Source organism: Strix aluco, chromosome 4, assembly GCF_031877795.1.
Source record: "Strix aluco isolate bStrAlu1 chromosome 4, bStrAlu1.hap1, whole genome shotgun sequence".
NCBI lineage: Eukaryota > Metazoa > Chordata > Aves > Strigiformes > Strigidae > Strix > Strix aluco.
Genome location: NC_133934.1, coordinates 101256460 through 101378355, shown reverse-complemented (window position 1 = coordinate 101378355; position 121896 = coordinate 101256460). Strand labels below are relative to the sequence as shown.

The following is a 121896-nucleotide window of genomic DNA, read 5'->3' as shown; positions in this document are numbered from 1 at the left end:
GCTCTCTGAGCTAGGAAACTACTTCTTTATTCATAAAGTGCCTCATAGCAGCTAGTTTCCAGAAGCCTGGAGAAGAGAGCTGCTTCTGACAAGGATAGGACTCATCTATCAACAAACAAAGGAGAGAGCTTCTTAGGAAAAAGTCTATTATCTTTATCTTTTTCTTTATTATCTTTATTTGTCTTCCTTCTTCCAGTGTTTATTCAGTGTTTATTGTGCAAGCACATAGACATCTCTTTGGTCTCTGTGGATGGGAACGCCTTTGCAAATCTCAAGCATGGCTCTACTCTGCCATTTTTCAGACTGGTGTCCCTCTTAATTCCTGATGGAAAGTGGTTTCTCTTTTTGGTGTGCCCATTTTTTCGCTCTTATCTGAAAGGTACTACCATTTCGTCTCTGTGACGCCATCATTAGAAGAGTGGTCTAGAAGGTGCTGTGTTACTACTGCTAGAAGTTTTTCTGCTGTGGATATCTGCCATGCAGTTTATTAGCAGAGATTTCTCTTGTGAACATCTCTGATACTCCGTGACTTGGCTTTGATGGGGTCTTTTAGAAGAGGCACTGAATTACACTGAGAGAATAAAGAAAGTTAGGAAAATATTTAATATTGCAAGAGATCTTCTCCATGGGTATATTTAGGTACAGGGACACAAAAAGAAAGGAAAAGTATTTTAAAGATTTTTAAGCATTTTGGAACTTCATTGTTCTCTCATGGGTATGACAGAAAGACCTGTATTCTCTCTGCTGTGTATATCGTACACGCAATTGTTAAACACGGATGTAGTTTCACAATACTCTGCCTTCAGGGGCAAACCCAGATTAAAGGGTCCTCTGTCCTCCCCCCCTCCTCTGTTGGCAACTCGTTATCCTGCACTGCTACGCAACCCCACGTGAACTTGTGAGGTCACCCTGACATGATCTGAAGGGATCCAGGTTAAAAATAACTCTCCGAAAGGGTTATTTTCAGCAGTCTGGTTTGCCCTGTGCTCCCACAAGCAGTTGTTGTGGCATAGCTGGCGGGGGAAGCTGCAGCGGAAGAGCAGAACCCCACAGCCGGAGGTGGGAAGGAGCAGCTGCTGACATCGTCCCAAGTGCAGGAGGGACTCTGCTGCCATTAACGCCTTTGGAGCTACGGGCTTGATCCTGTTCTGCTGATAACAGTAGGCTTCTTTCCACAGGTGCTAACCAAGGGCACAAAGGAGGTGGTCTTCTCCTCACCTCCACTCACTAAAACCGCAAAGGTCGTTTGTTGTCAGATTTTTTTCTCTGAGACTGCTGTATGTCTCCTAATTAATAATTCTACAACTATGATACATGAACCACTCTTTTCCATATTTGCATATTGGATTGTTTGTGCTGATTGCGTATTCAGATGTAAAATTAGAAATTTGCAGTCAAAAATTAACGATTGCCATACACCAAACCAAAATTCACTTCTGATCTGAGTGCACAACTAAAGCAGATGTCTTTAAAAATTAATGGTAGTTTTTGGATGTGTTTAAGATAGTTGAAATCTCAGCTGAGTGAGTTTTCTATGTCAATATTTTTTTTTCTGTTTCTGAATCATAAAATTGACTAGATAAAAACAATGTATAAATTTTTAAAAATAGTTTTAAATTTACAGTTTTTAAATCTTAAATTTTAAAAATAGAGCTTTGGGGCATATTCACTGTCACTTTTAAATTAACTGAATCTATTTTTTGAAATGTTTATTCTCTTGAGCTGGGATTTTGTGTCTTCTGTGTCACTTAAGTGTCACATGACAGAGTATTTTTATAATATTAAAATTGGAAATATTTATGTGTAATCCACTTGGCTGAGAATAGAAAGCTTGTGAAGGTGTGTGAGAACAGGAAACATGAATTCACCCAGTTTGAGTGGGCCCTTAGTAAGCAATACCTGCCCTCCAACCTGACCAGCTGGACAGATTTAGAAACTACTGTACAAATCAAAAGATTTGGGCCCAATGACAAAGAAGCAGAGGGAAATGTATCTCATTTCATGATGAGTATTAAAAAATATGTAGTCTTTCAAATTTTTACCTGCTCAGTTATTTAGTATTGAAAAGACTGTTTGTATTAATCTTGCTATAAATTAAGAACTGCCATAACTTCCAACTCTTCACTGTCTCATAGTCGTGGTTACAAGGTCTGGTTACGCCTTCTTTTCTGGACCTCAACTGTATTCATTCTTGAGCTTCAATTCATAAAACTCTCCTGAATGATTTTTATATCATCAAACCCCTTCATCTACTCTCTGCCCTGTATCTGCTGTTGTGGAGGGGTGTGGTCATTCACAGGCACATCCAGCACTTGGATCCAAGGAGGTGAAATCTCCTCCTCGTGGTTGCATCAGCTGTCTCCTCCATGTTGACCTGTTTCACGTTTTCTGCACAGCAGCCTCTTCTTCATGGAGAGACAAATTCCCTTGTCTCCCCATATTGGCATCAGGTTGCTCATGCCTGCTCTGTCAGATCTGCAACAGCTGTATCCTCCTGGTGATATGTATAGAGCAGTCAGAAACTGATCCTGAGGATTAAAAAACAGTAGGTCTTGTCTTTAATAGATGCCAACCTACACAGGAATTTCCAACCCTCTGACCACCTGTCACTCTCATCAAGTGCCATGGGAGTTAACAAACCTTACAGGATTTGGCCCAGGAACAATGGGAGCAATTTGTAAAATGAATTGTCAGATGTGAAGTTCCCCATGCAAACTGTTACCAGTCTGCAAAGTTGTGTGCAGAAAAGCTGAGACGCTGATAGAAAACTTGATCCTTATGCTGCAAAACTGACTGGGTATCCATGTGGGTAACAAAAAGTGCTTCCGTTGCATTTCAGCAATGTTTAATTTGAAAATTATTTTAAAGCTATACTAAAAGTAAATTCAAACAAAAAAATACTGGTAAAATTATTTATGTTGCAGTTGATGTGTTTTGTTATATTTGGAAAAATATTAACTAACATTCCAGTAAAAATGGAGTTCATCTTACTGTCTTGTCATTATTGATACTAGAATACATATAGCTTCAGTGGTCAGAGAGTTTGCTACTTTTCTTAGTGCAGATGCTATTTCATGAGATATAGGAAGTTATATTTCCATAGACATTTAAGTATATATCAATTAAATATATATCATTTAAGTATATATCAATGGAAGGATTCTGGGTTTTTTTAAAAGGAGGGTAATTGACCACAAATGAAAAGTTAAGTGTCCTACAAGTATTGACAAAGAAAGATGTCTAGGATGTTACCATTTTGATGAGGCCGTCACAGTGCCAGTAATCTCTGCAAAAATAATCTGTTGTCAGGCACTCACAAAAATGAATAGAAAGAAGCCAACAATAAGTTATAAAGTACTGCTTCTAAAAAACCATTTCTAACACTGATCTGTTCATTCAAAACAGCAGCGGAGGCTAAGCTCATCTGAGATCCATTCTGATATTGAGAATTATTTGGAAGAAACATTGAATTTATCTTTTAAAATTAAGAAAAAAAAACTTCACAAAAGGAGTGCTAGTGATCAGGAATGGCTTTTGAGTTCTGAGCTGATTTACTGCAATGGTAGGAGATGATACTGAATATCAGTTTAAAATATTTTGTTGTTTTTTAATAACAAAGGACATTGCTGATTCCTTAGAGCATCTCATAAGGAAGCTCTGCAGTAATGTAGCGGTGATTCAGCAGAGGTGAGGGGTTTCTGGTCACATGAGGCAAACTGACTTTAATGATACTCTGAATTTCAACATCACATTTATCTTACTTTGCTAAAACCCATTTGCCCGTCTTCCTTAGTTGCATGCACCTCTCTTGCCCCAGTTTCCTTCCTGGAAAGAGGTGACTAAGTGTAAAAATAGGTGACTATAAATGTATCTAGATCCTTGCAGTCAAATCCAAACTACCCACTACATGCAAGCTGACTTGCAGCCTGAAGCGAGCCAGCTGGATCAGTAAGCAGTGAAAATCCTTCCAGGGAAAATGGAGAAGGGGAACAGAATGGGTCTAGTTCAAATGCAAACTTCACAGAGTACACAGACATGGCTGTGTTCCTGTCCATAGAAACAATAGGAACACCTATGCAAACATAGGTTTCTAGACATATAGATTATATCCATATTTTTGATGACCCAACTCAAACCTATCAGAGACTTTTAACTTAAGAGAAAAAGCTTTAACTTTCTCAGCTTATATGAAGATTTTCATGCTTTGTTCTCAAAAGTAAAATCCAGTAACACTAACACTTCTCTTCTTAGGCTTCATAAATTGAGACAGATTTATATGCAAATGTCCTCTTGTAACTAATCCTAGAGCCCTGTGTCTGCCAAACTGCCAGAACTTCGCCCAACAGCTACAAGGCTTGGCAGAGCGAGACATACATGCACACACACATTATATATATAGTTTTGCAGAACATTTTGCCATGTGTTACTCTGTGGTCTGGAAAAAAGTGGTGTTTGAAAGTTTATGAAAGGTTACTAGGAAACTCTTGAATTATAATGTAGATATATTCTACCACAGAAATTAGAAATAATTCACAAAATATTAGAGCATGATAGGTCAACGGTTACATTTCTCATGCATTGGTAAGAGGTACAAAGTAAGAGATGAAACAATTTATTTGTGAGAATACTGAAAACTGCTTAGTTTCTGTGGTTTTCTGATCATCAGGACAAACTATGATTTCTGACAGGGCCAGATGGAGCTGTGGTCTGGGCTGGCAGCACAGATCCTTGTCAGCAGCACAGAGGCCTCTAGTCTTACTGGCCTTGGTCTCTTGCAAAGCTTGCATTAGTCCTCTCTGCTGAACCATGCAGCCTGCCCTTGGGAGATAAGGGCTGTGTTACTAGCTTTGCTAGTTTTGGAAAAAAGTCAGCTAACCTCTCCATACCTCAGTTTCCTCATATCTAAAATAGGGATAATAATTCTCTGTTTGGTGAGGTTGCTGTAAGACATCAGTGCTTGCACACATTGCTGCTGTTATTTGTGAGTCTGGGACCAGCATGATGGGAGTACTCTGAGACTTAGAGACCAGGTAAAATCTCAAACTTCAAACATTTATTTATGCCTAGATAATAGGTAATTTTTCTGTTAACTTCTAAAACCCAGACATTAATCAATTTATTAGTCAGTCCTTATGTATATGATGATGCAAGTCTGATATCACATCGCTGGCTCTGAGGGCTTTTGTGATTCTTCCCTCCGAGACTGAGATGACAAGGCTCAAAGCTGTTCCCTGTGGGAAGCTTTAAGCTTTCCAGAGCTCCACAGTGTACCACTGCTGTTTATATACACTTTTCTGCGGATCAAGATCTGTCTGGTCCGAAGGATTGTTTTCTCCTTTCATGGATCAGCCTCTGTTCGGGCTTGTTGAGGGCTGTGTTACCAGCGGGGTGCCAGTCTATTCCAGCTTGTTCAGAGCCATGCTACCTGCTGGCAGATTGTGTGCCTGTTCTCCCATTCCTTCTAATAGTTGTGGACTGAGTAGTGTTAACCTTGTTTTAACAATTTTTATACACCTATGCCAAAAAAACAGTTATTACAAGATATACTTTTCTTCCTACTCTAAATCAGTCTTGTAGTAAGTCTGGGTACAAGATAAACAGAAATAAAGCACAAACGGACCTTCACACCACATTGATATCATTTGGTCAAAACATTATAGAAATGTAAAGTGTTAGTGTGGTAACATAAGAATATGACATTAAGAATAGGGATACAGAAAACTTAGTTTAAAAATACATTAGAAAATGAAACGTCACCACTGCTTGAAATGGGATGGCACACAGAGTGATGACACTTCACTACCTTTTTGAGTACCAACATAAATACTTCCTACTTTGTGGGGGGAAAGATGGCTACATCTGTACTGTAGAGGAGTTAATCTCTGCAGGTTTGATCTCCAATGTGTCCCCATGTCTCAGGCAAACTGCAAGTGTGTGCACTATCCAATCACACATTCTGTTTTCCTGCAGAAGGAACTGGAAGTGTGTCACCATGGAGCAAGGTAAAATCCTCCCTAATTGATTCCCATGTATAGTCAGTGAACCAGGACTGTGGAAACCCACTTGCCCTAATGCTGGGCTGTGCCCCCTACCCTGTACACCTAAGACCAGGACTAAGAAGTGCACTGTAAAGCACAACTACCTTAACTTACAGGTACAGCCAGCAAGAGCTGTACCATGGTGGTGACTTATTTCACCTCTTTGCTTCTACTGAACTTGAATTCATCCCCCCTTTTCTTTTTTTAATTCAGTTCAAGCAGCCCTGTGTGCAGACATGGTAGCTGACCCTTGCCCAGCAGAAGGGTCTGCAGTCTGCCTGATCTCAGGGCACACAGCCTCAGCTGGTATAGATCAACATAAATGAAGTTCTACTAATTAACTTTAGCTGAGGACCCCAGTTGTCTGCTAGTTTGTTCCATAACCCTTTCTGTAGTTTGGCTAATTAGTTTCTTTTTATTTTCAGCTAAGTGAAAATCTCTGGGCTCAAATGACTTTTTTCTGCTAGATCTCTGTTGAAATAATTGCTGTATCCAAGAACATTCTGAAGATTTGGATGTAAACACCTCACAGTAAGTCAATGTTTTACTTCTTTTATATCATATTGTACTAAATCTGTTGACATTTAGTCATTCCAAATACACTTTTTATGCAAGCAGAAGGTGTAAAACGTGTAGTCAAGTGTGAGAATTTCTTATGTACTTGGGTATATTTCAGTAGAATAGTATACCTAGAATAAATAAATATAAGTGATGCTTGGGTTTGTTTTTTTTTCCCTGTTGGGCCATGCAGTGAAAAGCTGTAGTATTTCTTTATGCTATTTCTGTTTTAATGATGTAACATTTTTAGAATAATTGGAAGCTAATTTTGGTAGATATCATGGAAAAAAATGTTTTTTTTTTCAAATGGTAATTTTGCAACATCTATAAGCTTGGGTAAAAAAAAAGAATTCCAACTTGGAAAACTGACATTTATGACTGTGGTAGATCCATTTATCTGAGTTTTCAGGTCCTCTGCTGTTTACAGGTTTGCATAGCTAATCTGATTTTCCCCAAAATGCTTCAGTCCATGGAGGCTAGAAATCATATGCTTAGAAAAAGCACATTTAAGTATTTTAGAAAAAGGGTTGAGGAGGAGTAACATGGCAGGAGGCATGATAATAAGGACTGGAAGGAAAAAAACAGTGGGAAAAGTTATGAGACCAAAGCTTAGCACTGTTTCAGTCACTTGTTTTGCTGATTTCAGTTATCAAAGTGCTAATGTAGTTTTCTGTGAAATACTCCCTTACATAAAGCTTTGTTTCTAGTGATGATTTAGAACTTCAGCTAAGTAGTAGCTAGAATTATAGTCTTCTGTGTGAGGAAGAAGTCTTGGGCTGTGGTACCTGGGAAGACAGGAATAAATAACACTGTGGAGAAATGGGTGCTTGTAAATAAGGAGATGGTGTAAATGGAGCTGTTTAATTTTTTGTAGAGAAGCTGGGGATGGATCCAAGAAACATTCTTGTGTTATTTTGAAGATTAAAGGATTAAAAGGATTCTATTTGAACTGTACCAATTTTGGAAAATTTACCTAGCACACAATCTTCAACTCTTTTTATTATATTTCCCAGGCTGGTAAAATAAATGCAGAATTTCAACAGCATGTTTCAAGTGTGAGGAAGGTGCTAGTGAAAAATAAACAGTAGTAAGTGTATTGGAGGGGTGTGTCTGTTAATCTGTTTTATACTGTGGAAAGGAGTGAGCCTTTGTAAAGTAAAGGGAATTTACTGTAATGTAAAGGCATTTTCTGTGTGGTCTAGGTGTATCAAGATGAATGAGGCAAGACAGTACAATGCTGTACCTTCTACTGTTAGAACAGATCTATCACTTTTCAGATCCTTGTAAAAGTCTTGCTATAAACCCATGAAAACTACACCTCTGACTTCTCTGGTGATGATTGCTCCACCAACTGTGCTATACCCTGATGTACCTCTGGTTATATCTACCTGAATGAGAGCTCAGCTGGGAACTAGCCAGGTATTAGCAGAGCTGGCATACCAGAGTTTGCTTAGATGGACTGGAGGTAAAGAGGAGGGGGAGAGGCATGCAGGTGTAAGTCTTCACTGATTAGAAAGATGAGATCTGCATCATGTGGCAAATACCTGGTCCAGCTGTAACAAATCAGCTTTACCTGACTGATTAGAAAGATGAGATCTGCATCATGTGGCAAATACGTGGTCCAGCTGTAACAAATCAGCTTTACCTGTTATCTGCCAGCTGCTTTTCAATTAGTATCATCTTCAACTTTGTTACCAGATTTCATGCTGTCAGTCAAAATGCTATTGAGCCACAAACATCTAAAGGGCTTCCTATTTGAACGTGATTATGTTGAAATAAAAATAAAACCATTACAAAACCATATTTTAATGGGATTCATTTTTTGTGCAATTCAGCCAAAGGCATGTTTGTTTGACTTTTCACAAGACTGGTCTGGATTATGCTATGACATTGTTAGTTATACATTACACTTTACTGCAATTACGTCCTTCAGTCAAACTATTTACTTAACATATTTAATAGAAGTAATTTTACTCTTTGAGTAAAATAGATAAGAACATAATATAAATCTAAGACCAGTGGGACTGAGGGAGAGGAAAAAATGTTTTCAGAGTTCCAGGAGCTAAATCCAAGCCAAAGTCCTTTCAGGTCTCTGGCTCTGAGAGTTGTCCTCTGGGAGGGATCCCTGGAGTACTGTGTCACCAGTTCTACTCTAGTTAATGTAGAGGTAGCCCCAAAGTCTGTTGGGTTTTGGTACATGCTCTGAAGAATGCTCCAGTTTCTGAGGTAAGTGCTTTGGATTAGTTTATACCCTTCTTGGAAAGTCTTTTAGTGCTGATGGAAGCACTCCACAGTGCACAAGCAGTCCCACAGCTCCTCATCTTAACAATAAAGCCTTGTTTAGCATTCACTTTCCTACCTCTTTTGTGCCCTGTGACCACAGCAGTGTGGCATAGGGGATTAAGCCTCACAGTTTTCCAGATTCTTCTTTGCATTTGCTGCATGCTGCTGTTGTTGCAGCTGGTTACTACAGTGCAATTGCATGGTGGAGCATCCCTCAGAGCTGCTGACACCCTGTAGAGCAAAGGGTTCCGAGTGATTGATGGCCTGGAGTGCAGGATCAGTGGTCTCTCCTTAACCCTAGACACTGAATGCAGATGTCCTTGTCCTGCATAAATCGGCTCAGCTCTGTCTTTTTTTCCAGAAAACTTTCTTTGCAGGGTCTAAGTCCTGGTTGACAGCAGCCATCTTCTGAGTAGCTGTCAGCTATAGCAGTGAATCGGTGTAGAATGTGACAAGGGGCAAATCCTTTTCTATGTCTGGAAATACACATGCTTTTAGTGGTTTTGATGTTAAACCGGACAGGAGAAAAATGACAATCAGAGGAAAAAATGACAGCACCTTGTGTGTTGAAGAACAACAGCAACAGGTTTTATCTGGAAGCAGAGTGAAAACATTACATTTTACCCTGTACTAATACCAATATTGCCCTACGACAACAGTGGAATTGTTGTAATGTAAATCCCCTTTTCTTCTCATATCTCTCCCAATATGTTCATCAACCTCATACCTAGCTCATGAAAAGAATTTAGGTGGGATTGTAGAAAATCAGTTTGTACAAATTAAGCTATTTTTTATATTCTGCTTTTAATATCTCTCATAATGGCAAGTAACTTCACTGACTGGTTGTGACTGCAATGTTCAGTGTGCATGTTGTTAAAAACTTACTGTTATGCTTACTAAGCTTTAATAGAAAATAGTGCTTTTTTAGGATATGGTTAATTCCAAATTCATGACCAGCCAGAAAAAAATTGGACATTGAAAAAATGTAATGTTTCAGGAAGAATGTAGGTGGCCCTCATCCTTATTTCATTGCACTGTTTGTTTATTTGATCTTTGTCTCATTTCTCAGTGACAGTTTGTTTGAATTTTTAATTTACATTGGTCCGAGATTATTATTGTTATTAAATTACTGACAAACTCTATCCTATTCAAACAAGTTGTGAAGAATACTTCTCACCTGACAGTCTCAATAATAACTGGTTCTCCAGCAAGAGCTGAGCAGAACTACTTCCATTATTGTGGTAAATATCTACTTGGTATTTTCAAATGAAATTTAAGAATGTTATTTAGTTTGCAAAACACCTAGTAATTTTTTTTTTCCCCAGTCTTAGTCCCCAAGCCACTTTTGCTTTAATTTAAGTGTGATTCAAGTTTAACACCTCTTTGTCAGATGTTATGGAGGGGATCTTTTCTGATGCTTATTAACTAAACAATTAAATTTCTCCTTAGTGCCCAGATCTGTCCACTTTGTTCTCCATATGATTTTTTTCTCAGATTTGTTCTGCCCACTGAATTTTACCTTCCCTTCTTTGTCATGTTTGGAATTATTTGTTCTATACTTACTCTGGGATTAATCTTCCTTGCCACAGGGCCGACCAAAAAACCCAGAGTCTATATGCCTCTAGAAGAGGAAGAGATGCATTTCCTCCCTCTGAAAACTGAAGTCCTTGCATTTCTCCTCTTTCCCCAGCCTGAATTTCCTGTAAGCTCAAGTTCTTTGCAGACTAGATGGAGAGAGTACCTGATTCTTGTAATATTTCTACTTGCTTACCTGCTAGGAAATTAATCTTCTTTTCTCTCTCCTGTAGTTTGGGGTAGTAGGTATGGAAAACTTCTGTACAAAAGTGTTTTAGGCTTCTAAATACATTTGCTTTTGTTTTTCTTCCACATTCACTTTGCAGAGACTGACCTTACCTCCACGTTTAAAATTGGCTTTTCATATTCACTGACCTCACCATGACCAAAATAATTAATCTGGTACATCTGTAATCTTTCACTAGGGTTCCTTTTTATTTTATTTTAGGAAAATTGAGACAAATTAGAAAAGGCATTTGGGAAATTTTCCTGCTTCAGAAAAATAAGATTAACTCACCGCTTGAACACTTTCCGAACTCTCTTGGCTCATCGTATCTGCAAAATAGCTCGATATAGAACTTCCAGATGAGTACATGGACTTAATCTGTTAGTTTTGGCAACTATTAGTAGTGTTGAGTAGACTTTCTTCTCACTGATAATGGTTAAGCAGTTGTGGTTGAAATTACTTTGTTGTTAGAACAATTTCCACATACATAAAAGGCTCTGAAAGGCTCATAAACAAAGCCATGGGTACTAACAGTAACCTGACTCTCAGTTTTGTGGCACTATGTAGAAATTCTGAAAGTTCTGCAGAATTGTCAAATAATTTTGTTTCAGTGTTTTTTTAATTATAAGTTTTCAATCTAGACTGTGAACCTTTTATCTTCCAATTTTGAATTTGTGAATATTAGCCTTACTTTAAATTTTTCCGATGTGCCATAAGCTTTCGCACGCAAAGCAAACAAACATGAAGGGCAATTGACATCTTGGATAAAGATGAATTTTGTTGCAACATCACAGTTGTGGAGTTCCAGGGATGCAGCTTGTAAAGCCCAGAGGACATTATTGACCCAGTGTAAGGAGTAGAATTATGTGAGGGTCAGCAAGAAACGAAACAGTTTTTACCACTAGAATTTTACTTTTGCCTGCTTGCTTTTGTTTAAGGTTTTAAAGTGCAACTTCAAAGTTAATCACTTGGCCTTTTCAATGTGAGGACAATGCAGGAAAATCCAGTTACCTCTGCTTGCTTGAGAGATGTATTTGAAGGTAGAGGGTGTATTTTAGATTGTCATATCTAATGGTTCCTATATCATGTGACTGAATTGTTTAAGATACTAGTAGAGATTTAAATAAAAATGGAGGCTGATTTTGGAGGGTGGGGGGAGGATTTTCTACCTGAAATCTGTAGGACTTCTCAGGGGGAGACACTTGCTATCAGGTCTGTTGAGAACGGTTCGGTGTCTTCCCCCAGCCCTCCAGATTCTTGCTTTTCTATCAGTTGGTTTAAATGGATTTTAATCCTCTGACTTTTAACTATGTCCTGTAGTATTTTAGTGAATGCCAAGTGGAGATTTGTAAGTGAGAAAGAAAATCTGTGTGTGAAAAATGTCCAGGGAGTGGTCAGAGAAAAGAAATTAGAGCAGAAAAGAGAACTTGTTAGAGTCATTTGTCTGGAGAAAATTAGCAAGTCAGCAATAGGCAATACCATTAGTATTAATAGTCAAATAATTTTAGTATGTCTCCTTAGCTTCCTAGAAGTAGCGTAACAAATGCTCAAATGATAAAAGCCACAGTTAGGTTTAACGAGCATATGCAGTTTTCACTTTCAAGAAAATAAAAAGGCACTAAATATTTACTTGCATTTATATTGCATCTCTTTCCTGTCTGTCATGGTGGTGAACAATACCTCAAGGACCCATTAGCACTGGCAGCCATCCTTTTAAATTTTGGGTTGGTTTCCCACAGCTGTTGAAATGTTTGGTTTTTAGAAGACTCATATTATTTCTGCTCTTTTATTCCACCGTGAGGAAGTAAGAGAGGTGACTGGGATTTTGTTGTGTTGATCTCCCACTACCTTGTCTCACAGAGAGAGATATATATTGTACTGTTCTTGGTGTTTCTGAACTCACAGCTGGCATTGTGGTTTTGCTTGGAGAAAATGGTTGTGTTTTATGCATGCATATTAGGAATTTTCAAGAAGGGCTCAAGTTGGGCTGTTACCATTAAACCTGTGATTTAAAAAAAAAAAATCAAGTAAGCTAGGGCACAGATGTCATATCTGCAAAGTGTCAATGAGATCAAATGCTCAAATACAGTAATTGTAATGACAAAGTTTTAGATTATGTCATGAAATACTGATAGCTTGGACTACTTTGTTGCCACCAGTTGACTGTGAATGGAAATCTGCATTAGAATCAGGTTCTGGGCTTTAGAGAAGTTTTGTCTCTGAAGCTGCTGAAGGTGCCAGGCTGGATGGGTTGCCTGGTCTTGCTACTGTGACTGTTTCTGTTTCCTACATTCTGCTGACTTCAGTTGCAGCAGAATTAAGATGATAATGAGCATTTTTGAAAAATCTATCTGTCTTTATATAAAGCATGTGCATGTTTTAGTAAAATCAAAGTAGTTTGCAAATGCCTAACTTTGACCTCAACTTACAAGCCTTTAGAGCACATGATATACCTGGTGACAATGAATACAAACATGCAATAGATCTGGTTGAAAACAGTTTTAAGTAGTCTATGTTATTGTTAAACATTTAAGGTTGTTAAAATGTTCTTAGTGAACTATTTATAAAGATACCAATAATTCGTGTTTTTTTTTTTTTTATTTTGGCAAGGCTGGTATCTGTGATTTCTTCATTATTGATGGAAATAATTAAACTGACCATCAAAGGTTTTAATAGCTGCAGCAATTTATGCACTTGTGTAGTTTCTGGCCAACTAAATGGCAGAACATGGTGGCTTCCTGCATGTCAGCTTGTTACAGTGCGTGCATGGGCGCTTCCCAAAGAGTTTGATGGAAGTGGAATCTCCTCAGGAGCGTGGGCAGTCCAAGGGGATACACAGCTGGGCAAATCCTGTTTGTGACAGGACTGCTTCCCCCTCCAGACAGGAAATATAGAAAACTATCTTTCTCCTATGACTTGTGTTGTGGTTGTAATTTGTGGGATTTTACATAGATGTAGCTCAGCTGAATATTCTCAAATGTTTGGAATATTCACTAGAAGCCCAGTGTGTTCTGGAAACTCGTGGTATTAATTCAGGATTTCAGATAAATGAAGCATCTTCAGAGGCAGCTCTACAACTTCTGGATGGGCCTCTTTTGGCAAGAGCACTGCTTGAACATGACACAGCTTTGTGTGTTCAACCTCAAAATGAAAGTGCTCTTTTCCAAGCATTTACTGTGGGCAGAAATAATCATACGACAGCAAATATTGCTGGCCACAAGCAATTTTCTTCATAAACACGTATCTGCATTTTAAATTTTAGTGTATGTATTTGAATATTCCACTGCTGCTGGTGCTGAAGAGAGACTTGAAATTATGTTACTTTAACTGCATCCTGTAAAAGCATTGATGGTGGAGCAGCATTAGTACAAGTGTTTTTTTGGGCAAGGGTTTTCCAGGAAGTGATGGGCAAGACAAGCACTGGAAATACTTCAGTTGTATTTATGTGAAAGGTGATGGTCACATATAGAGGCTTGGCAGCAATACATTTACAGTGGGGTATGAGTAAAATAATGTGTTTTGCTGCCCACAGAGCTGCATAGGCCGTGGGTACCAGGAGGACAGTGACCACCTATAGCCTGAGTGCTGCCGAGGTACCTGCAGACAGGCCACGCAGCTGCTACCAGGCCTTCTGCCAGATAGGAAGAATTAATGAGACTGGGGAAATTCTTGAGTTTCTTTCTACTTAAATAGTCGTTCATTTATTAAAACTTCTGGAAACTTAAGTTCATGTTGAACAACTTTGTTTAATTTTTCATTATGGATAGTGTCATTGCTTCAGCAAAAGCCTGTTTCAAAATGAAAACTGTTTAAAGGTCAAACATAGTTTATAGCATCATTATTCACCTCATGTGCTGGTTCTTTGGGAAGCACATTCGGACACCTGATTGTTGCAAAAATATTTTTGCAAAGCAAAAGCTCTTTTTCTACGTGCTAGAAATGTTAGTTTTGAATTCAAGTGAAATACGTTATTTTACTAAGGCTGCAGAGCGATGTATGAAAAACAGATAAGACTAGTACTGTTTGTGCACTTTGATTTAATAAAGCCCATTTTCCTTTTGGAGGTACCTTCCTTGGCCTCCTGCCCTTCTTCCTCAAACAAAAGTCTTTAGCTACACATAGTTTACCAGCTTAAGTATACTTTAAAAATGGTAATTTAAAAGCCCTGTATAGCCAAAATAGCTCTGTTCCGGAACGACTCACAGCATGGTCTTTAAAACAGAACACCCAGCTACTAAGCTGTTCTGTGTCACCTCAAAACATCTGCTGGAAAACAAGGCTATAATAGATACATTGTTCTCAGATGCTCTTTTTTCTTTTTTGTTAAGTCTTGTTAAATAGCCTGTATTTCATTTCAGTAGAATAGGGCCCTTTTCTCTTGCAGTAGGAAAAGCTTTCCTCCAACAAGGATATTTCTGTATGCATGCGTGCCTGTACTTTCTTTTACTTTTCTTTTAAGAGACTCCAATTAAGAGCTAATCTAACTCAAATGGTGGCTGTTTATCCCTCTTAGCCATTTCTTTCCTGCTGTGCATATGGCTTCCTTCTTACTTCCCATTTCTTCAGTTGCACTGATGCTCTCTCTTCACTCTCTGAAAAAGGACGGTGCTCATGCATGTGGCTGTGGTGCATTTTCCCTTTCTGCTTTGTACCACCATGCTAAATGTCTGCCACTTCCTAGGTGCTGCTCTTCACCCAGAGCCCTCAAAGCAAGTACCATGTGTTTCTCCTACAAACATACCCACTTCTGTGGTCCATGGAGTGACAACACTGTCCTATGGAGGAGATGACCAGATCAATTGGGTACTTAATTGCTTAATAGGGTAGTTAATTGGGTCTTAATTGCTGCAGCATTGGCTTTCATCCACAGCTCCCCTCTCTCCTTAAAAGTAGTCTGTGAAATAAGATGAAGCATGCTTATCCTACAAGGAAGCTTTGTAGTGGCTTTTAGGTCCACAGGTCTAGAAATTTAGAAGATAAAAATAGAAACTAAAGGTAGCTTTGAGATTCAGAGAGCTCGTAACCTGAGAGGACACTTTGGAGGTAGTCAGCGGAGAAGGAATCTCCTGCAGCCTTTCTTTTTTATTCATCCTTTGATCAAGAGTGTTTGCCTCTGAAATGGCAAAGTTTAAAGACTGTCTACAAAAGCATCTGCTATGAACCAGCCCTTGAGAAATTACTGTATCTGTAGGCAAACTGGAAATAATATTTCCGCTGCCAGATGAACTTTCAGAGAGTTAAATTCTGATCACAGTGGGAAAAGGAAAAGGGAACACCAAGTTATGAAAAACACTTTTATAAAAATAAAAAAAAAAAATCTATTTCAAGTTAATTGCATTCCATTTTAAATATGGCTCATTATATCCAGCTACCAGCCAGATTTAATGTAAAGTGAGGAAAATGACTTGATGTAATTTAATTAGGAATAATTTTAATTCACATCATCATGTCAACTGTTTTCCCATTTCAAAACAGCTGGCCTACTGACTTCTTAAATTTAGACATGTTCTGACCTTTCAAGTATCAAACACTATAAAAGTACTTGCATAGGGAAGGCAATACATTCATCTAATTAATTATAACTGTGTGATATGGAAAATGTTAAGATTCCTAAAACCATCTTTTGTGTTTAATCATGAAAATTGCTTCTGCCCTTATGTGTATGCAAACATATGCTGCATGTCTGCCATTGTCGTACAAAAAGTACTGACATTTCTGATGATTTTTAATGAATTTGGGGATAAACAAAAGAACACACAAGCCAGTAGTAAGATAATGCAGGTAGATATTCCTTGACTGTTGGTCTTTCATTATTTTTCAACAATTTGATGCACACAGAGTTGCACATTCTTGCAGGAACACCAGTCTCTCCAAAAGACTTGGGAACCTGATTGTATGCATTGCAAGGCAGACCGTTGCCATAAACTGTTTTCTTGTGCTTCCTGTCAAAATAGCTGTAGTGGTATAGCAGCAAAAGGTGGTTTTAGTTTATAGCCAACTTTTGTCTGATACCTGGGCCTTGTTAAGATTTTGTTTCTTTTGAATTCAGGCTTTCCAGTAAATAGCAAGAACAGCAAGATCAACCTAATATTTTTAATCTCCACATTTTTTCGGTGATTGCCAAGCCATTAAATCTTTTGTATATCCACAAAGTTTTATACAGTGGAACTGTAGCTGTGCACCAAACAATGTGAAAGATCTCAAAGCAACTTGTAGTCATTTGAACTGTGTTTTCTTTGTGCTTATAGTTTCTGTTGTCAGAAGATCTGCATTTGGGTAGGCAGCATTCGTTTTCCTGGTATGTGCCTAAATACGTGAATTTATTCTCTAGTTCCTTGGTAGATGATTCTTCTAGTGAAGAATGTCAGTGTCTCCCCAGTCTCATCCCTGACTCAGCGGGATGTGATTTTTGGATGCTGGAGACTCCCTCCTGGCTCTTTTTGGTGATGGATGTTACCAACCACACACGGTCACTAGAGGTTCATGGCTCAGTGTCCTGCTCTTCTCCTGGCCGTTGTCCTGTGGAGGGGAGAGGAGGAAGGGAGAGAGATGGACCCTATCCTTGGACCACTCCTGGGATGGAGGCCACTGCTATTGCTGGGTTCCCTACACATGGCTACTGTGGAAAAAGCATGGGAGCCTGAACCCAGTGCCTCCATAGCTTTGCTGACTGATAGCATTACTTTCTGTCCTTGCCTTTTATTTTAGGTGAGAATCTCCCTTTTGTACTTATGCTGGAGTTCTTTTATGATCCCTCCCCCTTCCCACACTGCTGCCTGAGTGATCTCTACACCTTGATGCCTTGGGAAGGACCTGATTCTCCCTTTTTCCTTTTTAAGACAGGCTTTGGTTACCAATCCTTGCCTGTGGTCATGCTGAACAATGAACAGTTTAATATTTGACTGTTCCAGAACTTTCCATAAACCAAGTAAGTTAGCCCCAAGCCCTGCCAGCCCCATGAACCCTTCCTGCTGCTTTGTGTCATCCCAACACCTTCTGATCAGGGCCTTCAGCTGGGAGGAGGGTGGCTCATCCGGACCTGCCTCTTTCATAGTCCCACCTGGCCCTTACTGATAGCAGCCAAGTTCCCCACGCAGGCAGCAACGCTTTGTGTGCTGTCTGGCTTAGGCCACGGGATGAGGCCTTGCTGAACACTGCTCCTCAGGCTTCGGATGCACTGGGGTTCAAGCAGCCATGGAGTCCTTGTCATAGACAGTCTGTGAGCTGCAGAGCTGAGCTCCGGGCTGTGCGGTGCTGAGGCTTGCAGCTCTTGCAGTCGTGAGGTTGCAGATGCAGTCAAAATTGTTCTCCAGTGAGCAAGGGAAACTAAGATGGTAATCGAGATGCATCTGCAAATTGCAATCAGTCCTGTCATCCCTCTCCATTGTGAGGAGGGAAAAAACCAAAACCAACAAACCTGTTTGAGAAGTTGGACTTGGACACAGTGGCTGCTCACTTACAGACTTCTTTAGGACGCAGCTGCAGAAGCGGAAGTCTTCTTGCATTTGGGAGCACTAGGCATGATCAGAAAAACTGGAATACTGTGTATAGTAGGGATAAATTCTAGGGAATCAGTAAAAACACTTGAACAAAATGGAATCCCTTTAATGTAGTAATCTTAAGTAAAAGGAAGGAGGAGACTAGAGTAAGATTGCCTTTCAGTGAATATCCTTTGCAGTCATTTAGCTTTGCTATTGTAATTGTGAAAAAAAAGTTATGTATCTGAACAGCATAAAAATGTGACATATTAATGAAATGATAGAGACATTTGTCCTTGATTTCTTACTGTGAAAATTTCCAAAGAATGCAGTCCAGGTTTCATCCTTTCTGGATCTAAGTCAGCGAGAGTTGCATTTATTTTCTTAGCACTGTTTTCATTCCCAAAATGAGTGTTTATTAGAAATAGGTAACAGAAAGCAAGGTCATCTTGTGCCAAAAGATTCTTCTAACTCTGATGTGTTTTTGCTTCAGAAACTTTAGATGTACAAATATTTCTGTGGGTTTGGGAGGGAGCTAGCTGTTTCCTTTGAGATATCAATACTAGCATTTTGGGGCTAAATCCTTGTCTCTGCTGGGACACTGGAACAGGTTTCTAAAGCCCTTATGTAATTTAGGGTTCACGCCAGTGTTGATGAATGGACTTTAAGAACTGTCAGTCTTTGTAGAAAGCCTGGCTAGGATACTGGTGGGCTTGGCGCTTGAAGCCCAGATCCTGACCAGATAGGGACTGCACATAGGGAGGCCAGGCCAGGAGAACAGCAGAAGAAATTACTAATGACACCTAAAGGAGGAAAAAGAATTTGGAAAACATCACAAATTTGGTGTTCATGGTTTGACTGCCACAATTATAAAACTACATCAGTTTTCATCAGGTTTTCACTGACTGTTTGACTAAGCTGGATCCTATCCTAAAGTATAGGGACTATGCTTTTGATCATTGGTATTGCAGTGAATTGAGAGGGAGATGTAAGGAAAAAAAAGACAGAAACTTAATTCTAACTAATAAGCAAGAGATTTTATGATTAAAAAAAAAAAAAGAACTTGTTCTGGAGAAGGGTGACCTCTTTTGGGTTCACCCATTTTCATGTTGGGCCCTGAGCCTGCAGAAATTCAAGTTTTCCAGGGAGGAGTGAGTGTGACTAAAGACATGAGCACTCACTCTCCTCCCTGAGAGCCCTGAGCTGATAATAACACTGCTTTTTCTTGCCCTATGCAAGACAAGGTTAATGGAACAGACTTCTCCCCTGTGGAGGGACATGGTCTGCAGAACCATTGGAAAGCTGGTGGCGTGGCTAGCAAAGACTTGTGCAATTTCCCAGTAAGAGCTGCAGAACAATCTCGCAGCATATGGTGAGGGTCTACAAAACAAGTGTGTTTGTCGTCTTTGACACTTACTCCTAGAGGATTTCCAGTTGTTTGGTTTTCCTCCCTCTTCTCCTTCAAACTACCACATATCCCTCACATGATAAAGGTGATGGAGATATAAAAACCACAGAAGGTAGATTTATAGTTACCTTCCCTGTGTAGTAGTGCTTATCCTCACATTATTTGCTTTCAAAGAACTCATCAGAGCCTGGTTGCAGTGAGGGAAGGCTGGCTAGCCACAGGTTTTTTCACTGGGAAGAAAAAAATAGCCTCAGTACTGCAGCTTGACAGACTATGATGTTTAGGAGTAGGTATCTTTTCCTGTGAGTTACCAATTCAAACTACATCTGAATGAACAGGGTCCATGGCTGATTAATTACCTATGGGCAATGGATTGATGTTCTAGTTCAAGGGTGAATTCATAACCCAGCTGGAGCTCAGTAGTTTAGCTGTCAACAATCCCAGGAAAATGAAGTAAAAGAGGTCCTCCTAGAGGACTGGAACATATTGGTAACAGAATCTGGAGAAAATATTGCACCAGTGGTGTTTCACTTCATTCACATATAAAAAAGAGAGGGTTTATTTCAGTGCTAGCAAAACTGACAATACAGCATTTAGCTTTGCTAATATACAAGCTCTATGCAAAAAATTATGTGCTTGCCTGTGAAACATTTTGTGTCATAATCCATCATCTTTGGCTCATATCTCTCCCTCGTACGGTTTGGTGACCTGATAACTCTTTGTATATAACAGAAAACACCGACACATAAAAGAACAACAAACCAAGAATGAAGACACCAATCATATGGGATTTATAGATGGAAGAAAATGTTGCCCTCATTCAATCTATTTCATACGGTGCATATTTGTGGTCTAGAAAAAGTGTGTAAACATAGTTCTTTGCATTGGAAACAAAAAACTGTATGTGTTGATTTATGGTTTAAAAAGTCGTTTGAGAGGTATGTATCAGATTGAATGCTTGGACTCTATTTTTAAATCAATTTAATGCTATACCTGCATTGTCATAAACATTTCAGAGAAGAGCTCCTAGTGTCATTCAGGTATAAGGTGTTGCAATTATTCTCCTTGTTAGAGATGCAGTAAGAACCAAGGCAGCTTTGCCATTGTAGCTGAATGTACAAACGGCCCTAGTTCATTTCAGGGAGTAAATTAAACAGCTCAGTTAAGTCCACTACAAAAAAAAGTATTTGAGCTGACCTGTGTAAATTTACTGCCCAAAATGAAGTAGGAGTAATCCCATTATTTGTTAAAACTAAATATTCAGTATAATTTCAAAACCTATGTAGAGGGAAGATATTATAAATTTATTTGGGGGAGGCAGAAAAAGGAGGGGGAATGGTGTCAGCTATAGGAAACACTATGGAGAATCGTATTCATATCAGATTATTTCTATTAATTCTAAAATAAAACCTCCCAGCAAATATGGAATGAATCCACATTGATTTTTGTTAAGAGAAGCTACCCACCTCTCTGGCACTTCATTTTCATGCAGGTTAATTTTTCTCTATTTATTTTCATGAAACATACATAATACAAATAACAGTTTGGAGCAGTAAATAATGGTTATGTTGCATGTCCATTCTGAGGTGCTAAGAAGCAATTTTCTTTAAAAGCATTATGCATATGATCTACCCCTTAGATTGCCAAAACCAGGAATGCACGAGATGGGAAGACTGAAGTAGGATGCGGGACTGAGAGTCCTGAGGCTTTTGGGGATGTGTCTGGTTTCACGGGATAAAGATCACTCCTCCATTGCCAAACCAAGACAGCCACCCTCTGCGATTACGAGAAGGAGCTGGGATAAGTTCAATACAACATTTTTAAAATGCAAAATCTGGTCCTGCTTGGTTTTCAGAAGGGGAAAGACACTGGAAGATAAGGGGAAAGCTACAAAGTTTATCATTAGAATTTCAAATTCTTGTGCAATTGAGCTACCTAAGGGTTTATAATTTTAGAAAAAAAATAGGATACATTGGTAGATTAAATATGCAGATTTTTCAATGGCTTTGAAGGAGGTAATTTGTGTCTCAGTGACATGTGACCACATGAAAAAGCAGAATATATTTGAATGTTGCTGAAAATGACTGTGATTTCTACATGGATAGGGTCACTAAACCATTTCTGAACAAAACAGAAGTGGGTCAAATCATCTGCTGAGTCACTGCAAGAAAATTATTAACATTTTCTCTGATCTCTGAAGTTATGGGGAAACCACTGCCACTGTAGCTAATTTTTCTGTAACACTAGAACATTGACCAAGCTTGATGTTCTGTGAGCCAGAGCCCTCTGTCAGCAATGCGTAAGATCTAACGGATCATCCAACTCAAAGAGACCGAGTAGGTCTCCCCACTGTCAGTAAACAAAGGTAGGAGGTTGTTTTGGCCCAACACCTTTTATTTCAGATCTGAAGAACACAGTTGTGATAATTTTGTAGTTCCTGTGTACCTACTTATAAACCTTTTCCTTTTAGGATTGCTCCAGCCAACACACTGGACTAACCATTAAGTAATTCCATTTTGGACTATATCATTTAAGTGAAAAGGTAAGCGCTGCACTTTTTTCAACTCTAGTCGTGGAGTTTTGTATGTATAGCAGTGTTGGCTCTGTAGCTCTGAATGATAGGAGCATTCCTATTATCTGAAGTCCTGATGTGTTTTGGGAAAAAAATGCTATTTTACATTCCATTCAGATTGGAAACACCATCAATCTTAGCAAAATCTTCTTCTAACATAGGAAAGAAATATTGATTTGTATCAGATAGCGTTATACTAGTAAAGGCATTTAAATCAAGTGGTGGTCTCCAGAGGTTTCTTTTCCTCATTCTGATTGTTTCCTTATTTACTGTTACTTTTTCTTTTTTAAAAGTATCTAATTCTGCAAAACAAAGGCACCACATTCATCATTAATTCACAAAATATTTATTTAAATATTCTAAAACTTTCTAATTAAGAAAGCAAGCAAAGGGTTATAATTTCAAACTGTGAATTAATTCTTAAGTGACAAGTATATGTAACCATTTGGATGATCTGTCTATACATCCTGAAAGACAGATGTGCCAATTTTCCACAGCTGAAGACCAGACTGCTTATTTTCTTCCCGAGAACAAATACAGCACTTGAAACTCAGCCGTGTTGCTTTACTTACCTAAATGGGAAGGTGGATCCCAATGAAGAATGGCCAGACCTCAGACATGGAAGCTGGAGCTGCTGTGCTGGAGCTGGTGCTGCCGTTGGCACTGCCCTGCCAGCCAGCCCGCCCTGTCCGAGGTTAATTAACAAAGAAGAGGCTAGACAAGTTCCAAAACTCCCTGGTCCCCTATGCAGCCACCTAAAATATTTATTAGCAACATGAACGCTGCTGGTACTATTTTACTTAAAAGACTTGCTAAGCCAGGCATAACCTCTCCTTTAAGCATAGACCTTTGAGGATCTGAAGGGCATAGTGACTGGCTATAAACTGAATAAGCTTGCTAAAGAGCCAGCTTACTTTTAACATTGCTTGCTTCTAGATTAACCATGGAGACTTCATGTACAACCTTCTACATTCCTAATTCCCCAAGAGGTATTGAGGGAAAAGGGCCACGTAACAAAAACCAGCACGCTGTAACTTGGGTTGTGTCAGAAGGGAAGAAGCATGAGGAGTGCTGTTACAGAGATAGAGTGGTAAATCTGAGATTTTAATGGTAACAGAGAGCTTTAGGACTACTAATGCAACAAATCCAGAAAACTAGTTTGGAGAGGAAAGAGAAGAATGTTTGACGTACTAAAATTGTACTTATTAATTTTTTAAAAAAACAAATCCCACATTGACCAGTGCATGCTCACACAACAGACCTGAAGATCCAGCTATAAAGCTGGGCACAAATGAAACCTGTCTCCAGGGCCAGCATAAAGACTGCAAACTACGTTTTTGAACACAGCCACCAAAGCAATTTCTGATATCTTCCCATAGTTTACTGAAACAGCAAATTCTGTAAGCTGTGATTTAGGAGTGCTCCTGGTCTAAATGAGCAGGGTCCATCATACCACAGGCTGCCACAAGATCTGGACAAAAAGCAGTCAGCAGATTTTTCAGAAGTCGGTTATCAGTTGCAAGGTTAAAACTCTTTGCACAGGAAGCACAGTTAGCACAGTTTTCTTGGGGATGGATTATTTCAAGCTCCTAGAACAAACTCCCACAGGAAGCAATAAACACCTTAAATGTCATTTTCTTTTCCAAATGCACTTTGACCTTGTTTTTACTAACAAATATAGTATATGTAGGGAATTAGAATAACAAACGCCATTTGACACAATGAGTCCTTGCTGACTGAAGTATGGAAGAGTGCTCACTTACAAAAACTATTAATTAACAGGACAATAAATTTATTTATTGACTTTGCAAAGTTAGAAGTTCATAGTAGTAGTGTGGAGTAGCTTACAACACTCAGCTGAGATAATGAACAGGATTACTTTTTGATATCACAATATAAATATGCATAATCTAGACCGTGTTACTTTTTAAAGAATAGATCAACTGCATTTCTTGTATAGATGTTCTGAAACAAATCTAGCTGGGCAAAAAGTATTGCCTTTAGAGCAAAATTAACATTCAACATTGAAGAATAGTGCAAGAAACTGCTGAAAAATTTACAGTAAGTCAGTAATTCTTACAATCTCACAGTTTGTTAATAAACCCACCAGACGTGTTTATTTCTTACTTTTTGAGTATGTTAGGCTTCCTTTTGAAGACATATTATTGCTTCACCAGTAGCAGTGCTATTTCCAGAGAGGACATTTCTAAAGACATATATCTATAAAGAAATTTTGTTACCTTCTCTCAATTCCCATACACACTCTCCAGAGCTGTCATTACTGGCAAAACTTAATTCTATCATGAGATTCTTTAAACTACTAAACCACCCCTGCCTAATGCAATTGGTAAAAACTGTATTTTACATATGTGCTTATAAAACAGTTAAGAACTGTTCTGTGAGTATGACTTGGCTTTTTCCCAAACATAACAGCAAAAGCAGTTACAATAAAAAGTACAGAAGAAAATTATTAAATGTTTCACCGTTTGAAACTGTGACTGTGTAGGAAAGCAATTTTCTCTTAACCTTAAGAGAAAAGCTAAATTACTGTATCAGAAACTTATACTGAAGGTATCTTCAAGTACATCTTTGGACCATCAAGCAAAGACTGCACAAATTTAAGTACAAGTATAATGATTTTGGTAAAATAAAGGATAAAAGAAAAGGTAAAATAAAAATAAAATTACTACTACTAGAAGTAGTAGTTCTCTTGCACTAAGGCTGTTTGTCTGTGGTCCTAAAAGGCAGTTTTGTCCTTTTCAATTCTGTTAAATAAAGATAATCTGGCTTTCAGGAAGAACACATCTCCTGAAGACAGACTTGACCTTTTCTTCAAGCTACTGCTTTGTTTACTGTAACAGAAACTATATACAAGAACTTGAAAATGCTATGCTTTTCAGCCAGCTCTGTCATATACCATAGCTAATACCGAATTTAGAATGTAATAATGTGAAACTGACCCCCACCAAAAATATAGCAGGTTTTAAGGTTTATTTCTGAAATGTTGATATACACCATAGTAATTACAGGTCTTTTTTTTTTTTTAAAGGTTATTATATTAATGAAATGGGTTTAAATTTTAATATAATGACAAAACTATAGATACAAAGATATCTGAATGTTGTTAACAATTCTCTGTTGTCACATTGCCATCCAGGTAATGGTGTTTCAGTCTTATTTCTGGCCAAGCAGGGAGAGCTAAACATGAAGAGACAGAAAACTATTAGGTTGCTAATATTATTCTTTCAGTCAAACTAATATACAGTTCACACAGTAAATATTTCTGTCTTCCAACCAGAAGTATGCTGGTAATAGAATATTTAATGCATACCCTCACAGGACAGAAGCTGAACTTCAAATCTTAAGATCTGAATAAATCTCAGAGGTAAAGGTGCAGCATACCCAGTCAAGTCAACAAAAAAGTTCAGAAGCTGACTGAAAAGTTATAAGCTGGTAAGTACCATTTGTCTCCTTCAAGTGCAGCAAGAATTAATTTAGTTCTTAAAAATGTAGTTTTGAATAACAGTTTATTGTCATCTTAGTAGAAAGTAAAACCATCGGTGGTGACAGCTACTGAAGGGCTGCTATTTGCTGATCACCGTGAATAATTTTTATTTTGCATCTGTATTGGATTGAGACATAGAGAAGTAGTGGTGATGATGTTTTTAACAGCACTAAAAAACTGATTTTAGTATCAGTATGGACAGCATCAAGCCCCCACGAGGCCAGTATTTATAAATAGCAAAATTTAGGACAAATTTTTAAAGATCACAGTTGAATAGCAGTTTTTAACTTGCAGAAGTTGCTAGAATAGCCTGGGAAGACATGCTATTTGTGAAAGTATCAAGAACTGAGTGATTGTTTTCATCAGGACTTATGTAAAAGCAATTATGAAGAACTTGATTACCTGTGTAATCTGTGAACTGACACCGACCAATACAGGCCTTCAAAAGTTAATTAAAAACAATTACTTCAAACACCCATTTCAATCAAGTGAAAAGAGGTAACAAGAACATGTATTAATCTTTCACAAATTAGTTGATTTTTTGTAAAAATCCATAGAGAGATGTAAGGGCAAATAAGTGAACACACAGTTACAGAAGTAATAAATGTTACAGAGATTATCAAAAGCACCAACCTGTTTTATAAACTGTGTAGCATTAAAAAGTTCACTGCAGCCATACAGGACATGTTTGCCTTGTTTACCCTAAAAAAAGACAAGACAGGAAGAAATCAAGTGTTTAACAGAATAGCAGAAGTGGCTTAATCTAATTGTATACCAAAAAACCAAATCTTGATGATGCTGGAAGTCTTACAGTTTTGGTTGAAAAAGGAATAGTTATTCCACCAGAGGAAAAAAAACCATAACTAAATTGAAGTGAGAGACCAGAGGCAGAAAGAAAGTGGAAAAAATGGGGCATTTTACACATTTAAAGTCACTAGAATGCTAAATTCTCTGATGTATCTATGAATGACTTGCGGAAGCAAACAACCTTACTTGAGCAAATCCTACCCCCTAAAATAACCGGGCACTGTGCTAAGAATAGTAACAATATATTCACTGTTTCTGTTGCATTAGAGCCTGTAAACTTCAATCTGTAATTCATTTCCATATGATGATGATGTTAAAAACAGCATGTTTTTTTGTAAAGGGATTTTGAAACAAAATGTTATGTTGATTTCAATCGGATGCATAACAAACCTAGTTTGCAGTTTAACAGTATTCACTTGAGTAAGGCTACCAAAGTGCTATGTTAGCATTTTGGAAGTGAAAATTATTTTAAGTAACATAGTTTCAGACTGAATTTATTTCCAGTGTTGGGCTAATAATCCCATGGTTCCTCCAAAGGTCAAGCACAGGCTTGAGAAATCTGTTTCACTGTTATTTTGCATTTTCCCATGTTAGGTAAAACTTACTTATTAAAGAGCAAAACAGGAACAAGCCTTGACAAAATGATTTTGTTTCATATATATTAACCATTCTGCTGTTTCAGCAGAAAGTAAGAGAAGCAGATTCAAACAGTCCTTAGCTGGTGGTCACACACTAATTGGGGAAATGGTAATCCTGGTTCAAATCCTCATCTTTATTAATTTTGAGTGGTTTGTGGCAATAAGCTATTCTTGTTGCTGAGCAGCATCTTGAGCTTGCATCTTCCCACGTTTCAGGCCAGTTTTTCTAATCTTGATGCCCAAACAGGCCTGGTTTTGATCTAAACTGGTATTCTGACAGATTCCACTTTCAGCAGTATGACTGAATAGCATTTGTTTCTGCCTGGTACCAAAAAAAATTTTTAAACTATACAGAGAATTGTGAAATGGGACTGTTGCCTTTCAGACAGCTCTAAAATACATTAATGTACACTTCCAGGCTGTCATATATATTCTTCCAGATGCGTAATTTTTGTAAATGTATGCTTTTATTTAAAGTTAATTACTTAGTCCATTCAAACAAAGCGTTGTATCTCCAAATAATTACTGGAGGCAAGTTGAAACTGCTTAACATCTAAAAAACCCCCAAATCTCAGTACTCTTCAAAGCCCAGTATTTTTTAATGACTGAAAAACTATGCTGCATTTAAATTTCTTGTTCTTAAATTTCAGATTATCAAGCAGTACCTTTCTAACCATCTGCAAAAGGAACTGAAAGGACATGCTAAATTATTTTGTAAAAAACAGTATGCTAGTCTCCTCTTGGAGGCTCCCTATGGCTTGCAATTTTAATGACACATTTTCAGCATGTTGAACTGAACTTGGCCAATATATTTATTTTAAGGCACAATCTGCCTTACTGACATTATAAATATTTGCTTTTTGATGATGTGAGATAGTCCATTCTAGCACAGAACTGCAAATAATTGGATTTGAGGGTTCCTCTTCATTCTCCTACAAAAAAACCCCAGAATGTCAAAGCTGAATGAACATTGCTTCCTGTTTTAGAAAGTTTTAAAATACTTTCTCTGTGCTTTCAGAGTCAAACTGGCAAAACAGATAGTGCTTAGAAAAATAAAGCAGTGAATAAAATCTTTGTGGTATCTGCTTGCAAGAACAGAGCTGTTGATTTTTCTCTTTTTATATTTTGGAGGAAGACTGATTGAATATTAGAATAATTAATAAGCTACATCTGTTGAAACAACAGATTCTGGAAGTGTACTGCATGGCAAAGAAAATCTTATTGGATAAGCCAGTAAGAGTCACCTGGGAGAGGCAGACAAGTCTCTGGGGGGGCAGGAGGTGGAATTAAGCCTTTCATTAACCTTTCTTGTTCTTTCAAGAGCAAACAGCTAAGTGGAATAACAGTGAGGGAGCCTTCCCCCTTGGGAGGTCACCTCCTGCTGACCAAGTATGCGGTCTGATTGGAGAAGCATACAGCACTCTTCAGCTGTGACAACTGATGATGAAGAAACCTCTGCCCACAGGTTCCAGAAGAAGAAAAACTACGTCCTAATTCTGACTCTCCACAAGATCTAACATTACCATTCCTGTAGTTTTCAGTTCCTTCTGTCCTCTCCACCTGTTTATCAAATGACCTCCCATTTGCCCTCCTATTCCTCAGAAACTTCAGCTTCCTGCCACCTTGTATGAAGTGCCTAGTGTTTGTCATCATACAAATGCTCTGTGTACACACATATATACGTATACGCATAGAGAGCAAACCTCAGCTCTGACAGCAGGCAGCTACGTATCAGAGAAGTGTATTAGCCTCTAGGGGATTCAGAGTTTTATTTTAGTAGGAAGTAACAAATACACATGTTGCTGGGCATCTTTTGAATTGATATGGCACCTGAAGTGGCTTTGGGTAAACTAAGGAGTAAGCCTAAAGTTTGACAATGCACTCTGCTACAGGCAGATGCCCCACTGAATGCTATAATTAGTTATCAAGAGTGGTAAGTGCTACACTGAGCCCAAATAATTTAAGTTATATTCCTCTTCTTCTCCTTTCCCCTATCCAGACCAGCTCTGTTTCAAAATGACTGCTTGTTAGAGGGGGAAAACAACTCGACATATATGTTCTGACTTTATGTTCTTCAAGATTTAGCTGGAGATAAAACTCTCGTGTACTTGTTTTATGGAAGAAGTGTTTTTCAGTGACTAAGGCTCCATATTTATTCTTTTCTGTGAAAAGCCTCAATCCAGTCCACCACAGGACAGGACGATCGTACCATGAACAAGGTTAAGATGGGGAAGGAAGACTGGTATGTTGCTGCTCTTAAATTCAACTGGTATGCTGCTGCTTCAAAATTTTATCAAGGTTCCTTCTGTACTTTTTTATTCCTGGAAAATGCTTGAATCCCACCCCTGCCCCTCAAGAACTCTCATGATGTTACTTTTCTCTATCCACTGATCTTTCATGTATGTGTGTTCTGCTAGGCTGGCCAGCTGGAACCAGAGAAACTAAATCTGTTACACTAGCATTACATAGTTATTTACATATTTTCTTCTTTGTGCATGTAACACCTCTTATGATTTCTACACAGAATCAAATGATGCAGCACATCAAGAATGAGCTTCCACTACTAACTCATTAGTGAAAACTTCTAAATGTGGGAAAATAATAAATGGTCAGATATTGATGCCAATCTGATCTCTGCTCTGACAGATAGCATAGTATTTGCATTATCCTGGCTTCTGAAACAACAGACAATATGCTCAAGTAAGACTGTTGAAAACTAAGATACTGTTATCTGTAGGCCTTGTTTTGAACTGATTTCATATTGCTAAGTTACATACGAAAAAGTACTTTAGTATCTCTTGCGAGACCTATGAAAACTAGACAATTCTGAGCAGTTCCTCACCTTCAAGGCAATGATATGCTACAGCTACTTTATTTAACAACAGCAAACAAAAACTAGTAACAGAACTCTAAAACAATATGAACACCCGAACTGACAGCATTTGATGTATCAGTACAGAAGACAGGTTAATTCAGTTAACCACATCTGCTGACAGTTTTCAACCACGTTAGTGTGTATGAAGACAAAATAAAGCAGAATGCTGTTTATTTACTCAATTCGAAAGTGCAACACGAGCAAACCCACCAGAAACGGTAACTCTTTGTTGGTCTGAATTAATAATCCACACTTTCTACTGACTTCTTATGTACTTTTTTCCCCTGACTCTGTATATAATAAGGATGGTAAGGCTAATTTCATAGACTTAATCTTCTTAATACTACATGTTACAGAAAACCTGCTAAAACCATTTCTATCAGTAAGTTATAGACTACAACTGACAGAATTGCACATACCTTTATGTAGTCGATAAGATTTTGGTATTCAATATAGTTGCCTCCTCCAACTACAAACACTATTGCCTAAAAGGTAACACACACATAATCAGAAGATGCATTCAAATTCTTAGTATTTCAGTAGTAAAATATATACCAAATCATTAAATCTACAGCAAAAATAATCCTAATCACACTGCAGTCTAATAAGAACTGGACACAGAACCACTAGCTTCCTACCTGAAAGAAGATAATAGGAGAGTTTTAGTAGGATGCAGAATAGCAAGCTGAGAGCTTTTAACATGTCACTATCTTTTACTAAGGCATACTTGAAACGTAAGCAGTTTCAACATGTTACTTTTTTGTGCAGAGATGTCTCCAGTGACCATAGCAACAGTTAAAATATTTCCATGGATGCTTAAGATTTAGTTTGGGACACAAATAAAATACTTCTGTTACAAAGGAATACACTTTTTTATTGGTTTTCACCTCCCACTTACTACTGGTAATAATCTAATATTACGGGTAAAGGCCATCAGTAGTTTTTGGGCTATGTTTAAAAGAGATTAATGAATAGAAGACTTAGGCATTGCATAACTTTTGTTAACATTCACCATCCAAAATTGTTTGACTACGCTATACCAATTTTATACAGACTTTATGTTACTACTGATATTTTTGCTATGACCATCTGCTAGTCATATATATGACATCATATGGTATTTCTTTTGTTCAGGAGGATAATCAGGACATTTCAAAAGAAATCTGAGACATTTGTATATTGCCAAGGCAAAGACTTTGCTTATGAAACTTGGTAGTAAGATCAGAGAAGTAAGACTTTATTATTTGCAAATATTTACATTGAAAAATACTGAAAGTTATTGGCATTTGTATAAAATGACAACATTTTTTGTTTTGCTTTTCTCCTTTAATTGCAGAGACTGTTTAAAATCCTGTCACTTAAATCAGTGGTCAACACTGCTGTTTAAGGCTGAACAAAGGATTAAATCTAGAGAGCACTCTAAAGGTCTGGTATAAAAATAGGGGGTTTAAATTGCTGAGTACCCAATTAGGATATTAATAAATCCCTGTAATTACCTCCAGAAGAATTTTCTAGATTTTTTTCCCCAGTATTAGTTAATGCTTACATAGTCCTTTGAAGATGAAAAGACTTCTTCAACATAACAGCTAATTATAATTAATACTAGATATAATTAGTCTAAGTGGTTTCTGCAAACACGACCTCTTGTTTTCTTAATCATGATCATCAAAAATGACTGGTACTTCAGGATTTATTTTTTTTTTTTTAAACACAAGAACATTGAAAAATAATTTCTATGTGACTTACCTCCTGGAATGGATTTTTGTTTCTTGGAACTGAACTATAAAAAGAAACACAAACAAACTACAACTTAAATTTTATTAGACATTAATATAAATACACAAGGTAAGTATCATGTACACATCATGTTTATGGAATACTATATAATGTTAGACAAAGATATAAAATAGAACAATAATTGCCTTTCTGCATTCATTCTCCAGGTATTTTATTTAAATGATTTGTTATGGAAAATCATCTAGAGGACTCAAAATATGAGTAAATAGGAGTTTAACTTCATCAGTTTTAAGTTTGCTGTTTGAATCATAAGCTTTATGACAACACTTTTAGAGCTTAGAAGTTCTAACTATAGTGCTGCTAGCTAGGAGCAAATACAATGAGTAAAATATTTCATCAGCATTAGCACAGTTCATGACACTGACAAATCCTGCCTACTAGAATCTTAACTAGGTAAGCCCCTTAGTTTGCAGTGCCTGCACACATAGTGATGCTTCGAAATCACAAAAGCTACCATCCATAGGTATGTGTTCTGCTGTCAGGTGTCACAGCAACAACATTAGGATTAAAACGATTTAAGGAGGAAGAGGTTAAGTTACAGTTCGGGTGGTACAAACTCTTCCTCTCCATTTAAAGACACAGTCCTAGCCACAGGGAGGTAGCAGGCAGAGAGGGAGAAACCTCTTTTCCTGCAGCACCTTGCACCTTCAGGAGGAAGGGAAAAAGCAAAGAGAAAGCTCTGAAGGGTCAGTCTGCTCTCTCACCCTTTGCTCACACACTACCACTACCTTCCTGCCTTGTACTGGCCTGCAGTCCTAGGTAGCCAAATAATTCTTATGTTCTAACAGATTAAAAGCATTGCTTCTTTCAAGTTTTCTGAGTGACAAATAACAGTTGACTCAACACAGATTCCAGTGTATCAGAAAAATAGGCTTTAAGAGGGAATGGCTCTCTCTAATATGTTGTTTTATCTGTCATGAATACTACAGACTCCCCATAAGGAGAAAAGTTAGCCCAATTCTCTCGTGATTTGGATATGATATGACAAATCCACATATATTTTGTCATCCTTTCAGAGGGCAAGGCCTGTTTATACTTGACAGGCTTTATACAGAATGTGAAGATACTGTTTTGCTAAGACTGAATTACAGCAATGCAGTTCCTACTCTATTTAAAAAATAAGAGGTATAAATGCCAGTATTTCTTAAAACAGGAGTAGGTTAAAACCAAAATCAGTAATTTTAAAATATCATTCCATTAATTATACTATTTGATATTGTTATTTTAAACTAGTAATATTTTGTCAAACCTATGGTTTTTTATCATCTACATAAATATTTGAAGGGAGAATTAGATAAACCCATATACGGCTATAGTAGTTTTGTTGCCATGCTCAAATATGATTTAAGAGATATAACTTGAGTTTATGTACAAAACCCCAACAAACCCCGAACCAGAAATTAAGTTTTTCCCTATGATGATTATTACAGCTACACAGAATGGCACATTTATGAACTGCTGTAAATGCATATCTTTACATTGTTTAAAGCAACAGAAGAGCTAGATGGAGTGGGTAAAAATGCATGCTTACGTGAAAACCTTTCGGCTTTAATAAAACAAATCTTTGCACTTTTGCACAAAATTGTCCAAAAATGCTATAAAAGCATAACAAAACAATGAAAGTTGTAATTAACAAGAAACATAAAATACTGGCAAATAAGTATCTTCTCCATTTCCAGGATATTATAAGTGAGATAGTCACAGTTATTGGTCAAAGGCAGAAAGCAAGAGATATAAATTTATAAAATGTTAGTGGAATTCCTCTTCTTCTCTTTTACTGGCAAAATAAACTATATCCTCCCTTCATATGCACACGAATATAAAATGTGCACCTGCCTATACAAGAGCAAATGCAGTCAATTTTTAATGATTTTTTTTCAAAGTTGTTAACTTTGTAAAGGGTTGTATTCAAGTTAAAATTTTAACTGTTCAAAAAGTGATAAAGAAATTTTGGTGCACTATGCGATGACTTTTTAATTTGACAGTGAAAAACCACAAAGTTTCAAAGAAACCAAGCAGTACACATATAAAGAATTCTAACATTTATTTTTGCTAAATATTAGCGCACATTCCTCTGACTGAACCAACGTACATGTTAGCAGCATGTTCAGCCAGTAGAACAAAAGATTTTTTTTGTAGTGTTATAAAAATTTATCTGGTTGATCCAAGTTCCTGTTGTGAATTCCTTCAACACCAACTGTCTTGACTTAGAATTAATGATTAAAATTAAGTACTTGTAGTCAGCAAGTAAAATAAAACCAGATTTCTTAAGTTAGCCTTTTCACAGGGTACAAGGAAACAAGCAAAACTCGTAGTAAACTCACCTGTCACTGCCTCGTAGCATCTTGGGATCAAAATACCGGTAGTCATCTGTCTCCTATTAAAAAGTACATTTTTATCTCAAAAGACGTGAATTTTGGCTTATGATTTCTGCTTGTATCACATTAAACACCATTCAAAACAACGTCATTTCTCATTTAGCAGTCACATAATTCAAAATTAATTGTGCTGTCCACTAATATTTATAGTATTTGTACATAACTGAACTGGTACAGAATAAACAACAGTCAGAAAGCTATGAAGGCTGCTATTGAGCTTTTTGTTTCTGGTTCATCTAAAATTGACTGTTACACACTTTCCAAAAAATATGCTGGTTGCATAATAAGTCCCAACAGAAAGGCAGTATGCAGAAAGAAAAATTAAGGTGTCACCAGCTTTAGAGGAACATCACATGGTTGGTTATAAATGATGAAATTTTCCAGGTTACAGAGATCTGCTATTGATTTAATATAAAACAAAGCACTTCTATGGCAATGAATACTAAATACAAGATAGATCAAAATCTGCTACTGTTATGTAACTTGCCCTTTTCGTTTCATGATTTATGACTACTATTAAACCAAAATTAAGCTCTTGAAAAAGAAATGAGTTCCACAAGGATTTGAAAAGTCTGTCTAAACTATAAAAAATTTTTTTTTTCTTCACACAGAACACTGAGGCACTTCCAATATTTTTATTGGCAACAGGCAAGATTTTTGCCAATTATTATGGATGGAAAACAAAACTTCCTAGTAACTCCTTCTGACAACTACTTGGCTTTCTTCTGTTTCTATACTACATTTTCATCCAGGTACTATGAAGTTTAATTTGTGGATAAACTGTGTGCAGGACTACAGTTGATTTCATCTGGGTGCTTACATGCAACATGTCTCTGTGTTTTGATGACTCTGGAGAGCAGAAATAATTCTTGAGTAGTAGACATTATCTGGGGAATTTCTTAGAGCTCACAAAGCATAACTATCTCAAATACTACAAAATATTTAGTATACATGTGGTGGTTACACACACAGAAAATAAATATTTGATAATAAGGACTTTAATGTAATTACAGAAAAATAAGTCTCTTATCCTCAAGTTTGGCTTTTTAAAAAATTTAATTTAGATCTCATTTCACACTGAACCTCTGTAAAATGCTTTTATATGCTCCACCGGGAATTTCAACTGCATTTGTAGAGTCTGCCAGCATTCATGATTTTGGCAGCCTTGTACATAAAGGTGGTATAGCAACTTTGAAGTAATGAGAGAGCTGGGAATGGATAGATATTGCTAGACTAAAACTGAGAGGTATTTGAAAAACCTCTAACTCAGACAAAGAGCTGCAGCTTCCCTGCTTGTTAGAATGAATTACAGATTAATGCCAGAAATAAAATCAGAGTTAAAAAAACAGTATCACAAACATTTCCTCCTGAATGTATTACTGCTGTGTTTTTTCGCTGTGGGCTTGTGTAAGTAGACACACGAAAAGTGGTAAAGTAATAGAAATGTGGTAAGCTAGTTTATTTTTTTTGTTGTTTAAATACGCCATTCCTGCTGAAATCAGTTCTGAGGGTGCAGGGAAAGAAACCCTACTAGATTTTATTTGCTTTAAGAAATAGCTAGTCTGCCAATAAAAACAACTGTATAGCGGTTTCCTTACACACAACTGAATTTGTGACTTCCCTAAGCAATCCAAGAATAAAATTCATACTTTTGAAATTTTAAACCTAATTTTCAAGATTTAAAATTAAAATGGAAAAAGACCCATGAAAATATCCTTGACTTTCAGTCTGTATTTGTTTTTCTGTAGAAGCTAACATGACTAGTATGGATTAAGGAAATCTCCCATTTTTAGAATTTTTAATTGTAATGCATGAAAGGTAATCATACAGTATAGCCTAAACCTGAAAGATACCATATTCACTGAAAGGGATGATATTAACTAAAATACAGTTCCATTCATATGTATTACAAATAAGATTTATCTACCTTTCAGTCAATACAAATGTACATACTGAACTGACACAGGCTAAACCACTTTGGGCTTCTGTCATAAAAATATTAAAGGTTTACCTACCAAAGATTTTACTTACTACTGAATCAAAGCATTTTGTGGAAGATACTTAAAAGAACCTCCACAATTCTATAGCAAGTGGTGGTCAATTTCATGGGTTAAAATTTGCGTATACTTGACAATATGATTTTTTTGTGTTAGAAAGATTTACGGTTTTAATCAATCTCTATTTAACGATACCAAAATAAAGCAACTATGTTCTTAGATTTATGACCAGAACATTCCTTTATGAAAACACAGTCCCAAAAGCAATTGCTTAAAAATCTGCTTCGACCAATAAATGTTACTATTAAAAAAACAAGTAACGGATTACTTTAAGTTCATCAATGAATGTTGCCGAGTAAGTATTTCAAGAAAAAGTGTAACTACAGGTTAAACAGTCTAGACAAATTAAAAAAATTACAGGATGGTATTACTGTCCATAAGAACTGTTCTATCTGTTCCTGCTTCTGAAAAAGTTGGAAAGCACAGGTGTAGACTCATTTGTCCTTCCAAGACAAAAGCAGGAGCAGGGACAAGTAACACACAAAGAGATTTACAGACAACCCTACAGAGTTTTGCACAGCGTATTCATTCTGAATAGGTTTAAAATTTCAACTGACAATAATATTTGTGAATGTTGGTGGTTACAAGTTGTACAGTTCACATACTTATTGTTGCATTTTATATTTAGAAAATAATTTATTTACATTCATTGTAATAACTGACTGCTCAATAATCTGTTGTAATTTTGCATTACAACTTTTATCTGTATGCATATTTCACACAATGATCACTGTGGTCAGTAACATTCAATGAACTTTAAGGAGATCTTTTTTCTGTGTTGTAAAAAAATAAAATTTCAAGCTCTTTTTACGCTCCCTTTGTATTTTGCCTGCAGTGCAATAGTTTCCTATTCTGGGGAATAGAAGAGGATCTCAAACATCAGAAGATAAACACAGGCCACAGTGGTGTATTTTTACACATTGACCTTTTCCAGATACAGTTTCACTTCTGTTGATGGTACAGCAAGTCTAAGCATACTCCACAATGACTCTCTGGCTTGCTTCTGTTAGCTGAAACTTACTCAAAAAGTTGCTGTCAATTCTCCTGCAGGTTAGGAGAATCATTCTTTAGGGCTTGCCTGGTCTCCTATGACTTGAAAAGTAGGACTCCTTGTTTTGGGCCATGAATTCTAGTCCCTGACATGGCAGTGAAACATGAAGCCACTGGCAGACTGGCTCAATCTCTGCTTTTTCAAGTGAGCAGATGAATGTTTTCTCCAAATTATCAAAGTGATCATGGCTGTTTTCTACTAAGTGAAAAGTGACAATATCCAGTCAGCAAAAAAACCCCATATGACTTGTAAACTTTTCTAAATCAATTCCTAAACTGTTAGCTTGAGGAAGCTAGTGCTTATTTTTTAAAAAAATTGTTTCATTTTTCACCTACTTGTAAGTTATCTGTAGTTTTTAATTTCACCTTTCTGTATTAAGTGTTCTGAGTGACCTCTACTGGTTGACTAGATGAAATTAGCCCTGTACATCTTTTCTCTCTTGCAAATAGGGACAACAATCCACTGCCACTGAAAACAGCATAAATTTCTTTGTCTGTTAAAGCACATTTTCTGCTAACAATCATGACGTACAGTATCTATGAAGTACAGTTTAAGAAAAGACAGGATTACTTGCATGTTAATAATTTTTGTATTTTACCATTATTTATCTCTCTTTACATACAGCTAATACTTGAAGGTGAAAGTGGACTAAGAAGAACGTTTTAATTAGTAACCAGTGTGAGATAATACAATTGTATCTCTCTGCCTGACACTGATATCATTAAAAAAGGAAGACTGATACGATGTGGCAAACATATTACAGCTTTCTAAATAACTTTTAACACCTGATTTTTTTTCAAAACAAGTTTGTGCACAGGATGGTCTTATGTAAGAGTTCTGCAGGAAGGAGGTACACAGCAAGAAACAAAGACTACTTTGACTATGCACTATGTATAAAAAGACTTATGGTTATTTTTAGCAGTAAATTCTAGCAAATGTCTTGACTTTCTAGATAACGTTTAAGTGTTTCAAAAGTTTGTGACTTATGTAAGTCTGAGTAAATTTTCACAGAAAGAGAGGACTTTTCTGACACAAAACCGACTCCGCTTGCAAACTGAAAGACTGCATGAGTACTAAAATACCTTCCTCTAAATAGCAAAGCTTTAAAGATGTGGGAAGCAAAATTTTGTTTAACACACCTCTCTGTAACTATTTTACTTCTGAAACTGTGCTCTTAAAAAAAAAAATCACCTCGATGCAAAGAAAATTTCAGCCCACAGTTTAACTTTCAGAAATTTAGGAGCAACAGAAACTCAGTACAGCACAAGAATAACAGAAACTCAGAATAGACAAGACCCTCAAAAACATTAGTTCCAATAATAAATTGTCATTGTTTAGAAACTATTTTTACCCAAAAAATCTTATGAAATAGTTATGAAAATGGTTCTATTCTTGAGAAACAGCATGATTAAACTCCATTACCATGAAGAAAAATATCCATGGCATATTACATATCATGACCTCAATATTTCATTTGTTCCACCTCCTTTCATGTGAAGGCAGTTATACTCACAGGGTTTGACTTCATCTCCATAAGGTTGTCCAATATACGTGTGACTGGTAGATTCTGTAAAACATGTGAAATTAATGGAATGATGAAATGCTTACTAAGAATTATTCACAGGCACACTATTATTTATGGAACAGTTTACAGAGCATTTGAAATACTAGTTTAAACATCTTTCCTCTTATATTTTGTAAAGGCTGAGCATTTTTATCATCACCTAAATTGCTTTTCTGTGAAGAAAATGCAAACACCTGAGGACATCTAGCTAGGGGATGAACAGAGAGTGCAAATAAAAGTGTGAAGATAGGAACAGAGTTGTATTTAGGTATTAACAATATATGCAGACATGTGATGATGTATCACATCTTATTAAAAAAATACTTTGCAGTTTAAGGAAAGAATTTTAAAGCTGAAGATGAGAATTAAGGGTGTGATTCTAAAAAAGAACTAATGTGGTCAAAGAAATGGGTAAAAAAAGCATCCAAACAAATGTTTGGATGAACTGAAAAGGAATGAACTGGGGCGAGATTCAAGATGACTTTTACTTATTTAAGATGAGAAATGTTAGCTTGGACAAAAGATCTGAAGTATTAAACAGTCAAACCACTTTAGTTATAATAAACTAAAGGAGAGTTTACATAGCAATGGAATTGGAAATGTGTCTTGTTGACAGAATATATCAAAAGAGGACATTCCAAAGGATGATCTACATATAACACTGGAAAACACTTAGTAAAAAAACAATGTAAATCCCTGAATGACCGAATGAGAAACAAAAAGTTAACTTTAATAGAAATACCACAGACCTACATCAGGCTTAAAAATATGAGGAAGAACAGGATTTTATTTGGCTACCCCAAAACACCTGGAGGAGGAACTAAAAGCCAGAAAAAAAAATATCCTGAAAACATCGGCATTGTGACTTCTTACTCACTTAGAACCCAAAACAAAGCAAGCCATTCTGTCAAGAATACTACTAAATTTTAAAGCCATTTTAAAAGAAATGACAAAATGTTTAATACAAGAAGAAGAGGAAGTCTCATTTAGACTATAATTATTATCTATTGATACAAGTAACAGTTTATCTGACGATGTCTCTGTAAAATATAACATATAGGCAAGCTGCAAATTTAAGTTTTCTCAAGTATATTTCATGACATACCAGTGATCTGTAACTGTGCAATGCAACTTATCACATTTAGTCACAGTGAAATTCCCACAGAATTAATTTCGTTGGCTACTCTACAGAAGCCACAGACGCAATTTTTAAAAACTTTTATGTGATAGCTGATACTTTTCATGCATAAATTATGTGTATAATAGGATGCCCAAACAAACAACGGCTATCATAACATTAACTTTGTCAAAAAGATGCACATAGCGAGATTTCATTTTATTTAGTCCTGATATGCTGTATTTCTAAATTAAATTTGGATTCTTCCACTAAGAATTATAGTATGATGCATTATCTTTTTCTTAGAAATCTTAATGTCAAAGCATTACAGAATTGAGATTTTTTTAAGTGTATTTATTTATTGCCATCTGATGAAAGTGCATATTGGAGAAAACAATACGTCCTCTACAGGGAAGCTGGTTTCTGGAACTACAATTCAAAATTTCAGCTACAAGTTCTACAACCAGTGGGGTTTTTTTGTTGTTTTCTTTTCTTTTGGGGGTGTACATTGAAATCTGCATGCGCATTATTCTCAGAAATATTTTCTAAAGTTAAGTGAATATTTGAAGGTGGCTATATTGTTATAAACACACTTTGATTTTCAAGTACATTTCAAAATTATCGTTGCTGTACATTACTTACGTGGGAAAACTAGAAATGATTGAATTGTAACTGAACAGAGAATGAACACTTTCAGCCTTTCAATCACTCTGGAATAGATGCATTTAATACATGCTGTTCTAAGTAAAGACACAGAGGGTTTTTTTTGTTTATGAAGGTCTAGACTATTTTGAGTATTTCACAGCTGCTCTTTTTATAATGCTGAAATCAGTCTTAACCACACATACTGGAATCCAATTCCTTACAAATGGAGGTATTCAAAGAAAATTTGAACATTATTCCTTACTTGTCTAAAAACTTGAAGCTACAAAGTGATAGATCTATCCACCAGCAAAGGTTGATGTTTGTTTTTTTACTGTAGAACTGATTTTATTAATATGACAGGGGTACTGAAAGTTATTTTTCTAAATGTTCACAATGCTCATGTGATACTTTTTTTTTAATTGGTTTTTAAACTTACTTGTTGCTTCAGTACCAAGTTCTTCACTCCTTCCATTACAAACTGTGATCCTGTATTCATAACACGTGAAAACAGACTGAAAAACAAAATCAAGATGATGTATAAGACCTTCTTTTTTTAATTGGCATTCTTAAACTTTATGATGACATCCAATTCCCATTAACGTTGACGGGACATGAGTACCAAGTCATTCAATTTGTCATGAAATACATTCTTCAAACCACATGGCAACCAAGTGTATGGGAATACACCTATAATCTAGCAGTCAGATCCTCACCTATCAATAGGAGTCTTGAGTTCTAGTCTTTAATCCATCGAACAGTTTATTTTACAACTTCAGTTATACAAGGATTTGAGTGCTCCTTTCAAGTGGGTGGGTGTCCTAATCACCAGAGTTAACAGAGATGCTCAGTGTCTCCAGCCAACCAACCAGTAATTTTTCCAAGTGAGACAGCACTGGAATTCTCTCTAACCATACATTGCGACAGGTTCCTTATAACAGTGATAGTGCGTTCCTGAAAGTAAAGTTGGTAATGAGGATTCAAATCCTCTCAAGCATGGAAAGACCCAAGTCCCATATCCTGTACGGGATATATGTATTCTTAACACAGTCATATTTTCATGTCTTGAAACAAATGACTACACCTTTCAACAAGTGGGCAGACACCCAGTTCAGGACACCCTAATGAAAAAGCAGCGTGTTCTTGCATCCCTGACAGTCTCCAAGCCCTGGACAGAATCAGTTTTGAATGCACAGGGCTGTTCTTGTCTTTAGCTACTGACTAAATAAGGTTCAAAATGATGGCTGTCATAGATCCATGTCCTGGTGCCGAATTCTACCCCTGTGAGAGTACGTTCAATGTGCAGGTGCAGACATCACTATATTAAGTTACTTTGTGGATTTAGTCACAGATCCTTTTATTTTCCTGTGTGTAAGTCCCATGCATGGTTAAGGGGAGATGAGTGCTTGTAATTGCCTGTAACTTAAAACTTTTTACCAATAGGGAAATGTTTTATTCTGGGCCTTATATAGCACTAATTAATCACATTTTCAGTACTACTAAAATAAGTTAAAAGAACCCAAAGGCTTACAGGAAATTAATCAAGAGCATACCCCAAAGGTTTAGGCGTGGCATTTCCATAGCTGGTTGGAGCTGAAGCCATCTTAGTGAAAGCCCTGTGAAAGCAGGGATAGAAATCAAACGCTTATCTCATGGCACATACTGCTGTAGAATGTTCCACTCAGGTCATCTGAAAGTGAAAAAACTTCTGCTTCTCAAACTCTTGCAGGAAATAACTATTTATTACATGCATCCCTCTTGTCTAGAAATACAGCAGTTAAGGAACTGAAAGGAATTGGATTTTATACTTGAAGAACAAAGACTTAATTCTGATACCATGTAAAACTAGAATAACTGATAGGCAGATAGCCCTTTGGTATGAACAAAAAAACATGGAGTCTGAAATAGCACAACTTTTCATTTAATTCAATTCAGTAAGTTGCTTCTGTCTTGGATCATTAAGTACATTACTATGTGTCATGTTCAGTAGTGTTCTGGCATTACTGGAGTTTAGTTTTAAAATAAGATTTGCACATATTACCATAACGACGACAGCAAAAAACAATGCCAGAACAAATGTTTAAGGATAATTTACGATGTATGAGAAGTAACATATAATTTTTTGATAACAATACTGAGTTCTGTAAAATTAACCAGTTACAGCCTCACACAGGAGAAAAAAGACATTACTTACTTCCATTGTTTTATGTAGCTCAAAGGAGCAAGATTACAACCTGCATCCATCAATGCTTTTTTATACTGCTCCAAATCAATCTGAAATTATGAAGTGGAGAATTGCAAAAGGTTTAAACTACTCCTAACTCTCTTTATGTGGAAAGACAAAATATCATTATCTAAATATTAAATAACCAGTGTAAAGTTATAGCATTAACCAAAGTCAAAAAGCCTTAATGAGTCTTAATCCCATCTCCTACCAAGTATGAAAATGTAACTTAAAATGCATTTGCTATGAGCAGCTCTCATTAAACTTAACAGTATTTGTGGAACTAAACCCTGTGCACTTTCTGGTGTGGGAACAGTCTTTTATATCAGCATCTTTAAAAAACCTGACAGAATCCTGTTTTCTGTAAAATGTCACAACAGCAAATAATAAAAATGAAGAGGAGTTAATATACATATATAAGAATACTTTCTCTTTGCCTAATCTAACTTATTTTTTCTACCTATAGTATTTCTACTGTACAATGAAAATCTTCCTTGAAATTAATAATCATAAATTCAAAATAAATATTAAGAAATTGTTTTCTGAATTATTTAGATACTGTCACAAGAGGCATTTCTCCTTTATTCATCTGCTAGTCAATAGACTCAATTATTCTTGAATATACATGAATAGAGTAAAAACAGTCATATTAACATTTTATCTACTTCTATTGAGCAGTGGAGCACAGTAACAGAAAGCATGCCAAGATGTGTCTTGCAGTTAACTCTGAACTAAATATTTCAAAAGATAATCCTCCTTACTAGTCATTCATATCCTTGAAATGGTGGCTAAAGCTTTGTGAGCAGATTCCCTGATAATACTACAAAATCTATTTAAAGTTTTAATATTTGCTGGGCATTTCGTACTTTGCTTCAAAGAAAAGCAGAAATACCTACTTTGTGCTGAAACAATACAGAAAAATCCTGTGTGGTAGAATTTGGTGTTGGAAGCTGTAAAGAACATACATACCTCTGAAGGTGCCTGAGTTGAGCTTATGTAATAGATAAGAAATAACCGCATTTTGTCTTCTGGAGTGCCTGCTGCAGCGAGAAAAAAAAAAATTAAAAAACTACAATTGTAACTATGCTGTTATGTTACTTGCTCTTCAGTAGTAATACAGATGCATTCAGACCCCTAGTTATGACAATAATTGTTATCTATAACCATGGCCTTGTTCAGTGTACAAAATGGTAGAAAGACATTTAGCAATTTTATTGCAAGTTGGATTAGACTGGCTCAGTGTTTCTCTAAGTTTACTTACGCTTCCCCCTTTTGCCCGTAGCAAATATTATTTTTCAAATAACGTAAATTATTTAAATAGTTTATTTAAATAGTTTTTTAATAAGTTTAAATAAGTTATGTAGTGGCATTATATCTTATTTTATGCAGGGATTGCAAGCATTAGCAGGGATTAAATCCATGAAAGAGAAGACTAAAGAAAAATCATAAAAGTAAAAGCCACAGCACATTATTTTTTAGCTCTACAATTTGTTTACACAGCTCTGCAGTTGACTGTACAGAAACACTTGAGGGCTGCAAAAGCACTTATGTGAACTTCTGGTCAGCAAAAAAATCCTGAACTTCTAAACATGCCTTCAGGAAGGATTTCACTTCCTGAACCATCTTCTGTCACACCACTTGTTGAAGAAAAACACTGTTACAAATTCTCAGAAAGCATTATCAATGGCAATCAAAATTCATCTCTGCCAGATCAAAATGACGGCTATAACCTACTACAGCAGAGTTTGAACACCATCTACTTTTTTCTAGAAGACAATCACTATTAGTAAAGTTCATAGTTTCAAATGAAGATTTCAGAAGTACAACTTCTCAAAACAAACATTTTGAATCTGTAATCCAATACTTCATTGAAAAAGCTTGACACCTTTAGATAACGTACAACATTAGAAAAATGCACTTTCTTGTACTTGTGGGTAAGAAAAAGATTTTTTTTTCTGTTTTGTTTTTTGTTTTGTTTTGTTTTTTTTTTTTGTTCCCCACTATGGAATGTGGATCATGTCAGCAGGGGATCATCTAATCTAATCTGCAACTTTTGTTTATATGTGAGCATATATTTTGTTTGGCAGAAGTTCAGAGTAAGCGCTGTGGTAATGAACATTTATGACTTGGTACAATTTCTTCTGGGAAATAAGTTTTATTAATGTTTAGCAAATACCAGTATGCCAGAAGATCAAGAACTGAAGAAGCTTTGTATTATCTAAACCAAAAGCCAGCTTTCAAGGTAGACATCCACTTCGAGTTCACTTGGGTAAAAAAAGCACCGAAACATTCTAAATATACAGTGTAACTGACTGGTTTCTGTAACTGACTTGGAAAATTGGTTTCCAGTTTGCCAGTTTATAGCTTGTTTCAGTGCTTTGCTGATCACTGAGTTTCTGTTTCAGCTGGAATACACTGGCACTCCACAGCATTTCCCTCACTGGGCCTATTTACCATGTCTACAAAACTAGGTTTGTGCTCACAGGAGTATAAGTGGTCTAATTTACACAAGAGTGTAACTAATATTCTGTCTTACTAAAAGATAACACACTTTAAAAAAAAATCTATTATTGTACTGTGTACACTTTACTAAATGTTAGGAAAACCACTTGTGTTTGCAAAAGTACTTTACTCTTGACATACTACTAATGTAAATCATAGCTGTGATAAACAGCTGTAAGACCTAGGTGAGTTGCCTGTAAAAGGTTCACTATTTTTTTCCAGGCTATAGGGAGGGGGAGTGCCAAATGTTCTGAAGAAAATTCAACTTGGTAAACCTAGAACAGAACAATTTTACTTTCCACTCAAAAACCAGCAGGCAGCCTTTAGGGCTGCTGATTAACTACTAGAGCAAAGCAAAACCACTAACTTCTGTTTTATCACTACTCCAGGATATAATAATACCCACTGAACTGGGAAGTAGCTAATAGCCCCGAGTGGTAGATTAGTACAACACAGTAAGAAATGGGAGCCTGAAGCCTGGAAGTGTTAAGTGGTCAACTCTAAGTGCTTCTGTGAACAGCTCTGCAGATACCATTGTCCACAAAAAAAGTATCCCTACATGCAAACAAGTAGTTCACCACTGAAAGCACTGGAAGATTTGACCCTTTATCTTCAAAATATTTTCTGCTGGTATTTCTCAGTGAATCACACAATAGGAAGCTGGACAGTTCTACAAGATAGCATGGCCAGAAATAATTATCGTGATTTAACCTAAATCCTTTTGTTATATAAACTTATCTTAAACCTTGCCAACACATATGAAATGCTAATATGTTACTGTGAACACCTGAATACTTAGCTGAAGAAAAACTTTAGCTTAGAAATCTAATCTTTCTCTCGTGTAAAATCCAGGAACTTTGGTAATAGGAATGTTGATATGATACATCAGGCCTGCTTTATACTGCAATCTAAAAACACATAGAAAATGTGGATTCAGGTAAAAAGTAATTGATCAGTAGGAAATACTAGCAAGCACGATAATTTCTCTTTTCATATCTAAGTTCATGCAAACATAAAAACTGAAATCAAAATAGTACATGAACAGTTAATTTTGAATATGGAGAAGGACCAGTTTGTACTGATGCTTAATGAAAGTACAGATTATACAATTCTTATTAGCTTCATATTAACTATGAATGTCTGTACTGAATTACAGATTGATGCTTGACATTAGATTTTCTGAAAATCTGTTCATTTCTAGACCTGATCCAAGATGAGATCTGTAAAATTTCAGCTCAGACTTCTACCAGCTGTGTACTATTTTTCTACTGCCTTTTGATTCTATAGGACAGACACTAATAAAAGATTTTTTTTAAAAGTCAGCAGGATTTATATATACTCTTTCTATAAATATGAATCATTATACAAACTCCAAGCAGACACTATGTCCAGTATGTAGCTATAAGACTACACACATAAGCATGCAGTAACAAAACATTTTCTTAAAAGAGCATACTGGGAAAAGAGCAGGAACCCTGGGTCTCTTGCTTGAGGTTTGCCAATATATTTGCCAATCTGCAGACAGGCCAGTGGTCATAACTTAAGCTTTACAACCTTGCTCTGCAGGTTATTTTGTTCCAGCCAACTGGTATCAGATCATATTGAAATACGTCAGAGCATTGCAACATACCTCAGGTTGAGAGGTTGAAACGAGAATTGATGCTATGATACGATGATAGGCTGGGAATCCATTCTGGTTTCAACCTTTTACAGAAGGGAACCCTAGTGATTTCTGCTAATAGAGAATTTGAGTATCAGCCAGTGTGTAAAGCTTTGTTATGTATGAAGCACATATGAAACAGAAGCTGGGATGCATTGCTCTTAGATGATGAAAACAGGCATGCCACAGCTGGGTCAATGCATGCAAAACTTCAGGGGAGTCTCTCTGTGAACTGGCCAGTTTACATCTCATTTCCCTTCTCTCCACCTTCTCCCATCCATCGTTTTCCTTACACTGACAAGAGCTACCTACATTACAATGTCTTGATCTAACCAAACTTTATGTAATGCCCTTTTCTGTTCTGTTTGTGAGGTATGTATGAGTTATAAAACATGCAGTAGGACTGTAAAGAATCAGTATTGTTCAGACCACACAATTCACAGTAATAAATACTGGAGAAGCACAAAAGTTAAAATATTTTGACCTTCAGAAACAAGGAATTAGGAAAGGATTTTAGTGGAGCTGCAAAAATTGCTGGTATTTTGGATACTACTCAACCGAAATACTAAACTGCCCAGACTGCTACTTAAAAATCAATAAAAAGCTGTTTTCTTTACAAGTCTTGCACAGGTTGCACACAAACTCTTTAGCAACCCTGAAGTCCCAGCAGGTAGAGATTTATTGTACATCTTAACAAATTTTATAACAAGTTCAGATTCAAAGTACTCACCATCTGGGTCAGAAATCATGTCCAGAAGAGATTTATCCAGAGTGGATTTGCTCATTATTTTTTCCTCATATTCAAAATACACATCCAGCTTTCGACTCTGTTTAAGAGTAAGTGTTAGGGTTAACATCTTAACACTGTAAAAGGGATATTTATTTCCTCTTTTAAAAGGTATATAGTTTTAGTTATCAAGACTTTTTAAAAAAATACTTTTAAATAAATTATCAGTAAAAATAACTACTGCTCGCATTACAATATGCTTTTTAACTCTCAGAAAATTGATGCTTATGTAATTCTCATATTATAAGTGACTTAATTAATGCAAGTTAAGCAAGGGATGACTGACATGGAAATATTAAACTGGAAGAGGAGCTTTGTTTTCAACTATGGTTTTACCATAGCTGAAAACTACATGCCATCATATGTACTGTTACGCTGTAATAGGAAAAAATAATGGTCAAGTGAATATTATGTCAAATTTATGCTGAACTTCAAGTCTCTCAGTCAACAAGGCAATTACTCAATGTACATAAATGTGAAAAATTCCTAAATACATTAAGGCATCATCCCAGAGAAAAGTTGGCAACTGCCAACTTGGGTTGGTACTAACTACCTCAGACCAAAGGCTTGCAATAATTCATTCACACCAAAGATGGAGGACTTCATAATTAGATTATCTTGCTAACACTGGAAAAAAGTCTCTCATTATGCAATGACACATGTAGATCAAGATGTGAAACCCTTTTTTTAGGGAGGATGACACAGGGACCGCACAAAGTTAATGAGGCAAAAGCTTTATGGAAGACATCACATGGCATGCAACTGATGACAGCATTGCAATACATCTGCACAAACAGCCAAGCTTTGCACTTCTCGACCATCATATCATGAACTCACAATCTAAAGATAGAAAAATGCCTTCCAAAACTTATTTTAAAAACTTCTGTTACATAACAGATCATTATCAGCATTTGAACATTAAAATGTAGCATCACAACAAATGTTACAATTATTCAGCTTACAAAACGTTAATATCCAGTAACTAAAACCTGGTGTTTGGACAAATTCAGGTATTTATTGGTTCAAAGAGAAGACTGGCAGAGAGCATCTCCATCCCGTTGCCTTGGAAGTATTTCAGGGACGTGACCTCATACCCATTGGGAGACTGAAATGATACTGCCAGAGTGAGGCAAGAGTCACTGCGGCTTTTCTTTGGTTAAGAGATTCAGGAAATTTTGCTTGACAATGCCAAGGCATGCAAAACTGCTATGGCACCTTCTAACCCAGTGTAATGGTTGTGGTAACGACAGCAACATAAAAACTTTACAAGTCTGGTTTTCACATGTTTCTGGATTCTACTAAAATTATTCCTGTGATCACAAATAAGGAAATGGAATTTTAAAAAACAGTTATTTCACCACCCTGCAAAAAAAAAAAAAAGGAAAAAAAAAGAAGAAAAAAGATACTTCTCTAGCCTAAGGATATTAGGATATTTCACCTTCTAAGTAAGTTCATCAAAAATGAGTTAAGAGATGAGAACACAAAATAGAAGAAGAGGTAAATCACAAGAGTATTTTAATATTGAAAGCCTTTGGCAACCAGCTTATGATGCATATAGCTATATAACACCTTCTATTTCTCATTCAGCATCTACTGAACTCATTGAGAAGAACAGTTACTCACAGAACAGCAACTTAAATTAAAGCCTTTGTGGAAGCTTGTAATTACAGCCTATAAAGTAAATTACCATCAAGAGTGCTCAAAAATGACCACTTGCTACATTTAGGGGCAGAAGGATGTCTTCTGTTGTTTGTCACAGCGACTATGACTGCATATAAGGTATATAAAGTGACAAAAAAAAAAAAAAAAAGGCTAGAGCTTCTTTCAAGCTATATTTACCTTGAGCTCATGTTAGAAGAGTAGTCACAGACAAATTTAGATAGTTACACTGCTGTAAAACCTTGGATTAATCCTGTATTTAGCCAAAGTTAAAGTGATTATCAGTGGTTGTTACACTAGTTTGAAGTCTGAATAGAACTGAGCTACCAGCCTTTTTCCAAGTCCTTACTTCAGATGCAATTTGGTATCCGGCACATCAGACATGTTCTGTGACTTCAAATCTACAGCATCTTGAAGACTATCTGTGTTACAGTTTCCTTAATTCTCTCTAGAGAGATAAAACTCTATATACAGAGTGTATCATCAGTAAGTTTGCAGATGACACCAAGTTAAGCGGGAGTGTCCATCTGCATGAGGATAGGGATGCTCTACAGAGAGACTTGGATAGATTGGATCAGTAGGCCAACGTCAATGGGATGAGCTTCAACAAGGACAAGTGCCAGGTCCTGCACTTGGGCCACAACAACCCCATGCATCGCTACAGGCCTGGGGAGGTGTGGCTGGAGAGCTGTCTGGAAGAAAAGGCTCTGGGGGTTCTAATTGACAAGCAGCTGAACATGAGCCAGCAGTGTGCCCAGGTGGCCAAGAAAGCCAACGGCATCCTGGCTTGTATTAGAAATAGTGTGAACAGCAGAAGCAGGGAGGTGATAGTCCCCCTGTACTCTGCATTGGTGAGGCCACACCTTGAGTATTGTGTCCAGTTTTGGGCACCTCAATACAAGAGAGATACCGAGGTGCTGGAGCGAGTGCAGAGGAGGGCAACGAAGCTGATGAAGGGCCTGGAGAATAAATCCCATGAGGAGTGATTGAAGGAGCTGGGACTGTTTAGCCTGAGGAAGAGAAGGCTGAGGGGAGACCTCATCACTCTCTACAACTACCTGAAAGGACATTGTAGAGAGGTTGGAGCTGGTCTCTTCTCACAGGTTATTAGTGACAGAACAAGAGGGAATGGCTTTGAACTGCAACAGGGGAAGTTCAGACCGGACATTAGGAAAAAATTTTCACAGAAAGAGTGGTCAGACAGTGGAATAGGCTGCCCAGGGAGGTGGTGGAGTCACCATCCCTGGATGTGTTTAAGGGTCATTTAGATGAGATGTTGGGGGACATGGTGTAGGGGAGAACTTTGTAGAGTAGGGCTGATGGTTGGACTCGATGATCCCAAGGGTCTTTCCAACCTGAATGATTCTGTGATTCTGTAAAACACTTGCAGAGGAACTACTCAATTTTTCTAATCTTTCCATTACATTCACTTACTTTTTTGTTTTAACGACATTTGTATCTCCTTACATGGAGCTAAATTCAATGTTTTTAAAATATTTTTCACAAACAAAAGACATCCAACAAACAAAGGATTGTCTTGAAATGTGAAAAATCAATCTTACTAAGATAAATACATTATTGAATTTGGCAATGCCCGTATTATCATAGCTGATGATTGGTTTAAGACAAATGTATTCAGATGGCATGTAAAAATGTACAACATAAAATAAAGATTCACTAATTCACTATATTTGCATATCAACTTTTAAATAAAATTATGTAATTCAAACATGAGATACTTTCAATTGTTAAGAACAGATTTACAGTTGTTAACTTACTTGGAGCACAAACTAGGTAAAATTCTTCTTAACCATGGGCAACTTTACGACTGACTAAGACTGCCAAACAAAACAGACTAACTGCAGCAAAGAAAACTCACTGGTTGCATATATTTGCTACACTTTTGAGCCCAAACTGAAACATTAATGGTACACGTATACTCGCTCTCTTCAAAAATTTTTGACAATTACTTTTGAAGTGTGAATTTAGCACTCTGGGGGAAAAAAACAAACAAAAAACCTGAAAATCCTAAAACTTCAGGTCCTTTATTTCCAACCACAATAGGGAAATCAGAGGTAAGCAGCAACATAAAATTTCGACTCTGTCTGATGTGACAAAAGCACAAACTAAAGAGATGGATCAATACGGTGAGTCTATTCAGCTGCTTTTTCACTAGATAACTAATGAAGATTACTAGCAAAGATGCTAATTAGGGCAATATTCTTCTTAATACTGGTTCAGTAGGATTTATATGGATGCCTAATCAAATTTTATACAGATTACTGAATAGCCTTAAACACTACTAGTTACCTTTTGACAGATTTCCCAGATATGCCACATCAATGAGACAGTTACTTCCCGAAGAGCCAACTTGTCTAAGAAGTGCTGATAAGAAGCAGATGTCCCATTTAATTTAAGTAAGTGCAATTTTGCTCACTCAATGGCAAACTCACAGACATGCCAAGAGGAAAAGCTGGGGAATAGGAGCTAAAAAAAAGACAGCAAAGAAGAGCTTCTTATGGGTGCCAAACTGGCAAGCAGGTGAAGAAGAATAATAATAAAAAACCAATAATAAAGTCAAGATGCATTTACATTTACAGTTATTCCCTTTCTGCCTCTTGCTCTTGATTTCCTACTATTACACTTTGTTCCACACCAAAGTCATTCAAGAGAGCTTTCTGGTTGACAATTCAGGGACAGGATCTGTATTGCAGTTAAAGTGCTACACTTGAGCTTGTTTTGCCCTTTTTTTTTTTTATGTATTTGTGAAAGCTTTATCTTAGCATCTTTAGAAACAGGCTGTTTGTAAGCCAAGGCTTATTTTAGAGAAAATTACTGAAGCACATGGGAATTTCTACCTGAGCAGCGTACTCCAAAATGAACACAAAATTCCTTCTTTTTTAAGCAGGGAAGTGGAAGCAGGACCCAATGAAACCTCTTAGAGGGTTATGTCCTGGTTTAACCAGGATAGGGTTAAGTTTCCCCAGCAGAGGCGGGGAGCTCTAGCCGGACTATTCAGATACCATGCGGACTCACATCCTGACAGGTCACATTTTTTCCTGGCGCGGGAGCGCACCAGTGCACTCGTGGTTTTGTACATCGTGCTTCAAACTGCTGTATTTGGTAGCTATCTTGCTCTGTTCATTGCTATCACTATTACTGTTATTGCTATTGTTGTGGTTTGTTGTGTTGCTATTGCACTGTTGTATTAAACCTTTCCTTATTTCAGTCTTGGGGCTTTGTATTTCACTCCCTTTGTGGGGGAGGGGCAGCGGCCGCGTGGTCTCAGACCCCGGCAGGGGCTAAACCACCACAGGTAATTTTTGTAAGGACTTGTAGGAGGCTCTCCTACCCTCTTTACATACTAAGGTTCTTCCTTTTAGAGAGAGAGAGAACATGCGGAAGAAGAGAAAATAAATTTTCTAAGAAATTACTGGGAGGAATTTCTCAAAGATACTGACAGAAAACAATGAGAAATAACAGCCCCCAGAATGAGTGAGGTTGGTCAAGTAATTATAGTGTGCTCCTATCGAGAGGAAGAGAAACTCTGGGAGAAGGCTGAAAATGGTAGATACAGCCAGTTACCTTCGACTGAAGTGCACAGAATGATGCCAGAAAGGTCACTGTAAGTGAACTGAGAAAAAAGGTACTCAATTACCGGTTCTGAACTACAGAAGAACAGCCTGGACCACCATAACATATATATTTCACAAACACATACCCTTTCTTTTCACATGGTAAGACAAAAATGTAACATCATTTAAAACAGAATAGTTAAAATAGTGGAATTCCTTTACAAAACTTGAATTTGATAATTTGAAAGGCTATTGGCAATCCCAATAATGGAGTCATTCAAAGTATCAGGCCTTGAGATCAAGCAAAGTCAGAGATACATGATAAGAAAATTATGTAGGAATTAAAAAAACCCCTAAACCAAATGAGCATAAGTAATCTAAACCACATAGTAATTCACATAAAAATATGCCACTTAAATTCACATGTATAGAATTCTGGCAAGATCTTATCTAATCTACCCCTGCTCCGGTTAATCATTTTAGAAAAGTATACGTGTACACCTTTTTATATCCCACGATTTAACATACTCCATTAATCCTAGTATTCATATTAGAATGACATGCAAAGATACTTGAAACTCTAAAGCAGCTAGAAAGATATCCATAACTCTAGTCCTAGATCCGTTATCTGTTGGGTACAGTCCTTCAGTCACCAGTTTCTTCAGAGAAAAAACAATCAATGCAAAACGAGGATGCGTTTGTTCTAAGCACTGACAATAAACACTTGATGGTTCACTTAGGGAAAAAAGTGATGCATTCTTTCCATCATTTCTCTAAACACTTAGATATGCCAGAAAACTGCCAGAATCCCTAAGTATGTGATTAATTTCTGGTTTCCTCTTGCTGTGCCTTAGAAAATGATCCAAGAGAATGTGGAAAGCAGCTGTAAACTGAACACTAAAATAAGACCACGAGAAAAATTAAATTCACTTAGTGTATCTAAAGCAGGTCTCGTAGCATTCTTTGCCCTGGTTCTCATATATGTAGTGAAGAAAAATGCTCAAATACTTAATGTAGTAAAAAACCATAATGGACAATTCAAACAGTCTTTTTTAAAGTATGAATGTGCTTCCAGATTATTTTAAGAGTGAAAATATAGTAACCTGAAGAAGAGCACGGTGCCTCACTAGCTCCTCATGACCTGGGCACTTGCCAAAAAATTTCTCTCTTATCCTAATTTGGTTTAATTATTTAACTGTATATAAAACGTATTAACCACAGCCTCAAGGTGCCATCAGAATTTCTTTAAAAAGTACTGGCTGAGATATTACCCTTTTTGAGAGTATTTTTGAGGAATCCATTAGGTAGCATATCATCCTGCACATAAAATTCCCCAGCTCAAGACAGAAAGATACTTTTTGTAACACTGGAGAATGAAAAGAGGAGAGAAAATGGACAGGACAAAGCAATTGCAAGAAACTTTACATTCATTCAGTGAAAAGGCTTTTCCAACAGAAAAAACATGTGCTTCTGCATTAGTTTGAGTTTAAGGTAGTTTCCTAAATATCCGGAGATGAAGTGATTCTTTTGAAATCAAAAGAAAAGATGATACAGATGCACATATCATCAATATATTGAAGAAACTGCATGCCCATTTGTCTCACAATCTGCTCTGAGAGCTATACAAGAAGAAGGTAAGGAGCCTGAGCACTTTGCAATACCCGAATTAAGAACCATTTATGGAGAAATGGATCACCACTCCCTGGGAACCCTCTAATAGCAGGCTCCCTGTCAGAGGAAAAAGCCTAAGGGCTAGTAGAGTGCTATAGCAGAGGGACCCTAAGGCAATTCCTTCCACCTCCAGATGACAGAAAAGTGTGTCACTATCACCTAATGGAGAACAAACAAGTGCATCTGACTCCAGTCCATTGCCAAGAGGACACTGGCAATCAAAACTGATGTTATTACCATTCCTCATCTTGGTCTGCAACCTGGCTTCCATCCAACAAATAATATATAAAATACTACTAAGGCCTGCCATTACCATCTCAGTATCTTTCTTAGAAAAGTGAATTTACAGACAAGGCATCAAATAAAATATTGACATCGTCAAATTCTATTTTCTTTTCAATGGTATTAATGTACTGCTTTTAAATAGCCATATATAAAAACTGACATGCCTAATACTACAAAAGCACATAAACTAGCCCCTACAGTAATAAGCCAAACATAGAAGCACACTTATACCTCTTCCCCAATTTTATAAATATATAAAATTAATTTATTCATTAAAACTCAGAATGAATCCTTTGTTCTTTTATAGTATTTAGCTTTAAAAAATCAGTAGCTGTAGTAACTGAGGACAGATCTTATGCACTTTCCAAATGTTAAAGTTAGCTTCAAAACTTCCATGAGTTATAAATAGCATGGGGTAAAATTTTCTAACTATTGATTTTCAGTAACACTTGGTGCATGAATCACTTTCAAAACCAGAATTTCAGTGTTTCTGAAAGCCTCATCAACAATTTCTGTTCTCAAACTCTGAAAACAGATGCATCTTCCAAGTCATTCTAGTAGTAACCATGGTCTTGATACTGAAACTGCAAGTTCTTTGATACAAGAGCAGCAGACTTAAACAGAAAAGGGGACAAGCATCCTTCTGAAGTGCTTAAATTATGCACAAGACATCTAACACAGGCCTGCTGGAAAGATCAGTTTAGTAACTTGCATCGCTATTGCCACACCTCTGGGTATCATTTTCGTTGGTGAACAGTAAACAGTACCCTTCTGATAAACACATACCAAACAGAAAATTGCTTAGACTGAAGTCATAACTTGCCATGACACATCTCTAAAGTAAATGGAACACTTCTATTGTAAACAATAAAGGTTGTGGCCATCATAATAAAAGATAAGAGTATACTAGCAAATTCTGATGAGAAAAAAATTGATACGTTTACTTCATTTTCCATGCAGAGGCATTCAAAATTCATTCTCCCTCACCCTTCATCACTAAGTAATGTTATACAGTGATTTCTGTAAAAGGTAGCACAACTGAGAAGGGTCTCTTTCTTATCTTACTTCACCTGCTCAAATACATTTCCCCAGGTAAGGAGCACTACTGATAGATAACTGAAGTTGGAGAGCAATCATACCTTTATATGCTCCAAAACGGCTGTTGCAACATTTGTATGAAGATCAATGAGCCTCTTCTTTTCTAGAAGTTCTGGAAGAGAGCTGAAGAGATTAAATACAAACTAACCTGCTGAGTTGCACAGTTAGTTGAATGATGTATTGTATACAGCCGATACAAAAAAATTTATAGAATTATAGAACAGTCTGGGTTGGAAGGGACCTTTAAAGATTACTGAAATCTAAAATTATAGAATACAGTAGGATTTGAAGTAAAAAATTACAAAGTATAGATGTAATGACTCTCATTAACAGAAGGATGTTATCCACATGTAAAGCAGTAAAACAGGGTTTTACACTGACTAGCAAAAAAATACATATAATGTAGGTAATTTAATATTCCTATTGAAAGCTTGTGATCAAGAACAGATATATGCCCTGCTTACCTAAACAAATAATCTACTAGAATTATGGTTTATATAAATTCTCTATGCAGGATTCATAACTGAAATATTTTCTTTTGTGAAATGGGAAACTGAATGGTTAAGCTTACTTCTTAGAAAATTTATTACTTAAGGTGTTGCGACCTACATGATTTGCACTGCTGGCACTTGGGCATCACATGTATATAAGACTGCTCAGGGTCTGTACACTTTGACATCCAAAAGCACCCCAGTCAGTCAGTGTCTTACTCAGTTTAATAATAAGCGGATGCGAAGGCACTTAATGACTCCCACTGCATGTCCTGAAGAACCATGAAGTTAAGTAACCATACTTTCTTTCCTCCTTTAAGCAATTATAAAATCAATGTTACTTATGATGATCATTAATGACCTTATAGCTGGAAGGAGACTAGTACTGTGTTTGTAAAGGACTACATTTAAAAAAGAGAAAGAAAAAAAAAGACAGGTAATGATCTACGTTAGAACCTCTGGTTTTTAATTACTAATAGATATTTTGAAGTTTTCTAGATATTGTAAAGCCTAAGACTTAAACTAGGCTTTGTGTTTTGTTGTCTACTAGCAGGAAGAAGATACCCTTCACATGATGGACAACGAAACAGCAAAGCCTAGTTTGATTCTTCCAGCAGAAACATGCCTAAATGGAAGATCTTAATGGTATCTGAACTCAGCATAATCCTAGAGTCAAAATATTGCAATAGCAGACTTTACTGTGTTATACACTTTTGTAAAGGGAGACAAGATTTTCCTTTATAATGCCAGATTACAGAAGACAGTCATACAGAGGCTAACTGAACAGTAAAGCTTCCTGATGAAGCTTTAGTCGTATGATTATTCTTTTTTTTTGCTATCAGTTTAAAGCTTTTGATGCTTGTCACTTTCATATCTTGCTGACTTGACCTGAAAACTAGCATCCTGAGAAGTACAAAACTTTAAAACTTTATAGGGGGAGCCTGGAAACATTTGTTCTCTTTTTTGCAACTGTCTGATCCATCACACATCCTTTGTGAAACCAATCAAATTCTAACCAGGACATGGCATACAAAACCACTTATCAGACTCACAAAGAGATGACTAACTAATGCAGACACATGTTGGATTTCACAGCACACTGGGCATATCACCCCATCTATCCTCAGAGTACTTATCATTGCTTCTTCCTTCTGACTGGGGTCTTAGTGAAATGCAGTAAACTAAACATCTCCCTTCTTCAAGGCACCAGTGGATTGAAAAACAGATTTACAATGAGAAACAAGTCTAAATCTCAGACTTTGAGTGTCATCCATGGTAGCTAGGTCTCCAAAAGCAGGAGTAAATTTCCCATGCAGAGTTCTTCATGTCTATAATCTTGTCAACAGATGTTACAGTAACTACATTAATTGAAATGTAATTAATTACACACTGTGCAAAGCAAGCAGATGCTTCAGGCAGTGGATTTCACTAACAATATTTTTAAGAAAGGAATGCAGAGGTAAGTAGTTGTTTTTTTTCTAGTGGAAGGGTGTAAGCAAATCTGTGATGCACTGCAAATCTGTGATGCACTTGGATTATTGAGATTTGCTGAGAAAACACTCCAAAGCCATGTGTAGGGCTCACACACACATGCTGTGGATGTTACACATGTAAGGACTTGATAAGGACACTGCATTAAACTTTATCAGAATTATAAAGCATTTAAACTTTATTACTGAGCTGAACAGTCTACTTTTAAAGCTATTTATTTCAAAGGATATTAAAAGTGAAATTACAGAAAGAATTAGAAATGGTTCCCAATTAATTAAACAATAATGCATTATTGATTACTTACCTGACAGCTGAAGTTAGCTTAGCTGTATTATCAGAAAGCATACTTATTGCTCCTTCATCCTCCCCTTCTATACCCTGGGTTTTGGGGAAGGGTTTGGAAAGAGGAATAAAAGTAGTCATAATAAATACAAAGATCACACATGCAAATACAGTCAGTACATTCAGAACCCATTTTCTCATAATGGTATTAAAATCTGCACTGTGTTTTATAATTATTATGGAAGTTATATAAATGTAATGCCAATAAACGCAAGAGATCGAACCTTCTCATGAAATATGGTACTTCTAGTCCTATTTTTAAGATTGTTTTATGCCTAAAATTCAGCATGTGCTGATAATTTTTGTGTGGGGTGACAAGAGTGGACTAAGCATCTCCTCAAGTCCTATTAGGCTTTACATAAAGCACATATAGGCGATAAAACTTACCATGATACTTTTAAGTCTTTTGACTTCATCTTCTTGGGCTCTGTAGGATTCCAGCTCTTGCTGAACAGACTCAGCTACCTCTGGAAAAGGACTAATGCAAAACTCTGCATTAGGCTCAGTTAAATCAACAAACTGAAACACTAGAACCAGACAGGTTGCACGATCAAGATGATCATGAAAACATTTTCTGAAATATCAATACACAAATCATGCAGCAGTATCAAATCAGTGAAAATAATAACATCTTAGTGTAGGTTTACTTAAACTTTCAAAGATATATTTATTGCTTTCAGTATTTTCATATAATTTTGAGAAGAACAATTTTGTGCTCTGTAACAAAAAGCTAATATACAATTAATGTGGACAATGAATATTGACAATGATCATTCCTTAAAAAAAAAACCTTCAAAAATATTTTCAAAGCAGCTTAAAAATAGAACTACCATAATATGAAGAAGCCTTAGAATTTATATTGACTGAATTAATATAAATTCTGTATCTATACAGCTTACCTGCCCTTATGTTTTTGCCAGAATTTGTCAGATGTAGTTAAATCATAGGACTTCTTATTTTTTTTCTTAGGTCTAGCACCTGCTGGAGAACTTTCCATTCCTGTTGATTCTTCCAAGTTAACTCTATTCAAATGGAAATCCTATAAAAAGAGGAATCTTATGTAAATATTTGACAGCTTTTAATTATTTAATCACTGTTACACTCAACCAATTGTGTTGTAGAATGTTTTCTAAAAAAATATTAACACAGCTATTTATTACCAATTCATAAGAGGGCAGGAAATGGTTTACTAACTAACTAGATAATAACAGCAGCAATGTAACAATTCCAGAATTACTCACACTTATTGAAAAAACACCAAACAAGGCAATAAATGTTAAGCAAAGACATCTGACTGTCTCACATGCAGCCAATCTTCTGACACTGAACTCTGAACACTGTTTTCTGTATAGAAAATAAATTATTTAGCAATAACTGAGCTCTAACAACTGGCCAAAACTAGAAAGTATAAAAGTTTCTGTGTTGCAGACAAAAAAATGTTTCCAAGGCTGAATTTCACTTACACAACTACAGCAAATGTATCAAAGCTGAAAAAAGCTCATGACATCAGCAACAGGAATATCCACCACAAGGGCTACTTAGCTACACCTTCACAGCTTCTTCCCTATTTTTTTGTACGCTAGTGAAATAGTGAGTGCAGGATAAAGCAACAGTTTTCCACAAAGCTGCTATTTCTCCGTATAGCTTTTCTTCTTCCACAGATGCACGAACCTAGAAACTACATCTTTTTGCTAGATTGCACAGTTCTGCTCACATAATACGTCACTACACTGCTCCCTGTATGTCTTCTGCTTCTTTTCCCAATTACTTTTGCCAAGGACAGCTCTTTATTTTCTGCAGCACACATATTCCCTCTGGTTTTCAGCAAAGATTAACAAGTACTCCATTGCTGACTTTATTCTAACCCTTTTCAAGAACATTTAAAATTTCAAAGGTGCTCTTTGCTTGGCAAGTAATGATAGAGTCAAATCTTCAACTATACAGAATCTGCCATTAGAATAGATATTTTTTCCAGAAATAAAACTCCACTTTATTATGTTCGTTACAGTATACAGAACTAGAACACTGTAAGTGAAACTGTCAAATAAAATTTTTAAATGTTTCTAGTTATCCCTTGGCAGAGTTCACCCTTAAAATAAAATACTATAGATGATTCATGCCAGAATAGAAACAAAACCAAGTAGCTACTCAAAGGAAACACACGCAGTCAATGAGCACAAACCTCATCTTACAAGACATGTTTAATGTTTCAGCAAAAAATGAGTATTTTTCAAGTACATATGTTCAATAAAGACTTAAAGAAAAAAAAAAATTGATTGCAAATTCAGCTGTAATTTTTAATGAAGATCTATGTTTTGGCTCAATCTAACTCACCAGTGACCTGAGTTTCCAAGTTAGTTTTGGCATCTACAAGTTGTTTTACCAAAATGATTCTTATTGATTAAGTGTTTCTCCTTTCACCTCCCCATTCTGTCTTGATAAGGCTTTCTATCCATGCCTCCCATTTTTTTGTATCCACTCCTGAAGGGTTTTTTTATTTAGAAATGGGAATCTCTTCATACAAGCCTGTTTATGTGTAGAAACATCACAATTATAATCTAAATGGATGCAGCACACAACTTTGTGGCTGAGTTAACATTTAGTTCAACACCCCACAGAATTCCTGGACTATTGTAACTGAGAGCTTAAATGAAAAACAATTTTATTGAAAGTACAGTTTACATAATCATCACCTTGGTAACACTTTCATGGTTACAATTTATGGCCTTTTAAAAGGCTACTGCGGTTATTTCATGAAATATGATCTGTAAGTGAAGAACCTGGCATGCTTGTCTTTAAGGTGAGTAACTTGACTGGTTTTGAAATTAAAATTTTGCCCTTGACATGGAATCACAGGCCACTTGGTTATAATTTCACTAGACAAATTCAGAATCCTATCGACTCAGTCAAAAATTAGATGCAACATGCAAAATTTAACAAGTTGTTCCAGAGAAACTACTGAAGCCTGATGCAGTACAGATAGTATCCAATGATCCTCAAATCATTCTTCCAGTGTTATTCTAACACCCCTCCATATTTGTAGCACTAGTTGTCCTCAACTTTCACTCCATCTTTAATCCCTCTGCATCTTGATGCACCAAAGTCCTACTCCCACACATGCCTGAGGCCACTTGACACTACCTTCTCTACCTGGCAGCTGTGAGTAGGAGGCAAGTACATGGAGTTTTGCATGGATTTACTATCCAGTAAATGAGCATTTGCTGATTAAGTGGTTGGCAGGTAACAAGGCAAAATAAGTGTAGACCTCATGCAATAGTTTACCCCTGTAAAAATTCAAATCTGGGTTTTCATCCCCTACTCTTTCACTGATTTTCAAAAGAAACCTGTAAAAATTCAGTACTTCTATTTGCAAATCTCTAGCCAGTTCAACAGTTATTGGAGAAAACACAGTGCAAACTGTGTTTTTTTAATGTATGACTTTCCTAAAGAAACCAGGCCAAAAAATGTTTATTTGTAAAAATCATCCTTAAGCTTAAGAGGAAGGGACTTTTCATAAAGAATGATTTACATAAAATAGAAGAGTGTTCTAAAACATCCCATTAGTGCTAAAATATTTTCATCATACCAATGCAAGTTTCTGGATAACACTATATTTATGACTATACAATTCACAACCAACTCTGTATACAAACACATATGTGCATGTGCATATTTTATGTATTCCTCTAACAGTCTCAATAAGAAAACCAAAATATTTCTCAAAGCTAGATATTGAAATGATTGCATAACTAACTCTACAGTATAAAAAAGCATCCAGATAGCAATTATTCTTACTCATATTATCTTTTATTATTTACTTCATAACTATGTATGAAATGCATAAATTATAGGTGAATAGTATTTGCTTTCATTCAAGTACACTTCTACTACTGGTTTTATAAAATAAACTTGAGGAAATAAAAGTGGTTTAAGGCTATCTGGATTTCCAAAAAATTATTAAAAAAGTCTATTTTAGATTCCTCACAGTAAGGCCATATACCACTTGGTATCTCTATACTGAACACCTACACCACCTTGTGGAGAAAACCAGAAACAGGTATTTTAAGAAATTCAAACTAATACTTGAATTGGTTTAAAAACTCATTAAGAGCATTTATTTTTCAAAACCGAAATGCACTTAATGGAGTCCACAGTTTACATAACATAAAAGATCATGAACTACTGATGAAAAAGCTAGGATTGCTGAATTACCTATTTTTTCATAATATCAAGATTTCAACTTTTCAACCATTTTAGAAGTTATTGCTAAATAAACCTTCTCGAGAAAATGTTCCAAGTTGTTTTTTACTAAACAACTTCCGAATAAAACAGACAAAACAGATTTTGGATTAAGAGAGAATTTGGTGTTAAGTTTAGTAACAAACTGAGTGAAAAAATAGTTTTGGTAACAAAATCAGATTTATTCTTACCAGAACATCATGCACTAAAGCTTGGTATGTCCAAGTATGATGTAGAGGAGTTGCTAAATCTATGTTTCTGTCAACAAGGACTAATAGGGGCCTTTGGAAGCTGAAAAGATGACACTGTATTAGTACTTCTTTAAACATGTAACATCCTGAGTGATATCAGCCACCTTTACATCGTATTTCAAGTTAAAAGCCAAACTGACTATGCAGAGTTCCTCCAGCCTTCCCCAAAGCACCTGGAGCTGATCACTGCCAGAAATTCCATGAATCACTGTCTTAGTAATGATAAAAAGATTATTTTATTTTGTACTAAGAGAAATTACCAATGCATAAATATTGAGAAGAAATCAAACCATTAAACAGTAACTAGCCTTTTAGGTATTAATTAATATCTCTGTGTGTGGATACACATTTGAGTTCCAAACAACTGAGTGGGTAATATTTGACCTTAATCCCCATTATAAACCTCAAATATAAAATCTCTCTTTCAAGAGTTTTTAATTTCACTTTTCTCTTTGCTTGTATATGAAGTCTATAAAGAAAAAATCATGAATTTCTGAGATGCACTGTGGCAATTTCATCAGTACTCAATTTTGTGGAAAAAGAATGCAGACATGCCTAAATGTCTTGGGTTATGGCTACATGAAAAATGTATAGTGAAGATAGGAAGGCTGTGAGTTGACAGAACATTATTGCAAGCATTTCCCTTAAGCACATTAACCCTACAGTAAATGCAATGGCTAAATTACAGCATATTTGAACAGAGTAAAAGCATGTTAATTCCATGCTTTGGATTTCCTTGCAGTAAGTATTTTCACATAGATATATAATCTCAATACTCTTAGTCACCTGATTCTGAAAACCAAAGATCTGAAGCCATTTAATTGGTTAAAAGTTCCCATGTTTCCCCTTCCTTGCATTTTGAGTTTTTGAAGGTAATCATGCTATGCTATCAGGAAAACAACTCCTCTGAAGGAAAAACAGTGGTTACAATTCAGTTCCTATGAAAATGAGGGAAGCGGTATTTCACAGCTATTCTCTCTCCTAACACCTTTTAATCTCATTCCATTTTGCCACCCTTGATGTTTTTTCTGTCTTTTATCCAAGTTCTACTCTTAATTTGAGATAAAAATATGACTATTTTATATTCAGCTAGGAGATCACAACTGTTTAATTCATCTAGTTTTCCCAATACATCTCCTCATCTTTTCCTATACAGTGTAAACTCCTGTAATACACTTTCCTAAGGCAGCCTGTGGAGTATTAAACTATCTGCAGGCAACTGTATAAGCAGGAGGCTAACTGAGAACACATTATTAGACACATGCAAGCATCCACAATGTCTTTTCTCACCCCTCTTTCCCCTCAAAGGATTCAAATGGTCATGACTTCACAGTTCTTAACTACCTAATTATCTAAGTGGTAGTCCTTAAGCAGTCCTCCTCTGGTACATATAGGGATCAGCTGAGAAACACTTGTTTTTGACATAACTACAATTGTTAACAGTGCTTACAAGTGAGAAAATGGGTATTTCTTTTTAATGGACTAAAGGTTGCTGACAGATGTGTTCAGACATCCAATTGCATATCCTGGTCCTGTAAACTGAGTGTATTTGCAGGAGCTTGGTTCTTGCTGAGTTTAGAGAGTGAACAAAATTACATGGTTCATTAAATAATTTCTCACTGTCCTAGGAACTGCTCACTTACTAGCTATAAAAGTTTTCAAACCAGTTATGCTAAGAAATTGGAAAACTCCCTGAATTCTTTTAATACAGAATTTGAACCGAATTCTTGCAAATACAGTTTTCAGTACAGTGGTGACTTATTCCAATGAGGCATTCAAGACAACTGATATATGAAAAATAAAAATACATAGTTGTTACTAACACCATACCTGAACTGGCCAGCTCCAAGTGTGTCACCTGTAAAAAGACTGTTTCTGGCATCTCTTAGATTCTCTCTGAGCTTCTTATCTAATTTCTGAGGGAGGAAAAACCAGAACAGTTTTTAACAAACCAATGGTTCCCTAACCTCCTTATATGACCAACATTTAAAGATCTGTTGTGTTGTTTCTGTAGTTTATAAATGTCTTAGATACAGGAAGTCTAGGTCCACTGCACACAGGAAAGAAAGAAATCTTTTCCTTCTATTTTCTCCTTCCAGCATTTATACCTATATCCAGCACTACACAGAAGATGTTCTCTTTATGTCCACTAATCTTCTCTCAGGCAATCAGCACCCTCTCCCTAAACATGTAAATAGAAAATACCAGTAGGAAACCCAAGAGGGAACCACAGCAGGAGCAGCAAACTGGGCTGTCAGACACTGCCACACTGTTTCATAAAAATGATATTACCCTCAATATGAATGAATGCACACTGAATGCTTAGGTTTAATCAGCATTAAGGCTTCACTGACAAAGATGTGAGGAAGATGGAAGAAAAGAAGCACAGTGACTCCTATTGAAGACAGTGCTGTAGGGATTTTTAATTGTGATTTAGTTTGGCAATTTCATCCCTACTTGATGATCAAGTTCAGTGTAATTTTGATATAGAAGAAACGTCTTATACTTAATGGGGTTTCCCAGCAAGATAGATAAAAACTTCTCAGTAAGACACACAGAAAAGCTCAGGCCAGACAGCCACTTTTTAAACTGTGTAGACAGAGCTTAATGGTTGTAATTATAATGCCTGTCAGAAAATCTTGATAAACTCTAGATTAGGAGTGATTATTCATGTGTAAGTTTCTCATCAGCTGACTCCATAATATTACAATTTCTACAGATGAGATCCATGGAACTGAAATCAGAAAGGAAAACTGGTATATCTCCTTTCTAGGTTTATTTTCTTCATAAGGAAAAGGATACAATGACACTAGATCTCTGCCTAGTATTGAGAAAAGTAAACAAGGTGTTAGGAAGTCTTTAAACAATGATATTTGTTTAGAAAATAGTTTCTTACCACTGCCACCATTTCAGCTGCAGTTCCTCTTGAGCATCTGATTATAGGAATAGCTCCTAATAAAAGATATATTGACTTCTACTTGCATTATAATTTTCAGATTGTAAGTCAGTGCACTATTCATAAAACAAATTTTTAGTAACATTCTGAGATTATATTTTTCAAGTGGACAATAAAAACATGTTAAATTTGTCTCTTGTGGTCTTTACGAAACAAAAAATGCTATACAAAAATATAAATAAAGTTTTACAAAAGTCAGTTAATACCTCATACAGGAATTGATGAGAAGTATCGTGTACACTACAAAGATAGTTAATGTACTGTGGAGGGGACAAACTATCTCATATAGAAGCATTAAAAGTTATTTTCAAAAGGTTAGAAGTCCCTTGAAAACAGTAATAATAAGTACTATAACGCCACCACAATGTATCAGTTACAACTCACTGCAGGGTAATGTTATTTTCAAAAGCACATTTTCCATTGGCTTTCAGGATTCAGGTTTCAAAATCTTTAGCTACTGTTTCTCACTTATCTGTATTAATATGAAAATTCCAATACCACAGCATTTAAGTGACTGAGTAAAAAAGATTTAATTTGTATCATGCTAACACTTGAAAGAAGGAACTCAACAGGTGCAAGGGAATGTCTCTTGAACAGACTGCCCCATAGCAATCCTCAGCTCCCCTTGTAGGAATGCCATCTCAGACTGACTGACTTCAGTGAGAACTTAGATTAAATGTCATCATTATGAAAAATGTATACGCTAAGCACAAGAAAACTCACACTAAAGTAAATTTAATATCTCTTCCTACTCCTTGAATTATTTCAGTTAGATATTTGCAAGGTTTGTGTGAGGGTTTTCTCTCTTCTTTTTCTGTGGGTATTTTTTTGAAAGCTACCAATCCAAACTTAAAGCACTATTGATCTTCATTGCAAACTGGTATTTTGTAAAAACAGTGAATCCAAACCTTTGCATTTCAGTATTCTTCTCCCACTGACACCAAAGACTAAGACTCAACTCCCATGTAGGACAGTCTTTATTGTCTTTTGCAGTGATGTACAGCAATAATTCGAGCAAGATCATTAACCCACCCTGTGAACCATTAAGATTCCTGCCACAGATCTAATTCTGCTTTTAATTTGCCACAGGAAATCACTAAACTTCTAGGTATCTCATTGAACACGGATCTCTTCTAAAAGGAAAACATATGGAAAATATGCTAAGAGTTTGAAAACTTACCAAGTGTAACAAAAAAACAGAAGAGACTATCAACAATAGTGTCCATTATAGTTTCCATTTCTGTGTCCGTTATATCTGGTCGGTTAATGGCTAAAACAGTGTGGAAAAGAGTTAAGAATAGGGTTAAAGTGCCACTTTAATACTGAGAAAGCAATCCTCTTCTTACCTAATGGCTGTCAATAGCCAACAGCTTTTGTTGCAGAAGAGATCAAATTGTGAAATGCCCCTCTTAGCACATCCATTAGTTTGTTCTTTTTTTTTTTCTCTTTTTTTGAGCAAAAAATTGGGAGAACTTAATTATTGCCCACTGTATAAGGTCAAACACTACACAATCTTTTCCAATTATCTCTGACAATACATACTGTAATTTCTGGATTGTGTTAGTATTGCACTATTAAGGACCTCCTAGAAAACCATGTTACAAAACAGAAATGGCCATCCACTTGGAAACCATTTTTCAGATATAAACTCCACAAGAATTACTTGTGTAATTTAAAGAGAATTACAGTATGCAGTTATCTATATTTAAAGATTCTAAATCCTATCTCTTGTAATGGAGATTCCTTTTCCTTTTTTAAGACTTTTTTAATAGATTTACTCTCAGTCTCTAGGTTAGGGGTAATTCCCAAGTTCTAAAACATTTCACACTACAGATAGGAAGATTTCCCTCACATACTTAGGTCAGAACAAGACACACGTAGCAACATTTCTATTAAATAACTAACACTGACAAGTATATAATAGTCAAGAGGAAACATCAAACCTAATCTTTTCACAGTTCTCAAGACAAGCACTGTCTCAGGATTCATACCATAAATCCCATCCTCATTCGTTTTATTTTACCTTTAGAAATTTCTCACATAATTACCTGTCTTATACTCTTTCTTCAAAAAATGAACTTTAAAGCTCTGAATATTAAGAAGCCTTCCATCCAAAATTTATGCATGGCCAGTCATAATCATAATTCTTTAACTTTAAAGTGCTTTTTTTCCCCCAGCTTTTGTTCTCTAGAACTTTAGAGAGAGGGATTATATTTCTATCAGCAGCTATCTTAGTAAGTCAAAGTTTTTACTAGACTGCTAGGATGACAGCAGCAATAGAAGTGTGCCCCTTAGCAATTTTTTACTTTGAGTTAAAGTTTCTGAAATATCAGCATTAAGAAAGGCAGACTGTTTCCAATATCTGTATTTTTCTGTAATAAAAAGCTTTGAAATTAACTGGGGCTATCTTTCTGTAGTTAGCTCCAACTAATGGTCTCCCAGTTTACAGGAGGGAAATAATCTTATTTTTACACCCTTGCCTTTCTCAATTTTAAAATTTAATTCCCTATTATTATGTTTAAGGTACTCATTTATGATGCTCTGGTAATCTGCATACTGTCAGTGCCTTCTAAATTTGTGTAACATGCACATTTTATGAGCACATTCCTTTTGTTTGTACCATAGCAATCAAGACAAATACTCAGTATTACTGCTCCTTAGGTCAACCTTTGAGAAACTCCATTAATAATCTTTCAGTAAAATGTTCTATCATGTTTTCTATATCCTCCTCTCTCTCCACTGTAACACTCTTATGGGGGATATATCTATTACAGAAAAGTAAGCCTAGGTCTCCTACATTTTCTTGTTTTACAAAATCGATCCAAATTTGGTAAAGAAGCATTCCAATAGCATCAAACAGGATGCCAGGAACATTGACTTTATACCAATATTACCCATTTACTCTTCCTTCTTGTTGTGGATTAACCCCAGCCAGCAACTAAAGCACCATGCAGCTGCTCAGTCACTCCTCCCCACTCCCAGTGGGGTGGGGAGGAGAATTGGAAAAAAAGTAGAAGTCATGGGTTGAGATAAGAATAGTTTAATAACTAAACTAAAATAGTAACAATTATAATAAAAATATTATAATAATAATAGTAATGAAAAGGAATCTAATAAAAAAGAGAGAGAGAAATAAAAACCAAGAAAAGACAAGTGATGGACAATGCAATTGCTCACCACTCGCTGACCGAGGCCCGAGCAGCGAGCCTCCCCCCAGCCCAACTCCCCGTTCATATACTGAGCATGACGTCCTGCGGTATGGAATATCCCTTTAGCTAGTTTGGGTCAGCTGTCCTGGCCATGCTCCCTCCCAGCTCCTTGTGCCCCTGCTTGCTGGCTGAGCATGGGAAACTGAAAAATCCTTGACTTAGGATAAGTACTACTTAACCGTAACTAAAACAGCAGTGTGTTACCAACCTTATTCTAGCACTAAATCCAAAACACAGCACTTTACCAGCTACTAGGAAGAAAATTAACTCTATCCCAGCCAAAACAAGGACACTTCTACACAGTCATAGAAAAACAGAACCAGAGGGAGCCTGAGTGATTATCTAGTCAGTCCTCTTGCCCAAAGATGAGTTAAACCCATATTATTTCTGTGTCTAAATGAATTCCCAAAGCTTCCCAGTCATGAAAATGCCATCATGTTTACAGGTAATCCATTCTAATATTTCACTATCTTTAATGTTAGGAAGTGCTCTTAATATTGGACCGGAAACTTTTTCGTTGCAATTTAAGCTCATCACTTCTTGTCCATTACTACATGGACAGAGAGTATGTGTTATCTCCTTTCTGTCTGTGAAAGCCTTTTACATAATTGAAGAATGTTACCATGCTTATTTGTCCTGACATTACCTCTCTGTCATACATTCATACAGCCATACAGCCAGGAAATCAGGAAACTGGAAATTAATCTTCTTTGTTATATTTGTTCTTAGTTCACCCACTCAGCTACATGTGTGGCCACACATGGCAGTGCTGCTGCAAGAAGAGCAGCCATCTTTCATCACCATCAGATTTATATTGATTTATGTAGATCATGAAACTATATATATGTAAACTGGCAGTTTCCTGTTGGGTTACTCTCCAAAGGCAAAGACGACTGCTTTTTCTTTGCCCCTGCATCCCTACTGCCTGCTTGTGTCAGATCTAGAACTCACACAGCGAGGTGGATCGACTCAGTGCTCTAATGGAAAACTAATTGCTCTCTATGGGAAATTAGATTTCCGTTTGATAAGCTTTTGAAAACAGCCCACTTCTAGATTGGTTTAAACATACTGTGAAGCCATGTGTTGTGTGGTGAATTTCTGATGAGTTCAAAACATTTTCCGTCATTCTAATTCCAATTCCTTGTTAGCTAGCAGGAATCTTAAGAGAGCTAGTCAAGTATCTTTACATACACACAAACACATCACAAAACAATTATTACTAAAACACTTAACAGCAGTTAAAAAAAAAGTCTGCTTTTCAAACAAAAATGCCCTTCATTCTGACAATGGAATCAATCCCCAGTGTGAGAGAGAACTCACTATTATGCATCCAGTTTTAAAGAAAGGTAAGGACTCTGAAAATTGGGCAAGAGAGGAAAAAATTCTTGCCTAAATATTAAGCATACAGAGACTTTTCACCTCTACCTGGTCACTAGTGAGTATTCTGTGCATCCAAATAAATCAGGAATTAACTGTGTGACACCGTGTGTAGACACTGTGACATTAATGAGGAGCTGTGGCTAAAAAAGGGCTATCTTGCCTCTGACTTACACACTTCTGCTGCTTCCCTTGCACCAGATTTGTAGATCACACAAATGAGCTGGTATTTTCTATGGAATGAGTCCATGAACAAACACTCTGCAGCTCCAAGATTACTGGTTCTGATGTAAAAGGAGGAGAAGATGAGGGAAAGCACAGCAGGGGCAGCAAGACAAGCCACCCTGTAATAGCTAGCCAATGAAGAGGGGCAGGAGAGGTAGAGTGATAGTTCTCTGTTGATTTAGCATAATCAATTAGCTAAATTGATTCAGCACAAAAATGAGATCAAAGGAGGGAGGAAAACCATGTGGACAATTATGACAACTAGTTGACTTGAGCAGCCATAGCACCACAGCTGCAGAGGTAACTGACCTAAGGCAGGCACTTGGTGTTCCTGTTAGGTTCCAAAACAGGTCCAACAGCAGTCCCAAGAAAATAAAAAAAAGAGTTCCATGAGGCTGACTTCACTTGCAACTCTGAGACTTTACGAAGAAGCTGACATGCTTGGCTCACGTGCTTGCAGAAGCAATCAGCAAATCTTATTTTCTAGAACGCCCTTTCCCAGATTCTTCCCTGTGTTACTCTGGCCCCTGATCCTAACCATCTCCCCTTGCACACCCCAACATGTTTTCATGTCTTGAGTAAGAAAAGCAAGTATCCACTGGTCACTGTCTAGAAGATACAAGAAACTCTTATCAGTTAATGTTTTTTGCTTTGCATTCCTTGCAGTAACTTCCCAACTGACCATTCACACAGAAACAAAATACTCAATTCCTTAGGAACTGCAGAAGTGATGATGACTAAATAGTGGTGCCTAAACACAGCAGCCACCCAGTGTTTATCTACATGTGTAAACAATACAGAATTCTTCTTATATTATTCCATCTATAAAAAGCCCTACTATCCATATATGTCTATACTGCAGTTTTGCTTTATTAAATGTGTTATCTAAAAATACGTAATTATTTTTCAATATTACAATACCATGTAGTAAAGATGCTGAAATTAATATCTAAGAACTTGCTTCCTTCATGACTTTAAACTACACATCTAACAGATTATCCTGAATTCTGAGCAGATCAAAGCAAAATGAAACAACTGTTTGGCATTAGCTACAACTTCAAAATTAAATTTCAACTTTAGACATTCTGGTATAATTTTTATAAAAATTTTACTTACCACGATACGAAACAAGTTCTTTGTTTTGGTTACACAATACAAACATGTCATCTTCTAAAGTAATAAAATTAAGATACTGATCAAAAACCTAGAAATCAAGGAATAATGGTCAGAACAGTCCAGAATGAAGCCTAAAAAAACCTATCTGTGATTTATTGCTACTTCTTTTTGAACCATTTACAGAACTACCTATTAAAAGAAAGAAATGCAAGATATAATGTATGAATTAAAAAGCCTGTGTAAGGATTGAGTGATAACACAAAACATTAGAGCAACTGAAAAGTGCTAAAACAGTCCAACTTCAAGTATTGCTGTGGACAAATTTTTAGAAGCCAATCATCACTGAAAAAACACATATGGAGGACATTATGGGTTTAATTTTTATTATATGAAGGATATGAAGGACTACAACATAAACGGTGCTGAACTCTCAGGCAGGAGAGAGGAAAGAGGGCAGTATCTACACAATGAGAGATTATAGCTCACGAATTCTAATTTTTCTGTAACGTACCTGTACATTCAGAAAATAAAAATAAACCTCTCTACAGCATAAACTGTTAATGGGTCATCACAACAGAAAAATAGATTTAAGAAATTAGTTCACACTGCTACACCAACTTACTCCTGCTGAAGACCTAAGGCTTAAACAATACTAATAGCTTTCATTTCATTTCACAACAGTTTCTTTCTCTCATGCCAGTAGTACTCCCTAACAGGAGTGACAAAAACTGAATGTATTTAAGTATATATGAAAATAATTAGTTAATAATTTGCCGGTTTTGGTACAGGTATTCAACAAAAATAAAAGGGTACATACCTGACACCTGCCTTTAAATCATAAAGGTATAGGAGTGTACTGAATAACATTGTGTATGTATAAAACACTCACCTCTACAATATACTGCCTATTTTTAAAATGACAACTGCAGTCACACTGCACCTTTCATGCATTTAGGCGCTAAAAACCCCACCCCATTATATATGCACTGGATGCACTCACTGAGGTGATGAGATCAGGAATACTCTGAAACCACTGTATTTCCCCTCTTATCATTTAGCACGAAGGTCTTGCAGCACTTGGGCTTTTGACTAAGCTGAAGTACAGTAATAAGCTGCATTAGTGAGATGACTATAGATTCCCCTTTTTCCCCCAGTAAATCTATGCCTGACATTGAATCTAGCTAAACATTTATTTTGTTCATGATTCAGTCAGAAAAGCTGTGTACAGCACTGATGTGGCCATGTAAGAACGCAGTAACACCTGTAACGATAGTATCTTTAACATCAGAGACTGTGGGGTTTTCTTACCTTAGCCACTTGAGTTACTGCATTAGCACCTATGGCAGCATTTGCAATATCTTCCAGTTTACTTCTTGAAATGGCAGAAATAAAGTTTAAATAATAAGATTCATAAAGTTGGTTTCGAAGATCCTGAAAAGAAGGAAACCCACAATCTTTTTCCTGAATAAGTACTAATATAAAACATTCTTGCTTTTACTACGTGATGTTGCAATCATCCACAGTCAGACTAAATTTTTGGAAGTACTTAACTGTCAGTTTGTACAGCCCTGTACGCAGTGTTTTGACTACATAACTAGATATAACAAACCTAACATGGAACTGCAAAACCTAGGAAATTAAATGTAAGGTACCAGATAGCAACTACTGCTCCACACCTTACCACCAATCAAAAGTACCCTTTGCTCTTCTTCCTTCCTTTGGTGAAGATGTCAACCTTCCATCAATTCCCCCCAGAGCATGTGAAAAACTGAGGTTAGCCTAGTCCAACCCCCTGGCTCAAAGCAGAGTTTTGCCTGTGTTTCGATTTGTGCCCACTGTCTCTCGTCTTTTCACTCCCAAAACTCTCTCTCTGAAACACAGAAGACGCATTTACCTACTTTCTGCGAAACTGAAGTTTTGCATGTAAAACTTTTGGGTAATATTTTTATGACAAATATGTGCTAAACTATAAAAAAAATCCTAGCAAAGGTGTTCAGACACGCACAAGAACTAGATATAGAATGGTCAAGCTCCAGTTAGTGCAGGATTACTTCACACACTCTACCTCTGTTGTATCCGCTCGTCTGGAACATTAAACACGGAATTTACCTGGCACATTCTGTCAATATTTTCTTCTGTTGGCATTACAAAGTAAACAGCTGGAACATCTGGAATAGCATCCCGATCTGAATGCAAAAGCCTGCAAAGAAGAAAAAATAAATCTCTAACGTGTTCCTCCTCTGATTTGTGTAAAATTGTAAAAGTTAAAGAAATTATTTATTTATACAGACACATTTAATTTCCTACAATTTCTCCCTATACCTATCTAGATTTTAGCAAGAACAAAACATGAAAAAATAGCAAAATCGTATTTGTATAATATTTGGCTGAATATGTTAATAGAGATCTCTGAAGTTTATTCAAAGTTTGAGAAAAGACTTTGCAAGTCTTCAAAAATAGATGAATCCATTCAGAGGAAGGTAAAATAGTACATCCACAAAGTTCATATACCAAATATTAATTGTTGACATAATAACAAAAAACCTGCACATCTTATACTATTAAACTTGCCTTTCCTGCTCATTAAAACAAAGACAGGCAAGGTGCTTACATGTTTCTCTCACTTTTTTGATGATATATCAACATGTTAAACTGTGTTTCCATTTCTAGCCTTCAGTTAGTAAAAGTTAATAAACTTTTTAAAAAAATAAATGTATTTTCAGAGATCCTCCACAACTGTAACCACAGCTAAGGAATGACAATGAACTAAATAAACATAATCTGGAGAAAGAGAAATGGGAAATCTCTTAAAATAATACTTAAAGATTCTGTATCTTTGACAAGAGACAATTAAAATCTGTGTGCAAAACAACAAGCAGAGAATATGCACAGTCCCATGAAACAGTTTGTGCCAAAATAATTTCAAGATATATGAATACAGAGGGAATTGTAGATTCCCCAAAACACTTACTGAATTCTTATTTTTGAGCAGGGGCCTGCTCTACTTAGTAAGAAATCCTACTGAACAGTGTTTGAAATGACCTTTCCACTCCCCGATTCTGAATAATACCACCTGATTTTAGAAACAAGACAGGGTATAATCTTTATTTTACAGGTTATTCATCAAATGATTTTCAATGTTTTGTTTGTGATTCTGAGGGAATATTAAATAAAGTTTTTTTAGCAAAAAAAAAAATCCCAATTTTTTTACTTACAGATGCAAAGTGATCCCCATATCTCTCAGCTCTTTCACTGAGAGCAAAGGTGAGATTATATCTTGGCCAAATCTGTCATAAATGAGAACCTGAAATAGATACACATCTTTTTACAAAGTGGTGTAAAAAGTGGATACAGTGGATACAGGATACCGGAATTCAGGTTTAAGTAAGTACTGTCCTAAACTGAAAAGTGCTAAACATTTACCAATTCATAATACATCATAAATCTGTCATGGTCTTCCATTTGTGCTTACTAATACAAAAACAAACAAACAAACAAAAGAACTAAAAGAACTCAGTGATAAAGGAAAATAAATTAATCACTTCCATCTCCTGAAAAGTGTCAGTCAAACAGGGATCTGCTGTCAGAAATTTGTTACTGCAAGTGCAGAATTTCTCTGACTGCATTTGGGAGGAAGCAAAAGGAGAAGCAGAGAGGAAAAAAAGGAAGTGGCAAAAAAAAAGACATCAGAACGGATGAAGAGACAGAATATATGCTTTGCAGTAGCAAAAACTTCTCACAAATTACTTTTTAAAGCTAATAAAGGTAGCTTGAGCTCAGTTGTCCTAAATTTAAGGCTATCAATAGCTCTTCCCTTTCTATGGGCTTCTTTCTAACTCTGTGAGTTCACCTGTAAGGTATCATGTAAGTTTCTGCCAACAGCTATCAATGAGACCTAAGTATATTTCAAAAACGTCCTCCTTAGTTGCTCATTAAAATATTGCTTAAGGAATCAGTCATTGGGTCGTCAAGCAGCCAACATGTCAAATACGTATTTTTCTCAGCAATTCTGATATTCAATTCTGTATATTCATTGCACACAGGAAAAAATATTTTGTACAAGATAGGAACACGGAGAAGATACTTAACTTACTTAAAATTTGAAAATCTGAACTTTTTTGAACACTATAAAATTCTCCTATTCCTGTTCAAATAGTTCTTACCTTCCATACTGGTTCTCCTGTGCTGTTTTTAACAGGAGGAACATTGAAGTTCAGCATACGTTTCAAAGCCACTGGAAGATAAAGCAGAATAATGCTTTACTCTCTTTACACTTCAGCTATAAATAGATTACCAGGATTTTATTATACGTTTCATTTGAGAGGAAAACCATCATTAAATATAAATGCAACAAGTCACATTTTCATTATTTTTATGCAGCTTGGACTGACAAGTGGCACACGTCAGCTAGAATTTATGGGCTCTGGAAAACACTGCAAAAGGAAAAGAAGAAAGTCCCAAAACATGAAGAAAGAATCTCTCTCCTTAGTTATACAGGCTACATTCTGTTGCAGTTTGCCTTAAAAGTAATTCCAGTATCTTCCTGAAGATGCCTTCTGTACAAGTAGGAACCAGTTTGCTTTATTCCCCTGATCTGCTTTTCCTACACCACAGGAACAACAGTATACCCACAAGCAAAAAATACCTTTTCACCTGACTAAAACTGATACACATTTTGAAACATTTTGTGAAGAAATTGCTGCTTTAAGGGGTACAAAAATGCCCCCAATTTGCAGCAGGAAAACTCTCTGAAACAGTAATGAGCTTTCATTTTACCTCCCATTCAACACAGAAATCAAAGCAGATTCCTTCACCTACCTTTGACTTGCAAATCTATTAGGTAAGGAGTCCTTCCTCATTTATCTGATTAAACAGTACACTATGTACTGCTCTCCCATTTTTGACTAGAAGCAGAAGACTATTTGCATCAATGTAAGTTAGTGGCTGTTCTCTTCAAACTCATAAACAAAATCATCACAGAACTTTGCAAAGAGGAAAAACTTTCAGAAATCAGGGCAATATACACCACTTAGCTCATAAATGGAGAGCAGTAGAAATGGTTAACTTCTAATTCTTTAGCTGAATGGTGCTTGTGAGCACTCTCAGTGCAGTTCCCCTGGAGTTTACAGTATCACAGGGCAGCTCAGGCTGGAAAGGACCTCAGGAGCTCTCCAGTCCAACCTCCTGCTCAAGCAGGGTCAACTGTGAGGCCAGGCCAGGCTGCTCAGGGATTTATCCTGTCAAGTCTTGAAAACCTTTGGGATGGAAATGACACAACCATCCTGCGCAACCTGTGGCACTGACTGTCCTTGTGGTGAAAAAGTTTTTCCTTATATCCAGTTTGAATACATCATTTCAATTTACGCCTGTTGTTCCTCACCCTTCTGCCATACACTACCACAACGAGCCTGACTCCATCTTCTCAATGCCCCCCCCACCAGGTCCTGTTAGGTCCCCTCGCGAAGCTGCCATTTCTCCAGGCTGAACAAGCCCCAGACCTGCTGCCTCACCTCACAGGGCAAGTGCTCCAGCTCCTGACCATCTCCGTAGTCCTTTGCTGAACTCCCTTCAACTCACAAACACCTTTCCTGGTCTGGTAGCCACAAACTGGACACAGTATCTAGATGTGGTCTCCTGGGGCTGAGTAGGGGGCAGATAATCACTCCCCTCAATCTACTGGCTGTGCTCCTGTGAATATGGCCCAGGATGCTGCTATGTGGGGCACACTGAGGGCTGATGTTCAGCTTGCTGCCCACCCAGAGCCCTCGCGGGCCTTCTCAGCACAGCTGCAATCCAGTCTGCCAGTCCCCTGCACGTTGCAAGGGGCTCTTCCTTTCCAGGTGCAGGAATTTACATTTGTCATTGCTGAATTTCATAAGGTTCCTGTTGGCCCATTCCTCTTGTCCATACAGGTCCCTCTGAGTGGCAGCTCTGCCTCAACTATATTAACCAATTCCTCTAGTTTGCTGTCACCTGCCCACTTAACGAGAGTGCACTTTCACACATCCTTCAGGTCTCTGATAGAGATTTTAAACAGGACAGGTCACAGGACAGACCCATGCGGTACTCCAGTTGTTACCAGACTCCAGGTTTAGTATGTATGATAAATCACAACCCTCTGAGCCTAACCATCCAACCATTTTTTTATTTATCTAGTTGTCCATCCCTCCAGCTCATAACATCCTAACTTGGATACATGAATACAATGTCAAAAGCCTTGCTGAAGTCAAGGTGACATACTCTGCTCTCCTGTTGCCTACAAATCTAGCCATTTTATCACTGAAGGCAATCAGGCTGGTCAGGCATGATTTATCATACATAAATCCATGCTTGCCTTCTCCTTCATATGATAAGAAATATTTTCCAAGAGGATCCACTCCATTATTGACTCCAAAGTGACACAAAGGCCTCAGAGAATTTGTTGGTGAAGAGCGAGGCAAAGAAGGCATTGGGCACTTTAGCCTTATCTGTGTCCATCACCACTAAATTACTGGCTCCATTTAGCAATGATTCAACATTTTTCCTTATTCATATTTTCACAACTAAGGTCACAGCAGAAGCTCTTGTCATTGCTCTTGACATATGCTGCAAAGTTGAGCTTTGGCTTTCCTAACACCATCCGCCCATGCCCAGGCAATGTTTCTAAAGTCCTTCACAGTCTCTCCCTGCTTTCTCCTCCTGTGTGCTGCCTTTTCAAATTGCATTACCAGCAGTAACTTGACCATGGGAGGAAGCAAGCTAGCAGTGAGTGCTGGATCTCCCTGGAATTCAGCCTTCTCCACTTGCTTAACACTTTTTTTTTTCCTTTGTCTTTTTTTTTTTTTTAACACCATGGAACAATCCCAAAAGTTGATTACAGACTACTCCTGGAGTCTTCACTCCCTCACTGCCACTGCTACCTTCCATACATTTCAGCCATATGAGCAATTTTGTATAGAGCTCCACAGTTAAGTATTTTGGTACTACTGGACCTGAAGCAGCTGCTTTGCAGAGTTTATCATTTAAATTAAAACTTGGCATACACTCTCTACTAAGGAAGACAGCAATCAGACTACTGATGTGCTGTGACAATCATGACAACCACTCAGCAAGTCTCTGGGTTTCTTTTTTGTATTTACATTGCCATTTCATTTATATTTAAGCTGAATGCTTGCTGGGGCAAGGATCAGGTTTTTACTGTGATTGCACAATGATATGCTTTGACTGGTTATGAACCAGTATAAAGGTCACAACAGATGGTGCACGTACATGGTAATACAAACACTAAATGGTAATAAATTTTCTCCTTCTTCTGAGTATCTTTTAGTTGTTCAATCTACCTCCTTGCAAATAGCGTCCCCAATGGAAGACAACATGGATTCAGTGGTAAAGGTTGACTGAAACAATCAAGTAACAAGGTGAAGCACAATAGAAAAGAATAAAACTGTAAGAGTAAGGGCTCAAAGACTTTACCAGAAGGCTTTGTCAGAAAGGTAGCAAAAAAAAAGACTAAAGGATTGAAAAGGAACATCAAATAGCACTATTAATGGTAGATGACCCCAGGAACGAGTTGCAGAAAGTAGGCTTCTGGTACAAAAAGAAGATAGAGAATACTAGTAAATATTTAAGATCCACAGAGAGACTTAGATGGAGATTTTTAGGCAGACGATTTTAGACATTTCATGTTAAATAAATGCACCCAGAATCCTCTATACCACCAGAAAGATACTGCAGTTGTCAAGGAGATGGTGACAATATTACAGCTTAAACAACTGAAAAAAACTTTGGCAAGCGAGGGAAGTAGAGGACTACGGAGTTGACATGCTCTACGCTTTAGGGCTATGCTCAAATGGGTGGCTCAAGGCTCCACAAAGCAGCATCAAGACAGAGAATAAAGAGTCAATTATGGACTCGTAGCAATGTCTAAAGAGGGACTGAATAACTAACCCTTCGCCCACAGAAAACCTCCTCCATAATTAGTTGTCTGTTAATCCCATGTTCTCAACTTCTTGAGGGTCAGCACACGCTCCGAGGCCCCCGCGTTAACAGGAGCATCACAACAGCTGCTTTGTTTCCGCACCACTGAACAGCATTTCCCGTTGATCCTTGCCACGGGCAGAAGGGAAGCCGAACCAGAGGGAGAACACAACCCGCCCCCCACAGCCACGGAGGCTGGGCACCGCGCAAGCCCCTCCCCGGGAACGATTTCCACACCACGGCGGCACCTGCAGCCACGTCCCTGGGGCCTGGGCCCGCCGCCGCCCGGGCAGGGCACAGGCGCGGCCCTGTGCGTGCCGCACCGCGGGGCCGGGCGCCCGCGGCGGGAGCTGCGGACAGAGGCCCCGGAGCCCCGCACCCCCGGGCCCGCCGCTGCAGAGGCTGCCGAACGCCGCCCCAGCGGCCGCCGGGGGCGGAGGAAGAAGGCCGCCGTCTCGTTGCCGGGAGACCCAAGCCCGGCGACAGCGCGCGAATCCGCCGGCGGAGGCCGGGCGGCGCCGGGACGCCCACGTCCCGTCCCGGGGCCCCGCCGGGGGAAGCAGGCAGGAGCCCCCGGCTGCAGCGTGAGGCCCCTTGCCCCCTCCCCGCCCCGGGGAGGGCACCGCCGCCACGGAGACCGCGGGAAGCCGCTTACCCGTCTGCTTCTCCCGGATACCGGCCGCCATTTTCCTGCCCCGCCAGCCCGGCCGCGGCGCGGCGCCCCGCCCACCGCCGCGTACGCAGCCGCCGGACGACGTGGCGGCCCGTAGGGCGGGGGAAGGCGGGTCCCGGCCGCCCCTCCTCCGCCCCTGCCCGGCGCGGCGCCCCGCCGCCTCGGCCGGCCCCGGCCCCGGAGCAGCCGCGGCCCAGCTCGGCCCTCTCCCAGCTCCGAGCTCTCCGCGCCCCGCCTGGCCGCAGCGCGGGGAAAGGCGGTGCCTCCTGCCCGGAGGCAGCCCCGGGGAGCCCTAGGACCAGGCCCCCTTCGTGAGGGAGCGGTAATTAAGTGCAGCTTATGATTTAAAATTTGGGCTTGTTCTTTTCCCCAGCTGAGAACAAAAGAAGAGGTTGAGATCTTTCAGAGACCAGGGGGGTGCTCTTTTCCACCTTTTCTCCCCCCAGGAAAAAGTCTCATTAAAGTATTTTTGCTCTCCTCTCAGACAATTTTCAAGAAGAGATAACTGAAACACTCCATGGAAGATCGCTTAAATGCAACCAGGGCAGCTCCGAGGTGCTTAGTTTAACTACCCGAAAAGGACTGATGTTGCAAAACCAGGCAGCTACCTACAAAGTCAGTCATCAAGTTTTAGTGAGTTACTGAAAAGGAAAATAGTGCAAGTTTGCTTGCGTCTGCCTCTGGTAGCATACACCAACATGCAGGCCGCCTTCAGCTCTCCATGTCTTTACAGCTGTGCCCTTACAGAAGTCCTACAGTGGGAAGGAAGAGCCCTGCTCACCCTAACTCAGTTTTGGATACAAAGGTATCTGGCTAAAACATGCTATAAATGTATATAAAGGTGCATATAGCTACACACATGAAGCTACCCATTAAATCACTAAAATAAAAACACTGAAAAAAGTTGCATCTTTATTCCAACAGAAATTTAACCCTTTATTGCACTTTGAACATATACATGACAGTTATTTCCCGTATTTCAACACTGATGCTACACCTGTCAAGAGTAATGTTGCTTGAAGATGCAACATTTCAGGCACTGATCCTGCAGTTCAAGTTAGAACTAAAACTATTTACAAAATTATAATTTCTTGTGTAATATTCTAATTACCATAAGTTTAAAAAACATTGTTTATGCAATACAAAAATCAGAAGATTGCGTTTTTACAAACATTAATATTTTGACAATTTTCTGTATAGAAGGTTTGACGTTTCAGAAGTTTTTGCATTTTAATTTTTCTTGTATCCAACTAGCAATTCACAGAATCACAGAAGTGTCTAGGTTGGAAAAGACCTCGAAGATCATCCAGTCCAACCATTAACCTAACACTGACAGTTCCCAACTACACCATATCCCTCAGCACTATGTCAACCCGACTCTTAAACACCTCCAGGCATGGGGACTACACCACTGCCCTGGGCAGCCCATTCCAACCTCTAACAACCCGTTCTGTAAAGAAATGCTTCCTAATATCCAGTCTAAACCTTCCCTGGTGCAACTTGAGGCCATTACCTCTTGTCCTATCGCTTATTATTCGGTTAAAGAGACTCATCCCCAGCTGTCTGCAACCTCCTTTCAGGTAGTTGTAGAGGGCGATGAGGTCTCCCCTCAGCCTCCTCTTCTCCAGACTAAACAACCCCAGTTCCCTCAGCCACTCCTCGTATGACATGTGCTCTAGGCCCTTCACCAGCTCCGTTGCCCTTCTCTGGACCCGCTCGAGTAATTCAATGTCCTTTTTGTAGTGAGGGGCCCAAAACTGAACACAGTAATAGAGGTGAGGCCTCACCAGTGCCGAGTACAGGGGTAAGATCACTTCCCTGTCCCTGCTGGCCACGCTATTGCTGATACAAGCCAGGATACCATTGGAACCAGTAAAGCTTGAGTTTTAAAATGCTTTACCATATAATACAGAATCAAGATAAACTTCACAAGCATATTTCATAGCCTTCAGAAGTTGCATTTCCTTCTATTTGATACTATTTTTGATACTATTTTCAAAACGCACATGCAGAATGTGTGTATTAACGACTAATACTCTGCTCTACATTTTAAATACACCTCTCAAAATCTTCAAGTCTTCCAATCACAAGACTGAACATCTTAATGAAAAGTCAAAGCTGCAGCACATGATGATTTAGGCCCTAAATAGAAATTTATAGTGATTTCTTCTCCTTTTGAGCATATTTCACTCATAAACCAGTTAAAAATGCTAGCAGCTTTTTCTAGTAAGCATCCTTTACATGGGTGAAAGCAAGTCACAGAAATTTCTTATCCCTTCATTTTTCAAACATCAATCTAAAAATACTTGAGGGTTTTTTTTTAAAGTTGTATGTGCTTTACTAAGGAGACCATACTAATTAATACTAATCTATTATTGCTTACTAGAAAATGATCACTCTAGAAATTAAATAGCTTATTTGATGTGCTAATTCCAGATGGAATTAGCTTGGGTGGATGGAAGCTTAGGGTTTGATGCAGAAACTGTGGGGTGAAGTTCTTTGGCCAAACACACAGTCAAAGAGGACTGCACTAGTTCTCCTGCGGTCCTGATGACAAATCTTATAGAAGATGTAACTTCTATAAAAATGTATTTAATACATAACAGCTAATGTATATGCAATTACTCTCCTTGTGTTACAGAAATACTGAAAGTAAGCAACTTCCCTAATTTCCAGATGTGCCTCAAATTAAAAGTTTATGTAAAATGAAAACTACCTGCTAATATTGCACTTCAGTGACTTGCTACAGCAATTAAAAACCTGATGGTCATCATAGCTACAGAAATTGCTCTTAAGGTTTCCAGACAAGAGACCTTTCTATGTTTTGATGGACTGGAAGTCAGCTTATTCAATGGAATTTTAATGAATGTTAGAATAAATTTAAGATTGGGCTATGTAAATAAATGCTGAAAATAAGCAGAAGAGAGGAAGTTCCTCTCCATAGTAGCACTTCTTCGGAATACAACTTGAATATATCAAGGATTATGTTAGAATGTCTAGATAGAGTTGATCGAACCAACAAGAAAGGAAAGATAACTTGTCCTGAATGTGTTACACATCAGTATTAGAAAATGGGAACAAGTTCAGTGTAAGAAAAATCTTTCCAACCAATATTAGACTAGAGGATTTTATGAATTCCATGCTTTGATAATTCAAAACTAATAAGCAATAAAAGGTATGAACCCTATTTTTCTCTCAGACACTTTTTGAAGCATTATATTCACACTACCTTATTATTTCTTTCTCCATTGAAGGTTTTAAAATGCAGTTTATTTAGTTCCAAGTTCTAAACCATTTCCCTTGCCATTGCAGGTACCAGAAGTCCAAGAATTGTCCTTTAAAATTATCCACACTGCTTGCTATAAGGTCTGTACTGACCATACAGAAAAATATTATAGAAGACATTTATCTCTAACTAGGCAAGAAAAACGAATACTGCACTGGGTACACCACTCATTTTTAAAGTATAACACCCTGTGTGCAGGAGACTCATTGCTATATTTTAAAAATAAGAACATACACCGTGAATCCTTATTATGCAAATAAATTTTCAATAAGCCACATTCCTTATAATGGTAACAGACCATTCTGAAAGGTAAGAATATAAGGAAGTTACTGGCAGTGCAACATTCAAAAACTACGCAAAGACAACAAACATGGAATATTATTGGAGAAAAAAAAATCAGGAGAGAATGAGAAAATGCTTAGTATATAAGTAAGTCAGATGATGTTCTCCAAGAGCTCCTACATTTATTTTAAAGGAGACTTTAATATGCTTTTGGCTCAGAACCAGAAAAACACCACTAGCCCTGTCTTAATTTCAAATATTCTTAAATTTTTAATGGCAAGACTTTGATTAGATTGTTTTAGCTATTTGAAAGTAGTGAGAAATGCCTGATCTAAGTTTTGCACAATAACGTACTTACAGACTTTGAAATTTAAAAAATTAAAAAGAAATGGCATACACGCTTTTGTTACCCAATGATGGAAATAGGACCGTATTGAAGAAGATTAGCACCTCTCCCAAGATCAAGAAAGGAAGAGAAGCTGTAGCAGTTTAAGAAAGATTTCAAAATACCTGCATATTGTAAAATGAACTGTACAATTTAAATACCCAACTGCGTCTTTGTCTTTAACCTTTTATAGCATGGTCTCAAATTTAGGGAGTCTTGACTGCCACTTCCACAGTTCTTGAGTTGCAGTACACTGCTATTTAATTAGCATTTAGTAATACAATTTGTTAATTAGAGGAATACTTGCAATGAACCATAAACCAGAACCTGAAACAAGATTACTTTGCTTTTTTTTTTTTTTTAGAAGCACCTATCCATTTACAATTTAACTGTGGATGTACTTTCTTGCCAAGGCATTCAAAAGTAAATGCTATAAAGTAAACTGCTTGTATTTTCAATTAAAACCAAGATATTTTGATTAAAAAAGTGTATGATTACTTTTCAGTAAGAATGGAGATATATATGGATATACACACATGTATATCTACCTATATATATATCTATAGCACAACCTACGTTTGGGACATAGTATAGATGGTCAAACTGACAGGGGGTAAATAGTAATTTCAAAAGAGACACCTGCATGTATTTAAAAAACCTGTACTTAATCGTCCTTTTAGTTTCATAGTTTTAGTATTAGTAACATTAACGTTTTACAGTATAGTAATTTCACTACTGATCTTTTATAGCTTAATGGTATTTATATAAATATTACAGAATTGAAATATATTTTATACAGTTGAAGTTGCTCAGAACGCACCTACATGTGAACATGAAGAGTTTAAGAATGAAAGCTAGAAAAGTGTCAGGCACTGACAAGCTTGACGGTAGACTGCCTTAAGTTTAACAAATAGTTTTAGTGCACATTCCTATGAAAATACTGACTTCCATGGAAGATGAAGCAACATGTTCTAATGAGCAACAAATTCTTATACTTTCATACTCAACAACATTAAATCTAACTCTCATATTTTATTTTGAAAGACCACTTATTGTTGCATATTCAAGAATTCTAGTTTTTACTATTTTGGCTATATGGATAATTAGAAACTAACACTTAACAGTAGAATGCAGAAATGTGTGCAAATGTCAAAGATTTTGTTCAAACAACAGAAACTCAAGTTCAACCAGATTTTGTTCTTGCACCTTATTATTTTGCCTAGGTTTTCTTCAGACCTTAATTATATTTAATGCACTAACCTCAATAACCATAAAACTCCCAAGTTTCTTAGCTTTCATAGGTTTATATGAATCATCAATATAAAAACAAATTACTGAAAAACATATACATGGAACAACTGAAGAACTGCATCACAGTTTTACTCGAGACAAAGCTCTACATCAAAATGTACCCGATTTGACTTTGATAAATAAGTTACTTAAGTATGTAATACAATCAACATACTTACCTGTGGGATAAAGCTACAATGTTACAGAGTTTGGTAACATTTCCTAAGTGTCTACAGCAAAAGTAGACATTTAAAGTACTTCTGCAAGAGACTCAAAGCCAACTTCAAACAGGAAGACGATTCAACAGATAAAGTGTTTTCATTTGAAGATTGTTTTCCATCTACAAAATTACTACTTTTAGCATACCTTTTGGGGAAAAGTGAGAAAAGCTGAGAGCATGCTGTCCAAAAATACAGTAGCGATTTGCAAGCAGACGTTCCTGCAGAAAACTGAAGCTTCCAACATCCAGTTCAGCAGCAAAAGTATTTATTCTCTTTCAACTCTTAGTGTGTTTCTGATGGTGACCTCCATTTTATTTTTAAACTGCTCATATGACTTTGTTATAGGGAGCTCTAAGCAATTAAGGAGTCGCTTTCCAACAGGATACCTTATATGCAAAAATTTAATAGTAGGTTCAGGATCAAAACCAACAGGAGGTATAGAAAAAGAGCCTGTTACGAAGAGCAGAATATCCTCCAATGTCACTACAGACTCACCACCTAAAAAAGTAGAATTAGGTTGCATCATTTATTGCCTGTTACCCATAAACTGTTATCCTGCATGTTAAGGAAACATAAGATTAATATGCCAAATAAGAAAAATTTTAGCAAGAAAACCCCACTTGGGTTAGTTCTGAAAAATTTTTAATTGTGTAGAAATAAACAAGTCTTCTGCAAGAGGAGACCACTGTTTTCTATCTTTGTGAGACATACACTATCTAATAAGTTCACAGCAAAGCTGAAGAGAGGTAATGAAAAGATTTTTCTGTACCATTCAGGTGTTTTGTTTTGTTTTTTTTTTTTTTTAAAAAAAAAACAACCCTCACAGGAGTTCTAGTACCAATCTTTCAGATATTTACCCCTCTCAAGTTTGGTTATAATTGGGCAACAGTTTCAGAAATTATAATTAGTAAGGAAGAAGGAACAATTAGGAACTGACAGGGACCGCAAAACCTTCCTTTATCAACCGCACTGAACTCTAAAAACCAAACCTTGTACGTATACCAACAGCTAAATACCCTGAACAGGGAAGGGAGAAAAGAGAAAAAGAAATTACAGAAATTACTTACTTTCCACATCTTGCAAATAACCCATCCAAAAATTAGCAGTTCTACTTTTATTTACATCTGATGAGGAATGGATTGTAAAGAGATCACAAATGGTTTCTGCTGAGAGTCTTTCAGGTTTGTGGCATAATATACTAGAGAATGCCTCTGGATGCATTTGCATTTTCTCTAGCACACCAAGAGTTTTCAAACCTTGCCTAAAACTAGGAGGAAAAAAAAAAAAGAGTAAGCATGCATCAGAAAGCCAGTAGGTAACTAACTCTACTCTGCATTTTATAAAGCTGTAAGACTGGACATAAAGTTTCCCCATCTGTAGTCTCCAAGTCTTATGAACACGGTGTAAATAGTAGTTCCATTTTATTTTAATCTCGGAAAATGTGTTTAATTCTCATTTTAACAATCTAAGTGTTTCTGCAGAGATTTTTGGGCAGATGAAAGAAATACCAGCAATATGTAGAAATTAACTTTATTTCCTGGTACTTGACTGTATAAGCATGGTTTACTTATAATTTTTCTCTAAGAACATACTGAATTTCCTTCTTATAAACATCCCTTTAGAAAACACAGTTTAAATTCCTTGTCCCTACGCAAAATGAGGTGTTTTAAAAGATAGCCTTCACTTGGTTTCTGCAGTCTGCATGTGTTTACATGCCATTATTTCTCCCTGTGGCAAATGCAGGCAAGAGTATCCTGGGCCACATTAGGAACTGTGGTGGCAGCAGGTCAAGGAAGGTGATCCTTTCCCTCTGCTCTGCACTGGCAAAGCCACACTTGGAGTGCTATGTCCAGTTCTGGACTAGCCAGTACAAGAGATACGGACACACTGGAGAGAGCCCAACAGAGGACCACTAGGATGCTTAAGGGACTGGAGCATAACGCTATGAGGAAAGGCTGAGAGAGCTGGGACTGTTCAGCCTGAAGAATCTCAATGTGTAGAAGTATCTGAAGGGAGTTTCCAAAGAATTTGGAGCCAGGCTCATTCCAGCATTGCCCAGTGATAGGACCAGAGGCAGTGGGCACAAATCGAAACACAGGAGGTTTCATCTGAACATCAGGTAACACTTCTTTACTGTGACAGTGACTGAGTACTGGCACAGGTTGCCCAGAGAGGTTCTAGAGTCTCCATCCTTGGAGTTATTCAAAAGCTGTCTAGACACAGTCCTGGGCAACTGGTTCTAGGTGGCCAGGCTTGAGCAGGGGGTGGTGAACAAATGACTTCCAGAAGTCCCCTTCAATGTACACACCAATCTGATGCTGTGATTTAATATTTTTTTTTTTTTAAAATAGCTCTGCAGGTTGAAAAAAATTTCACTACTTACTGTGTACTGGATAAGAACATTTCAAGCAACCAGCTTTACAATTTAACCACCATGGTAAATCAGGATTAAAGTTTTACTTAAGTTGTTTTCTTAGATCTCAATAGGCCAAACCAGTAAAGTTCAGAATAAACATGTTGAAAATGTACCGTGGTGTAGACCATTAACAGCTAAAGTGACTAACTCACTACTTTTAGTCCTTGATATTGACAAGCAAATTCTTGTTCGGTTCACTTTTGCACACTTTAAGCCCACCTCCAAAAACACACAAACCCCACATTTTGCCATAAACAAACACATTACTTACTACCTTTCACCTTTTAATTGTTTTAAAATATGGTATAGATTGGTCAAATATGCCATAGAGGGCCTTGACTGAAAGACTAACTACTTTCAACTTTGTTAAAAAAATACTTGCATTCAAAATTAGTTTTCATAGCTCTTGGAGATTCAGTTGATTCAAATTTGTCAAAGATAACACCATAAATGTATAAAGTGTAAATCCAACTATACTTGTTGGAAAAATTAGCATCCAATGCCTTTTTACTGAGCAGATGAAGAATGCAAATTTGAAGTAAGGTCAGAGACCAATCAAAATATAGTCAACTGCTGCAACTTTCCCAGCTATTTGAAGTCATCGCTACCTCATGGAAACACCAATGCAATGCTTACATTTTAAGCAGGCCAATTTACACTTATGCACGTTATTGCCCTCCTAATGGCACACAGAAACTCCCTAATTAGAACTCTGGAAAATTCATTTAAATTCTAAATGTACATTTAACACTTCTAAAATTTAAAGATTCTAAATCTGAGCAATTCTGAATTCAAAATGAACATAAGCTAGAGAAATTTTGTAGTGCAAAGGTCTGTCATACTATAGTTTACAACTGTCAATATGCCGCTCTCTTCATAGAGCTGAAAAAGGAATGTGACCAAGGAGAAGTGGAACGGAGCAGATATGTAGAGAAATAATGTCAATCTTTCAGTTTAACTAACTAGTTAACAGTTGCTGCTTAATCCACTGAAAATTACAGTACATTTCATTGGTTTAAATGGAGAATAAGTAAGAACATGTTAAAGTTAGTTTTAGCAACATATTAGTATTTCAGTGAGGAAAATATCCAGGAAGTTTGAAAACTCAAAACAAAACAAACCTTTCTAATGGCGAAATAATTCTCTTGATTACATGATGGAACAATATGTCATTCACCAGCATATTCTTATCACACAAAGATGTTATAGGTCTTAAACATCCAGCAGCAGCAAGGAATTCATAACAGCTGTGTATTGTAGACTGTAGGCTGGACAGACTATTTGCATGTTTTATCTGTATCAGAAGATAAAAGTTAGGAATCTGTTTACTATGTGTGTGTATATATAAGAATAAGCTTCTTAATTTGAACTAAAGTTATATTCAATAAGCCCTTCTTTAATCTCCAAATATAGTCTTAAACAAGAATTTGCCAGTAAGTTTAGTTTTATTTACCATTTTTATTGTTTGTGCTACATCAACATCAGCAACATCTTCCAGTGCCGGCTTCACGTTCTCTGGACCATAGACAAGACAACTGAACAGTGTTTTGGAAAAGAAACCAGGAGATGGGCCACCGTGAACCAGAGAAACTGCCATCATTTTACCAGCTTCAAAATAAAGATCCTCTTTTACGGCTGCAAATGAAAAAAAAAAATATATTTACTATATATGCATAAAAATAATGCATAAAAAAAGATGCTCTTTTTTTAATAGAAAATCTCATAATGCAATTCCTTCTTACTTCAGGAGATGCAACAAATTAGGTTTGCCATCTCCTGCTGGTTGAAACAGTAAGACCAGTAATTTTTTTTACACAGGAGTACCATATTCTTTTACTCCAACTCTTCAGCCACTATCAAGGTTTGGGAGGAAATGTAACATCCTCTTCCACTTTGTACCCAATGCACATTTAATTCTGATGCATAAGAACTCAAAGAAGCTAACTTTGGATTTTTACAGAGCATACTATCAGAGATAATGTTATAGAAATTTGAGGAAAAGAAAATATGTAACAGAAAGTGAGTCAGGAAGAATGAAATTCACTTGTAGAGAACAAATACATTAATTAAAAAGTTCCAAGTCTAATTATATGCTGCAATTTTTCCTTGCTTGTCATCAACTCTTCCAACTAAACCCAATTTTTTTGTTATTACAACTCTGCACCCCTTTAGAATTGAGAAACAAAAAAAATTTAAAAAACCCAGTTTCTATCCATCAGGACTATAATTGTGAACTGACAATCAGGCTGGCTGAAGTTTTAAAAACCTTTCAAGTTAAACAGTTCTAATGCATTTTTGAACAAAGCATTTAATTACCGTCAAAATCAAGGGACAAGTTCTTTGCAGAAGAGCCCTCAAACAATGATGAATTCTGAAGGTGAAGCATTAATAACTGGAAGAAATGGTGTTTTGATGCAGCAGAAGTATCTGTCTTTGACCTATTTTTGAAGTTTGTGAACTTTATTTCAATGGTGTTTGTAGGACTGAAGTTGCGCTGTCTAAATCCTTTTAAAGCACTATTCCAGATATTTTCTGCATTGATGTAAAGCCTTGAAGTTTTTGTATTAACTTGTAGATTTAACTCTTTCAGTATATTAGAAGCTTCCCTTCTTTGTTTTCTTAAATGCCTACAAGAAAATTGCATGTATTTTCAGGTGAAATCTACGATTCATAATTAGCAACAGTTATACAGGAAAGATCCTAAAAATCTATTAAGAAAAACACCTCTTTAAACACTTTGGTACATTTAGGTATTACCCAAATTATATCAGCAAAACATGTGGTTTCAAACTGCAACTGTAGTGGCAAATTTTAAAGTACCTCTAAGAAATAAAAGAGAGGTAGAAATAGTTACATTCGCATAAAACTAATGGTTATTTTCTTAATTCAATTATACCAACAGTGCCAAACAATTCTCACACCATCATTCTACATTTGAACAATGTGAAACAAGTGAGAAATTGATGAGTTTACCATGTTTGTGTTAAAGATGCTTTGCAATCAAATTAGAATACACTGTCAACTATTCACTAATATTTAATCAGTCACTATAATCAAAAATACATTTGAGAAATGTGTTATATTTTTTAAAATTAGAACTGCAACAAATCTAAATAAGACTCCTTCTTTATTTTCTAATTTGCAAGCAAAACAATTTCAAGTACCCTACCTACTAGAAGTAATTAATTCCCTCTTAATTTTTAGCACACATTACAGGTGGAATTCATAAATTAAGTATTTACAAAACACAGAATTTTATATCTTTAAACTGAATTAAAACATGTATTAAAACATGTTATTTTACCACTGATTTTAGTATAACCATGAACTATTCCTTTGGTACAAATCCAAAAACATTAAAAATTCAGGACATGTCTAATTTGGAGAAAGTAATTAGGACTCTTTTCAATCCCCCTTTTCTAAAGAATGGCTAGCCATTCAGTAAGGACAAATATGCATTCCTGGGTTTTGATCCCCTCACTACCTAACCTAAAAATTCTCAATATCATTCTTTTTTCCTAACCCCCCTCTAGCATTCAGAAACAGCAGAAGCCTTTATCAAGTTATGACTTCAGCTCTACAGTGTACTCAATTCAGTTCTTCCAGTGACTATGTATACACACACAAATATATGCATATATAGCCACTATATATATATACACACAGACACACATCATGTTCTGTAAGAAATATGGTATAAAGCTATGTCCTGAATTACTCTTCAATGTAAGAAAAAGAGGAAAATACTTTTTCCTCAGGCACCAGTTTCTGTCTGACATCAGTGGAGATAAGGACATCATCACTCTGTTGGATGCTGGAAGTTCTAGGTGTGTGCAGGGCGATGAGTTGTTCTGACACATTCTCTTTGGTGATCTATAAGCCAAAACAGTATTTTAAGAGTAGATACAACTGAAGAATGCATAAACACAGCAATATAATTTCCCCCTATTTCAGTACTGAATCTCATTTGTATGTTCATTTACATGAAAACCATCAGTGCCTGAACTACAATTTTAAAGTAATAATTCAGTATTTTATTATGTGGTGGTTTTAGAATCTGTTTTTAGTTGCATCCCATACATGAGATGGAAGTCCCAACTGATACAATAAGTAAAAACTAGAAATATTAGTTTTTATAGACTTGAAAAGTTTTTATTACAGCAGAGGAAAACATTATTTATATAAATACCTCTAAGCTAGATTTCTAGCACACTATTAACATGAAAAAAAATAGGATAAGCAACCGTAACTTTGTTTTGCCATTTGTACATTCAAAGTTAAGTTGTTAATATTCCTTTTACAAGGATCTAATTTTATCAAACTAAAAACTGGTTTACATGCCACCAAATGCAAATAGCGATAGCAAATTTACAGAGTTCATGGCTTACTCAGAAAACTTCAATCACTAAACTTTACTCGAACTTTATTCAACTTGTAATTAAGTGTAAGAAGTTTCTCCTACAGAATAAGCTATCACCTCCTCATCTTTAAATACTCTTTTACGTTATAATCAGTTTCTGCTTGAAAACAGAAAGTTACACACTGGAGAAGAAAACTGCGTTGAGATCCCGGTGACTGCCGAGGGTACTTTGGAGGTGGCTCTTCCAGCAAACAAGTTGTACCATCTGTCTTTTCAGAGGTAGCCAAAGAACGCTTTTTCTGTTTGCTGTAGTTTCCTGTATGATTAAATTATATTAATACAGTGAATTTGCTCGCTGTAAAATACAGAGTATTAGAATTTATCATTTTTAGAAGTCACTGTCACATCCATATCTTTACCTGATTTTGCAAAGATACTTCTGCATTCCGTGCACTCCCAGTTTTGCTCCCGTGACTTCATAGATGAACAGGCCAAATGAGTTCCACGGGAGCCACAACACTGACAACGCTTTATTTCCCATTTACTAAAATTAAAAACTTATGAATTTAGAATTAGACAGAAGAATGAAGCTAGTTAAAACAAAGAATATTCAACAGTAAGTGTAATCCAGACCCTAAACTAACAAAGCCTAATTGTATCAGTCTGGTAGGACTGTATATAATCAAAAGAAACTTTCTTCAGACAAAATGTACTCACAATTCCTGACTGCAGCAAGGAAAAAAAAGCTCCCACATTCCAGAACCTTGTATTGAAAGAGGCTATGAGTTAGTATGCTCCCCTGCCTTGAAGTCAATAGCTTGCAGCCCATATTTTCTCCTCACATTACTAGATAGCAACATCCTCTGTATTTTTTCATTCAGCTTTTCCAAATGGTAAATTTTTTAAAGGATCATATCTGATTATTCTTACACATTCAGAATAAGACACTTCATTAATGACAGTGTTCAAGTTTGTTAGGTTTTTGTCTGGATTTCTGCAATTTTGCTTAAACATACAATGGAACAATGTGACTGATATTAGTTCAAATATTGGAAGCTTGAGGTACAACTCTTAAAGGCAAAGTAAATCCTGAGGTGCTCACATACCATAAATGAACCAAGCAATGTTTGGTCAAATCTGAACAATGCCTACAGGGAGTAACCTACCACAGTACTACAGAAACAAGTCTTCAAAGTAGAGGCTCTGACAGCTTTGAGTATAGTCATGCCAGTGGAAGACATAAATTTCAGAAGCAACACAAATAAAGCAACAAGTAATGCAGAAAATGAACTTGTTAATCAAAAATCAACCAAGTAGAGCAGAACACTACGTATAGTAGAGTGAACATTATATGATCACTCAAACCTCTCAAACTATCAGCAATATTCTAGCTACCATTTGCATACAGAGGGATAGCTTGCAGACTGATTTTAGTTAATTTTCAGCTAAGTCTAGTACGTTAATGAATTTCTTGTAAAGGTATTAAGTATTCTAACAATTACTGAATTCTTGAATTAAGCTCTGAAAGATACACGACATTAGTTTAGGCACGTGCTATTCTACATGTGGATGTACAAATTCTACTTCAGCTCTGTATCACATGAGAATAAGGACAAGATAACTGATAATCAATTGGTTTGGTTTTCTTGGCTTTTACAACATTATTGAGAAAATTAGTATTGAGATGTTATTATAGGGAGTAAAATAAACATTTTATTTGAACACGGTATCTTGGCTTGAAATTAAAACCTGATGCTGAAAAGTATTGAAGCATTTAAATACAGAAAAAAACCCCGAACACCCCAAAGTACTATTCCATCCTAGGTTACACCTTCCTGCAAAAGTGTCATACCTATCGGGTTCATTATAGTCTCTTCCTTTCTTGCAGAGACATCTTTTAATATCACAGTGTTGATAACATTGCAGTAGTTCTTGATATGCATTCTCTTCAAGTTCCCAAGATGCATCCCTATAAACAAGCCAGAAGATCTGTTATCACAGCTGTATTTCTGATTGTTTAAATGGGTTACTCTGTCTTTGGAAAAGATATATGTAATAACCACATGAAGATATTTCAATCATGTAACGTTCCATGCAACAACTAGACAACTGAGAGGGGGAAGAAAAAAGTCTAGGAACAAAAATAATACTATAAAATATACAGATATTTTCTTGTGTACAGTTACTTTGTTTAAAGTATTTATTATTTTTTCATATGACCTCAGTGCATGTTTGCTCTGTTTCATACTATCCCGCTTTCTCTCACAGCAGACATGGATATTTGCTTTGTCAGTCTACTCAAGTCACCGCTGAAAACAGTCTCATGAAAAGTAAGTCAGAATTTTTCAGACTGGTATGGAAAAGCTCATCAAGTATTTTAACTCTTCTTCCTCTCCAAAATCTTGAGCTTCTGTCTCTGGATGGAATTAATAGTAGTCTCTGAAGAGACTAATAGTTATTAAAGAATACTACTTCTAACAAAGAAACATCATTCTGATGTTTGTCTTATTTTGGACCCCATCAAACGGTAGCAACTTATGAAAAACAGGTCAGAATTTTAGAAGCAGTTGTTATACTAAACATATCCTTAGCAATCCCTTGGGAGAAGACAGAAGCTGTATGACTGAGTAATCAGTCAATTATAATACTGTCTGGACAGAAATTCAGATAATTGAAAAACCTGGGCACAGAAAATGCACTTCTCAGCAACCTCTATGTTTATGCAAAATTACTGTATTTAAGAAGTGTTTTGATCTTTTAAATAGGTCCCTGGTTGAATCATGGCATTAAAAGTTACTTTTCAGAGCCTCCTCCATTATGTTTGAGATTACTAATTTGGCCTTTGACAATTTTTATGCATAACTAAAAGGAAACAGGCTACTCTTTACCAAACCAAATAATTCTACCATTGAAGGCAGAACTGAGGTTTCACATGATAATAGATGCAGTTCTATAGAATAAATAAAAAAATGGTTTTAACACCCTATCAAAGTTTTTTATAAAAGAGTGATTAGTTACAAAATTACTTACTTTTCTGGAATATGTATGCCCATTCTCAACATTTCTTTCTGAAATTTGTCCTTGTTATTACATACTGTGCACCTAAAGAAAAATATCCCAGCACTCAAAGCTTGATACTGCATCAAGAAAAAAAAAACACACACAACAAAAAAACCAAACCAATTATTGAATTACTACCATCCTTAGGATGCCAATAAATAATGCCTTAATATCTATAACCATTACATTCATGTATATTGTTCTGACCCGGATGTTAAAGCTGACATCAATCATAATGTCCCTTGATATTGAAGCAAACGGTGAGCATTTTCTCTTCCTTTAAAGGACAAGAGCTCACATGCTAGAATCAGGTTTATAAACAAAAGCACAATCCTTTTCAGTCAACCTCTCCAGATCTAGAATGAGTTTACAAAAATAACCTTATAACTTTTTCTAGCTCTGGACTTAGGCAAAGATAAATGACATCTTTAGCATTTAGATTCTGCACATAATGACTTGCAAAGTGGCAACTACCTAGGCTGGACTTCAGTTCCTAAAAATAACTAAAGGCATGAAGTGTAACACACATGCAGAAACATGGGGGGGAATTAATATTTTTTTTTTAAAAAAAACAAAAAACCTTCTTGTAAGACACTAGTCTCCAAAACACAATTTTAGCATTGTCCTTCAAACCTAATGTATTTCTGTACCTACTGCCTACTTAACCCTAAGCAATTTTACAGAATTTTAAAGAACTGTTCCATTATTTTTAAACACAACAGAAATGCAATCTCCATGGATGAAAAGAGAAAAGAAAGGGAGAACCTGTGTTACCTGCAAGCATTCTCGATGAAACCAAGCATTTTTACAGCAAGGACTTTTCAATACAGTGTACACTGGAAGCTGTTCAACCAAATCCAGGCATATCGTACACTGTGATGTTCCTCTAGATTCTTTGTCTGGAAACTTTTGGACTGGTCTATGTTCCCAACAGTAAGATCTAAAAATAATAATTTGAGGTTCCCTTGTCAAAACAACATTTTAAGAACCTTCATCATAAAATTTGAAGATAGTAAAATTAATTTGCTACTCGATCTGTTTTCCATGAATAAACACTGTGCAACAAGCTAAAAAGGCAGACACACGCTAGTTTTGGCTGGGATAGAGTCAATATTTTCTTCATAGTAGCTTGCATGGTACTGTGTTTTGGATTTGCGATGAAAACAGCATTGATAACACAAGGATGTTCTAGTTATTGCTGAGTGGTGCTTACACATCGTCAAGGCTTTGTTTCTCACCCCACCAGTGAGGAGGCTGGGGGTGTACAAGAAGCTGGGATGGGACCCAGCCAGGACAGCTGACCCCAACTGACCAAAGGGATATGCCATATCATGATGTCAAGCTCAGCAATAAAACTGGGGGAAGGAGGAGGAAGGGCAGATGTTCGGAGTTGTGCCATTTGTCTTCCCAAGTAACTGTTACACATGATGAAGCCCTGCTTTCCTGGAAACAGCTGAACATCTGCCTGCTGATGGGAAGTGGTAAATGAATCCCTTATTTTGCTTTGCTTGCGCATGCAGCTGTTGCTTTACCTATTAAATTGTCTTTATCTCAACCCACAAGTTTTCTCACTGTTACCCTTCCGATTCTCTCCCCATCCCACTGCAGGTAGCGAGCAAGCGGCTGTATGGTGATGTGCTGCCTATCAGGGTTAAACCACAACACACATGTAAACAAATTATGTATCTAACAGAGCAAGTCAATAGAGCAATAGTAGGAAAGAAGCATGCTGCCAACTGATGTTCTGTAAATTACAGAGATCATATATCCCCTTTCTCTCAAAACTTCTTTTGGTCCAAATAATGAATTTCCTGTCCTCAGAACCCCAAGCTCTTCCTATATTTCAGTGTCACCATGATGTTAAAGGAACAATTTTGAGTTTGCATATTGATTCTACAGAGTCTAGGTAGCATGATAAATTTTATAATTTAGAACATTTTCAAAGAAGTAAGACAGCCAAGAACTCCAGCTCTAGAAGAAACCTCTCTGAAAATGCATTATTTTCAAACGTGCTTGACTGAATAGAAGTCATTTATTTAAGAAGTTAATGTGCCTGCCAGACTTCAGTCTACCCACCCTACAAACTCAGTTCACAACAGGCAGAATAAAGCTGTTCTCAAATACACTCAAGAGTATTTTGACTACAGCCAAGATGCTGGACAGATGAGAGTAAAAGAAAATAAAGTGTTTAGACGTTTGATATTAAACACGTTTCTCCTACAGTCCACCTCTAATACAAAAAGACAAACAAAAGACCAAATCCAACCACTCTGCAGTTTATTTCAGTTTAGGATTTAATGCTCAATTTTATAAACAAATTATAAATAAATTATATCTTTAAAAGTGTCAAGAATTTAGTTTATAGGTACTAGGTATGCAATAAAACTGCTTGGCCTTTATGCTTTCCACAAATCAGATATTTTTTGTTAGATAATCTGGATGTCATTTATAATTAACAGCCTATCCAATGACAACCCATGAAAAAACAAATCACCTCCTGTATAAATATAATGAAAATGAAAAAGCAACAAAACGCCAGAACTTACCTGAAGTCTTCCATGAACTGAAAAATACATTCCTTTTGTATTCCACAAGGAAAATGGTAACTTCGTTTGCATTTGGGAGCTACACATCCAATTGAGGCACCCTTTTTCTTACAGATATTACATTTCTAAAAATAATTCATTGTAGAAATAACAGACTATTAACTAAAGTCCAAGTAAAATTATAAATTTTCTATTGGTTTAACTCCTGTAAAACGTGTAACAGGATATCAGCCAATAGCTTGTAACTGTGACAAGACTATTGTGTTTCAGCTCTATTTCAAAGAGTAAAGATACTCAGCTATTTCACAGACTTTGATTATGTATTGTTTTATATGCATGTGACATGTAAGCCAAAATACAAGTTATTTTACCCATACCTATACTTTAGTTACATCTATAAAATTATATGTCAGCTTGAAGCACAGCATGAGGGATTATGCACATGTAATTTGCTCTTACTCATTTATCTGCAACATAGCCAGGAAATAAAAATTTTAGCAAATTTCTGTATGTTTTATTGTCCCTTGTGGCTTCCATGAACCCAATATACTTGTTAATTAAATGTAAAATTCAGATGCTTGAATGGGCTCAGCACACTGCCCACTGGAGAAACAAAACAAACCCCACCGGCAATACTAAGACAACTTGAAAGTTACTTTTTTTCCCCCCCTTGTAAATATCAAAGACTTAATTCTTACCAGTTTTGCAGCTCTATTTACTTCTTTTCTGATATCTGTGATTAAGAATCCATCTACACCTTCATCTTCTTCCCCTCTCTGCCAAATGCCACTTGACATCAACTATGAAAACAAATTAAGTATTTTAAAACATCCACCTACCTAAAGATTTAAAATTACCTATACTGCATTTGTCAGGTAAGAGAGAAGCTTAGTTTAACAAAGCTTGTGTGCAAACATTTTAATGATTAAAAAACAGATCCAAAACTTCTATATATTTTTGTCTGATAAGACACAATAGGGAATAGTAACCAGTAACATGAAAGTATTTCACAGCATCGAAGTCTTCTAATACTGCAGAGCCCAAGGTGGTGTATTTTACCTTCCACTTTGAAGTATACAGACTATTTAGATAATTGTCAAACAATTACTTGCAGCATATAAAGCTTCAGAGGAAGTAAAATTAAATTAGTTTTGTTAATGTGAATGACATTTGCGCTGTGGAGATAATGAAGCACAGTAGGAAGTATATGTACTGAAGTGCAACCTAAGGGGAAAAGTAATTCACTTTAGAGAGTTAAATAAAAACAGAATTGAGTAACTGGGCAAGTCAGAAGAGCCTGATGATAATTTAGAGTTACTTAGTAAGGCAGTTACATCACAAACTTCAAATAACTAAATAGTTTCATAACTTGATGCCTCCTATATTCTTTACAATCCCATTTTATAGTTCTCATTTCAGAATTTCAACACAGCACCAGTAAGAGTTTTATCAATATTTTAGTCAAACAAACGTAAAATTTTACACCAAAACCAATTAAGAATGTATTTTTTTTTTAAATGTGAGACATTTGGCAAAGAAAAATGAAACTGCACCACTAACTGGCCTCTTTCTAGAACTCTTTTATATAATATTCACTATATTTAAGTAAAATCACATGGGGTTTTTGTTTTTGTTTTTGTTTTTTTTTTTTTTTTAAAAAGCAGGGACCAAAACTTAAAAGATGACTGTAGCAAGCTCATCACAGTAAAATATCTTATAAATCATAAGGCTCAGTGTTGCAAGCATGCCCTTGCCTAGCTGTTCTGCTCCATCAGGAAAGGACTTTTTCCTATCATTTCATGTGGCCTTATGAATGAAACAAAATTATCACAAAGACCTAAATTTCCTCTCAGCTGCTTTATTTAGAAAAAAAAATAGTTCTATCTTTATGTAACTTCAGAAAACCTCCACTCTGCCTAGTCTTTAAAGGATTCAATATCCAACCTATTAAGCCATCTGTAATCAACACAATCTTTAAAGAACTGGTTGAAAAAACAAACAAAACCCCCAAACTGTTCCTGATAATTTCGAGCCTGTTTTTTTAAACCTGGGAAACAATTTCAAACTGTATTTATTAACAAATAAAAAAAAATTTTTTTGAAGTACTCATTATTTTAAAAACCTGCAAAAATTTAGAGTTTGAAAGGTAGCTTAAGCATACCTTTAAGAATATGATTCTTGGGAAGCGTCAACTGTAGTTTATATCCATAGCTTTGTTCAAATTATAAGCTTTTAGTGATCTATTTTTATTTATCACTAAATAGTGATACCGTAGCTGTATCTGATCAGTAGTGTACATATTACTAATCTGAAAAATAGGACTATTCCTCAAGTGTTACAGTGTCCTGTGTAATGTCAGACAATAACTCACATCCAGACAAGAACTAATGAGAAATAAGAAGAGCGACAACTTTTCTCTAATTTTCCCCCAAAGGGTGGAATTTTCACATTCTAAATTTTGGAACACAACTTCTCTTATAGAAGCAAGTATGTAGGTGCAATCTATTCCCTTTCTCTTAGCATGTACCTTCATTGCTATGATAGGTCAGGAGAAATAACTAATTCATTTAAATGGATTTTGAACAGAATTTAGCTTTGAAAAAGGCTTGTTGGGATTTATTTATTTCATCTGATGCACCTGACAAGTACAAGCCTTCAAGGCTACAAGTTTAAGCTGACAGTTCAAGCTTTACAACAACAAAAATGGAAAATGTCACAACAACTATTTAATACTTGTTGCCCTTTTATTTTAACTTTTTTTAGTTACAACAAACAACCTTGAAAATCAATAGCACATACTTACCAAACAGTAATAATGAACAGTGAGATCGTATTCCACATAGGTCCTTTTTTCTCCATACTTTTCAGGGCAGTCATCTGTCCGTCCACAGAGAACACAGACTAAAATATAGAATCATGTTTTTAGTCGCAGGGAATGTACTGGAATTACTATGGATCAGCTGTAGAGCAGTAACTTTCATCTCTTTTAATTACATGCATCTTGAAGTAGATTCCTGGATGAAGAACAGTAGATACCCCTCTCTCCTTAATGTTGAATTCCATAGTAAATATAGAAGAGGGTACTATTTGTTCCTTCTCTAGTTCCTAAAAAGAAAATACTTCACCAGTTCCACCTGTCTGCTGATTCAGGAGAGGACTATCACCCAAGTGATATTCACTAGCTGATTGTGTTCCTAACTGAAATGTTCTTCCCAAAACACCCAAAGATAATTATCAAATGGCCAAGTGTCCAGGTGCATGTGAAGTGTCATCTAATTGTTCTCAGTACTGTACATAAAGACATCACCATTAGAATCCATGAAGCAACTTAACTGTTTCATTGTATACCTATGTGATAACCTTTGTGAAAGCATATGAATGGTACCCTGACTGTATCAAGTCATATGCTACCAGTGCTTTTAAAGGAGTGCTAGTTTCAAAACATTCAAGGATTTGAGACAACATTGGAGTCAACTAAAACCTTGAGGACTTCCCCATTTCTGCAGTTCCTAGCCCACTAACATACTTCCACAGACATTTAATATCTTCCCCTCAATTCTCAAGAGATATATAAGACACATTTTCAATATTCTAACATCAAGAACAGTCATAGTAGTGATGAGACTAGACGTACTGCTTCAGCCTAAGAAAATCTTGAATGATACATCTCAAACACAGTTGTGTGTGATTTGACAGCTGAATTCCCAAGGTTACTTTCTTAAAACATCTGCAGAAATGACTGTTTCTAAGCATTCCAATTACAGCAAACAAATCCAAGGAAGTTTACAAGTTATTTCTTATTCATTCCCTGCAACAAGTGGTTCCAACACAATTTGATTACTGAAAATCCACCTGTTCTTTAAGCCCAAATAAATTGATATTGTATATGCAGATTAAAGATTTCTGTAACTATTTAATAAAAACCTTACTTACATGGACTTTGAATGTCAAAGTTATTGTTTTTACTCATCCTGAGTTCTTCTAGCAGTCTGTCATGAAAAATAAATGAGGTGTTAAATACATCTAGCGCATTAATAATGACCATTATATATGGCTTTTACATTTTATTTTCAATTAAAAAAACCCCCAAACTCAGTAAAGTATAAACAGGATCAAGAACAAAAGAATATTATAATTCAAGTGTTATTGTGAGAGATAGGGGTTTGGGAAGCAGGATGCAAGTGTTTAGAAAAAAATATTCCCAGACCAATGAAACATGTAGCAACTTTTAACTATTTCCCCAAACTATCAAACAAGATACTTTATTTTCAAAAGAGAAAATAAACAAGTCCAATGCAACAGCTAGTTATGTATAGACTTAATTGTACAGAAGAGTTTGCATAAACATCAAAAATAATGATCCAAGGACAACCAAGGAAGCAGTAGCAACTCCTGTTCAAATAAAGATTGTATTAACATGAGGAACTTGGAAGAAAAAAATTAACTGGGTAGAATAATGATATAACTATGAAGATAGTCCCCATTGTTTGGAGAAAATGCAGGATCCTGGCCTTGTCAAAGAAATCCTCATCTAAGACCAAAAAAAAAGAAAAGTGAGGAATCCAAAACAGGGACATGCATACATGGGAATTTACACCATTTAGAGCTGTCTTTTACATTCTAGAGTGGAGAGCAATTTATTTAGAAACACTAACCTAACCCACATGTCCTTCAGACATCGCATGCCCCTAAAAATTAGATCCCCAAGATACATTAACCCGGGGGCAGCGGGACGGAGCCCTCGCTGCGTGCCGCACCATGCGCCCTAGCCCACCCGGGCGGGAAACAGACAAACGTTTCTTCAGGGCAGCACTAAGAGGATTGTTCTTTCTCTAGTGCAAAGTAGAACCCCTGTAGGAACATATCTGTAGATCTTTGACTTGCCTTCCCTTCGGAAGCTGAAGAAAGCATGACGGAAGTTTTTCAAGACGAGGACGGCGGGCGCTGGCGTGCGGACCCGGGCGCGACGCAGCAGCCGGCGGCCCCGGCCCGCCGCGGGGGCAGGGAGCGGCCGGCCAGCACCCCCGCGTCCCAGCAGGGACCCCGGCAGGCTCCGAGCTGCCGGAGCTTTGCTATTTACAGCTTAGATGGCCGCCAGGTACGCGCTTCAGGGACAAACCTCCGGCTAATCCAAACTATTGCAAGTAAAGCACTGCAGCCATTTTACTGGAGTACGTTTCCCTGGCTCCAGCAAAACAGAAAAAAAAAATCGCGGCTCTCCCCCCATCACCCACATTCCTTCCTGTTTTCTCAAACTCCTTCAGGGAAACGAACCTGGAGTTCAAATTTGCAAGTTAAAAGACAGGCGAGAACAACCATTGAGGGTCCCTGCGCCAGTCCCACAGGGCTCTGTACAGGAACAAAGCAATTCCGTGTCCATTTGCAGACAGGAACACGTTATCATCCACTGTTTATAAAAAAGACCCGTAAACAAAAAGTATCTACTTTGCCTAAATAGGCTAAAAAAATCCTCCTCAGAGCCGATATTTAAGTTTTGCTAAGTTCTATAACTCTTCACTGCTCTAGAACGTAAGTTGTGTTAATTTAAGAGTTTTTAAACGAGAGGATGGGAAAAAAAACAAAGCAACCCCAAGAGGCACGGTTTCAGGTACGCGTTTTCCTTAGCGTGCGAACAAAGGAACCCTCCCAGATCCCGTCCGTCCATGTTGCGTGTCCCGAATTTAATACGAGAGGGTCTCCCGCTCACCTCGCGGGTTGTAACACGACGCCGTGTCCCGACAGCAGCCCGCCCCTCGGCAACCACCACCCGGGCGGGGGCCGGCGACTCCCGCCAGCTCCGAGGAGCCCCCGCCACCGGTCAGGTGCCCACCCGCTGTCCGGGCCTCACGCGGGTTCAGCCACGACACCCGAGCGGCGTCTCTCCGAAGGGCACAACGGCCGCGGCAGCTTCCGAGGCAGAAGCCCCCCGACCAGCCCCAGCCCCAAGCCCCGTCCCGCCTCCCTCGCGCGGCGGCACTCGGCGAGTCCCCGCGGGACGCCGCTCGCCTCCCGCTAGTGTCCTCCGGCAGCGGGAAGATTCCCTCTTAGATGAGCGATTCCGCTGCCTGCTGCCTCCACGCGGGCGGCGGGAGACAGGCACCTCCTGCTCCCCAGAGCACGGACAGGGAAGCTGTTGCACGCTGCTCCCCCGCCCGGCTCCCCCGGCCGAGAAGCGGGGGCTCCCCTCTCCCCGGCCACGGCGACTTAAGCTGCCCCTTCGGCGACTGAACGCCCCACCCGCCCCTCGTGAGGCGGCACTCGCGTCCTTACCCCCTGGCTCAGCCAAGGCCAGAGAAGCGCAAACCCTCAGCCCCCTCGGGGCGTTACTCACCCGAAGGCAGCCCCGCCAACAACGCACCCGGGCAGCGCGGCGCCGCTGGCGGTAACCGACAGACAATTCAAACGCCAACATCCGCCGCCCTCCCGGAAGCGGGGCGCCCGCACCCCCGCTCCGCCCACCGCCGCGCCGCCATCCGTTGCATCGGCGCTCGGCCACCTGCGCCGGGCGCGCCGCCTCGCCTCCGCGGGGGGAGACGTGCGATCCTGGAGATCGGCACTCGACTGGGGGGGTCTGACGACGGCGGGTGGTGCCGTGGGGCCGGGCTCAGTGGGCGGGAGCCGTGAGGGGCGGGGCGGTGGGGCCGGTGGGCCGTGCCCTCCCGTGGGGGGCGGTGCTCCCGCCGTCGGTGTGCTGCGGGATTGCCCAGGTTCTGGCGTCGCCGCGCAGAAGCAAAACCCTACAAACGGCTGTGGCTGGGGGGTAACGTGTGGGCAGGCTGGCCTGTGTCCACCGGTAACCTCTCTGTACTGACACGGTGCAGGGCCTTCACAAGCTGTTTACCCTCTGCCCTTGCTAACTGTCATACCAGGCAGCCTTTCCACAATACCCGTGGAGTACTTACCTAAGGAAACAAGTTTTGTTTTTTTTTTTTCGAGAAATCCACTTGAGTTTGTTTATTTTTAAATTACTGTCTTTTGCAGCTTGTTCTCAAGGGGCCTAAACTATCCCACTGTAAGGCTGCGGCACTGAACCGTGTTTCCCATAGGTGATGGGAAACCCATGTGGACACAGCGACATTTGCTACAGTAAAACGGAGTTTCTCAGCTAAAGCTCTGTATTTGATGTTTACACTAATGTTTTGCCATCTGAATGCCACTGTAATGGTGGACTGCATCAAAAGGAAGCTCAGTCCAGTGGGCTTTGAGATGCAGGTGAGTGCTGCTTCTCCGTCTGCTACAGCCAGCTGCCCGAGGTCCAGCCGGTGGGAATGCTGAGCAGGCGTCCTCAGTACAGCACCCACCCACCAGGCAGTGTCGGTAGCAGATCTCCCACCTCATCCCCCGCCCAACCCAGGCAGGTCTCTCCAATACCTCGTGCAGGCCTGTATTCCCCCGGGTAACTTGACGGGAGTCTCTGCAGCACCTGACACCCAGACCTGAGCTCTCTCCAGTAGCTAGGTCCCAGACCACTTACCCTGTTCGCTAGCTACTCTGGCCTGAAGTTTGGTAGCAGCACACAGAGACAGAACAGGGAGCTTACCCAGGAACGTGGTTAGGACTTGGCTAGGCAAGTGTGCTGACCACTTGTTTTCACATAACTGGCCCCTGTTGTCCCACTGCCTTTCTGTTCTCCTGTGCTTGTTCATCCTCAAGGTACCTTCATCCCACCCTTTCCCCATCTTTGGCCTTTCTCCCCAAAATCCCGTAACACATTTTGTACAATCATACAAACACCCTAAAATATCCCATAATGAGTCTGTTCTTTCCTGAGAGACTTGTGGTAATCTTCTTTCCCCTTCATCTGTTAGAAAGCTCCAGTTATGTCTCCTCAAGACTTTGAGTGGTTCCTTCAATGGCCCATCAGTGGCCTGAGATTTCTGGTCTTTGGTATTGTCTCCGTTATCTCCTGGGGCTTAATTACTTCTCCTGTTTGTTGTCCAAGTCTTGCATATTAAACAGGTGTTAATCAGATAGCCTCAGAAAAAAATTAATCCACATATCCTTATAGTGTGTACTTCTGAAAAAGAAGGGAATCTCTGGATGTGAAATAGGGCAAAAGGTATAGACAATTATAGGTGATTTGTGGTTTGCTAAAAAAAAAAAGTGATTTTTGAGAAATGACATTGGTTTTCCTAAATGTGCCTCGGTATGGTGGGTGTCCCATTTTATCCAGTGGAGCACCTACCTGCTATATGAAAAATCCAGAATAGATTCCATCCTCCTACATGGATTTGAATTTACGTTTTCAAGAAGTGTAGAGTATCATTCTTGTCTGTATCCTCTCTGGCTTGCTGACTATTCTAATATATAAAAGGAAGTGTCACACTGACAATGGGAATGAAGAGCTTTAATGTTGTGTTTTGAGAGTCAGGGGTTAAACCCCAGTCTGCCACATTCTTGATAAATGTCCCAGGTAATGGTCTACTGAATAAAGAAAGGATGTTGTTATTATTATACTACCTCCATCTTTTGTAATATATACCATTATTTCCTTTGCTGTATGCTGATAATTTCCAAATACAGAATATTCCATTTTGGGTCAGCTGATATGTTCCGTTAGATCTTTTTTTAATTATTATTATCAGTCAAAAAAAGGCTGAACATTTTTGTTTTCTTTCAGTCTTTATCAGTCATTCATGTAGTCTTACCCAGACGGGAGAAAAAGCTCTAAATGAAAAATTAACATTTGAATGTATCTGTCTGTTCTGCTGTTTTTTATGGATTTTTTTTTTTTTTAAATGAGACAGCCTCAAACATTTTTCTGTATTTATGTAAAACTCTGACAAGCAATAGCATCCTCCTCTAAACATCTGAAGTATGGTAGGCTGTCTAGAACTCCAAATCACATATGGAGATGCTCAGTCATGGCATAGCTTGTTAAGTTTTTAGGACCTAACCATGATGGCAGCATTTTTTACTCAATTTGCATGGTTATATTTTAATAAAATTAAAAGAATAACTAACCATGTCCTTATTCTTTAATTGTTTTTAGGAGAAAGGTGGACAGCTTACCTTAATTTCTTTTAATTACTTTTTTAATCATGGGCTCCCTTGGTTCCTTTGTTTTCATATAGCCCTTTGAAAAGTACTAGCTCACTATCTACCACAAAACACAAGGGTTTTTTTCCTAGTTCTCCCCTGTTATATTTTCTGGTCCTTGTTTGAATGTTTTGATCTGAAATGACTTCTGACTGTTCTCGGTGTCTTTTGAACTCAAACATACCACCTCTTGGCAGCAGGAATTTCATCACAAAACAGCAATTTCAGGTCTCCGTACCAGGTTGCTCAGATAATAAGCAGGTATGTGAGCAGCAGTGGTTAGGGGTGATATTTCTCCTGCTGTGAGATGGTGTGGCTTCATCCCGCAGAGCTTATCTGCTGCCTGCATTGCTGTGTTCATTTTGGGTCAGGAGCTTAATGTGTCTATATAAATGCAATACCATTGTGTCCCACTCTTTGGCCTTTCAGAGAGGACATAAGCTAAATTGCTTATAATTTTTCCTTCTGGAGTTAAAAGTTTAAATGGTGCTTCTCTTTTGATGTATCTGAACACTGTGATCCACGATCAGCACTCTGCCGAGGGCAAGGCAATTGTGTTGCGTAGATGAACTCTGGGAGAGCAACTGGGATATCAAGGTGAAAGTGATTACACACCATTGTATCTGTTAGCCTTCCTGAAGTTGACAAAGTGCTTAAAATTACCTTTCTACATGTGATGACCAGTTGTAGTTTGTGTATCTATGTTTTTTTACTTGCTTGTTTATTGAGATTTTTAGGTTCATTAAAAAACTTAGAAAGTTTTTCCTTTTTCATCCTGTAAATAAGAGGCAGGAAAGCTTCTGCTTATCATCTCCCAATCCAAATGAACAAACTGTAGCCTGTAGCTGTAAATATGCTGTTTTGCTTGAATAGTTTATGTTTATGTTTGATAGTTATATTTAAATGTCGATTAATACTTGCCTTGCAGAAAGAATTTTGTAGAGTCATTAATTGCAGATTGTGGGTAATGCTGATGATACTTGGTGAAGCATTTGTTTAAGATGCAAACAGCCAGTCACAATATCTTTTCAAAGAGTAAGATACATCCTGTTTTTTAAAGGACAAGAGAACACTGTTAGGTCTTGAAGAGAAGTGGTCTTATAGTTTCTTCAACACTCTGAATTGGTTTCTGTAAAGAGAAATACTTTTGGTTCAGAGATTTATGAAATATTCCAAAAGAAAATTGTATCTTTTTTGTACAGCAAGTAGCTTTAAGGAAAAAAAGGTAGTTGGGAAAATGTTTTGATATTAAGCTGCCACTTAGTTCATTGAATGTTGAAGTCTTACAGTGTTTCTTAAATCTTTAAAACAGGTTAAGGTTTCTTGAGACGTCCATTTGAGCATACAATACTTTACATCATTTGGGAGATAGGTAGCCTTACTTATGAAATTTCTAACCCAGCTCAGGCAAGAATCTTAACTCTAAAGATTAAGTAGAATATAAAACATTTTCTTTGAGCATTTAAATAAAATACTTATTTTAAAGGTGGGCAGGGGTTGTTACTTTAACGGCTGGTACTTTCTGTTTAGTTTACTGTGGAAATCTTAAAGTTTTTATAAATAAGCAGAGGTAAGCAAACTTAACTGAAATCTGTTGAACCAAAGTACTTCAGTCAGATAGAGTATAGTCAGCTTACTTATTGAGTCATAACTAACCAAGTACATGTCAGCGCAGAGTGAAACAGGTTACCTTAAGCTATGCAGGAAGACTCAGATGAGGGAGCAGTCAGTGGATGCAGAAACAGAAATTTCTCAAGCATCTCAAAATCAACCAAAAGTGTACATCAGATGATGGCTTTTTTGTTTGAAGAAGATTTCTGTCTGTTCCCTCCTTAGCATGTTACTTCTGCTAAAAGCTCATGGAGAACCCTACTGGAGAGGTGACGAGTACTAGTCGGTCTTTCTTAATAAAATAGGACTTGTTATTGTTTTGCTGATCTTTAATGAGGGTGTCAGAAAGAGCCCCAGGTTTTGGAAACCATGGGAACACATCCCTGGATTGTCATTGAGAGTTGATCGTCATTTAGAGTTGCTTTCACCTAATATCCAGTCAATTATGTTTTCCTTTCCTTTGATAGTGACACTCTGAACATCATTTACAACTAAGGTGGATAAGACCCTTATAATTTTTACAGATACAGGGACAAAACTTCATACACCAAAAAGGAAGCTGCCCTGGCATTTTTTGGCTTCTCAGGCAATGGTAGATCATCCTTCAGTGAACCCTGCAAACCCTTTGCTTTCATCAGACCCAGATAAGACAGAAACACAGGTCCACTTCCAAGTGAAACCTTGAAACGTGTTGCGTACCCTGAGGGACTACATCATTGTCCTGAGCTGCACAAATGCCTTTAATTACATATGAATGAAAATTCCAGCTCCAAGATCCAGAATGCCTGTTGCAATTTTTTTGGTTTGTAACACTTAATCTCTTTTCAAAAGATTTAGATGCTAATATAAGAATTTCACCATGAAAGATTAGTTCTGGAGTCTGACAAAAGCAGAATAAAAATGGTGAAGGCCTCAGTGAACTCTCTGCTGATGTACTTTACTTAAGTAAAAAGCAGGAAGGTGTCGGGTTACGATTATCTACATTTTGTTTGCTGTAATAAAGAATCTGGGAGGGAAGGGCCTCTGCAGTGCTCTCATGAAATTCGTGGACAGATGTAAGGAAAATGCCAGATGAACTAACACCGGCCAAGAACGCATTGTTCACTGGTGACAAATGAGTATGAATCTTGATTTTTTTATTTGTTACAAATGATTTCTTTTGTATTTACAGAGAAAGGAAATTTGATCTTAAACCTCTTTATTATTTCTTCTCAAGCGCTGAGATGAGGTTAAATTCTCAGCTCTGAAATGGCTAGACAACTTGAAATCTTGATTATTTCAATGATTATGATATATTCTGCACCTGAAATCAACTGTGGTACCCTTATGTAAGCATTCTGTGTTTAAGTTACTATCCTCCCATCCTACCAAGGGAGACCTTCCTTGGTTGAGATGTCTCATAAGTGTTATCTCATTGCAGAAATTTAGAGCTAAAACTCACTACAACCATCCATGATTATCCAGACTTCTCACATTCTGCAAGTTGCCCAAGATCTGAATATTAGCTAGACAAAAGATTAAAAATAGCAGATTATTTAGTTCCTTGAATACATTCTTTTACTGGATCACTATCAAGGGAGTACAGCCTTTATTCTTTTCAAATATGCAAATAGTTACAAATAAAGAATTTTATTATAAAATTGATATTTTTTGAACTAGAAGCATGGAAAATTATTCCTATTAAAATAATCTGTTCTTCTGTTTAGACATTTTTCTTTCTCTAAGGTATGAGTGTTATAGGAGAAGAAGATTCTAATATGCAGCTATAGACCACTGTGCACTGGGGACCAGCTCTGGTGTATAATTTAAAAGGCAAATAGAAAAGTACCAGTACCTGACATTGGTCTTTTAAATAAATTAATACAGCTGTGTTTCTTACAATTCTGTTTGCTGTATTGCTTACCATGAAAAAGATAGTACTGTATTTGTTTCAAGTTCTGCATTTATTGTGTTGATCTACATCTTATTTATGAACAGTCGGGAGACAACTCATACTCATATCAAACTACTCATACCAAATTATTAGTTAGATGCTGTAGAGGATATAATATATCCTAAATGACTGATCTCTTGCTAGGCTGCAGTTGGCTCCTATATGAAGACCTGAAGTCATCCTGTATCTTCATCACTTGAAAACTGGAAAAGAAGAACTTTTCCTCTAATTTTTGTTTTGATAATCATGTCTGAGAGATAAGTATCCTATGAAAGTCCAGCATTTTTTAACTGTTTAGCTACTGAGTCTCTCTCAGTTGTCTATAGGATTGTTTAAAGATGCTCTGTTCCTCCTCAGGTGTTGACAAGGACAGCACGTAGTATACTACTTTGTCATGGAGGGAGTGTACTGAACACATGTGATGGCTTGAAGAATGAGTGCTAGTAGCTAAGAATTCCTTCAATCCAGTGATTTTTCATTAGTACTCTTGTCAAAGGAAGATAGGTTTGAGTAGGAGAGGGCTTAGCTGTACAAAATCTGTGAATCAGCTGTGGTTGATTAAAACGAGCAGAGGGTGAGCTTCTTTATTGACAGGTACTGTTTATACTGCTTTAAGGAGAGCACTTTGTCTGCCAAGTTTAGACACTCAAAATAATCTGGATAATTTCACCAGTGAATGCTTTCAACATTCAAATTTTACCTCTGAAAGCACAGTTCACTATAGTGCTAATCCTTCGCTCAGTGTCCTAGATGTTAGGGCTGTGTACACTATGACTGACAAGGTAGTGAGAGCCAGATCAAGCTAGAGTTGAAGCCCAGTCATCCTCCTTATGGAATGCTGTTTATCAGTAATTGATATTTCTCTCATAAGTGTTGACCAGTTCACAATTTATTGATAGCTTTCCAAATTATTAATTGGGAAGTGTTATGTATTTGACTTGACATAGAATAGAACAGTATTTGGGACATTTTTGTTTCCGTGTCATGGTAACTGGAGATGAATACTGGGCCTCCTTCCTGAGGTTCACCATATTGCTTGAACAGTATTGCTGTAAAAATAGAAATAAAACCTAATCTAGTATGATGTCCACACTTCCGCAAAGTGCCAGACCTTCACAATTTTAAAATCGCTTTTGTCTCTAGTTCCTTTGATTCTGATCTCTATGGACTTAATTTTCCTTTCAATGACCCTGAATAAACATGTGGCAGCTTGGTGCATACTGCTTTTCAAGTCTCTCAAACTTTGCAAGCAGACTTACATTTTAGTTGTTATGTAAACAAGAATATCCAAAAAGACTTCATCTGGATTAAATGCTTTTAAAAAATGACAGTTATTGCCCTGGGGACTTGACCTCGTTTTTTTCTATGGAATAAGGTAGGTCATTGGGGAGTGGCAGTGTAAATTTCTTCATGCCATGCTGCCACTTTGATTCAATTGTACACTCATGGGAATTGAGGAAGCAGATCATGTTCTGAAATCTGAGTCTTTATATCATCTCAGGAGGCTGCAAATGTGGTTACTTGTAATAGCTAAGGTGGTGGCTGCAGTGATATGGCTCCCTCCTCTAAGTTATAAAAAGAAAAAATGCCATTTCATTTCATTTCATTTCATTTCATATGTCATTACAGAATACCTGTCATCACTAGTCTGGTGTTGATCTGAGCCAAAGACATCCGAAGAGAAAGACTCTGCCTCCCTTGTCCTGGTTCTCTGTGGGAAAGCCCTGAGCCAAGTGGCTGGACAGGCTGAGGTTCATTTCCACCTTCTGGCACTGGCCAAAATTGACTCATTTTTCCCTGTATCAGCTTCCCCATGCTGTAGTGCATGAAAAATTATGTTGACTTTCTTTGCAAGATCTTCTGAGCACTGTTCTTTGAAGAGATGTGGGCATTACTACCAGTTGATTTCCCTAAGATTAAAATTTATACACTTAAGCATAGGTTTTGTAACTGATTTACTTCTACACTATAAAAAGTAATATATATCAATATATCATATTTCATTCATTTTCATATATCAATCAAGTGCTGTTGTTATCTGTTATTTCCTGAAGTGTAACAAAATCAAAGCTTGGAGTAGAGTTCCCTACCGAAGCAGTTGCAATTGAAAATTACAGAAAATCACCACTAGATGGAGTCAATGATTTTCTAAATTATTCTTCATAGCTTGCTATAATAGAGTTGCAAAATGATTACGATCACCGAGTTGTTAAGTGGAATATGATAATTTAAGTAGCTCACCTGTATCTTGTTATAATTGCATTATCTGTTCTTTAAGCTTTACAATTCTATGATTTTTCACCTCATCTAAAAATATTTTTTACAATTTGATGCTGAATAACAATATTTTAATAGAATTCTTTATCAGACTTACAACATCCTTTATCAATGCTCACATTCCCTATTCAGGTCTCTAAGTTGTACTTATGATTCTCTTCAGTCCTGTCATTTCAAAAGGTAAGTTCAATTCTAGTGGTCTCATCCTTTTTAGTAATTATATATTTATAAACAGGGTGAATTGCCATACTTCTAATTTTTACTTCATGTTTAAATAAAAATACTGATATGCACTGTTCTGAAAAGCAACTTGGAAATCATCAACAATCATGAAATCCCAGTTGTTAGAAGTAAGCTGTGCTAAATTTACAAGCACAAAGATTCTTCTGTCAGTATCTGTGAACCTCACTTTAGACCAGGATTATTTTCATTTCAAGTGTCATCCAAGTGAAACTGCAATAATTTCTTCATGTTTCATTACTTAGTATAGTCTGGCTCCCTTATCTGAAGAAAGCTAGCCAGCCAAAAATTTCATTCATTTTTATTTCATAAAATGTAACTTGTTTTCACCAACAAGTTGTCCAGATGTGCCAGCTTTCTTTCCATGGGCCATTACTAGCATGTCACATCTGAAATTATGCTGTATGTACAATCATTCTCAACTTCTTCATTTTCTGAGATTTTTGCCCTGCAGGCAGACCCATTGTGGTTGTCTTTTGTGGAAAACAAAAAAAGGAGAAAACATTTCCCTTCAACAACATTGCTGTTCTTGGACTACAAGTGCCAGGCAGATTTTTAGTAATTTGTTGAAGAAAACCACTTCATTTCTGGCAAAACAAGCACGTGGCAGTACTTAAAAGGAACTCTTTTCCTATTTAGTGAATATAATCACTAGTTCAGAACTGTTTTACCAATGCTGGATGTCTTCTAACACAGCTCTTACCTTCTTTTGTTTCTTCTGTTAATAACAAGAAAAAAAATAATAAAAAGAAAATATAATCTTGCACTTTCACATGTTTCTGTTACTGGGCAAATTAGTTAATGCTTTCAGGATATTTTGCTCAGCTTCTTAGAATATTCATTTATACTGATAAAGGAATTATTAATGATACTGAAAGTAGAAGATAACAATTTTGGATATGTATACTACATAATGAAAAAACCACACAAACAGAGAGATAGATATTACTTAAATACTATAAGAAAAACAATAAGAAATATATAACTTTGAAATATATTGTTGGCTGTAACTATAGAAAATTATAACTATTAAAGCAGATGACTTGCATCTTACTTTTAATTATCCTCATCAAAAATTGTTACTGAAAAGAAATTAAGAGACCTATGTGAATCCATTACTTGCTTTTCGTCATCTTGTATTTAGTGAAAAACCAACAAAACTGATGAGGAAGAAAAAAAAAGCAGACTTTTTTGAGCCAAAAGCCTGTGCTTTGTAGTATATCTAAAATCTGAGCCCTATTATTCCTGTAGAATATTACTGTAGAACTCAAACAGTCATATTCAAGCCTATCTATAGGTATCTTTTTCTATGCAGGTTGCTGAAAGCCAGACTGAGAATTTATCTAAATTCTGCTAACTATTTTTGGTCAAGTATTGTCCAGAGCACAATTATTTTGCAGACTAAATTAATGTTCTTTTAATCAACTACTGCTGCAGGGCCATAGGTTTAAAAATACACAGTACAATTACTTTCATCCATAATGATGTAGCTAAGACTTTAATAGTTTGTGGTGTCTTTTCACATCTAAACAAGTAAATGGGTTTATGCAACAATTGTGTTGAATAAAGGTCACGTACTAACAAATGAAATGGAACACATTAAAATAAGCAATTTATATATCAGCTTAATTTTGTAAAGTTTACAACGATTATTTTTAAACCATATGTAGGCTCAGAGTCAGCTGTACTGTGTATCTGATGATATAGTCATCTCTTGGAATAGTTTGTTTCACTATCCAATTAATTTCAGAATTATACCGTATGGATTTGATGTGTTTGCTTTATGCATTCATAGCTGTTACCAAGAACTTTAATGGCTTACTAACCCCCACCTATGAATAAAGCTTTTTCCTTTGTAAAACTGGAAGGATGTGGCAGAATAGAAGCAAGAAGAGTTTTTACACCTCCTCTTGTCAGTCTGAATGATTCACTAGTCATGGTAGGCTGTATGCTCTATATCAATACAATTAAATAATCAGTACCTGTAAGTTAAATCACTTCTCACACCCACTAGTAAAAATATGACAATAAAGCTATTCCCATTATAGTTATCTTTTTTCACTGAAAGTAATTACATATAGTTTAGAAACTACAGCTACAAGACATAAAAGGATACCTAAAACTTCTCTGTAGGTAATAAACTAAACAGAAGAAAAGATACACTTCTGTACAAATACAGTATGTAATTTTTACAGGGACAAGACACTGAGAGATGGTAAAGTATCTTTTGTTTATTTAATTGTAGGCCTTGTAAATGTCATTAGGATCCAAGACAAATGGTATTTTTGACTTGAGAATTAACTGCATGATGCAGTAGCCATAAAATGAACGTATAAAACATTTTTTTAGAAAGTGAAGTGTTGGTTTAACACTTAAACTCATTCAGTAGAAAGAAGGTGCTTACTCTTACCATGAGTTTCATGGCTAGATCTAACAACCTGCATTGGGTCTTGACAGTTCGAAAGCTCTGCTAATTCCATGCAAAACCTGTGGTCCCTCTATTAGATTGCCATTAGAAAGACAAGTGGCAATGAAAGTTTTTACTACCTGTTCACAGGGGTTTTTGTCTAAAATGAAGTTGTTACCAATGTGGTAGCTACAGTGTAAAAAATATCATTGTGATTAATAAGAATTGGTATCTGTAGACTTGTGACTTCCTTAATCTACTCTGAACTATACCCAGCCACCATGAAAAGTGCAACTCGCTGCCTTTTTAGTTTGATTTTAACACTACCTTAAAGAAATAGTGAGAAAACAATAAAGTTAACCTCTAGAGGTTTTTGTTCTACAACGATTCCTGCTCTAAAGGTGGAAAGGCCAACCTTGGGCTGTCTCTATCTTAGAAATGCAGATAAAACATAACTCCTACCTTTTGTTGTGCTTGAGTAATGAGTACCTAAATAAGGTAGCTGAACTCTTTTTGGCCCCATCAACACTGGCTTACAAAACAAAGTGTTTCAGGGAAGCTCTAGGTCTGAAATTTAGACGTTCATTCTAGACAGATAGTACAATCAAGCATTAGTATTTTGAAGCTGCATGTAGAATTCAACATGAATGAAAGGAAATTATATATATTATACATTTTCTTTTGGTAACTTAGGTGGTCGTTTTAATGAAGGGGGGATAATGAAAACTTAGAAGTGATGCAACTGGCCATCAATGAAGAAAGGCTAGAAAAGGATGCATCTCAAGGCATTTTTTTGCAGAAAGGTTTCATTTTGCCCTGTAAACTCTTGTATATACTTCTGTCACCATGGAACTCTACCCTTTTACTATGAGAAAAGATGTTAAGTCTTCTTTAGGGAAAGAATTTAATTTTGGCCTTTTAGACTTTCTGTCCTTTTGCCAGATTTAAAATGAGCATAAATGTCTAATTAACAGGCAGATGACTTTCTCTCTCAGTAAGAATTCTTATTGAAGTTTCTCAAGCAGGGAAAGTATTATATGAAGAAGTAACAGGGCAGAGCAAGAAATTTTGAGGAATACATCTTGACAAACTCATTTTGTTGGCTTGCAGTGAAATGAACTGCAGACTCTTGTGCTGAAGTTTGAAAATAAAATTGATTTGGCATTCATCCACAAAATTTAAGCAAGTTATGTTTATTTTATAGTATAATGCAATGCCATTTTAGAATGCACAATGTTTTCACTATTGATAGAGTCACAGGAAGGGGGTTGGCCACACTGGAGGCTTTTGGGACAGGTAGCAATATTAGTAATGATACATTATGGAAGATATACTTGGACTGCAGGAAGCTTTTTTTTTTTTGGCTGGACACCTAAGGTAACAGCAACAGTTAGTGCTGATGTTAGAACTGGCCCTTTTATTACAGAGTTCACAGCTAATCTTAAATGAGTAGGCAGAGTTAATATATCTGATAGATTACTGCTCCAGGATGCCTGCAGACTAGCCAGATAGTGTAGCAGTGGTTACTCCAAGACTGCAAAATGCCCCCCTTACCCTGCCTCCTCACATTTTCTGCAACACAATTCTGTTATGTGTCTTTTAGCAAAGTATATGAGCTAACTAGCCTGTATCGATAATGCCTTATGAGACTGTTAAGGGCCAAGCCATTCATAAGCACACTGGTGGTCTTCAACATACCCTCAGGCCCTTCCTAAGCCCTTAAAGTCCTGTGACATACCATGCAAATACAGGTATGCTGAAGCAGCCTTTGTTCCTCTATAGACACATGTATAGTGCTGTTCTGTAGTAGAGGTCAGTGAAGGGACAGTAGAAAGGAACAGAGAAGGAGGAGAATGCTGAGGATTTCTGTCCATGTCTATCACAAAAGATACCTGGTGGTATTTCAGAGGTCTCTCTGCTGAGTTTCTTACCTGTGCTCCAGGCTGGCAGTGAGCTTCACAGGAGTTTTATGTCAACTGCTGTTCACTGACCATACTAATTGGGATAAAAGGTCTTGAGAAGAGCAGACTCATGAGAAAGTGAAGTATGTCCTGGGATGCCACAGAGAAGGCTATTCCCACAGCTGAAAGCTGCTTCTGACTTTTTCTCCTCTTTTTTGTGTGCGGAGAAAAGTGCTTTTCCCAAAATTGATACTGATGGCTAGACATCACCTTTGACACACCCCGGGAGAAGGCAGGAAGAAGAGATCTGCTCAGTTTGTCAGCTATTACCTTGCAGAGTAGCTTAATGGATACAAATCGTACTTGAAACATGTGCAATTAACCCTGACTAATAAAGTCTACTGTGCTTGGGTAGCGGTGTTAGGTATGAGAGATTGTTAAAACAGGTTATTTAGAAATGCTTGCAAGATTTGCTGGACCGGAGGCTCCAGGAGGTTGAGGGCAGGGGGGACGCTGCCTTTTGAAGCCACAGGCTGGAGAAGGGTATGAGTTGCAGCTACAGTGATCTATTCGGGTCGTGCATGTGGAAGTTTTCCAGGCCCACTTCCAGGCCTGAGCATATATTTTTCTTTCATTTCAGTACTGCATTCTGCACTGATGTGGTGCATCCCTCCAGCAGGTATGTTAGAGCTGTGTCAGCACAGGTCCAGAGAACCAGTCCTAAAAACACAAAACAGGCGAGGTAACGGTCTGTAATTAGTGAATTTTTGTGAATGCAATATTACAAGCTGGGCAAATGGCAGCAGGTATCTGTGTACTTTATGTGGGCAGATCTTTGTAACGCTCCATTTCCTGGAGCGGTTTAAATTGAACTTTGGTCTTGGGACGTTTTTTTAAACATTTGTCGTGATTTTTCCCATATTAGATGTGAGCCATATTTACATCAGTACATGACTCATATCAATAATTAGATCCTTACTCACACAGCTTAGTGAGTGCTCCGCTTATAATATTTAAGTCAACTATTTCTTTTCTGAGACAGAAGAAGTACTGTGAATAACTGTGCTATGCAATTTGTGTAGGTCTTTGAAGTAATTCTTCCGATTTATTTATATATCAGGTATTTCTCCTGATGCTTGCCAAAGCTCAAGGTATGTTCTTATATGTTTGAGCCATACTTTGTATGTATCTCTTTGCCTTTTGTTTATTCAGCAGTTAATATAAGCAGAAGGATACAAATTAAGTTTTTCACTGAGTGCTGACTGATTAGTTTTCCAAGAGAAAGACATCAATGGTATTATATATGGTTTTAAGATGCACAGCACTGGTGATATTTATGAACACATGGTAGGTGTGCATAAATGAGTATGTTTGTGTGCATGTAAAGTGGCATTTTATTGAAGAATCTGAGGTGGGTTGTCATGGAGATTAAAAGCTTTGAAATACTATTCACTGGTATTAGTTGCATTTGCTGGGCATCAGGGTATTCCGTTTGCTACTTTGAAACTTTCATTGTAAAAACAGTTACACTTTTACCTGTATTACAAAGACCGTTCTAGCAGGCTAAGTAAATAAGGACCTGATGAGCACATACAATTTAAGGAAAATAAACTGTGATCTATTTTTTATCAACATTACCATTTTAGTTTCTAAGCCATTAAGATGCTTGTCTTTTAATTGTGTAGTGTTGCAGGCTATTTATAAGGTGGCAGAAAATTGTCAACTCCCACAAACCTTCCTACCCCCTGCCAAGAAAAAAAGAAAGTTCTGGTCACTGGTAAATGATGGAAATAATATAAAAATGAAAAACATCAAATATGTTTTGCTAGCATTTGCTTTTACAGTATTATATACCTTTTCAGCTTTCTCTGCATAAAAAACTAAGAAATTTCTGGTGCTTCTTCCGTAAGTAATTAAAATCAAAACTAATAGATGAGTTTACCTTTGAAGAGCATTGTTTTCTGCATGAGATCATTGATGTGTTGCAGTTAGTTGGTTTTTTAACCAATAAATCAATGAAAATGCTGCCACAAATGCTGCATATGTACACAACATCACACACATTCTGAATGAGTAATACAGTTTTCATAACAGAACTTGAAGCAATGATTATTAACTAGAATTATATATATTTATATTTAAACTGACACTACAGAATTCTTTTGAGTCTTGACAGATATGTGGAATATTTAAATGGAGTAATTGTAGTTACCAGACCTCCTGGGATTAACCTGATGGAAAGAAAGTGACATTTTGCAAAGAGAAAAATGAATTTATAATGTGGAAAAAAAGCTAAAAATGAGCTTATGGTGTGCCTGTTTATAACCATTCAGGAGGAAAATATGTTTACATGGAGTCACTAATATGCTGTAGCAATATATTTCACTTACACTTAATTATAGAGGGGCTTTGAATATAACTTATTGGGTTCTGTGTTTCCTGAAATAGAACAAGCCATACTGAAAGGAAACTTATCAGTTATTTTATTTTTGGTGCATTCATGTTTAGGAGTTGATTCTGTGCTATTTATATTTTCATCAGGAATAACTCTACTAAATTCAACATGCTCTATGCCGATATAGAAAAAATACATCCAGAAGAGAACAATACCAACCTCTCCCTCTGTGGCAAATACTTTTGGATAAATCACACCTTTTCACTTATAAGAGGGACCTATTGTCTCAGGCATACTCAGATTTTCAATTAGAGTAGTTTCTTCAATGACAACCACTGCCTGCTGAGCTCTCCTGAACTGGAGTTGAATAGAATCACAGAATCACCACATAATTTAGGTTGGAAGAGACCTTCTGAGGTCATCTGGCCCCACTCAAAGCAGGACCAACTTAAATAAGTTACTTAGTACCTTGCCTGATTGAGTTGTGAGTGGTGATGATGCCACAACTTCTCTGGGAAACCTGTTCCACTGTTTGACTACGGTTAAAATAATTTTCCTAATATCTAATTGGAATCTCCCATGTTGCAATTTGTATCCACCACCTCTCATCCTATCACTGTGCACTCTAGAAGGAGTTTGGCTCTGTTCTTCCATACCCTCCTAGTGGGTAGCTGAAGGCAGCAATATGATCAAAAAGATCTTGCCTTTGCTTATTCTTCTTAAGACTGAATGAACCCACTTCTTTCAGCCCCATCTTGGACATCACATGGCCTGGTGGCTGGCTGGTACAGACAGCCAGTGTCTGTGGAGGCTGTGGTTGATTGCTGACAGCAGAACTAGAAAAAAATCAGGATTAAGTGGAAAGAGGTTGTTTCAGAAGAAGGAAGTGACCAAGTAGGAGAGAGATCAGCTGTTCCTTTAGGGACCTGCGAAGACCCTAATGTCAAGCGTATGTCTACTGCAAGAGATAATGCCATCCATGAGCTGGCAAGGAAAACTAAGCCATAAGAACCTATGAAATTACAATTTAAGAGAAACATTACATTCATGGGTTTTGAAGTGACCTTAAGTCATGATCTACCTATGTACTATGATATTATCTACAGCATAAATAAAAGTGGGTCATGGTGTATGACAACTGTATCTTCCTACATGATAGAATTTTCATTTTGTCACAACTTTTACATCATATACGATAAATATAATGTATTTTTGATTGATTTAACATATTTATCATATTTTCTCACCATCCTTCAATCAGTCAGGACATCACAAGTAATTTTCTTATCCTAAATGCTCCAGGTTAATAAACTGATGATGCACAACTAAGATGAGGCGAAACTCAGACATGACCCTCCTTCTCTTTCTGTTACATGCCATTTAGCAGCTAAAACCTGAAGTTACTACCATTGCTTTTCCTGTAACTGTAGTTATTAGTTAACTTCAACTGCTATTACTAGGAAAAAAATGCTGTCACTAGTCTCTTTTTAGCAGCAAAAATTTCTCCTGTTTTTCCCACAGCACAGTTGTTCAGCCTTTACTGAAAGCTACACTTGCCCAGAAATAGTACCCGCTGCTATGCTCTTTGGTCTCTTTCTCCCCTTGCCCAGGCAGCAAAAGAGGATTTAAAAAAATTATATCTACACTACAAATTGCTGCAGTGAACCATGCAACTTGTTAATTAAATATAAGAATTTCTTCACAAAACATTTGGCCAAGTATTTCCTGAAGATAATCACATGCAATTCCAATTTCAGAATGATTACCTCTTCCCTGAGAAGTAACCATGGTAAATGAAGAGTAAATAAAGGAGAAAAACCCCAAATACACCAAGTGCCCTTTCACATATTTTATTCTGTTCTTACGCTATCTTCTATCTTCATCAGGGTAG

The 121896-nt window shown here is 37.1% G+C and overlaps 2 protein-coding genes and 1 long non-coding RNA gene across 12 annotated transcripts; 1 reads left to right on the top strand and 2 right to left on the bottom strand.

Annotated features, from left to right (window-relative positions):
- The first annotated feature begins 979 nt into the window (after positions 1-979).
- On the top strand, positions 980-38752 carry LOC141923419 (uncharacterized). 3 transcript variants are annotated; one of them, XR_012623293.1, is made up of 7 exons: positions 980-1160; positions 6464-6569; positions 22037-22108; positions 25478-25591; positions 29261-29357; positions 34750-34890; positions 37871-38752. It is a non-coding gene; the product is annotated as an uncharacterized LOC141923419 (long non-coding RNA). The 3 variants fall into 3 exon arrangements; XR_012623291.1 differs by lacking the exon at positions 37871-38752 and having other exon boundaries at positions 34750-35468; XR_012623292.1 differs by lacking the exon at positions 37871-38752 and having other exon boundaries at positions 980-1178; positions 34750-35468.
- Positions 23912-80461, bottom strand: SCFD1 (sec1 family domain containing 1). 7 transcript variants are annotated; one of them, XM_074824545.1, is made up of 25 exons: positions 80339-80461; positions 75891-75961; positions 74943-75031; positions 73837-73927; positions 73036-73158; positions 71728-71815; positions 66981-67070; positions 65741-65796; positions 64675-64760; positions 62785-62884; positions 59254-59393; positions 58742-58832; positions 58317-58390; positions 56072-56153; positions 47686-47782; positions 43763-43833; positions 42764-42843; positions 42123-42185; positions 41009-41084; positions 38760-38813; positions 34085-34137; positions 31710-31743; positions 30383-30448; positions 26277-26345; positions 23912-25336 (listed from the first exon to the last, which is right to left on the bottom strand). In XM_074824545.1, exons 1-25 carry the CDS (start codon positions 80367-80369, stop codon positions 25313-25315), a joined length of 1899 nt encoding a protein of 632 aa, XP_074680646.1. In that variant the 5' UTR covers positions 80370-80461; the 3' UTR covers positions 23912-25312. The 7 variants fall into 7 exon arrangements, with proteins under 7 accessions (XP_074680646.1, XP_074680647.1, XP_074680648.1 ...); XM_074824546.1 differs by having other exon boundaries at positions 43763-43830; XM_074824547.1 differs by lacking the exon at positions 73036-73158.
- Positions 80462-81265: 804 nt separating this feature from the next.
- G2E3 (G2/M-phase specific E3 ubiquitin protein ligase) lies at positions 81266-104650 on the bottom strand. 2 transcript variants are annotated; one of them, XM_074824544.1, is made up of 16 exons: positions 104534-104650; positions 102136-102191; positions 101006-101103; positions 98901-99002; positions 98203-98327; positions 96431-96596; positions 95627-95733; positions 94449-94565; positions 93016-93140; positions 92780-92912; positions 91984-92109; positions 90553-90863; positions 89690-89871; positions 89358-89530; positions 86888-87087; positions 81266-86318 (listed from the first exon to the last, which is right to left on the bottom strand). In XM_074824544.1, the coding sequence occupies exons 2-16, from the start codon at positions 102170-102172 to the stop codon at positions 86086-86088; spliced, it is 2235 nt and encodes a 744-aa protein (XP_074680645.1). In that variant the 5' UTR covers positions 102173-102191; positions 104534-104650; the 3' UTR covers positions 81266-86085. The 2 variants fall into 2 exon arrangements, with proteins under 2 accessions (XP_074680645.1, XP_074680644.1); XM_074824543.1 differs by lacking the exon at positions 104534-104650 and adding an exon at positions 103910-104142.
- Between the last annotated feature and the right edge of the window lie 17246 nt (positions 104651-121896).

Excerpts from the sequence above, each read along its gene's own strand:
- G2E3 (XM_074824544.1), bottom strand. The coding sequence starts at position 102,172 with ATGAGTAAAAACAATAACTTTGACATTCAAAGTCCAT. Across the intron at positions 96,597-98,202 it reads CAGTTCATGGAAGACTTCAG|ATCTTACTGTTGGGAACATA; the intron begins GTAAGTTCTGGC and ends TATTATTTTTAG. Across the intron at positions 90,864-91,983 it reads AACTGGTGCCTGAGGAAAAA|GCATTTAAGAAAACAAAGAA; the intron begins GTATTTTCCTCT and ends ATTTTCTTGTAG.
- SCFD1 (XM_074824545.1), bottom strand. The coding sequence starts at position 80,369 with ATGGCGGCCGGTATCCGGGAGAAGCAGACGG. Across the intron at positions 59,394-62,784 it reads CTTTAGTGCATGATGTTCTG|GATTTCCATTTGAATAGAGT; the intron begins GTAAGAATAAAT and ends CTCTTTTTATAG. Across the intron at positions 58,833-59,253 it reads TGGCAAAAACATAAGGGCAG|TCCTTTTCCAGAGGTAGCTG; the intron begins GTAAGCTGTATA and ends GTTTTGCATTAG.